At 46.8% G+C, this 144,179-nt stretch overlaps 1 protein-coding gene across 1 annotated transcript; it reads right to left on the bottom strand.

Annotated features, from left to right (window-relative positions):
* Positions 1–42,472: 42,472 nt before the first annotated feature.
* cetp (cholesteryl ester transfer protein, plasma) lies at positions 42,473–125,203 on the bottom strand. The gene is made up of 16 exons (XM_085991230.1): positions 124,938–125,203; positions 119,739–119,853; positions 117,518–117,649; positions 113,632–113,702; positions 112,067–112,154; positions 107,582–107,651; positions 106,122–106,182; positions 105,133–105,224; positions 94,456–94,632; positions 93,672–93,722; positions 92,763–92,930; positions 74,193–74,260; positions 74,058–74,100; positions 67,254–67,323; positions 54,859–54,944; positions 42,473–54,766 (listed from the first exon to the last, which is right to left on the bottom strand). The coding sequence occupies exons 1-16, from the start codon at positions 125,074–125,076 to the stop codon at positions 54,677–54,679; spliced, it is 1,521 nt and encodes a 506-aa protein (XP_085847356.1). The 5' UTR covers positions 125,077–125,203; the 3' UTR covers positions 42,473–54,676.
* Between the last annotated feature and the right edge of the window lie 18,976 nt (positions 125,204–144,179).

Here is a 144,179-nt window from a genome sequence, read left to right as displayed (position 1 = left end):
AACACATGAAGGGTATGAAGTTGTGGTACTTATCCACTAGATCCCCACTAGTGGATAGGACTTGTCCAATCAAATGTAAGTGAATTTTTAACGGCATGATAAATCTTAATTGCTGCCAACAAACCTCTCTGCAACTTAAAATTTACTTTTACAAGTGTGGAGTCTCATTCCTTCAGATTTTAATTTGTTGGAGATTTTTCAAAAATTATAAATTAAAGTAATTATTTTAACTTTTTCTTAATGTCTCTTGTAGCTCTCTCTCTTAATCTCATCTTTCTTTCCCTCTCTTTATTTTGCTTTCTGTTCATGTTTTTACATTAAATTAAATATTCTAACTTACACTCCCTAGTTTAGACTCTGTGTGGCTCAGTAAGGATTCTTCAATCTGATTGGTTGAAGAGACACGTTGTTGCTTGTCCTGTTCACACAGGTCTGAGACGCCCTGTAGAGGGCTCCTCGCTCTATTGGACTCCCGGTGACCATAACTTGCTGCTTAAAAGCCCACGGAAGACTGTGGGTAGCTGTAAGTGTGATGAACGTACAGTGCCATTCCTTCGCCACTGACCGCGTAATTCGGGCCAATGTTTTCAAAACATTAAGAGCTTACAAATAGTGATGAGACACAGTACATATTAAGCCATACAGCACTCACAGTTACACATAGCAATACAGATACAGCAAAGGCTATGGCCCCGACAATATTCCCGGCTGTCATGCTGAAGATTTGGGCTCCAGAACTAGCCGTGCCTTTAGCCAAGCATCTACCCGACAATGTGGAAAACTGCCCAGGTATGTCCTGTCCACAAAAAGCAACTGGGGTATTGAATAAATTTTTAAAGTAATTAAAGGGGTAAGTCATGGCAGGAGAGTTCAGACCCGTGCTCTGCTCCTCCTGCTCTATGTGGGAAGTCAGAGATGCTGCCAGTGTCCCTGATGACCATGTGTGCGGGAAATGCATCCAGCTGCAGCTACTTGTAGACCGCATTGCGGCGCTCGAGCTGCGGGTGGATGAATTTTGGAGCATGCGCGATGCTGAAAGGCTCGTGGATAACACGTTTAGCGAGTTGTGCACGCCTCAGGGTAGGGCAGCACAGGGGGTGACCATCAGGCGGAGCAACAAAGGCAGGCAGGTAGTGCAGGGAACCCCTGCGGACATCCCCCTTTCAAACAAGTATACCGCTTTGGATACTGTTGAGGGGGATGACTCACCAGGGGAAGGCAGCAGCGGCCAACTTCCTGGCACTGGGGGTGCTCCTGCTGCCCAGGAAGGGGGGAAAAAGAGTGGGAGAGCAATAGTGGTAGGGGATTCTATAGTAAGGGGAACAGATAGGCGTTTCTGTGGCCGTAGACGTGAATCCAGGATGGTTTGTTGCCTCCCTGGTGCCAGGGTCAAGGATGTCACTGAGCGGCTGCAGGGCATTCTGGAGGGGGAGGGAGAACAGCCAGTGGTCGTGGTCCACATTGGTACCAACGACATAGGTAAAAAGAGGGATGAGGTCCTGCAGCAAGAATTTAGGGAGCTAGGTGAAGGATTAAGGAGCAGGACCTCAAAGGTTGTAATCTCTGGATTACTCCCGGTGCCACGTGCTAGTAAGTATAGGAATAGGAAGATAGAACAGATGAATGCGTGGCTAAAGGGATGGTGCAGGGGGGAGGGCTTTAGTTTCCTGGATCACTGGGTCTGCTTCTGGGAAAGGTGGGACTTGTACAAGTCGGACGGTTTACACCTGAACCAGGGGGGAACCAATATCCTTGCGGGGAGGTTTGCTAGCACTGCTGGGGAGGGTTTAAACTAACTTGGCAGGGGGTTGGGGTACAGAGTGGAGCTATAGTAGGGGGTGATTTACGGCCAAATACAGAGGGAAAAACAAGTCAGCTGGGAAGGCAGAGCAAATATGTGAAGGCAAAAGAGAATGTGGCAGGGCTGGAAGGCATTTATTTTAATGCAAGGAGTCTTGCAAATAAGGTGGATGAACTGAAGTTGTTGTTGAACACATGGGAGTACGATATTGTTGCTATCACGGAGACATGGTTGAGGGAGGGTCAGGACTGGCAGCTCAATATTCCGGGGTATAGAATCTTCAGGCGAGACAGAGGGGGGTGTAAAAGGGGAGGGGGTGTTGCAATATTAATTAAGGAGTCAATTACTGCTGTAAGGAGGGATGATATATTAGCGGGTTCCTCTAATGAGGCCATATGGGTAGAACTTAAAAACAAAAAGGGGGCAAGCACTTTGCTGGGAGTGTACTATAGGCCCCCAAACAGTCAGGGGGAGATAGAGGAACAGATATGTAGGCAAATCTCAGAGAAGTGCGAAAATAATAGGGTAATAATAGTGGGGGATTTCAACTTCCCCAATATAAATTGGGATAGTCAGAGTGTGAAAGGCTTAGAGGGTGCAGAATTCTTAAAGTGCATCCAGGAGAGCTTTTTGAGCCAACATGTAGAAAGTCCTACAAGAGAGGGGGCGGTACTGGACCTAATTCTGGGGAATGTAGCCGGGCAAGTGGTGGAAGTGTCAGTAGGAGAGCATTTTGGCGACAGTGACCATAATTCGGTGAGATTTAAGGTGGTCATGGAAAAAGACAAAGACGGCCCGGAAATAAGGGTTCTAAATTGGGGGAAGGCCGATTTTAATATGATAAGGCAGGATCTGGCCAAAGTGCACTGGGAGCAGCTGCTTATAGGAAAATCCACATCAAAACAGTGGGAGACTTTCAGAAAGGAAATAGAGAGAGTACAACGCCAACATGTTTCTGTAAAGGTCAAGGGTGGGACCAACAAGCAAAGGGAACCTTGGATGACAAGGGATATACAAAAATGCATTAGAAATAAAAGGGGGGCTTTTGGCAGTTACAAAAGACTAAAGACAGAAGAAGCCCTAGAGGAGTATAAAAAGTGCAGGGGCATACTTAAAAAAGAAATTAGGAGGGCGAGGAGGGGCCATGAAATAACACTGGCGAGCAAAATAAAGGAAAATCCTAAGATGTTTTATAAGTATATTAAGGGCAAGAGGATAACCAGGGAAAGGGTAGGGCCCATTAGGGACCAAAGTGGCAATCTGTGTGTAGAGCCAGAGGATGTAGGCGGGGTTTTAAATGAATTTTTTGCATCTGTGTTCACTATGGAGAAAGACGATGCAGACATAGAAATCGGGCAAGGGGACTGTGACATACTTGAACATATTAGCATCGAGAGGGAGGAGGTGCTAGCGGTTTTAGCGGGCCAAAAAGTGGATAAATCCCCAGGCCCGGACGAGATGTATCCCAGGCTGCTGTGGGAGGCAAGGGAGGAGATTGCAGGGGCTCTGACACTAATTTTCAGAACCTCTCTGGCCACAGGGGATGTACCAGAGGACTGGAGAACAGCTAACGTAGTACCATTATTCAAGAAGGGTAGCAGGGATAAACCAGGGAATTACAGGCCAGTGAGTCTAACATCTGTGGTGGGGAAATTATTGGAAAAAATTCTGAGGGACAAAATTAGTCTCCACTTGGAGAGGCAAGGATTAATCGGGGATAGTCAGCATGGCTTTGTCAAGGGTAAATCATGTCTAACAAATCTGATCGAATTTTTCGAGGGGGTGACTGGTGGGGTGGATGAGGGAAATGCTGTGGATGTGGTTTACATGGACTTCAGTAAAGCTTTTGACAAAGTCCCGCATAGGAGACTGGTCAAGAAGGTAAGAGCCCATGGGATCCAGGGTGCCTTGGCGCGTTGGATCCTAAACTGGCTGAGTGGCAGGAGGCAGAGGGTGATGGTCGAAGGTTGCTTTTGTGACTGGAAGCCTGTGTCCAGTGGGGTACCTCAGGGATCGGTGCTGGGTCCCTTATTGTTTGTGATCTACATAAATGATTTGGATGAGAATGTAAAAGGTATGATCAGTAAGTTCGCAGATGACACGAAAATTGGTGGGATGGTAAATTGCGAGGAGGAAAGCCTCCGGCTACAGGACGATATAAACGGGTTGGTCAGATGGGCGGAAAAGTGGCAAATGGAATTTAACCCTGAAAAGTGCGAGGTGATGCATTTTGGATGGACAAATAAGGCAAGGGAATACACAATGAGTGGTAGGACCCTAGGAAGTACAGAGGGTCAGAGGGACCTTGGTGTACATGTACATAGATCCCTGAAGGCAGCGGAGCAGGTAGATAAGGTGGTTAAAAAGGCATATGGGATACTTGCCTTCATTAGCCGAGGCATAGAATATAAGAGCAGGGAGGTTATGATGGAGCTGTACAAAACGCTGGTGAGGCCACAGCTGGAGTACTGTGTGCAGTTCTGGTCGCCTCACTATAGGAAGGATGTGATTGCTTTGGAGAGGGTGCAGAGAAGATTCACCAGGATGTTACCTGGGATGGAGCGCCTCAGCTATGAAGAGAGGCTGGACAGGCTGGAGTTGTTTTCCTTGGAGCAGAGAAGGCTGAGGGGGGACCTGATTGAGGTGTACAAAATAATGAGGGGCATAGATAGGGTAGATAAAGAGGAACTTTTCCCCTTAGTGGGGGGGTCAATAACAAGGGGGCATAGATTCAGGGTAAGGGGCAGGAGATTTAGAGGGGATTTGAGGAGGAACTTTTTCACCCAGAGGGTGGTTGGAATGTGGAACTCAATGCCTGAAAGGGTGGTGGAGGCAGGAACCCTCACAACATTCAAGAAGCATTTGGATGAGCACTTGAAATGCCATTGCATACAAGGCTATGGACCAAATGCTGGAAAATGGGATTAGACTGGACAGGGATGGATGGGCGGCGCAGACACGATGGGCCGAAGGGCCTCTTTCTGTGCTGTAAAACTCTATGACTCTATGACTCTAAATCCAATCCGGCCAACTACCGCCCCATCAGTCTACGCTCAATCATCAGCAAAGTGATGGAAACATAGAAACATAGAAGATAGGAGCAGGAGTAGGCCATTCGGCCCTTCGAGCCTGCTCCGCCATTCAATGAGATCATGGCTGATCATCCAATTTCAGTACCCTGTCCCTGCCTTCTCCCCATATCCCTTCATCCCTTTAGCCTCAAGAAATATATCCAACTCTTTCTTGAATATATTTAATGAACTGGCCTCCACCGCCCTCTGTGGCAGGGAATTCCACAGGTTCACCACTCTCTGGGTGAAGAAATTCCTCCTCATTTCAGTCCTAAATGGCTTACCCCTTATCCTTAGACTATGACCCCTGGTTCTGGACTCCCCGGCCATCAGAAACATCCTTCCTGCATCTAGTCTGTCCAGACCTGACAGAATTTTATAGGTTTCGATGAGATCCCCTCTCAACTTTCTAAACTCCAGTGAGTATAAGCCCAATCGACACTATCTCTCCTCATACGTCATTCCTGCCATCCCAGGTATCAGCCTGGTGAATCTTCGCTGTACTCCCTCCATGGCAAGAATGTCCTTCCTCAGGTAAGGTGACCAAAACTGCACACAATACTCAAGGTGCGGTCTCACCAAGGCCCTGTACAACTGTAACAAGACATCCTTGTTCCTGTATTCGAACCCTCTTGCTACGAAGGCCAACATACCATTTGCCTTCTTAACCGCCTGCTGCACCTGCATGCTTACCTTCAGCGACTGGTGCACAATAACACCCAGGTCTCTTTGCACTTCCACTTCTCTCAATCTATTGCCATTCAAATAATAATCTGCCTTCCTGTTTTTGCCACCAAAGTGGATAACCTCACATTTATCCACATTATAGTACATTTGCCATGTTTCTGCCCAATCACCCAAACTGTCCAAATCGTACTGGAGTTTCACGACATCCTCCTCACAGCTTACCCTCCCACCCAGCTTTGTGTCGTCTGCAAATTTGGAGATATTACATCCAATTCCCTCGTCCAGATCATTAATATATATTGTGAACAGCTGGGGTCCTAAGACCGATCCTTGCGGTACCCCACTAGTCACTGCCTGCCACTTGGAAAACGACCCGCTTATTCCAACTCTTTGCTTTCTGTCCGCCAACCAGTTCTCTATCCAAGTCAATACCTTGCCCCCAATCCCATGTGCCTTAATTTTGCACGCTAATCTCTTATGTGGGACCTTATCGAAAGCCTTCTGAAAGTCCAAATACACCACATCCACTGGTTCTCCCCTATCTATTTTACCAGTTACATCCTCAAAAAATTCCAGTAGATTAGTCAAGCATGATTTACCTTTTGTAAATCCATGTTGACTTTGTCCGATCCTGTCACTGCTTACAAGTGCTCTGCTATTACATCTTTTATAATAGACTCTAGCATTTTCCCCACTACCAATGTCAGGCTTACCAGTCTATAATTCCCCGCTTTTTCTCTACCACCTTTTTTGAATAGTGGGGTAACATTAGCTACCCTCCAATCCATGGGTACCGTTCCAGAGTCTATCGAGTTCTGGAAGATGACCAGCAATGCATCTACTATCTCTAGGGCCACTTCCTTAAGTACCCTGGGATGTAGACCATCAGGCCCTGGGGATTTATCGGCCTTCAGTCCCATCAATTTTCCTAACACCATTTCCCTACAAATACTGATTTCTTTCAGTTCCTCCCTTTCATCAGACCCTATGTTCCCCGGCATCTCTGGGAGGTTATTTGTGTCCTCCTTTGTGAAGACAGAACCAAAGTATGTATTTAGTTGGTCTGCCATTTCCTTGTTTCCCATTATAAATTCCCCTGATTCTGACTGTAAGGGACCTACGCTTGACTTCACCAATCTTTTTCTCTTCACATATCTATAAAAGCTTTTACAGTCAGTTTTTATGTTTCCTGCAAGCTTACTCTCATATTCTATTTTCCCTATCTTAATTAATCCCTTTGTCCTCCTTTGTTGACTCCTAAACTGCTCCCAATCCTCAGGATTATTGCTTTTTCCAGCCGATTTATATGTCCTCTCCTTGGATCTTATGCTATCCCTGATTTCCCTTGTTAGCCACGGTTGAGTCACCTTTTTTGTTTTATTTTTATGCCAAACTGGGATGAACAAATTCTGTAGTTCATCCATTCGGTCTTTGAATGTTTGCCATTGCCTATCCACCGTCAACCCTTTGAGTGCCATTCCCCAATCAATCCTACCCAACTCGCTCCTCAGACCATCGTAGTTTCCTTTATTTAAATTGAGGACCCTTGTCTCTGAGGTGTTGTCGACAGTGCTATCAAGCGGCACTTACCAATAACCTGCTCACTGATGTGCAGTTTGGGTTCCACAGGACCACTCGGCTCCAGTTCTCATTACAGCCTTGGTCCAAACATGGACAAAAGAGCTGAATTCCAGAGGTGAGGTGAGAGTGACTGCCCTTGACATCAAGGCAGCATTTGACCAAGTGTAGCATCAAGGAACCCGAGTAAAATTGAAGTCAATGGGAATCAGGGGAAAGATTACCCACTGGCTGGAGTCATACTTAGCATTGGGGAGACCAAACGCAGATTGGGTGACCGCTTTGCGGAACACCTCCGTTCAGTCCGTAAGGGTGACCCCGAGCTTCCGGTCGCCTGTCATTTTAATTCACCGCTCCATTCCCACTCGGACCTCACCGTCCTTGGCCTCTTGTATTGTTCCACGGAAGCTCAACGTAAACTCGAGGAACAGCACCTCATCTTCCGATTAGGCAGTCTGCAGCCTTCCGGACTCAATATCGAGTTCAACAATTTCAGATCATAAGCTCGGCCCCCATTTCATTTTCTCTTGTAATTGTTCCACTCCTTTCCCCCCCCCCCTTTCCTTTTGTTTCTCTCTCACACCTGGCAGCTATCTTTTGCCCTGCCAGTACACTTTACACCTAATCCCAGCCTATTACCATCTCGTCTAGCTTCTAATCTCTTTTACTTCTTTTGTTTCTTTTATTCTTTTGTCCAATCGCAGCCCTGCCTTCGATCTAGTTTCTTTTCTTTCCAGTTTTGAAGAAGGGTCCAACCCGAAACGTCAACTCAAATTTCTCTCCACGGATGTTGCCTGACCTGCTGAGTTTTTCCAGCATTTTCTGTTGTTATTTAGCACAAAGGAAGATGGTTATGATTGTTGGAGGCCAATTATCTCAGCCCCAGGTCATCGCTGCAGGAGTTCCTCGGGGTAGTGTCCTAGGCCTAACCATCTTCAATTGCGTCATCGATGACCTTCCCTGGATCATAAGGTCAGAAGTAGGGATGTTCGCTGATGACTGCACGGTGTTCAGTTCCATTCGCAACTCCTCAGATAATGCAACAAGACCTGGACGACGTTCAGGCTTGGGCTGATAAATGGCAAGTAACATTTGCACCACACAAGTGCCAGGCAATAACCATCTCTAACAAGAGAGCGTCTAACCACCACCCCTTCCGACATTCAATGGCATTACCATCACCGAATCCCCCACTATCAACATCCTGGGGGGTCACCATTGACCAGAAACTTAACTGGACCAGCCACATAAATACTGTGGCTGCAAGAGCAGGTCAAAGGCTAGGTGTTCGGTAGTGAGTGTCTCACCTCCTGACTCCCCAAAGCATTTCCACCATCTGTAAGGCACAAGTCAGGCGTGTGATGGAATACTCTCCACTTGCCTGGATGAGTGCAGCTCCAACAACACTCAAGAAGCTTGACACCATTCAGGACAAAGCAGTCCGCTTGATTGGCACCCCATCCACCACCTTTAAACATTCACTCCCTCCACCACTGGCGTACCGTGGCTGCAGTGTGCACCATCTACAAGATGCACTGCAGCAACTCGCCAAGGCTTCTTCGGCAGCACCTCCCAAACCCACGACCTCTACCACCTAGAAGGACAAGGGCAGCAGGCGCATGGGAACACCATCACCTCCAAGTTCCCCTCCAAGTCACACACCATCCTGACTTGGAAATATATCTCTGTTCCCTCATCGTCGCTGGGTCAATATCTTGGAACTCCCTCCCTAAGCACTATGGGAGTACCTTCACCACACGGACTGCAGCAGTTCAAGAAGGCAGCTCACCACCAACTTCTCAAGGGCAATTAGGGATGGACAATAAATGCTGGCCTTACGAGTGACGCCCAGGAACGAATAAAAAACAAGTCACCCTTCAGTTTTCTCTTTTCTAGAGAAAAGAGCCCCAGCCTGTGCAATCTTTCCTGATAGGTATAATCTCTCAGTTCTGGGATCATCCTGGTAAATCTTTTTTGCACCTTCTCCAGTGCCTCCAAATCCTTTTTATAATGTGGAGACGAGAATTGTTCATAGTACTCGAAGTGTGATCGAGTTAAACCGAGGCCCCGTCTACCCTCTCAATGTAAAAGATCCCGTGGTACTATTTGAAGAACAGGGGAGTTCCCCCGGTGTCCTGGCCTATATTTATCTCTGAACCCATATCATTAAAACAGATTAGCTGATCATATATCTAACTTCAAAATTACTTCATTGGCTCTTAAGTGCTTTGCAACCTGTGGCCAGGAGAGGCACTATATAAATGCAATTTCTTTCTTTTACTAGTTTTCTAGGTTGTCGTGTACATCAAGGGTTCTCAACCGGGGGTCCGTGGTCGCTTAGGGGTCCACAAGAAGATTTCTAGGGGTCCGCTAGAGAATGGCCTGTTTTTCAGGGCAGGGCCTATCTGGGGAATTCCGCTGCTGGGGTCGGGCCCAAGGTCCGGTTGAGGGAGTGGGCACTTGGTCGGGTTGAGGGAGTGGGTCCTTGGTCCGGTTGAGGGGGCAGGCCCTTGGTCCGTTTGAGGAGGCGGGCCCTTGGTCGGGTTGAGGGGGCGGGCCCTTGGTCGGGTTGAGGAGACGGGCACTTGGTCGGGTTGAGGGGGCGGGCCCTTGGTCGGGTTGAGGAGACGGGCACTTGGCCGGGTTGAGGGGGCGGGCCCTTGGTCTGGTTGAGGGGGCGGGCCCTTGGTCGGGTTGAGGAGACGGGCACTTGGTCGGGTTGAGGGGGCGGGCACTTGGTCGGGTTGAGGAGGCGGGCACTTGGTCGGGTTGAGGGGGCGGGCACTTGGTCGGGTTGAGGAGGCGGGCACTAGGTCGGGTTGAGGGGGCGGGCACTTGGTCGGGTTGAGGAGACGGGCAGTTGGTCGGGTTGAGGGGGCGGGTCCTTGGTCGGGTTGAGGGACCGATCACAGGGAGCAGCTCAGCGGCCTGTGGGAGGGCGTCAGGTGTATGCAGCCTGGGTGATGGGGGTGCAGTGCAGACTTGGTTGGGGTGTGAGGGTCCCTGGCTGCCCCGGGGTGGCTGACTGGCTTCATTGTGCTGGCCTCTGGTTCCCGAGTTTGGGCCCAGGCTTGGTAATCACCTGAAACCGTTACCGGGAGGCTCCGCTCGGCGGTGCAGCTGTCCGTAGGTGCCAGCCCCGCAGCTTTTCCAAAACCTTCCGTTTTCATTCAATCCCAGTAACTGAATGTGTGACTGGAACTCGGAACCGACGCCCCCCCCCCCCCCCACACAGACTGTGGCAAACTGTCCGCCCCCACATACTGGGGCAAACTGTCCCCCCCCCCCCACAGACTGGGACAAACTGCCCCCCCCCCCACAGACTGGGACAAACTGTCCCCCCCACAGACTGGGATAAACTCTTCCCCCCCCCACAGACTGGGGCAAACTGTCTCCCACTCCACAGACTGGGACAAACTGCCCCTCCCCCCACAGACTGGGACAAACTGCCTCCCCCCCACAGACTGGGACAAACTGTCCCCCCCCCCACAGACTGGGACAAACTGTCCCCCCCCCCAGACTGGGACAAACTGTACCCACCCCCCCCACAGACTGGGACAAACTGTCGTCCCCCCACAGACTGGGACAAACTGTCCCCCCCCCCCCCCCACAGACTGGGACAAACTGCCCCCCCCCACAGACTGGGACAAACTGTTCCCCCCCCCCACTGACTGGGACAACCTGCCCCCCCCACAGACTATGGGGCAAACTGTCCCCCACCCCCCACAGACTGGGGCAAACTGTCCCCCACCCCCCACAGACTGGGGCAAACTGCCCCCCCCCCACAGACTGGGATAAACTGTCCCCCCCCCCACAGACTGGGGCAAACTGGTCCCCCCCCCCACAGGCTATGGGGCAAACTGTCCCCCACCCCCCACAGACTGGGGCAAACTGTCCCCCACCCCCCACAGACTGGGGCAAACTGTCCCCCCCCCCCCCACAGGCTGGGGCAAACTGCCCCCTCCCCCCCCACAGACTGGGACAAACTGTTATCTGCCCCCCCCCGCCCCCACACAACTTTTATGCAGAAAAAATACATGTCTTGTATCACAGGGAGTCCGCAGATTTTTTATAACATGGAAGGGGGGCCTCAGAAGCAAAAAGGTTGAGAACCCCGGTATATGTGATAGTGTAAGTATAGCCCATGACTGCAGTGTGGGCATGAAGGAAAACCACATTGCATTTAGATTATATAGTACCCCAAACACTGCATTTATCTGAACTCACTCAAGAGCAGCTGCAGATGACTGGATATACGATTTCCATTCAGGCTATAGAGAGTACCCCGCAGTAGACAATACTTGTCTTGTAGTTTTCTATGCTTTTCGATTAAAACACGTTAAATGGCCCATATTTGCAGTAGAAATAACAATGAGGTAATCAGTGCTCACCGTTATTAAAGTATATAAGTCAGACAGCAACTTCTGGTGACCGCATATATGCAGTTAGATTTGCCCTGCTCACAAATGACATTCTTTGTGGATGTGACAAAGGTAAACTATCCCTCCTCATCCTTTTTGGCTTGTCTGCAGCCTTTGACATGGTTGACCACTCCATCCTCCTCCAACGCCTCTCCACCATTGTCCAGCTGGGTGGGACTGCACTCGCCTGGTAGCCAGAGAATCACCTGCAATGGCTGCCTGAGTCCTAACTCGCACCAAGTCCAGTTCACCCATCATCCCTGTGCTCGCTGACCTACAATGGCTCCTGGTTAAGCAACGCCTCGATTTCAAAATTCTCATCCTTGTTTTCAAATCCCACCATGGCCTCGCCCCTCCCTATCTCTGTAATCTCCTTCAGCCCCACAACCCCCCCGAGATATCTGCGCTCCTCTAATTCTGCCCTCTTGAGCATCCCTGATTATAATCGTTGAACCATTGGTGGCCGTGCTTTCTGTTGCCTAGGCCCTAAGCTCTGAAATTCCCTGCTTAAACCTCTCCGCCTCGCTACCTCTCTTTCCTCCTTTAAGACGCTCCTTAAAACCTACCTCTTTGACCAAGTTTTTGGTCATCTTCCCTAATTTTTTGTCTTATAATACTCCTGTGAAGCACCTTAGGACGTTTTACTATGTTAAAGGCGCTATATAAATACAAGTTGTTGTTGCTCCTCCAGAAGCTTCGCTACACCAGTACTTCACCGAGAGACTCGGCATGGAAACACATGCAACAACATGAAGTTGGGGTGATAGATGCCCACGAAACATGCCAAAAAAAGTTAAAACTTGTCCATTCCAGCGTAAATGGATTTTTAACAGTGTGATAAGTCTTAATTACTGCTAAACAGCCTCTCTGGCACTGAGAATTAACTTTTACAAGTATGGAGTCTCATTCCTTCAGATTTTAATTATTGTTGGAGATTTTCAAAAATTAAATTTTTTAATTTTTTCTTTCTGTCGCTTTTCTTTCTCTCTTAATCTCATTTTTCTTTCTCTCTATTCCACATTCTCTACATGATTTGGCACTGGATTAACTTTTCTAATTTACACTTCCTGGTTCAGACTGCGTAGCTCAGTAAGGATTCTTCAACCTGATTGGCTAGGGAGATACAGTTGTTTGCTCTGTTCACATTGGTGTGGAAATAGACTTCCAATATAAGAACATAAGAATTAAGAGCAGGAGTAGGCCATGTGGCCCCTTGAGCCTGCCCCGTCATTCAATAAGATCATGGCTGATCTTCAACCTCAACTCCACTTTCCCGCCCGATCCTCATATCCCTTGATTCCCCTAGAGTCTAAAAATCTATCTCAGCCTTGCATATACTCAATGACTCAGCATTCACAGCCCTCTGGGGCAGAGAATTCCAAAGATTCACAACCCTCTGAGTGAAGAAATTCCTCCTCATCTCAGTCTTAAATGACCGACGCCTTATCCTGAGACTATGCCCCCTAGTTCTAGACTCTCCAGCCAGGGGAAACAGTGTCTCAGTATCTACCCTGACAATCGCCCTTAGAAACTTATATATTTCAATGAGATCACCTCTCATTCTTCAAAACTCCAGAGAGTATCAGCCCAATCTACTCCATCTCTCCTCGTAGGACAGCCCTCTCATCCCAGGAATCAATCTAGTGAACCTTCGTTGCACTGCCTCTAAGGCAAGTATGCCCTTCCTCAGCTAAGGAGACCAAAACTGTACACAGTACTCCAGGTGTGGTCTCACTAAAGCCCTGTACAATTGTATCAAGGCTTCCTTACTCTCGTACTCCAACCCCCTTGCAATAAAGGCCAACATGCCATTTGCCTTCCTAATGTACCAGCATGCCACAAGTTCTAGTGCAAAAACCCATAGAAAGTCTACTAAGTGGCTAGCGCCTGGTCGTTCCCTGTTGCCCGCAAAATCCGCGGCAATAGGGCTGGACCTGGCGCGGCACATTATAACATTAAAACAGCGTGATAATCAGGCACAATAATATCCCTGATCTGGTCACTGAGCTGACCTCGAGGTGGAAACTCGCCTAGAAACGTAATAAAATCAACAAGTTGTCAACATCATTTACATTAAAGGATTAAATAATTGCTCCACAGTCAGATTTTAGGTGCAACGAAACTGAAACAAACTTGGTACATTATTGAAGGGGAATTTGTTCAAAAACTAGTGTTAGACCCATTACAATCGATTTGTTCATGTTATACTATCTTATTTTACAAATGACAGTAAGGTGGACAACTGCAATAACCCTGTTTACTTTACAAATAAGCGCCGTTAACGGGCCCAGGTAAAGTTCTAATATAGGAATCCGTGGAAATAACTCGTTTCCGAAGTCTCGTTTCCCCGAATTACAGGCCTGATCCCCATACCGCTGCACTGTGAGATTATGAGCCGCTACCGCTTTCCCACTGTTGTCGGTTACATACCTGCCCGGTGGAAGATTCCTTCGCGTGCCTGCCTCCGGTGCTCCGTGTTATTTAAAGCAGGTGTATTTACTTTGATCCCCTGCTAAGTATTGAGAATAGTTTCATTGTTGTGACGAGTTACACACACGATTTCTCTTTTAATTTAGCCATGACAAGGGCGTGGTCTAAGTTCCGAGTAATTCCGCAGTTAACAGAATCGCTTTCACTTGCTCTAGCGGCTTCAGTCTTATTCTCTGTCCTTAGCGAGGACGTCTCGGTGTTTAAACCATAAATGGCAGCGTTTATTTTTATATGGTCTCAAGAACCTTTGAGTTCGAGCCAAGTATGAGCTTCTATAGGTAACTTTAAAGTAAAATGTGTATTAACGTTCTCTCTTTTGTTCTCTCTCACTCGTTCTCTATCTCTCTCTCTCGTTCTCTATCTCTCTCACTCGTTCTCTATCTCTCTTTTGTTCTCTCTCACTCGTTCTCTATCTCTCTCTCTTGTTCTCTCTCTCTCTCACTCGTTCTCTATCTCTCTCTCTTGTTCTCTCTCTCTCTCTCTTGTTCTCTCTGTCGTTCTTCCTGTCACTGCATAAGTTCTGCCTGCAAGTTTAAGTTGTAACCCATCGTCGTTACATTAAATCTTTAATGTCCCCATTTTAAATTGTCTGTTTCATTCACCATTACCTTAATAGTTTCTCTGTTTAAAAGTGGAACTTCACCATTATATTAATTGCCTATTTTGAAAGTTTAACTGCTGTTCACCGTCACACTCATTCTGTCGCTGTTTTAAGTTATAACCTTTACTCGCTGTTGCCTCATCTCTCCGCCCACACACTTATCATTGCCAGTGATGCTCGCAGTATTTTAAAAGTTATATTGCAATGAAAAAGGAGAATATTACTATTTTGAATATAAATACTTTAGCAGAAACCTGACAATACTATAGTAAAACCTCCTCCTGCCAGGAGATGTTTCTATTTGTAATCATCTTACTGAGCTCCCACCGCCGGGATCTCATCTCCTCACACGGTTGTGTGGGACGAGGGTTGAGGGAGGCCGGTTTCCACGTTAAACCAGTGCTCACTTTCCGCTATCTGGGCTTTCTCCTGGAAGTTACACAAACTGGAGCGTCCTTTTTATAAACATTTTTGTTTGTCTTCGGAGAATGGGAAAATATTTCAAAACTCAATTACGGATGCGGAATATAATACATAGATACATATCAATATTTAACTGCACATATATGCAATCCATAGAGCACCAAGGATGGTGAACAATGTTTACACCATTCCTTTCCTGAGGCTGGTGTGACATTTGCGGTATGACTATACGAAAAGTTAACTAACACCAAACTAATTAAATATTTAAAGTGTATGTAAGCCAGAGCATCAGACTGCAACAGAAAATGAGAAGCCAAGTCAAAAAGCAACTTTAAACCATTTAAATTATGATCCTACATTACAACAGTGACTACACTTTGAACGGCGCTGTATAAATTCAAGCTATTTTTTCTTTCAAAACTATGAGTATTCGTTCCTCAATAGGATCTGGAATTGGAACCAGAGGGATATAAAAATCAGCTCTTCAAAGTAATGTTTGTCAAAATATAGAGATATACTTTATTCATATATCCTAACACGACCACCTGAGTTATTGTGATTCCGATGCAATCACTGTCTCAATGGTTTAATTGGTTTTCTTTGTTGAGATTCCCCCACTTGTCCTCTCTACAGTTAAGTAGTCGCATCTCCGTTGCATAAATACAGAAACCTGACAGCGAACGTTTTGATTAGGCACCATTTAGCCTTTGCTATAGCTGAATGCTGACGGTAAACACTGATGAACCTGATTTCAGCAGTAACTGGAACTGTAACTGACCCAAGGGTTCATAGCGCACCGCCTACATCAGAATTCAAACACCACCGACTCCCAAATCCCACACACGAACTCTAACCCCCAGTACAAAAACTTAGCATTGCATTTGGACCCGAACAAACACTAACCATGAACCAACCATAGGTTAAAACAGCCCCACCGAGCTAAAAACTGTAAGACGCCAACACGACTCTTCACCAAGCAAAAGTGAGGAACCCTAACCTCGAACCAGACTAATTTAAACACACGAACGCCAAACACTACCCACTGACTGCAATCTGACCAAGCCATAATCATAATACACACATCCTAATTCTCACACGAATTTTTCATACATTTTGCTATGGGAGTACTTTGTATTAAACAAGCCCTGGACACTAATGTTCTCCTTTAAATGGAAATAAAACGTATAAGATGAAGAGAACGACACTGTAACGATAGATGTGGGAGAGAGAATTGACGTAACTTTGAACACAACTTTAAGAATGGAGAGATGAGACAACCAATTTAATGATGAACCTAATTACAACTTAAAGAGGCAACACATAATTAATGCAACGATAAATAAGCTTGAACATTTAAAATAGCGAAATTAAGATAATTAATGTAATGGAGAGAGAAAAACAATGTGCAGTAAATGTGAATTAAACTTCAACCGGAGAGTTATTCAGAGACAGAGGCCAAGAGAGAGGGAGAGGAGAGACACAGAAAAATGACGTATTTAGGGGTTATTTACCATAAAGCCATTGGTAAGAGGAATACTAATAACTAACCCAAGCACAAACACTAGCCACATTAACCCTAACACACTAACTCTACTCCTAATCCAACCCCAGCCCTAACAAGTGAGTTATGAGATCTTGAACGTGCTTCCATCCGCTGTTAACCGTATTAGTCAAATAGCTGAGTGTACGGGGAGCGAGCGGCTCTTCATAGGTGGAAGGTTCAGCAAGACAAATAATATTCTGAAAATTCAAGTGGCCATTCATTTTCTTTCAGGTAAAAATCTGAAATCTTGATAAAGAGGCCTGCATTGAAATCTTGTCAAAGGAGGACGGGGAGCCAATGTAGGTCAGTGAGCACAGGGGTAATGGACTCGGCGTGGGATGATATGGGCTGCAGAGTGTTGGATGAGCTGAAGTTGATGGCGAGTGGAGGAGGGGAGACCAGCCAGGACAGCAATTCTTTATGGGTATTTTATGGATATTTAAGGGCCTAAATTCTGATGATGGCATCTGAAGCATTCGTGGTGAAGTTAAGTCTGGAGGCAACCGAGGCTTTCAAGAGCAGATGGACTGAGTAAAATATATTTCAAGGCCCGAAAAATCGCAAGGAAACCGTCCAAATGAATCTATAATCGAACAAACGGCATTTGAGAGAGTAATGCGGTTTGCTGTGCATTGCTCGCTGAGCCGGTGTTTAGTTAGTCCGAAAAGTCCAAAAGACAAGATAGGCTATTTTATATTTCCCACCATTCGGCAATGTTTCCCTGCCTTTGTACTCACGCCCATGTTTTCGTAGTATAAGTGAAGGAAGGAACTATCCATTGATTCAGATCTCAGAGAACTGTTGTGAGAAGAGTACAATGTAGACCGGGATTCGAAAGTCATGGACCTGAAACGCTAATTTTATTTGCTGCCTGACCCGCCGAGTGTTCCCAGCATTTTCTGTTTTTATTTTAGAAGTCTACCCAACTCTTCGAGTTAAGTGGCCTGTACAGTGTGCTTGGATATGTCCTGAACACCGGCTGAACATGTCCTGGTTGACATCATTAGCAAGTGGCTGGGGCATTGCTGCTATAGAAAGTGGCTGAAGTTAAAGGCTTTGGCCTTTGAAAGGTGATCACGCTGCTACATTCTGCTGTGAATTCAAGGTATATGTAAAAGGCTAAACCACGAACTGACTTCTCCCGAGTTGTACAAATATAGAATGAGTGAAATCATTACTTTCAGTAACCATACAATCCAGTAGCATTTAAAAATGTGATCTGTGAATGATGTGACATGAAAAATAGCGCTTCCTGGTGAAATGGATAATGGTAAAACTTCAGATATGATTTAGATATAAATTTATATATCTCTCTCTATATATATATATATATTCAGCAGTGACCACTGAGTCCTAAAGGAAATAGGAATTCTTTACATGTATTTTATGGAAATTTGAAGGTGTGGGATTTAATCATAGGATCTGAAACATAGAAACATAGAAGATAGGAGCAGGAGTAGGCCATTCAGCTCCTCGAGCCTGCTCCACCATCCAATGAGATCATGGCTGATCATCCAAATTCAGTACCCTGTTCCTGCCTTCTCTCCATATCCCTTGATCCCTTTAGCCTTAAGAAATATATCCAACTCCTTCTTGAATATATTTAATGAATTGGCCTCTACTGCCTTCTTTGGCAGAGAATTCCATAGGTTCACTACTCTCTGGGTGAAGAAATTCCTCCTCATCTCTGTCCTAAATGGCTTACCCCTTATCCTTAGACTGTGACCCCTGGTTCTGGACTCCCCGACCAGCGGAAACATCCTCCCAGCATCTAGTCTGTCTAGTCCTGTTAGAATTTTATAAGTTTCGATGAGATCCCCTCTCATTCTTCTAAACTCCAGCGAGTACAAGCCCAATCAACCCAATCTCTCCTCATACGTCATTCCTGCCATCCCAGGTATCAGCCAGGTGAATCTTCGCTGCACTCCTTCCATGGCAAGAACATCCTTCCTCAGATAAGGCGAACAAAACTGCACACAATACTCAAGATGTGGCCTCACCAAGGCCCTGTACAACTGCAGCAAGACATCCTTGTTCCTGTACTCAAAAACTCACGCTATGAAGGCCAACATTTGCCTTCTTAACCGCCTGCTGCACCTGCATGCTTACTTTCAGCGACTGGTGCACAAGGACGCCCAGGTCTCTTTGCACTTCCCCTTCTCCCAATCTATTGCCATTTAGATAATAATCTGCCTTCCTGTTTTTGACACCAAAGTGGATAACCTCACATTTATCCATGTTATATTGCATCTGCCATGCTTCTGCCCAATCACCCAACCTGTCCAAAGCATACTGGAGTTTCTCGGCATCCTCCTCAGAGCACACACGTCCACCCAGCTTTGTGTTGTCTGCAAACTTGGAGATATTACATCTAGTTCCCTCGTCCAGATCATTAATATATATTGTGAATAGCTGGGGTCCAAGGACCGATCCCTGCGTTACCCCACTAGTCACTGCCTGCCACTCGGAAAAAGAGTCGTTTATTCCAACTCTTTGCTTTCTGACTGCCAACCAGTTCTCTATCCAAGTCAATACCTTGCCCCCAATCCCATGTGCCTTAATTTTACACGCTAATCTCTTATGCGGGACCTTATCGAAAGCCTTTTGAAAATCCAAATACACCACATCCACTGGTTCTCCCTTATCTATTTTACCAGTTACATCCTCAAAAAATTCCAGTAGATTAGTCAAACACGATTTACCTTTTGTAAAGCCATGTTGACTTTGTCCGATCCGGTCACTTTTTTCCAAGTGCTCTGCTATTACATCCTTTATAATGGACTCTAGCATTTTCCCCACTACCGATATCAGGCTTACCGGTCTGTAATTCCCCGTTTTCTCTCTACCACCCTTTTTGAACAATGGGGTAACATTAGCTACCCGCCAATCCATGGGTACTGTTCCAGAGTCTATCGAATTTTGGAAGATGACCAGCAATGCATCTACTATTTCTAGGGCCACTTCCTTAAGTACCCTAGGATGTAGATTATCAGGCCCTGGGGATTTATCGGCCCTCAATCCCATCAATTTCCCTAACACTATTTCCCTACAAATACTGATTTCTATCAGTTCCTCCCTTTCATCAGACCCTATGTTCCCCGACATCTTTGGGAGTTTATTTGTGTCCTCCTTTGTGAAGACAGAACCAAAGTATGTATTTAATTGGTCTTCCATTTCTTTGTTCCCCATTATAAATTCCCCTGATTCTGACTGCAAGGGACCTATGCTTGACTTCACCAATCTTTTTCTCTTCACATATCTATAAAAGCTTTTACAGTCAGTTTTTATGTTCCCTGCAAGCTTACTCTCATACTCTATTTTCCCCCTCTTAATTAATCCCTTTGTCCTCCTTTGTTGGATCCTAAACTGCTCCCAATCCTCAGGTTTACTGCTTTTTCTGGCCAATTTATATGTCCTCTCCTTGGATCTTATGCTATCCCTAATTTCCCTTGTTAGCCACGGTTGAGTCACCTTTTTTGTTTTATTTTTATGCCAAACTGGGATGAACAAATTCTGTAGTTCATCCATGCAATCTTTGAATGTTTGCCATTGCCCATCCACCATCAACCCTTTGAGTGACATTCCCCAATCAATCCTACCCAACTCGCACCTCATACCATCGTAGTCTCCTTTATTTAAATTCAGGACCCTAGTCTCTGAGTCAACTATTTCACTCTCCATCTTAATGAAGAATTCTATCATATTATGATCACTCCAACCCAAGGGGCCTCGCACAACAAGATTGCTAATTAATCCTTTCTCATTACATAATACCCAGTCTAAGATGGCCTGATCTCTAGTTGGTTCCTCGACATATTGGTTCAGGAAACCATCCCGTATACACTCCAGGAATTCCTCTGCCACAGTATTGTTACTAATTTGGTTAGCCCAATCTATATGTAGATTAAAGTCACCCATGATAACTGCTGTGCCCTTATTGCACGCTTCTCTAATTTCCCATTTAATGCCATCCCCAACCTCCGCATTACTGTTTGGAGGTCTGTATACCACTCCCACTAACGTTTTCTGCCCCTTGGTATTTCTCAGTTCTACCCATACAGATTCCACATCATCAGAGCTAATATCCTTCCTTTCAATTGTGTTAATCCCCTCTTTAACCAGCAATGCTACCCCACCTCCTTTTCCTTTCTGCCTATCCTTCCTGAATATTGAATACCCCTGGATGTTGAGTTCCCAGCCTTGGCCACCCTGGAGCCATGTTTCCGTAATCCCAATCATATCATATTCGTTTACCTCTATTTGCGCAGCTAATTCATCCACCTTATTACGAATGCACCTCGCATTAAGACACAAAGCCTTCAGGCTTGTTTTTTTAATGCTCTTAGATCTTTTAGATTTATTATTTACTGTGGCCATGTTTGATTTAAACCATTGATTTCTCTGCCTGTCACTTTTGTTTTTCTTCTTCCTGTCTTTTGCTTTTATCCTTGTTTCCCTTTCCTCTGTTTCCCCGCTCAGGTTCCCAACCCCCTGCCATTTTAGTTTAAACCCTCCCCCAGAGCACTAGCAAACACTCCTCCTAGGACATCGGTCCCGGTCCTGCCCAGGTGCAAATCTGAAGTACTCATAGTAAAACTGTACGTGTATCTGTAACTCGGTTGTATAAAGTACTTAGAAAAAAGCTTTAAGCGAGGAAAACTCGTAAATAAATTATTTCTACAATTGCTTGCACTTATTTGGAATAGAGCTTATCATCTATCTATCGATCGATCCAACTCTCTGATTCTAAACACACATTCACTGTGTTCGGCTCCACACATTCTAAGCTGGTGTGGGATTCAAACCTGTATCAGAGTTGCATTAAGCGGCCTATGCTTAATAAAGAATAACATAACGAATGTGTGACCCCTGATACTTTAGTGAGGACGGTTCACGGTGAATTTATAGCATCTGACCATGCAAGAGCCGAGTCAATCTTAGTGACGGAGGTTAGATCAGAGAGGCCTATAGCTCGAATGATCCATTACCCAGTTTTAGAAGCAGTGTTTGGTCCTCAGTTTTTCTTTATTCTTCCCTTTCTCCTAATTTACTCCTCTCTGCTCTACTGAAGGTGTCTTGCTAGGCTGCAGCTTTCGTCGTGCTCAGTGCCCCATTAACATTCAACCCAAGTGACCATTCTCACCTCTGAGCCTCCATATTGAGCGCCTCCACAACCCCCAAGATATCTGCGCTCCTATAATTCTGCCCAGTTGAGCATCCCTGATTATAATCTCTCAACCATTGGCGGTCGTGCCTTCCGCTGCCTAGGCCCTAAGCTCTGGAATTCCCTGCCTAAACCTGTCCCCTCTCTTTCCTCCTTTAAGCTTTTGGTCACCTGCCCTAATTTCTCCTTATGTGGCTTGGTGTCAATTTTTTTGTCTTACAATACTCCTGTGAAGCGCCTTGGGATGTTTTACTACTTCAAAGGTGCCATATAAATGCAAGTTGTTGTTTGGCAGTGTTTTTGGTGGGGGGAAGTGGCGGTGGGATCACAGTGTGACCTTATCAAATGTCACCATACCCACACTACCAGCAGGGCTAGCCATTGGGAGCATTTGGCCCACTCCCCCATCCTAATGAGATACTGAGTCCAGTTATCATGTCCCTATCGTCGCTCGACCCTAACCAGCACACACTGGAGATTAAACCTGGGCCCTCCTGGTCTGTGTGACTCGCCGGTAACCAACTGAGATTATGGGGAGCCACGTCGAGTAGTTTATAGCTGATAAGGTGGTTAAAAAGGTATACGGGATACTTGCCTTCATTAGCCGAGGCATAGAATATAAGAGCAGGGAGGTTATGATGGAGCTGTACAAAACGCTAGTTAGGCCACATGTGGAATACTGTGTGCAGTTCTGGTCGCCACACTATAGGAAGGATGTGATTGCATTGGAGAGGGCGCAGAGGAGATTCACCAGGATGTTACCTGGGCTGGAGCGCTTCAGCTTTGAGGAGAGACTGGACAGGCTGGGGTTGCTTTCCTTAGAACAGAGAAGGCTGAGGGGGGACCTGATTGAGGTGTACAAAATTATGAGGGGCATAGATAGGGTAGATAGAAAGGAACTTTTCCCCTTGGTAGAGGGGTCAATAACCAGGAGGCATAGTTTCAAGGTAAGGGGCAGGAGGTTGGGAGGGGATTTGAGGAAAAACTTTTCACCCAGAGGGTGGTTGGAATCTGGAACTCACTGCCTGAAAGGGTGGTAGAGGCAGGAACCCTCACAACATTCAAGAAGCATTTAGATGAGCACTTGAAACGCCATAGCATACAAGACTACGGACCAAGTACTGGAAAATGGGATTCGAATAGACAGGGCTTGATGGCCGGCGTGGACACGATGGGCCAAAGGGCCTCTTTCTGTGCTGTATAACTCTATGACTAAAATACTATCTTATAGTGTAATAACGAGGAGGTACAAATGAGTACATGTTTATTTCACCATGTCAGCTCGCCCCCCCCCGCCCCGCACCCCCCCCCCGCACTAGCAATAATACACAGCTTAAGAGATACTTTGAAGCATTTCAACAGGTCTTTCCAAAAGGTCTCAACCCCACTTATTACTGAAATAAAAACAGAAAATGCTGGAAATACTCAGCAGGTCAGGCAGCATCTGTGGAGAGAGAGACAGAGTTAACGTTTCAGGTCGATGACCCTTCGTCAGAACTGGAAAAAGCTGGAGATGGAACAGGTTTTTAAGCAAGTGTAGGGGCCGGGAAAGGGGGGAGGGGACTTATTACTGCGTGTTCTGGCCGTCTGCAAAACTGGGTAGTGAGATATTGAACAACAGTCCCCATCATGTCTGATGATTCAACCATGGGCCTGGGCAGCAATTCGAGGTGTCCTTTGTATCCCAGCTGCCGGCAGTAATACATGTACATGAGGAAAGAGACTGAGTGCGGCCACTTCCCTGGCAGGACTCCAGCGTGAAGTTGGCGGCCGACTCGCAGACCTTTGAACTTCACAGGCTGCCTGTCCCTCCACTCCTCCCTCTCAAGATCAAAACACAGGGAATATACTTCGAGATACTTTTTTAATCACGTTCTCCAACTTCCCTTGTGTTAAACTGTGTCTGATCGGTCAGCTCTCCACAAGTTCAAGAACACTGCTCAGACTTCTCTACACTTGTCTATCGCTATTAAGAGATCTTCTTCTTCTTAGGCAGTCCCTCACAACCGAGGATGACTTGCTTCCAAACTAAAAATGAGTTCTCGGTGACTGATGAGTCCAATGCAGGACCTACAGTCTCTGTCACAGGTGGGACAGACAGTGGTTGCAGTACGGCATTCCCGTCTGTTGCTGTTGAGGTCGTCTGTTGCTGTTGGGGTTGTCCATGAGGGTCCTGACGTTCCAGGTCCCGAACTTCATTTTAATGGGTGGAAGATGCCTGTGCGTGAATTCTTTTAATGTGGGTGGCCGCACACCAGCTACCACACGGGCTTGACAGAGCAAGGTCTTGGTCCAATGGCAAGGGGATCCAAGACGATTGGAGACCAGGCTCTGCTACATCGGCCTAGACCTGTAGTTTAACTAATACAACATGTTAAAAGTTGCCAGGGGACATGGAGGTTACAATGGGTTCTCGTTTTGGTGAAGTTAATTAAGACTGATTCTCTGCTTCTGGATTTCAATGTTTTATTGTCCCAGTAAAAGGTGGAATCCGTTCCTTTTGTGGGGTTGTTATTTCCTTTTCAATTTAATAGTATTTCTTACCTGAGAATGCATGGTAACGCCAGACCCGCGGAGGCAGGGCTTCGGTAAACCATACGGATGAAAATGAAACTTAAAACTGATGGCTACAGATGGTGGCGCAGTAAATATCCACAGGCTGGCAGAGAGAGCACTCGGAGCTTTCTATTATTCTGTCACCTTTCTATCAATGGCGACAGGGCAACTGACGTTTTCAAGAACTCGGCTTGTGTAGGAGAGAAGGGAAGCTGCTGTGAAAGTTTATCAAATGTTAAACGTGACTAGAACCCCTCCTCTGCCTTTTCCTCCAAGCGTCGGTTTCGTGATGGAGCGGGGCAATGAAAACGCCCAGTCGTGGAGTGATGGGGGATCTCGGAATCACACTGTGTGACCCAGCAGGCTGAGGCTCTCGGCTGGGCACCATCCTCATCCCCCAGAGTTCAGGTTCCACGGGCACAGTCTACATTTAAAGACTCTCACCCATACACGTTAAAACTATCAAAAGTGTCTGTGCTGAGCAAATGGAAAGACTTTTCCATCTAGTGTCAGCTTCAGGTACTCTCACAGATCAAGACACCAAACTTGGGTGTGTGGCAAACAGTGAGGATGATACCAATCGACTGCAACAGGACCTAGAAAGGTTAGCAGAATGGGCAGAAAAGTGGCAGATGGAATTTAATACAGAAAAGTGTGAGGTGATGCATTTTGGCAGAAGGAACAGGGAGAGGCAATATACACTTAATGGCACAGTTTTAAAGAGTGTGCAGGGACAGAGGGACCTGGGAGTTAATGTGCATAGGTCCCTGAAGGTGGCAGGACATATTGAGAGAGTGGTTAGCAAAGCATATGGGATCTTGGGCTTCATAAATAGTGCTATTGAGTACAGAAGTGGAGAAGTTATGCTGAACCTTTATAAAGTGCCACAACTGGCCACAACTGGAGTATTGCGTCCAGTTCTGGTCACCACACTTTAGGAAGGATGTGAAGGCCCTTGAGAGGGTGCAGAGGAGATTTACCAGAATGGTTCTGGGGATGGGGGATCTTAGCTACAAGGAAAGGTTGGAGAAGCTGGATTTGTTTTCATTAGAGCAAAGGAGGTTGAGGGGTGATTTGATAGAGGTGTACAAGATGATGACGGGGTTGGATAAGCTAGACGGGGAAAGGCTGTTCCCACTAGTTGATGGTACAAGGACTAGGAGACACAGATTTAAGGTTTGGGCAAGAGATACAGGGGGGATGTGAGGGGAAACTTTTTTACGCAGTGAGTGGTGAGGACCTGGAACTCGCTGCCAACGGAAGTAGTGGAAGCGGAGACACTCAGGCCTAGAAATTCAGTTGGCGCCGCGCCAGGGCTTTAGCGCCGGAAAGTTAGCGCTGGCGCTAAGTCCCCCTGCGCGCGCCAAAAATTCAGTAGCGCCACGCCCAAACGGCTGCCGGCGCTACTGAAGGGTGTTTGCGCCTGAAAATGGGCGCTACCTGCCGCATTGCAGCGCTATTCCGGCGCTGCGGCGCCCGATGCGGTGCGGCAGGCTCGGGAAGTGCAGGCCTCCTCCTTCAGTTAAGGAGGAGCTGCCTGCACCCGCCCGCTGGCTGGTAAAATCTTCACAAAAATGAGCCCGGCACCTCAGGGAAGTGCCGGGCTCGCAGCCCAGAAGCATCTGTTCTGCGGGGGGGGGGTGGAGGAGTCCGGGGAGGGAGGTGCGAGCAGGCAGCCGGCGGGAAAGCGGCCGGCCGCCGCGTGACCTTAATGCGCCGGCGCAAACTCCTGTAAGACTCGGTTGCCAGAGTCTTAATTGCGGCTGCCACGGGCGAGGCGGCCGCAACTCAATTTCGGCGCTGGGGCCCGTCACCACGGCAACCGGGACGCTGCGCACACCGATGACGTCATCGGTGCCGGCGCAGCGCAACCGGTCTACCGCCGATGGTAGGGCCCCAGGGAATTTCTGAACCGGCTGTAAGTCCAGCGCAATGACCTCTAGCGCCGCAAAATGGGCGCAAAGCCCACTCAATTTCTAGGCCTCAATGTTTTCAAGGGGAGACTGGATAGGTACTTGAGGGAAATAAACTTGCAGGGCTACGGGGATAAAGTGGGGGAATGGGACTGACTGGATTGCTCTACAGAGAGCCGGCACGGACTCGATGGGCTGAATGGCCTCCTCCTGTGCCGTATGACTCTATAACAGCAGGCACCAGATGCGGTGTAAGGCTGCCTCTCATCTTCCCCAGCAAGATAGCTTGACATTACACCCCCTCTAGCCCTATCTTTTGTTTCTTTACTTGTTCCATTACCACCCCCTTTTGCCTTGCACCATCATCCCTTTTGCCATTTAATCTCTCCAGTCCACCATCTACAAGGCACAAGTCTTGAGTGTGATGGAATACTCTCCTCTTACCTGAATGAGTGCAGCTCCAACAACACTCGAACCTTGACACCATCCAGGACAAAGCAGCCCGCTTGATTGGCACCCCATCCACCACCTTAAACATTCACTCCCTCCACCACCGGCGCACAGTGTCTGCAGTGTGTACCATCTACAAGATGCACTGTAGCAACTCGCCAAGGCTGCAACAGCACCTCCCAAACCTGCGACCTCTACTACCTAGAAGGACAAGGGCAGCCACCACCTCCAAGTCCCCCTCCAAGTCACACACCATCCTGACTTGGAAATATATCGCCGCTCCTTCATCGTTGCTGGGTGAAAATCCTGAAACTCCCTCCCTAACAGCACTATGGGAGTACCTTCACCACATGGACTGAAGTGGTTCAAGAAGGTGGCTCACCACCACCTTCTTAAGGGCAATTAGGGATGGGCAATAAATGCTGGCCTTGCCAGCAATGCCACATCCTGCAAAAGAATCAAACAAAAAGAGGGGGGGAGAAAAAATTTGGCCTCCATTCAGTCAAGATCTGAAAGCGGAGGATCAATAAAGCTGTTATTTTTATGCATCAGATTCAGGAGCACTAGCACAGAATGAGTCATTAATCCACAGGGTCAGCAGACCAGATAAGATGATTCCCATCAACTGTTTATTGCGGGAGGAGAGCGATGGTACAAGTCACGCCCATGTGAGTTGAAGAGCATAAAAGTAAATTAAAATTGAGGCTGCCATTTTGGGAGAGAAAGAATTATCATTTTGTCATTTGTGCATTTTAGTGACTTGGCTTTCTTGTCATGTGGCTGCTGATTTGTGAGTCGAATAAGGTCCGCTGTCTGTCACGTGTAATTATAAACACCATTGGGAAGGTGTGTCAATAGTGTTCCAACTGCAACAGTTTCTTTTTAAATGAAGTCAAGAGGAGGATGTTTCATTTTGAAATAACTTGTTTGCAAGGAATTTATTTTGATATCTTGCAGCTGTTGCAACAAAAAGCCAATCAGATATCAGGTTTAACTTCATGGCTTAATAATAACCTGAAAATAAATACCATCAAAATTTTCATTTTTTAAATAACATTTGTGCATTTTCTATCGGTTCTCTCGTAATCCTATTACTTCAACTACTTTTTACGAATATAATTAATTTTAATTTTACTGTCAGGTTTTCTTTTCCTTTTAAAAGAACTTGCATTTATTTAGAACCAAATCACACCCTCAGGGCCTCCCAAAGCACTTCCCAATGAATTACATTTGAGGTGTAGTCACTGTTCCGTGTAGGCAAATGTGGCAGCCATTTTGCACCTAACAAAGCCCCACAAAAAGTAAATGAGATGCAGAAGCAGTTTATCTATTTTTGGTGGAATTTGAGGGATGAACGTTGAGCAGGACACCAGAGAACTCCCTGCCCCTCTGTGAATAAAGTTGTTTATATCCACATGAACAGGAAGACAAAGCCTCGGTTTGGCATCTTATGGGGAAGATGGCATCTCCAACAATGCAGCACTCCCTCAGTACTCAGAATCATAGAAACTTACAGCACAGAAGGAGGCCGTTTGGCCTGTCATGGCTGTGCTGGCTCTTTGAAAGAACAGGCGTGCTTAGTCTATTATTTCTTATGTTCTTAGTCCAACTTTTTGTGCGTAACTCTGTAAGTTCCTCATCGTCAAGTCTCTGTCCAACTCCATTTTAAAATTATTTGTGGAATTAGCTTCCATTACCTTTTCAGGCAGAGCGTTCCCGATCCCAACAACTCTGAGTGGAAAAAATGTCTCCTCATCGCCACTCTAGATCTTTTGCCAATGATTTTGAATCTATGACTTGTAGCTATTGACCAACTCGCCAGAGGAAATAATTTTCTCTATATCAAAGCCTCTCATCACCTTGAAAACCTCTATTAAGTCATCGCTTAACCTTCTCTACTCCAAGGAGAAGAGTCCAACCTTTTCAAAATCTCCTTGTAACTGAAGACGCTCATCTCTGGTAACATTCTGGTAAACCTTCCCTGTACCCTTTCCAAGGCTTTTACATCTTTCCTGGTGTGGTGCCCAGAATTGTCCACAATACTCCAGCTGAGGCCTAACCAGTGATTTAGAAAATTCCAGGATGATCTCTTTGCTTTTATATTCTATTCCTCTATTTAAAAACCCAAGTAATCTATATGCTTTTTAACCACCTTATCAACTTCCTCTGCCACCTTTAAGGATTTATATGGACACCAAGGTCTCTTTTATCATCTACACTTTCAAAATCGTGCCATTTATTGTATACTGTCTTTCCATATTATTCCTCCCAAAGTGCATCACTTCACACTTTGGCTTGCTCGCCCCCTCTCTCTCACCCGCCCCCTCGCCTGCCCGCACCCTCTCGCCCCCTCACCCGCCCCCTCGCCCACCCGCACCCTCTCGCCCCCTCACCCGCCCCCTCGCCTGCCCGCACCCTCTCGCCCCCCTCACCCGCCCCCTCGCCCACCCGCACCCTCTTGCCCCCTCACCCGCCCCCTCGCCTGCCCGCACCCTCTCGCCCCCTCACCCGCCCACCCGCACCCTCTCGCCCCCTAACCCGTCCCCTCGCCTGCCCGCACCCTCTCACCCTCCCACCCGCCTGCACCCTCTTGCCCCCCCCATCCGACCCCTCGCCCGCCCGCACCCTCTCGCACCCCCCCAACCTAGTCTCAACTGTTTCTTGAGGGGGGGGGGGGGAAAGAGTCCAGATTTCAACAACAACAACAACCTGTATTTATATAGCGCCTGGCCCAATGTAGTAAAACGTCCCAAGGTGCTTCACAGGAGCGTTACCAAACAAAATTTGACACTAAGCCACATAAGGAGATACTAAGGCAGATGACCAAAAGCTTGGTCAAAGAGGTAGGTTTTAAGGAGCATCTTAAAGGAGGAAAGAAAGGTAGGGAGGCGGAGAGGTTTAGGGAGGGAATTCCAGAGCTTAGGGCCTTGGTAGCTGAAGGCACGGCCACCAGTGGTGGAGCGATTAAAATCGAGGATGTGCAAGAGGCCAGAATTGGAAGCGTGCAGATATCTCAGAGGTTTGAAGGACTGGAGGAGATTACAGAGATAGGGAGGGGCAAGGCCATGGAGGGATTTGAAAACAAGGACGAGAATTTTAAAATTGAGGCAATGCTTAACCGGGAGCCAATGAAGGTCAGCAAGCACAGGAGTGATGGGTGAATGTGAATTGGTGTGAGTTAGGACACGGGCAGCAGAGTTTTGGATGACCCCAAGTTTACGGAGGGTGAAACATGGGAGGCCGGCCAAGAGTGTGTTGGAATAGTCAAGCCTAGAGGTAACAAAGGCATGGATGAGGGTTTCAGCAACAGATGAATTGAGGCAGGGGTGGAGTCGGGTGATGTTACAGAGGTGGAAATAGGCGGTCTTAGTGATGCCGCGGATATGTGGTCAGAAGCTCATCTCAGGGTCAAATATGACACCAAGGTTGCAAACAGTCTGGTTCAGCCTCAGGCAGTTGCCAGGTAGAGGGATGGAGTCAGTGGCTGGGGAATGGAGTTTGTGGCGGGGACTGAGGACAGTGGCTTCAGTCTCCCTAATAGTTAGTTGGAGGAAATTTCTGCTCATCCAGTACTGGATGTCAGACAAGCAGTCTGACATTTTAGAGACAGTGAAGGGGTTGAGAGAAGTGGTGCTGAGGTAGAGCTGGATGTTGTCAGCGTACATGTGGATGATGTTGCCGAGGGGCAGTATGTAGATGAGAATAGGAGGGGGCCAAGGATAGATCTTTGGGGAACACCAGAGGTAACGGTGTGGGAACAGGAAGAGAAGCAATTGTAGGTGATTCTCTTGCTACGACTGGATAGATAAGAATGGAACCAGGCGACTGCAGTCCCACCCAGCTGGACGGCGGTGGAGATGAATTGGAGGAGGAAGGTGTGGACAACCGTGTCAAAGGCTGCAGACAGGTCCTTCCTACTGCCCTTTGTGTGAAGCCGTGCTTTCTGACATCACCCCTGAATGGCCTAGCTCTAATTTTAGCAGTGGCCCAGATTATTTCTGTGGGGCCCGGAGATGCACTCCCCACAAAAATAATTCCAAACTTACCGTTGTTGGGCTTCTTTGGCTCCATTACCGATGGAACTGATCAGAGCCTACACGGCACACGCTCTGACCAGTTCCAACCTAAAATGGCAATCGGGGTCCTATTTTCACCATAGGACCCCTATTTGCATATTAAACAGGGCCTAATGCTTAAAACAGGCAGACGCTTTGGACACCCAGCATTAGGCTTCTATCAAAATGGAGCCAGCCGCATCATCAGGGTTAACGGGGTGGTAAGGCTAACGACCCCATTTTGAGGCCATTGCCGCACCGTTAACACCAGGGAAAGCAAATGAAAATCGACACCAACCAGCACCTAGGTAGATAGAGTTATGTGTGGACATAACAGTAATCGGTTTCCTCAGCCACCAATGTTCACACACATTAAGGAAGCTTTGAAATCCAACCTGTATAATGAGGCCGATCTTTGTCGTAACACAAAACAGGATCTGGAAATGGACCTGTAATGGTAATTCTGCTACTCACATGAAGAAGGGGCAACCTAAAATGGTCGTCTTTTTCCATCATTGCTCTTTTCATTCTCCCCCATAATGATCATTTATCTATATAAATTTACATACCATTTATCATAAACCTTACCCCCCCACCAGTACCTTCACGGTCATATTTTGAACATCATTAGTTTTTTGTCTCTACTGCTTTGCCTGACAGATTATTCTACACATTGATCACCCCCTGAGATCTGTTTTAATTCTACTTTACAATCATTTAAATTTATCTCCAATCCTGGTGTTCTGGGTTATATTGAATAATGTTATGGGTGTACCTTATCTCTATACTTTGACACTGTTCCCCCCGCCGCCCAAGAGAAATGCAGGGAACAGCACCAACCACTGTACATGGCCTTCTTTGATCTCACAAAGGCCTTCGACACTGTCAACCATGAGGGATTATAGAGTGTCCTCCTCAAATTCGGATGCCCTCAAAAGTTTGTCACCATCCTTCGCCTGCTTCACGACAATGTGCAAGCAGTGATCCTGATCAACGGTTCCACCACAGACCCAATTCACGTCCGAACCGGGGTCAAGCAAGGCTGTGTCATCGCACCAACACTCTTCTCGATCTTCCTTGCTGCAATGCTCCATCTCACCCTCAGTAAGCTCTCCACTGGAGTGGAGCTAATTTACAGAACAAATGAGAAACTGTTCAACCTCCGTCGCCTCCAGTCCAGATCCAAGGTCGTCCCATCCTCTGTCGTCGAATTACAGTATGCAGACAACGCTTGCATCTGCACTCACTCGGAGGTCGAACTCCCAACCATTGTCAATACCTTCACCGAAGCGTACGAGAGCATGGGCCTTACACTAAGCATCCATAAGACAAAGGTCCTCTACCAACCTGCCCTTGCCACACAGCACTGCTCCCTGATTATCAAAATCCATGACAAGGCCTTGAACAACGTGGACCACTTTCCATACCTCGGGAGCCTACTGCCAACAAGGGCAGATGTCGACAACGAAGTCCAACACCGCCTTCAGTGTGCCACTGCAGCCTTCGGTTGCCTGAGGAAGAGAGTGTTTGAAGACCAGGACCTCAAACCTGGCACTAAGCTCATGGTCTACAGAGCAGCAGTGATACCCGCCCTGCTGTATGCCTCAGAGACTTGGACCATGTACAGCAGGCACCTCAAAGCACTGGAGAGGTACTACCAATGCTGCCTCCACAAGATCCTGCAAATCCACTGGCAGGATAGGCGCACCAACGTCAGTGTTCTTGCTCAGGCCAACATCCCCAGCATCGAAGCTTTGACCACGCTCAATCAGCTCCGATGGACGGGTCACATTGTCCGCATGCCTGATACGAGACTCCCAAAACAAGTGCTCTACTCGGAGTTCCGGCATGGCAAGAGAGCCCCAGGTGGGCAGAGGAAATGCTTCAAGGACACCCTCACAATCTCCTTGAAAAAGTGTAACATCCCCACTGACACCTGGGAATCCCTGGCCCAAGACGTCACAAAATGGAGGAGAAGCATCCGGGAAGGCGCCAAACACCTTGAGTCTCTTCGCCGGGAGCAAGCGGAAGCCAAGCGCAAGCAGCGCAAGGAGCGCACGTCAACCCAAGCACCCCACCCACCCGCCCCTTCAACCACCGTCTGCCCCACCTGTGACAGAGACTGTAGGTCCCGCATTGGACTCATCAGTCACCTGAGAACTCATTTTTAATGTGGAAGCAAGCCATCCTCAGTTCCAAGGGACTGCCTAAGAAGGGTGTACCTTATTATCTCTATATTTTGACACTGTTCCCCCCACCGCCGCCCCCCCACGACCACCCCGTCTTACTGTAAAACATACGTTTCTCTCATTTTTACACCTAGCTTATCCCCTTTACACTTGGGATCAGTCCTGTGGCCTTTCTGTCTATCTTTACCAATGCATATCTTTTTTGTGGCATGATTGCCGTACCCGAGTACAGTACACCATGTGCAGTCTGAGCATTCCGTTGCAAAGTTTCAACATGACTTCATGCCTCAATCAGATACAGTATAATGTTTAATGTAGCAACAATGGACGAAATGCTTCCTCCCTGCAAATATCAATTCTGAATGGGTAGAAAATTCTGACCATGTTTTCATTACAATATTTTATGATATTATTTGAAGTATAACTTACCGAAAGATGAATATTCGCAGCAGTTGTATGAAATGCTAACTGCACTATGTGAAAATGAAACCTAAAGCTTTCTGCACATGTTGACACTCTATCAAACCACTGTTGATTTGAATCTACACAGTGTATTATACGTGCTGATCTTTTTTAATATAAAGTTATTTTGTTACAAATGTGCTTCAAGACTGGACATCAAACAAACTCGGCAATGCCTGTTTTCTTATATAAAGTTACGGATCCAATATCTGAATTTAGTTTCACTTGTGAGTGATGTTGTCCTCACCTAGTGGCAGCTCCAAGAATGACATTTCACAAAACTCAGCATTGACAAATCTTTCATCATACGATAGGCAGGGATTGGAAGAATCCATTTCATTCTGCTATAAACAAGAGTTCTGACGAAGGGTCATCGACCTGAAACCTTAACTCTGTTTCTCTCTCTACAGATGCTGCCTGACCTGCTGAGTATTTCAAGCATTTTCTGTTTTTCTCCCTAGTGAGAACTCCCCTGCTCTTCTTCAAAATAGTGCCATGGGACCTTTCAGTGCATGTACCCCCTCATTGCTGCACTGAAGTGTCAGCCTAGATTTTGTGCTCAAGTCTCTGGCATCGGACTTGAACCTGCAACTTTCTGACTCAGAGGCGAGAGTGCTACACTACTAAAGATAATCACAAAGAATATAGAAAGTGTAGTGGGGAGGTGAAAAGAGAGATTCGAAAGGCTAAAAGGGGATATGAAAAATAGGCTGTTGTGTCTGTGTGTTGATAGAGACACTGAAGCCAGGAGTTGGTTTCATAGGTGTTTACTAAACAAAGTCTGGAGGGGAACTAACTGATACAACACAATATACAGGCTTATATAGCCTGAGTGGCCATTACCGGCATTACAGTACACATGGGGCTCTTAAAGGCACATACACTACAATTCCTCCCCTTTTAGCCAACCAGTACATAATATTTTAAGTAATTATTAATTACATGTTACAAGAAAAATAATCTACACATTGCTGCAGTTAATTAATTATAAGTCAGTCTCTCTGGAGGCTTCCTGACTCGGTCCGGATAATGCCTCGGTGGTGCAGTAGTTTCTGGTGGTGTAGTAGGTTCTTTTGGCAAGGCTGATTCAGCTTGAATGCCAGTGTCGGGTTCATCGGGTTCCAGTATCACCGGATCGGAGGTAGATATGGGTATCTCTACTTCATCGTTAGGCATATAGAGTTGTGGTATAGGTTGTCCCTTTTCGGATGACTCTATGATTTGGTCAGCATGGCGCCTTATTATGCTTTCTCCGATGTCCACGGTATACATCAGCGGTCCTAGTCGTGTGCAGATAGTTCCAGGCTGCCATTTCTCGGTACGTTAGTCCCGGGCCAAAACTTGTTGACCTATCTGGAAGGTTCTAGTTGGCCTTTCATTCATGCCTTGAAATTGCCGGTTCTCCACGTCCCTTCTGATGTTGGGCTTGATCAAATCCAGCCGGCATCTTAGGCTTCTATTGAAGAACATCATGGCGGGAGTTTGGTTTGTAACCATATGTGTTGCATTCCTGTATGCGAACAAGAAGTTATCCACCTTGTGCTGAAGTTTTATGTCTTCATTACCCATGGCCTTTATGGCCTTCTTGAAGGTCTGGACAAACCTTTCAGCCAATCCATTGGTGGCAGGATGGTATGGGGCGGACGTGTAGTGCTTAACCCCATTGTTTTTTAAGAACTTCCTGAATTCTTCGGGCACAAATTGCGGTCCATTATCAGAACAGATCTGTTCCGGCAGCCCATTCCTGGCAAATATGGTCCTTAATACTGTGATGGTTTTTTCTGTGGTGGTGGAGGACATCTTTATTACCTCCGGCCACTTGGAGTGTGCATCAAACGCGATTAAGAACATTGAGTCCATAAATGGACCAGCAAAGTCGATGTGTACCCTTTGCCAGGGAGATGAGGGCCACTCCCATGGATGTAGAGAGGCTTGGGGTGGAGCGTTTTGGACCTTCTGGCATCCTAGGCAGCTCTTGGTCATTTCTTCGATGTCTCCATCGATACCTGGCCACCATACAAATGCCCTGGCTAGGTTCTTCATTTTCACTCCACCCAGATGCCCCTCGTGAAGCTCCTTTAGAACTTCATCCTGGAGTTTGGGTGGAATCACCACTCTGGATCCACACATCAAGGTTCCTCGGCACACTGACAGCTGTTCTCTTCTTTGCGAGAATGCTGGCAACAGTGGTTCGCCATGTGCTGGCCATCCCTTCACTGTTAAATCGTAGACTCGTGAGAGAGTCAAGTCATTTCTAGTTTCCCTTTCAATGGCAGAATTTGTTACTGGTAGACATTCGACTATGGTAGAGTGGAAAATCTCCACTGGGTCTACGGTAGGTGCTTCTTCTACTGTTGGCAACGGTAGGCGCGATAACCCGTCAGCATTCCCATGCTGTTTTGATCCTTTGTATTCTATGTTGTATTGGTGTGCCCCTAGAAAAAGGGATCACCTCTGTAGCCTTTGCGCTGTCATAATGGGAACACCCTTTTTAGGGTTGAATATGGAGATGAGGGGTTGATGGTCAGTCAACAAGGTAAATTTTTGTCCGTGTAGGTAATGGTTGAATTTCTTCACTCCCCATACCAGGTTGAGTGCTTCCCTGTCGATTTGGGCATAGTTACGCTCAGCTGAGTTCAATGAGCGTGACGCAAAAGCTATCGGCCGTTCCGAGCCATCAGGGAATTTATGCGATAATACTGCTCCTACGCCGTAAGGGGATGCATCGCACGCCAGTCTGATTGGCAGTGATGGGTTGTAATGAGCCAAAACTTCTTTGGACGTGATTAAGACTTTGCATTTATGGAAGGCACATTTACAGTCTTCGCTCCATTTCCAAATTACTCCTGTTTGTAGCAGTTCATTAAGAGGGTGCAGAAGAGTTGATAAGTTCGGTAAAAATTTATGATAGTAATTTATTAATCCCAGGAACGACCTTAATTGTGAAACATTTTCAGGTGCTGAGGCTTTTATGACCGCTTCAATTTTTTCAGGAGACTTATGCAACCCTTCCTTATTAATTATGTGGCCACAATATGATATTTGATTCTGGAAAAATTCGCACTTGGGGCGATTTGCTCGTAGGCCCTGTTCTCTCAGCCTAGTGAGCACCTGCTCCAAATTGGCAAGGTGCTCGTTGTCGTTTTCTCCTGTTACAAGGATGTCGTCTAGGTAGCATTGAGTACCCGGAATCCCTTGCAGGACTTGCTCCATAGCTCTTTGCCAGATAGCTGGAGCGGATGCTACTCCGAAAACCAGTCGATTGTACTGGTACAGACCTTTGTGTGTATTTATCGTGAGATATCTTTTAGAGGCCTCTTCAACCTCCATCTGTAGATATGCCTGTGCCAAGTCAATTTTGGTGAAACGTTTCCCTCCGGATAGTGAGGCGAAAATATCTTCTATCCTCGGAAGAGGATACTGTACCATGTGAAGGACCGGGTTTACAGTCACCTTGAAGTCTCCACAGATGCAAACTTTTCTCTGTTCTTCAGATTTATCATTATTCAATGCTTTCTTCATGACTGGAACGATGGGTGTTGCCCACTCGCTCCAATCTATTTTGGATAATACGCCTGCCTTTTCCAAATTCTCCAGCTCTGCCTCGACTGCTGGACGAATTGCGTATGGCACCGGTCTTGCCTTAAAAAACTTGGGAATTGCTGCATCTTCCACTTTTATTGAGGCGGTGATGCCTTTCAAGGTTCCTAGTTTCTCTTGAAACACTTCTTTGGCGTTGGCCAAGATGTCTTTTAATCGTTCAGGTATGACGTCATCATCGTTTTTTTTCTTACTGGTCACCGTCAGTGCCTGAATGGAGTGCCAGTCTAAACGTATTTTCCTGATCCATTCATGTCCCAACAGCGGTGGACCACCATCTTGTAGAATGTATAAATACAACTTTTGTATTTCCTTGCCGTTGTATACAACAGGCACCCTTATTTTTCCTTTGGGGTATACTTTCTGCCCTGTATATGTTTTCAAGATAATGGATGTGTCTTTTAAAGGTATATGCGGAAATAGCCGCTCGTAATCCCATCAATTTATGACGGTCAGAGCTGATCCTGTATCTAGCTGGAGACCCTGCTATCGTGAGGGTAACTCAAATGGTCTGGTAATCATCTTTGGCAATTACATTATGTAATTTGAGACAGCTTAGTCTCTTGTTTTCGGAGTCGCTATTGCTCTTCTGGTCTTCGGAGCTACTGTCCGTCATCATTTGTACCTTTCTGTACTTTTCTTTATTGATTTTTTTTTTACCTGTCTGTGGATTTTTTTTGTCCAGATCGGCATACCCGTGCAATGTGTCCAATCTTTCCGCATTGCCTGCATGCTTTGTCCTTGAACCAGCAGTCCCTCTGGTCATGGGTGGATCTGCCGCAGCGATAACATCTCTCGGAACCCTGTGTCATTTCATGGGTGCCGAAGTCCTGTGTCTTTTGTTGTATCTCTGCAGCTCCTCTTGCGGCTGCTTCGTATGATACAGCCATACTGAAAGCCTTGTCCAGTGTTAAATCTTTTTCAGAAAGCAGCCTTTTCTGTGTTCCTTCACTTAAGAGACCACAGACGAATTTGTCTCAAAGATAATCTGCTAGTCCTGCCCCGAATTGGCAGTGTTTTGATAGCTTTCTTAATTCGGTGAGGTAATCAGCGTTACTTTCATTCTTGTGTTGATTTCTCTTGAAGAATTTGAATCGTTCCGCTATCAGCAGCGGTGTTGGGTTTAAGTGCTCCTGTAGGGTATCAACAATTTCTTTAAAATTCTTGTCCTTTGGTTTGGCTGGAGTGATTAAATTTCGTAACAGCCCGTATGTCTTTGCGCCCATTAGATTTAGCAGTACTGAAGCTTTTTTTTCATCTTCTATTCCATTTGCGGTGCAATATACCTCCACTCTTTCCACATATGTGGTCCAATCCTCTATCTCGTTATCAAAAGCATCAATATTGCCAGACTTAGGCATCCTAGAAATAAAATGGCGCTTCCCGCGCTTTTCTTTCTTTTCTGCAGAAAAGATATGGCGCTTCCCGCACTTCCCCGCCGCTGCTGCCGATGACAACGCTGTTTCCCACGGTTTCCGTTCTTTTTATTTATTTATTTACAGTTGGAGACTCGTTCCCACCGGACTCTCTCTCTAGGTCTGAACGCCGACCTGCTTGCAGCGCCGGCCGTCTCCCGAGTGCTCCCTCCCCGTCTGTTACTGCTTGCCTCCGCTTTCGCTGCTTGGCCTAGCTGTAGAGCCAGCCGCTGGAGCCCCAGCCCGACGCCCAGGAAGGATTATTGCAGTACCTGCCACCAGCTTGGCTAGCTGGTGAAACCACAGCCTTTCCTTTTTCTTGATTTTTCTTCAACTTTGGACGCCAGAGGAATCGATGTCCTTGAGGTGCGGCCGAATTGCAGGTAAGTCCGTTTCCAATTCGTCGCCACTGTTGTGTCTGTGTGTTGATAGAGACACTGAAGACAGGAGTTGGTTTCATAGGTGTTTACTAAACAAAGTCTGGAGGGGAACTAACTGATACAACACAATATACAGGCTTATATAGCCCGAGTGGCCATTACCGGCATTACAGTACACATGGGGTTCTTAAAGGCACATACACTACATAGGTGAGCAAATCATATAAAAATAAATAGTAAGGGGTTTTATAAGCATATAGAAACAAAATAATAATTGAAGATTGGGTAGGACCACTCAGGGATGAAAGAGGGGAGTAGATTTTCTCTTCACTTCCTGGGTGGCTATCTGGCAAGATCGATCACCTGCTCTTTATAGAACCTGCCCGCTTGTCATTCCATTGAATTGAATGGAAGTAAAATCAGGTGTGTTCTATAATGGGCAGCTAATCTGCTCCATCGCAGTACCACCCTAGCAGTAACGATGAAAATCGGCCCCCAATTCTAATTGTGGAAGATGAAACATAGAAACATAGAAGATAGGAGCAGGAGTAGGCCATTCGGCCCTTCAAGCCTGCTCTGCCATTCAATGAGATCATGGCTGATCATCCAAATTCAGTACCCTGTCCCTGCCTTCTCCCCATATCACTTGATCCCTTTAGCCTCAAGAAATATATCCAACTCTTTCTTGAATATATTTAATGAACTGGCCTCCACCGCCCTGTGTGGCAGAGAATTCCACAGGTTCACCACTCTCTGGGTGAAGAAATTCCTCCTCATTTCAGTCCTAAATGGCTTACCCCTTATCCTTAGACTATGACCCCTGGTTCTGGACTCCCCGGCCATCAGAAACATCCTTTCTGCATCTAGCCTGTCCAGGTCTGACAGAATTTTATAGGTTTCGATGAGATCCCCTCTCAATCTTCTAAACTCCAGTGAGTATAAGCCCAATCGACACAATCTCTCCTCATACGTCATTCCTGCCATCCCAGGTATCAGCCTGGTGAATCTTCGCTGCACTCCCTCCATGGCAAGAACGTCCTTCCTCAGGTAAGGTGACCAAAACTTCACACAATACTCAAGGTTAATAAATAAATATTTTGAATCAGTTTGTATAAATTATAACAAAAGTGAGAATGTAGGTGCACTAGAGGAGTGAAAAGTTAATGGAAAATTGGATAAGTATTTGAAGCAGAGGGAAATACAGGGCAGTGCGGAGAGTGTGGAGCGGTGGAAATAGGTTTGGATTACTTAGCAAAGAATCGGCACAGACATGACAGACTGTATAGAACACCTTCTGTGCTGTAAGCTTCCTTAGTTCTATGGTTCTAGTTTATCTTGTACGGGTATGGTAGTGTAATGGTTATGTTGCTGGACTAGTACTCCAGAGAGATGAGAGTTTACATCTCACCATGGCAGCTTGAAAATTTGAATTCAGTTAAAAAAAAATTGGAAATAAAAAGATGATATCTGTAAAAGAGATAATGAAGCTGTTGGATTGTTGTTAAAAATCCAATTGGTTCATTTCCTTTAGGGAAGGAAAATCTGTTACACTTACCCGGTTTGGTCTATTTGTGACTCCAGTTCCACACCAACATGGCTGACTCTTAACTGCCCTCTGAGGTGGCCCAGCAATCCACTCAGTTGTATGAAACTACTATCTGCAGTGGTACAAGAAGAAGGCCCACCACCACCTTCTCAAGGGTAACTAGGAATGGCCAATAAATGCTGGCCTTGTCAGCAACGCCCACATTCTAGAATGATTTTTTTTTAAAGCCCAGGGCCAGAGGATAAGTTCCATTTCCTGCTTTTTTCCAGTTCTGACGAAAGGTCATCGACCTGAAATGTTAACTCTGTTTCTCTCTTCCAGATGCTGCCTGACCTGCTGAGTATCTCCAGCATTTTCTGTTTTTATATCAGAGGATGTTCAATGTCTGATCAGTATTAATATTTCCTCAACCTTTTTTAAACTGTGCATGGTCTAGCCTTCAAAATTCACTTTATTTTTTCATTTTCATTTACAGGACCAATTTATATTTTAATAAATGTATTTCACAGATGCCCTGATGGTTTTTGTCATTTCAAATATTTATTTTTCTATTTTCCATCCTTTGCCTGTCTTTTGCATGGCTGTTGCTGCCTCAGAGTGAGTGAACATTTGGAAACGTTGTACTTCGGATTCTGATCTTAGGCACTTACACATCACAGGAGTGGACTGGGCAGCAGACACGTGGTTCTCAGCTCTGAGCTGCATTCCTAAATATAAGCAGCAACCTGCTCTGCAGGAAACCAGTGGGTGAGCCAGCCCTGTGTATTTGCACCCTCTGGCGATCAGGTCTCTGAGTTTCGCTTCCGAGTCCAGCAGACCGATAGGAGTAGATTTTCACCTTCACCTCGCAGGGGCATGGCGGGAGTGGGGTAATCTGGCAGAGCGAATCGCCCGCCCTTTATAGAACCAGTTGAAATCAATGGAATAAAAATTGGGCGCACTCTATAAGGGGTGTGCAGTCCGCCCCCCAGGTGGTGAAGGTGAAAATCTATCCCATAGTAACCAAAAGTCAATGACAAATATTAAAGGATGAAAGCAGTGCATGTAGATCACTCACCCGAGACAGGAAAGGGGTGGGGGAAAAAAAGAAAAGTTAAAGCACCTTTGGAAGATCCAAAACTCAGATCCTTTGGATTCAAATCCAAATCTGATGGCCAAATAAAAAGGCCAATGAATAGGCAGGGTGATTGCCTCTCTCAACCCATCAGGGATGAGGCACAGAATTCTCAGTAAAGCATCAGGAATTAACATATAATCCCCAATTCCCCATCACTAAACCAAAAGGATCAGGTATAGATGCCACATTAGACTGTTGGGGATCAGATACATAATCACTCTGTGGATCACCAGCGATTTAGTGGCCTGGGTTTTTGTGGTGGTAATGACGGTGAAACTGTTAGCGTTCTCTGTTATTACCCCTCTGAAACTGATTGTAACTTCTAGATTTAGCACATGTGCAGATAAACGTGGAAATCCTGAAGCTGCGGTCAGTCATTCCCTGCTCCACCACAGGCTGTGCTGTGGAACTCCTTACAGCCAGCAATTAGTGAAACTGATGAAAACTTAAACTTTTCCGCTCTAATATTGCTGTTAAACACCCCATAAAAAGTAACTGGGGTTTTAATGGCGTATTGACTGCTGAACAACTGTTCTGGCTCTGAAGAACGAATTTTATATTTGTGGAATGTAAAATTTCTCCATTATGATAAAAATTCCTAGATTTTTAAAATAAAAAATATTTTAACATTTTAAAAAAGTTTATATATATTTCAGCTTCTACCTTAACCCCATGTGTATGTCCCAATCTTTATTTTTCTCTGTAAAATTTTTAAAAAGTGAATTGATAAAAGCTTCTTTCTATTTCCTGGTTTGCTGTCTGTGAGAATTCTTCAATGTGACAGCTTGATGACATCACTGCTGCTTTACACTGGGGATCCCCTTTTGACAGCACTACAATCAAATTAAGGTTGAGAAAGCTAAAGTATTCGACACAGAGATTGCAAGATATTTGTCGGCAGCTTTCTTCAAGGTAAGAGACAATCGCCATCACTTTGCCATTGATTGCAAATTCCAGGCTAATATGTAGCTCCCATTATCTCGCACAAGTAAATAAACCAGCACAATGAATGAAGGTAAACTAACAACCAATATTTTTTTTAATGATAAAATATGAAAAACAGCAGGGTCACAGTCACCCACCATCACTCCTACAAAGGGGAAAAACGTCTGTTAGAAAGAAATGGCATTATCCATGCACAAGAAGACATGCATAGTTTGTTCTCTTCCAACACATCAAATTCTCTTAATTTTGTCCCAGTTTAGATTCAGAGTTAGAATCTTAGGCCTAGAAATTTGTGACTGGCGCAAAAGCTGCCAGGTGTTAACGGCCACCAAAATTGTTGGCGTTGGCAGGACTGAAAAATTGGTGCTGGGGACTCATTAACATTAGCCCAGCACTTAACTCATTGCGCAACACCATCCTGGTGGCGTTGGTCCCGGCAGGAGGCTCCAATGTAGTGTGACCAAAGCATCATTCAGCTAGAACAGTCTGCTCTGAAAGCAGGGCAGTGATTTCAGAAAGCATTGTCGGTCTCTTGAAGGGGCAATGCCTTCTGAAATGAGAGAAATAAAAATGATGTAAAAATAGGCAGTTTTTAGCCATTACAGCTCAACTGTCTTCTGAAAAAAAATTAACATGAAAAAGAATTCCCAAATGGGAGTCTTCAGCTCTTAAAGCTGAATTCCCTTCCATGCCTAAAAAGATGGGAAAAGTGCTTCAGCACCAACACAAATGGCTCAGCAGGCCAGGGAAGGGGCATCCAGGATTGCACTCCAGTTTTCTGCAGGGGGTCAACACTGCAAGAGAGGTGCTCTACCCACAGGGGCCAGGAGGACCTCCAGAAAGAACGATGTGGAACCACATCACCGAGGCTGTCACTGCTAGCAGTGTCGCCCCCATGACCTGGCACCAGTGTCCAAAGAAGCTTCATGACCTCAGACTAGTGGTCAGACTAGTGGTTCCCCCAGTTCTGACTAAGGGTCATCAACCTGAAACATTAACTCGGTTTCTCTCTCCACAGATGTTGCCTGACCTGCTGAATATTTCCAGCATTTTCTGTTTTTATTTTAGGCCATTTGCAGTGTCCCCCACTGAAAGTCAGCAGCCTCCCACCAGCCATGCTGCAGCCACTGGGGTAGCACTGCGTGACATCAGTAGGATAGGCAAAGGCACACATAAGACTTCTTAACCTTGTGACTCACCTGAAGGCAGTGTCTACAGTCAGTCCAGCCACATATTTTTGCAGTTTCCAAATCATTGTGGGTGTATCAGGCAGAAACTGATCTTACATAAAATAAACGTCACTCTGTTCTCAAATTGACTCAGTCTTGCTTTCAATCAACAATATCACAATCACTCCCAGTATTATCTGCAGTGGAGACTTTTGGGTGAGTGTCACAACCACACCCACAGGTTTCACTCTGAGGGGTAGATTTTCGGCTTGTGTGGGAAATGGTCGGGTTTCCCCGAATGTGGGGTTTCTGACACACATAAAAAAGTGTCAGCCAGCTCCACGCAATTTTCCCTCAAGTGGCCAATTAATTCCCAGCATGTGGGAAGCCTTGCTAATTGTCCAATTTGAGTCAGAAATCCCCACAGTATGATGTCATCATTCATGGTGCTTTCAAGGTCCATAGCAAGCACTGCATCCTCTGAAGGCTTCCAAACGAACCATACAGGATGGCAGAGGAGCCTGCAGCCGCTGTGGCCAGTGCCAGACCCTGAGCTGCCTTCAAATTCGACGAGGCTTCACTGCAGGCATTATTGGATGGGGTTAGGGCCCACAGGGAGGTCCTCTTCCCTAGGTCAGGGAGGAAGAGGCCTCCCACTGTGACCAATGCTGCATGGATGCAAGTGTCAGCAGATGCCAACTCGCTGGGAGTCACCAGAAGAACCTTGGCATTACATCTCTAACTCCTTCCTTTACTCACCCACAGTACCATCCAGAGCCCCCGTCCTCACTGTGGAGGAGGAAGAGGCTGTGCAGCCAGACTCCTCAGAGGAAGCTACAGCCTCTGAGGGCACAGCGTCAGCAGAAGTAACCGCACCCAGCACCAGCGCAGACACTCACAGCTCGGGGGGACCTTCGGGACATAGAGTAGTGTTGTCACCTGGTGTTTCACAACTCACAAGTGAGCCTTAGCAGATTCTGGAGACAGGGACAGCAGTGGAGAGTCCTCGTCGGAGGGCGCAGGACTCTGCCAGCTCAGCTCAGCAGCGCTGCATGTCGACCCTCTGACTCTGGGTCCATCCGCAAGAGAAGAGGTGATGGATCTCCATGCACAGATGCAGGAGTCTCTGGCAGGTTTTGTCTCCAGGTTCGCTGTGAATGTGCAGCGAATGGAGGAGTCCATAGCGACCATGAGCAGAGCCTTTGTGGAGTCATTGGCGCATGAACGCATCACCATGGAAAGGTTGGCAACCTCCATGGAGGAGATAACTCGCCAGGGTACGGAAAACATGGTGAGTGCTCATAAGAGAATGATATCTCTTGAGCAGCGTTGGCCATCTGTTGAACAGAGAAACCAGATCTTCATGGAAGTCCTTCTGAGTAGGACTGCCAGTGCAGAAACATGTCCCCATGGCCCCCTAAAGTGCAGCAAGGTGCTCTCAAGCCACTTCCAAGCGCTGGCCCCTTTTGGCCTGTGCAGCTTCAGGTGAGTGAGCAGCAGCCTGGTGCCCCTGGTGCTGATCCTGCTGTTCCTGGTTCTGCTGCTGCCGCCTCTGCTGCTGGAGATCCTCTAATGGCAAGAAGGGAAGGAAAAAAAGGCGTCCCATGCTTCTCGTAGATGCCTCCGCTGAGGAAGCGCTGAGTGAGGGTGGCGAGAGGGGCTTCCCAGGAGATCGCATTGGAGAAGTGTGTGAGGCTCCAACCTTCCACAGCTGTGCCTAAGCATTGAAGAAGTAGCCCCAAACCTGCAACAACAAGGTCCTTCAACATACAAGTGCTGTCCCTTTAAATCGCAGCTTCTCCGAATGACCTGCAGCTGACAGCAAGCAAGCTGGCAAGCTTCACGCCAGGTTTCATCAGCGGGGTTTCCCGCAGGCGTGTTTGATGTGGGGAAAGCCCCAAAGTCGCAATGGCCCGGAAAATCTACTTCAACAAGGTAATTATTGGTCATTAGTGTGCCGACGACCAGTCCCGCCAGCAGCGGCCGGGACTGAAGCGGGTCGCGGAGAAACGGCGGTCCGAAAGTCGGACGGGGCAGGGAATCAGGCAGTGGGGGGGGGTCCCGATCCGCTTTTTTGGCCCCATGCCGCATGAAAAGCCGCCTGACGGCTGCCAGAAAATTGACCCCTAACAGCTTGTCAACTGATTAAAGGCTTGGGGGGGAAAAAATTCAGTTGGTTTGCGCCTCCCGTTAGCGTCTTAAGAGGGCGCTAATGGGGCGCAAAGCAACTAGCGCTCGTGCGCATCGATGTTTGTGTCGCTCACGAAATTGACTAGACATTTTGCGGCGGCGCTAAACACTACCGCCACGATCTCCTGTGCCGGCAGATCGTGACGTCAGTCGAGTGTGCAATGTCCTGGTAGCACCCCGGACCGGATATTGAGTGGCGCCCCCTGCATTACCGCCTGCCGCTAGCAATGACAGGTTGAGGGGAGCGCTTTGCAGTCAGGAAGGGACTGGGGGAGCGCTATTTAAAGGCGACCGCTTCCTGCCTTTTTTTGTTGGTGACATTTCTGCACCACACATTCTGAGAGAGAGAGAGAGAGAGAGAGAGAGAGAGAGAGACTTCTGGAGAGATTCAACGCTGTGTAAAGGAGTTTTGTGTACTGAGCAGCACTTTGCAGGTTCATTTTGATTTGCCCTTCCTTGTATTGATTTAGAAGAGACTGTGGGGGCTGCACTCTGACATATTTCCCTGGGCCTCTCCATTGTTCTTTCCAGCAGATTTGATGTACAGGTCTCTCCAGGCCGAGATTCAAGGCTGCAATGAGCAGGATGTGGATGGAGAGCAAGATCGACCCCTCCCCTTTAAGAACTGGCTGGCGCCATTGTGTCTGTGTTCCATTGCTGACTGACATCACATGAGCTTCGCCAGCGCGCTGAGGTAGCACCTCGCTCTTCGGCCTTTGCGCCTTAATACAGGTGTAAAGCGCCTGATTTAGCGCTCCAATCAACTCTGGAGGTGATAAAAGCCAAGTCTGCAGTTGGAGGCGATAATTAGCGGCAGGCGCTAAACTTTGCGCACGGCCGATAATCGCGCCCCAAACAGGGCGATACTGAATTTTTCCCCCTTGCTGTCTTCATGAAAAGAGTTCTGACGAAAGGTCAGCGACCTGAAACGTTAACTCTGTTTCTCTCTCCACCGATGCTGCCTGACCTGCTGAGCATTTTCTGCTTTTATTTCATGAAAAGAGTATTTGGCAAGCTTTTATTTGGGCAAGAAGGTCCAGAAGAACATTTCTGCGACAATGGCATCATGTGATGACTTTACATTCAAGTCACATCATTGCACACTGTATTTACCGAGCACCTTGCTTTTAGTGAAGTTGATTCCCCTTTAAATCAGACAAAGTGAAATGAGCAGGTAGGCAATATTTTGAGAAAAACATAATGGACAAGCTCCATATTGTGCTCTGCAAGCTTTTTTTTTAGTAATATACAACAACAATTTATATTTATAAGGAGCCTTTAACGTAGTAAAACATCCCAAGGCACCTCACAGGAGTGTAATCAGACAAAAATTGGCACTGCACCAAAGAAGGAAATATTAGGACAGGTGACTAAAAACTTAGTCAAAGAGGTAGGTTTGGAGGACCATCGGCATGACTGGGTAACAGGAAGGTGAGGAGCCCAAGAGAGTTAAAGAGAAGGAAAAAAGGGAGGTAGAAGCAATAGGCTCAGGTCCAAACTGGCAGCCAAAATGTGCACGTGAATGGACACAGGGAAACTCAGGCTGTATAAGCATGGCAAAGATTAGGATGTACATCCTGCAATGCAAGAAAAAAAGGCACTTATACAGGGCCTTTCACAACCTCAGGACATCCTGAAGTGCTTCACAGCTGCGCATTTGCACCCTGTAGCGATCAGGTCTCTGATTCATGTTCAAGTCCAGTAGGTCTACAGAAGTAGATTTTCGTCTTCATCGCTCTGCCAAAGTGGATCGCCTGCCCTTTATAGAACCTGCCCGATCCTCATTATTTTGAAATCAACAGAATGAAAATCGGGCGAATTCTATAAAGAGCGGGCGACCCACTCCACCAGATTACTGCCCAGGTGGTGACGGCGAAAATCTATCCCATAGAAACCAAAAGCCAATGACAAATGTAAAATGATGAAAGCAGTGCACAAAGATCACTCTCCTGAGACAGGAATGGGGAAAGAAACAAGAAAGTAAAAGCACCTTTAGAAAATCCAAAACTCAGGTCCTTTGGATTCAAACCCAGAACTGATGATCAAATAAAGCGGCCAATGAATTGGTAGAGAAATTGCCTTTCTCACAAGTCTGTAATCAGACAAAAATTGACACCAAGCCAAAGAATGACATAGAATTTACAGAAACAGGCCATTCGGCCCAACTGGTCCGTGTCAGTGTTTATGCTCCACACGAGGCTCTTCCCACCCTACTTCATCTCACCCTATCAGCACATCATTCTGGAGGGACTTTGGTTTTGGTGGTATTGGCTGAAGGAGGAATATTAGACAGGACACCAGGATAACTCCCTGCTCTTAATGCCACAGGATTTTGAATGTTCATCTGAACAGTCAGACAGGGCCTTGGCTCAACATCTCATCTGAAGGAAATGCACTCTGACAATGCAGCACTATAGCCGACAGGCCAATACATGCTACCACAGGACAGAAGTGATTGAATGAATAAACAAACACCTTGCCTGATGAAATGGTTGCTTGTGATCACCCACCTAACAAAAGGCAGACTCACTTCCTTTGGGACATCCAACTGCAACAACAACAACAACTTATATTTATATAATGCCTTTAACATAGCAAAACATCCCAAGGTGCTTCACAGAAGTATTATAAGACAAAAAATTTGACACCGAGCCACATAAGGAGAAATTAGGGCAGGTGACCAAAAGCTTGGTCAAAGAGGTAGGTTTTAAGGAGCATCTTAAAGGAGGAAAAGGAGGGCAGGTTTAGGCAGAGAATTCCATAGCTTAGGGCCTAGGCAACAGAAGGCACGGCCACCAATGCTTGAGTGATTAAATCAGGGATGCTCAAGAGGGCAGAATTAGAGGAGCGCAGATATCTCAGGGGGGTTGTGGGGCTGGAGGAGATTACAGAGATAGGGAGGGGCGAGGCCATGGAGGGATTTGAAAACAAGGATGAGAATACTGAAATCAATGCATTGCTTAACCAGGAGCCAATGTAGGTCAGCGAGCACAGGGGTGAAGGGTGAATGGGACTTGGTGCGAGTTAGGACACGGGCAGCCAAGTTTTGGATGACCTCAAGTTTACATAGGATAGAATGTGGGAGGCCAGCCAGGAGTGCACTGGAATAGTCAAGTCTAGAGGTAACAAAGGCATGGATGAGGGTTTCAGCAGCAGATGAGCTGAGGCAGATGTGGAGTCGGGCAATGTTACGGAGGTGGAAGTAGGCGGTCTTATTTATGCTGCAGATATGTGGTCAGAAGCTCATTTCGGGGTCAAATATGACACCAAGGTTGCGAACAGTGTGGTTCAGTCTCAGACAGATGTTAGGGAGAGGGATGGAGTCAGTGGCTAAGGAATGGAGTTTGTGGCGCGGACCGAAAACAATGGCTTTGGTCTTCCCAATATTTAATTGGAGAAAATTTCTGCTCATCCAGAACTGGCTGCACAAAATGATGTGATTTCTCTCCCAACCCAGAGAATCCCAGTTCACAATAAGTAAAATTAAAAGTGACTACTAGAATATGATATGCATATTAAAGTATAGAGTCTTTCTCTTGATTTGAAATACGACAGAACTTTCTATCCATCACAATTGCAACAGGAGTTAAAACGAGACAAGGCAGTTCAGAAGCAGTTCAGATGATTCTACGAACTGCAAGACATTTGATAATTGTCATCTAAAGACTTCCAGAGGTTACAGCATCATATTTCCTACATGCATTTGTATTTGCATATCAAATCATTGTTAAGGTCACTGCCACGGATGAGGGCAGAGAAGCTTAAGCCTTAGCTCAGTGATACACTCTCGCTTCTGAGTCAGAAGGTCATGGGTTCAAGCCCCACTCCAGAGACTTGAGCACATAATCCAGGCTGACACTTCAGTGCAGGAGGGTGTGCTGCTCTGTCGAAGGTGCCGTCTTTCAGGTGAGGTGATAAAACAAGGCCCCATCTGCCCTCTCAGGTGGATGTAAAAGATCCCATGAAACTACTTGAAGAAGAGCAGGGGAGTTCTCCTGGTGTTCTGGCCAAAGTTCCCTCTAATTTTTTTTTTTGCGCGGTCCCTTTAAATTTTCTGCAGCAGCCACATATGTGCAGTATCTCTTCCAGCTAGTGAGCTGATTTGTGTCCTGCACAGGACCTCCTGATGGATGCACGGCCGTTGGTCCTGGCCAATATTTATCGCTCAACCAAAGTCACTAAAACAGATTATCTGGTCATTGCTGTTTGTGGGATCTTGCTATGTGCAAATCGGCTGCCACGTTTCCTGCATTATAACAGTGATTATGGGGCATTTTTTACTTGCCGACGCTCTGGGAGCGGGTGGTGCGGGGCGGGGTCCGGTAGCGCCGGGGAAACCCGGAATTCCCCGCACGCTGTGGAGATTTAACTACACAGCGTGCGACTCTTGGCCGCGACAGGTAGTCCACCTGGAAGTCAGCCTGATTGACAGGCTTGGCTTTCAGTCGGGCGGGGAGCACTCTGGAGGAGGCCACAGGGGCAGGCAAGTCCGTTCACTGACCCTGGAGGTGGAGGGGTCCGATCCCTGACCCCGGTGAAGTCTGATCCCAGGGCAGGTGGTGGGGGAGGTCTGATGGTGGGGGAGCTTGTGGGACCGGGAGGAAGATCTCCTGCTCCTCCTGGCCCACAAGGAGTGCTCCCTGAGGCTAGCCTCACCTCGCTTCAGCTACCGGCCGGCCAGCCACAGTAAAACTTGCAAACCAGGTTAAATCCAAGGTTTCCAGCTTCATTAACATATTTAAAATGCCTACCCGCCTCCTGGGAGTGGGTTGGCTGCCGCCCCTTATCCCGCTTCAGTAAAACCCGGAAGTCGGCGTATTGGAGCCAGCTTCCCGATATGCTTGGAATTTTTGCCCATTTAACCTCCCATCTGCACCCACTTCCACCTGCTCACCCATGTTAAAATTCCACCCATACTACCAAAAGCACTTAGTTGTCTGTAAAGGCGGCCTGAGGTCATGCAAGGCGTTCTATAAACGCAATTTCTTTATTTATGTTGAGTAACACTTTTTAAATCTTTCTTCCCCCGCCTCCCGTAGAAAATCCTCTAGAAACATAATTCTCACATTATAATTGAGAGCTTTGCCAACCCATGGAATTTCCCCAAATGTTGTGGGAGATACAGCTCCGACACCTACATGTGGTGGCAGCATCTGGTGGTCTGTGGTGTTTTCTCTGGTCCCTTTAGATCAACATCAAATACAATATATTTAGAAAACCACGTGATCACTCATGGTACTGCGACATCCAGGCAAGATAACAAGATAATACCAGATGAGGTAGGTCATCTGTTCATCTTAGCTGGTCCAACAACAAATTGCATTTATATAGCGCCTTTTAACATAGAAAAACATCCCAAGGGCATCACAGAGCCATTATTAGATAAAAATGTACACCAAGCCAAAGCAGGAGATATTAGGAGGGGTGACCAAAAACGTGCACAAATAGGTAGATTATAAGGAGGCTCATAAAGGAGGAGAGGGATTTGGAAATGCGGAGGGGTTTAGGGAGGGCATTCCAGACCATGGGGCCTAGACAGATGAAGGCACGGTAGTGGGACGAAGGGAGCGGGGTACAGGAGGTTCATGTCAGGGGAACGGAGGGTTCTTGGGGGGGATTGTAGGGCTGGAGGAAGTTACAGAGATGGGGAGGCAGGGCCATAAAGTCCATTCAACCAGATTGGTCCTGAGCTCCCTTCGTCAGCAGCCAATTAGTCTTCAAAGGAAATAACAACAGAAAATGCTGGAAAAACTCAGCAGGTCAGGCAACATCCGTGGACAGAAATTTGAGTTGACGTTTCGGGTCGAACCCTTCTTCAAAACTGGAAAGAAAAGATAGACCGGAGGCAGGGCTGCGATCGGGCAAAAGAATAAAAGAAACAAAAGAAGTAAAAAAAGAGACAATAAAAGGTATTAGAAGCTAGAAGAGATGGTAATAGGCTGAGATTAGATGTAAAGTGTACTGGCAGGGCAAGAGATAGCTGCCAGGTGTGAGAGGGAAACAAAAGGAACGGGGGGGGGGGGGGAAAGGAGTGGAAAAATTACAAGAAAAAATGAAATAGGGGCCGAGGTTATGATCTGAAATTGTTGAACTCGATATTGAGTCCGGAAGGCTGCAGAGTGCCTAATCGGAAGATGAGGTGCTGTTCCTCGAGTTTACGTTGAGCTTCCGTGGAACAATACAAGAGGCCAAGGACGGTGAGGTCCAAGTGGGAATGGAGCGGTGAATTAAAATGACAGGCGACTGGAAGCTCGGGGTCACCCTTACGGACTGAATGGAGGTGTTCCGCAAAGCGGTCACCCAATCTGCGTTTGGTCTCCCCAATGTAGAGGAGCCCGCATCGTGAGCAGCGAATACAGTATACTAGATTGCGAGAAGTACAAGTAAATCGCTGTTTCACCTGGAAGGGGTGTTTGGGGCCCTGGACAGTGGGAAGGGGGGAGGTATAGGGGCAGGTGTTACATCTCCTCCGCTTGCACGGGAAGGTGCCAGGCGAAGGGGAAGGGCTGTTTGGGGTGATAGAGGAGTGGACTAGGGTGTCTCGGAGGGAGCAGTCCCTGCGGAATGCTGAAAGGGGAGGGGAGGGGAAGATACGTTTGGTGGTGGGGTCACTTTGGAGGTAGCGGAAATGCCGGAGGATGATCGTTGAATGTGGAGGCTGGTGGGGTGAAAGGTGAGGACAAGGGGAACCCTATTGTGGTTCCGGGAGGGATTCTGGGGATTTCACCTCCACTATTCTATCTGGAAGTCCATTCCATGTATTAGTCACTGTGTGTGTAAAGAAAAACTTCCTGCTATCAGTCCAAAATTTGCTTTCTACTAGTTTAAACCCATGACCCCCTGTCCTACTCTTGTGGTTTAATTTAAAGTAATTTTCCAATTTTATCTATCACAATTGTGCATATTTCTGTAAGATCACCTCTCAGATGTTTCTCGTCAGTGGTGACGAACCCAAGTTCCTCCAGTCTTATCTCATAACTCAGGCCTCTTAAGACTGGGGATCATCATTGTGACTCTTTGCAGCGCTTGAATGTCTTGAATGTCTCTCTTGTGTCTCACTGACCAGAAATAGACACAGTACTCAAGGCATGACCTGACCACAGCGCTGTACAGTTTGGTCACAACATCCTCTGACTTGTATTCTACTGCTTTCGTTATAAGTTTAACATTCTATTGCCTTGTTGTTTACTGTTTTGCATTGCTTGGACAAGTTGAGTGTTGAGTCATACCAAGCTTCCTTCAGTCTTTTTCAGCTTCATCCTTAACCATTCCAACACCATTCATGGAGTACGTGTTGCCCATTTCCTTCTTCCCATGTATAGCACTTTACATTTGTCTGTATTAAATTTCATCTGTCATTACTCTGCCTAAGGAATGTGTTGGCCTCCATCCCCGACCTGTGCGGAGATTTTTAAAAATTTGTTCATGGGATGTGAACGTCGCTGGCAAGTCCAGCATTTATTGCCCATCCCCAGTTGCCCTTGAGAAGGTGCTGGTGCGTTGCCTTCTTGAACTGCAGCGGGCCATGTGGTGGAAGGTACCCCCACAGTGCTGTTAGGGAGGGACTTCCAGGATTTTGACCCAGCAACAATGAAGGATTGGCGATATACTTCCAAGTCAGGATGGTGTGTGACTTGGAGGGGAACTTGGAGGTGGTGGTGTTCCTATGCGCCTGCTGCCCTTGTCCATCTAGGTGGTAGAAGTCGCAGGTTTGGGAGGTGCTGCCGAAGAAGCCTTGGCGAGTTGCTGCAGTGCATCTTGTAGATGGTACACACTGCAGCCACTGTACGCCAGTGGTGGAGGGAGTGAATGTTTAAGGTGGTGGATGGGGTGCCAATCAAGCGGGCTGCTTTGTCCTGGATAGTGTTGAGCTTCTTGAGTGTTGTTGGAGCTGCACTCATCCAGGCAAGTGGGGAGTATTCGATCACACTCCTTACTTGTGCCTTGTAGATGGTGGAAAGGCTTTGGGGAGTCAGGAGGTGAGACACTCACCGCAGAATACCCAGTTATATAACCTCAACCGCAACAGTAGGTGGGTGGGGCAATATAATTAGACCATGTACATAGGCTGGGAAGAGAGAGAGAGAGAGAGCGAGAGGGGGGGAGGGAGAAAAGAGCAGGAAATCATCCAGAGCTTTCCTTTCCCGAGTGCTGTGCTGTGGTTTCTGCTGGAAAGTGCATGTTTGACTGGGACAAATCCCTATGCCTAAAGGACCTGCTGAAACTCACTGTTCAGGCAACATATTAAAATGGCTACTTGGACGGAGCTACTGGCAGCAGAAGTCATCACTGCCTTCAGAAGGTGGAAGAAAAAATTGTTGTGGGGAGGCAGGGGGATTGACCAAAAAGTATCTAGGTAGGTATTCTAGATGAGTCCCCATTCAAAAATAATTTGCTGAGGTTTTTTAACACTGAATTTCCCCCTTCCATATTTTGCCCAGAAAATTTTCCATCCATTCCCCACCCCACCGTTTCCCCTGAATAAAACCTAAAATATTCTTCAGATATAAAAGAAAACTTAAAAGGTTGAAAATGGGTAATCTCATTAGTGGTAAGGAAGGAACACAAGAGAGCAAGTGTCAGCAGGAGCTTGAGTGTAGCAGCATAGGATAGGATTGACAAGATACCATGGATTACAACTGAAGGGATAAAGGCAACATGCAAGAGTAATCACACTGTACTTTACAATTTGATATGGAGCAATTCAGTGCCTTCTATATTATATTTGATTAAATTCCATTCACATATACAGGTCAACATAATATGCCATAGTAATGGCAGTAAATCATCAATTTGGGAAACCCAGTTAAACATGTCTTCAGTATAAAGAGAGAGATTTTATTTCAAGCTAATGTGAGCCCTCATTTCATTGGCTCCACATCCAACCAATCCTCACCATTTATTCTGGATTTAAGAGCTTGTCATTGGCATGAGGTTTTGGAGGAAATTCTCTAGTAACTGACGTGGAAAGCTAAAGTCTGTCGCAACAGTCACATAACCCTGCAAAAGAGAAAAAAGCAGAAAGCTTCGTCACACTGTTGGTCGCCTGTCATCAAAATGCTTTACAAAAGACATTTGTAATCTTTCTCTACCTTGCTTGTCTCCATCAGAGAGTTGGTAATATTAAAATAGTGCAGTCCTTTCTTGTCCAGCAGGGCCGTAATATAAAGTTCCACATCTAGTCAAAGAAGAAAATATTAGTTATTCATTTACCACCTTTAGGGCACAACAGATAATCAACACTCAATGAATTGTGTTGGTTAGCGTTGTATATTCAGATCACAGCTGAAGTTGAAGGTAAATTCAAACTACAAAGACTCGGTTCTCTGTCCCACAAACACAAACAGTGACGCCAATCCTGCTACCATTGAGCAACAAAAGGCAGACAGCAACACAGCCTCAACATGGAAAAGCATCATCATTTTGCCATGTTCCCACATTAGCCCTGCACTAATAGTTAGGGTAAATCAGCAGATAGCAGGAAGGACTGCTGCTGGCTGAATATATGTGAGTTAAGGTACCCACTGCAACAAAGCACAGCATAGGTTTCACTTTTGACCTCCCTTGTTTCTTGGGATCATTCCCCTTACACCACAGAGCTGCTTATGAACCTGCGACGAAAAAATATATAGAAGGACTCCTCAGGGGCTGTTATAAGAACATAAGAAATAGGAGCAGGAATAGGCCACTTGGCCCCTCGAGCCTGCTCCGTCATTCAATAAGATCATGGCTGATCTTGGGCTCAAAGCCACTTCCCTGCCCGCTCCCCATAACCCTTCACTCCCTTATCTTGCAAAAATCTGTCTATCTCCACCTTAAATGTATTTAATGACCCAGCCTCCACAGCTCTCTGGGGCCGAGAATTCCACAAATTTACGACCTTCTGAGAGAAGAAATTCCTCCTCATCTCAGTTCTAAAAGGGCGACCCTTTATTCTGAAACTATGCCCCCGAGTTCTAGATTTTCCCACGAGGGGAAACATCCTCTCTGCATCTACCTTGTCGAGCTCCTTCAGTATCTTATATGTTTCAATAAGATCACCTCTCAATCTTCTAAATTCCAATGAGTATAGGCCCAACCTGCTCAACCTTTCTTCATAAGTCAACCCCCTCATCTCTGGAATTAACCTAGTGAATCGTCTCTGAACTGCCTCCAATGCAAGTATATCCTTCCTTAAATAAGGAGACCAAAACTGTACGCAGTACTCAAGATGTGGTCTCACCAATACCCTGCACAGTTGTAGCAGGACTTCTCTGCTTTTATACTCCAACCCCCTTGCAATAAAGGCCAACATTCCATTTGCCTTTTTGATTACTTGCTGTACCTGCATGCTAACTTTTTGGGCTGGATTTTCATTGAGGAGTTGGGTAGGAGGTGGGACTACAACTTTTGGGGTTGTAGTCCCGCCTCCATAGAGTTCTAGACAACCCACGTGATTTAGACTTGATTGACCTTGTTGAGCCCACCCAGTGGGCTCAGTAGGCCAATTAAGGGCCACCCGGCAACAGGTGACGACACAGATTCAAATTTCATCTGTCAAGACCTTTTGACAGATGAAATATCAGCGTTTCACAGCTGTTTGAAGGTGTCAAACACTGACAATCTGTATTCCTTCCTGTCAGGATGATTTAGAGATCTCCCCGGAAAAGAAAGCAGAGGCTGCAGATTTTGACAGCTGGCGGCCATTCTGCTTTCTGTGCCGGTGAGATGAGGGACTCCCGAGACCTGAAGGAAGGAAGGCTGTAAAGGTAAGTAAAGGTTAGTAGAACTTCTTTAAACACTTTACACAGACGAAACACCCTTACCTCTGCACTCATGCACCCATCACTTACCTGAACACCGGACATCTCGACCACTCCAAGCCCTTCATCCTGATGGCCCGCCTTGCTAACTTGGCGTGGTTTGGAGCCGTCGGGAACCCCACATTTCAACAATGAAAATAGGGATTAGGCTAAAAACTGCATGTTAACTACCTGTTAACAGGCAGTTAATTGGCACTAATCCCCTTCCCGCCTCGGGGAGGCGGGTCCCAGTGCGGGTTGGGTACCCGCCTCCTTTGAAACTGACATGGAGGCGGGTTGGGGGCGGGATGTGGTCGGGATTTTAAACCCCCACACATCTCCAATCTCGACTCCACGGCCCACTGAAAATCCAGCCCTTTGTGTTTCATGCACAAGGACCCCCAGGTCCCTCTGAACTGTAGCATTTTGTAATCTCCCTCCATTTAAATAGTAATTTGCTTTCTTACTTTTCCTGTCAAAGTGGATAACCGCGCACTTTCCCACATTATACGCCATCTGCCAAATGTTTGCCCACTCACTTAGCCTGTCTATATCTATCTGCACAACTTGCTTTCCCACCCATCTTTGTATCATCTGCAAACTTGGCTACATTACACTCGGTCCCTTCATCCAAGTCATTAATGTAGATTGTAAATAGTTGAGGCCCCAGCACCGATCCCTGTGGCACCCCACTAGTTACCGTTTGCCAACCGGAAAATGACCCATTTATCCCAACTCTCTGCTTTGTTAGTTAGCCAATTCTCTATCCATGCTAATATATTACCCCCAACTCTGTGAGCTCTTATGCAGTAACCTTTTATGTGGCACCCTATCGAATGCCTTTTGGAAATCCAAATACACCATATCCACTGACTCACCTTTATCTATCCTGCTCGTTACATCCTCAAAGAACTCCAGCAAATTTGTTAAACCTGACTTCCCTTTCATAAAACCATGCTGACTCTGCTTGACTGCATTATGATTTTCCAAATGCCCTGCTACCGCTTCCTTAATGAAGGACTCCAACATTTTCCCAACGTCAGATGTTAGGCTAACAGGTCTATAGTTTCCTGTTTTCTGTCTCCCTCCTTTCTTAAACAAATCGCTGGCTCAGCATTCTATGCAACGGATTTAAAAATCAAAATAAAGGCGTACCTGGGGGAAGGGTGGGATTCACTAGATGGCAAGTTACTGCCCAATAAAAGTAGTAAGCAATACAAATGAGGAATTTCCCAGGATTGTTCCCCAGTCTGTGCTGGGTTGGTAAATCTCAATCAAGGCAGCAATAGGTGTGCTTCTATTGACTTCAGAATTACTGTGCCAGAGAGGGCAAAACAAATCATTGGTACCCAGCATCCAGGCTCACACATAAAGACGGGCACTTGTGGAACCAGACATTGAGGCCTAGAAATTCAGTTGGTAGCGCCAGCCACTAGCGCCTTAAGAGGGCGTGAAGTGGGGCGCGAAGCGGCTAGCGCCCGGGCACGGCGCGATCTGCGCTTCTCGCGAACTTGAGTGAAGACTTAGCGGCGGTGCAAAACCGCAATGCCCGTTCAGCTGCGCGCGCAGATCCTGACATCATTTCATGGTGCAACACCCTTGGTGCGCCCCGAACCGGAACTTCAGTGGCGCCCCCCTTTTTTCCACCTGGCGCTCGCAGCGACTGGTTCAGTGGAACAGTTCCCAGTCGCTGTGGGGCTGGGGGGGCGCTATTTAAAGGGGACTATTCCTGCATTCTTTGTGGTAGCCATTTTGGACCACTCCTGTGTGAGAGAGAGAGACAAAGGGAGAGAGCTTTCTGCTTTGACTCAGCGCTCGCACAGGTACTTCTGGCTTCAGGCCAGAGCTTTGCAGTTGGATTTATTTTTCAGTGCCATAGCCTTGAGTGGCCACATATAATGGGGGGCTGCAATGGGTGGGAACGTTGGGTTTCTGCATTGCATTGAAAGGGCTCAGAGATGCCGAGAGAGAGTGCCAATCATGGCCAGACGGAGAAGGGCCAACAGACGTCGGCACAGGAGGCCTTACCCTCCCAGGGTATACTGCCAGCACTTCTCCTACCTCAACATGTCTGAGGAGCAGTGCATTCGGAGGCTTCGATTCAGAAGGGAGGTGGTCACTGAGATCTGCCACCTGCTTCAGAGAGATCTGCAGCCTCAGCTGAGGAGCAGGACGTCTCTGTCGATGGCAGTGAAGGTGACAGTGGCTCTCAACTTCTATGCCACCAGCTCCTTCCAATCCGCTACTGGGGACACTGCCAATGTCTCCCAGTTCGCGGTGCATTGCTGCATCCGCCAGGTCACGAATGCCCTCTTCAGAAGGAGACGTCAGTACATTTCCTTCCCCATGACCCTGGTCAAGCAGCAAGAGTGTACAATGGGATTTGCGAGAATAGCGGGCTTCCCCATGGTCCAGGGCACCATTGACTGCACGCATGTGGCTTTGCGGGCACCTCTAGAGAATGCCGATGATTACCGCAACCGGAAGGGGTACCATTCGCTGAACGTGCAGTTGGTGTGTGACCACAGGCAGCTCATACTAGCTGTCAATGCCCGCTTTCCAGGCAGCAGCCACGACGCCTTCATCCTGCGCCAGACTTCTGTGGCAGACATTTTTGAAGCCCCGGCTCACCCAGGAGGCTAGCTTCTCGGGGACAAGGGCTATCCTTTATGCACCTGGCTGATGACCCCACTCCGTGCGTCCAGCACCCCTGCTGAAGAACGCTACAATGACAGCCATCAAGCAACCAGGAACATAATTGAGCACACAATCGGCGTGCTGAAGCCACAGTTCTGCTGTCTGGACCATTCCGGGGGAGCCCTACAGTACTCGCCTGAGTGAGTCTCCCATTTCGTTGTAGTGTGCTGCATGCTGCACAACCTGGCTATCCTCAGGACTCAGCCACTGCCAGCAGACATTGGAGGACCACCAGAGGAGTAGGAGGAGGAGCACCAAGATGGGAGGGAGGCACAAAGTGCAAGGGCCGTCCGTCAGCGGCTTATTGTAAGTCGGTTCTAGGCCCCCTCTCAGGGAATGGCTTGTGCCATTGAAAGAACATGAATGGAGCCGCTCCGCAAACCCTCAGGCGGTCAAGGCAACAAATAGTTCAAAGTGCAAACATGTACAATCTGAATAAAGACAATTTTTTATTTAACAAACTCTGTGCCCTTCCCGCATGACAAAGACATACAGAGAAACCCCCCAAAAAACAGTCAGACACATAACTGGCTCTCACAACCTGGAGACAATGAACAAAACGGTTAAACATAAAATGACCATGATCCTCGGCCTTCATAAAAAGCCAACACAACATCCTCGGCCTTCAGAGAAAAAAACATAACATTTTGCCACACCTCCTACTTTTTGTCCTGCGAGGGTGATCTGCCTCGCTTGTGAGATTGGTCCCTTCCCGCCCTGCAGCTCCTCCGCAATGGGACCCCAGTGGCTGTGTTGAAACGGATTCTTTTGGTCCTCAATCTGGTTCAGTACAAACACTGAGTCGAATACTGGTTGAGTTCAACAGTTTTTATTCCGTCATCCCGGGAGACTTACTCTGATACAGCACAGTCCTGACTCCAGAAGAGTCCCGACAGGTTAAACCAGAGCAAGCAATCTTTCATACAGTGTGCCACATTATTATACTTGCATTTGAGAAGACATTAACACATTGTACAGTCTGTACCAATCCCGAGCTGTACACGTATACATTTAATTTGATTTCCTGGCCTGGCAGTATGAAACAAAGAAGTCACATTTCACTGAATGGTTTATAGTTAAGTAAATATGCTGGTAATGGTTTCACGATCACCTAATCATTATGGTAATGTGTTTGCAATCATGGTAATGTGTTTTCTGATCGCCTATTGTCTGTATAACCTCTGCACTCCGCCCTACACTGTTTCCACCAGCAAGGTGTGACATCGTGGGTGCCAGCCATATTAGCAGCCACAGATCAGTTTCGCTTCTTTTATTTTACTTCCTGCTGCCTTCACAGTTTCTTGAGTTAACGTGATCATTTCTTACAATATGCAAGTGACTCAGCAATGTCGACATTTCACCACCATTTTATGCTGACAGGATCCTCCATTTTAGATTGACAGTGTCCTTGGCTATGCGAAGCGAGTTGTTACCATTTTTTTGCATTCTATATCCTCATTCCCCCCTTTTATCATTCCATGATAACCATCTAAGGTACCCAGTGATAACATGGCAAACCCCATCTGTTTCTATTGTCCAAATGTACTTCCCGATGTTCTTTTTCCAAATCATTTCTTGAGCTTGTTTAACCGTTTCTAAACTTTTGGGACCCCCTAGTGGCCATTGTGATGTGCCTCAATTATTCCGAGACTCGAAGTTAGCAGAACAAAAGTAAGGCTTTTATTAACTCAGAACATAACACGTAAAATAGAGAGATGTCTACCTTCAGGAGGCTGAACCCGACTGAAGTTAGATTACAAAGGAGCCAGGTATGGGCGGAGCCCTGCACACAACCAGTTCCAGCACATTCCAATACATAATACATGAGGACTGGGGGAAGGGAAAAGACACAGGAAGCAGGCAGTTACAAGACACAGAAAACAGGCAGTGATGAATGGAATATATTTCATCACACATTGTTCACTGCCTAATTTTTTATTTAAACCCCCTGAGAGTAGTCTCAATTGTTGGGCTTTATCCGGATATTTGTCACATAATGTTTGTAAGGCACTGCCCTCGTCACTTGTTGTGTCTAGGTAATTACCCATGGTTCTCTTACACTAAGGGCTCCCTTTCAGGATTCAAGTTACGTTTTTAAAAGTGTCTCATACATTTCACAGATACCGGCACACAAAACTAAACACCACAATACAATAACTACAATACTTAGACCAAACAAAAACACAGTGAGTCATCTATATTCATCAAATAGTAATTTTAGCCTCTGTCACCGTCTGGTACAGGTATTCTTAGCCTAATTATTCAAATCGTAAATTTAGACTCTGTCACCGCCTGGTACAGGTATTCTTAAACTCTAATTATTCAACTTATACGACCCTTATCTTGCACTCCCTGAGTACAAGTTGCTCGAGCTCTAGAGTCCCCGACTCTCTCTTTTTACTTTCTTTCAAGTATTCTTTTTCTCTTTCTCTAAAATCACTATTTATCTACTTTTTAGTCCAATCGGAGCCTGAGCGGACCAAGTGAAATACGAGGCCGGCGCGTTACCCGACTTGGATACTTATTTCCTAAGTTTACACAGTATTCGCCAGATTGACCCAGATCTCGTCGGGACACCACGCAAGAATTAGCGAGTGGCAAAACTTTTATCGGACTTACGGATCAGAGGAAAACCGAGGTGGTAAATTTAAACATACTCACTCCGGGGGCCCATTTCCTCCTCTCACGTCCAAAACTAGTTCGGCTCTTAATTTTGCGAATTCTCGGTGATCGTCCGTTGAGATCCCACTTCTGACACCAAATGTTGAAACGTATTCTTTTGGTCCTCAATCTGGTTCAGTACAAACACTGAGTCGAATACTGGTTGAGTTCAACAGTTTTTATTCCGTCATCCCGGGAGACTTACTCTGATACAGCACAGTCCTGACTCCAGAAGAGTCCCAACAGGTTAAACCAGAGCAAGCAATCTTTCATACAGTGTGCCACATTATTATACTTGCATTTGAGAAGACATTAACACATCGTACAGTCTGCACCAATCCCGAGCTGTACACGTATACATTTAATTTGATTTCCTGGCCTGGCAGTATGAAACAAAGAAGTCACATTTCACTGAATGGTTTATAGTTAAGTAAATATGCTGGTAATGGTTTCATGATCACCTAATCATTATGGTAATGTGTTTGCAATCATGGTAATGTGTTTTCTGATCGCCTGTTGTCTGTATAACCTCTGCACTCCGCCCTACACTGTTTCCACCAGCAAGGTGTGACATCTTGGGTGCCAGCCATATTAGCAGCCACAGATCAGTTTAGCTTCTTTTATTTTACTTCCTGCTGCCTTCACAGTTTCTTGAGTTAACATGATCATTTCTTACAATATGCAAGTGACTCAGCGATGTCGACATTTCACCACCATTTTATGCTGACAGGATCCTCCATTTTAGATTGACAGTGTCCTTGGCTATGCGAAGCGAGTTGTTACCATTTTTTTGCATTCTATATCCTCAGCTGCAGCAAGGCTGGGGGAAGGCTGCTGAGGGTCAGATAGTGAGTCGGCAGATGCCCTTGGGGGACAGCCTGGACCAGCTCTGGGCCTGGAGGGCCTGGCTGCTGACTGCTCCAACTCTGCTTGGGCGGCAGCAGTCTGTCCCACGGGTGGTGGCAGCTGCAGTGGAGGAGTGACAGTGTTGGCAGCAGGAATGCTGCCAACCTGACAGCACTGGCAGTCCCTGGTCGGACGAGACACTGGCACTCGCACGGGCCAGCACTGAAGCATGTGCAGCAATCTGCTGAAGCACAGACTGCTGGGCTGCTGCGGCGCGGTGAAGGCCCCGGTGATTCCTGGCCAATCCAGCGAGCGTGGCAGCAGTTAGTGCTCATGTGGCCCTGATCTGTGTCTGCAAGCCTTCGTCGTCCAGCACTACCCAGGAGCGGAGAAACTACGCCATGTTCTTCGCAGCCTTCAACATGTCATCGATGACAATGAACACCTCACTAAGGCCATCCCCACGCCTCCACTACTCACCTTCAAACAGCCGCCTAACCTCAAACAGACCATCGTTCGCAGCAAATTACCCAGCTTTCAGGAGAACAACGACCACGACACCACACAACCCTGCCACGGCAACCTCTGCAAGACATGCCAGATCATCAACACAGATACCATCATCACACGTGAGGACACCACCCACCAGGTACATGGTATGTACTCATGTGACTCGGCCAACGTTGTCTACCTCATACGTTGCAGGAAAGGATGCCCCGGAGCATGGTACATCGGCGAAACCATGCAGACACTGCAACAACGGATGAACGGACACCGTACAACAATCGCCAGGCAGGAGTGTTCCCTCCCAGTCGGGGAACACTTCAGCAGTCAAGGACATTCAGCCTCCGATCTTCGGGTAAGCATTCTCCAAGGCGGCCTTCGAGACACACGAGAACGCAAAATCGTCGAGCAGAAACTGATAGCCAAGTTCCGCACTCATGAGGACGGCCTCAACCGGGATCTTGGGTTCATGTCACGCTACATGTAACCCCACCTGACGTAGAGTCATCCAGACTCGAGTCGTCATTGGCTTGTTCTCTCTACACAGATGTGACCGGACCTGCTGTGATTTCCAGCAAAAAAATAGTTTTTTGTTTTTCATACAGACCCCAGCATCTGCAACATTTGACCCCGTGACCCCACCTCATTGTTCTTTGATGTAATGTTTTCCTGACTGACCTGTTTGCACACCATTCACACCTTTGATTGCTGTGATTATCTCGCTGCCGAGGTGTGATAAAGGGCAGTTAGAAAGATTACCTGTAATCATCTGGCAGTATTCTCTGACTATATATGCTGTGCCTATATGCATTTCTTCACTTCACCTGACGAAGGAGCAGCACTCCAAAAGCTTGTGATTTCAAATAAAGCTGTTGGACTATAACCTGGTGTTGTGTGACTTCTTACATCTATGGAGTCAGGCATCCTTGCCACTGCAGCCATGAGCTCAGTGTGCCTGCGCTCAGCCTGGGTGCCCATTTCACCAAGGAGCCGCACATCCTCTGCGCTCACTGTAGCAGGACTGGAGGCCGCACTCACCCTCCGGGGAGAAGGCCGCCGAGCTTCCCTACCCCTCCCCTGTTGCTGCAGCCCGCTGGGCCCCGGAGCTTCACCCTCATCAGACCCTTCCCCCCTGCTCCCCTCCAGGGAAGACATGTCCCCATCATGGCCATGGGCTGCCTCGGCTGAGGGTGGCACTGATGGTCCGGCTTCCTCTTCCTCCTCCTCGCCTTCCGATTCACTCACAGTGCCAGCTTGAGGGCCCGCCTCCTCACCTGGCGAATCAGCATCTGAAAGCAGGGAGGCACAAGAGTTGCTTTAGAGTGAGGACAGGGCGGCAGCGAGGGAGGCATGAGTGCTGCTATGCACTGCATTGGTTCAAGAGTAGCAAAGGATGCTGGTGTGAGGCACAAGTGGAAAGAGAGAGGTCAAAAAGGTGATGACCTTACCATTGCTGTCCAGAACGGGGTCGGCATCTCCAGTGGCAACGGGGCCAATCAGCCGGCCTCCCATAATCCGCTCCACTCGCTGTTCCAGGTCGCTGAGGTCTTTAAGTTCAGGCGGGCCGCCCCCGGTCCGTTGCTGCTGCCTCCTATTGTGGGCCAGCTTGCCCTGCAAGAGAAAGGACGGGCTCCGAGTACAGTGTCAAGCCCTGATCTTGCCTGCACTGCCTCCCATGGTCGAATAGCCCTGACAGTGTCAAGCCCTCATCTTGCCTGCACTGCCTCCCATGGTCGAATAGCCCTGACAGTGTGTCAAGTGCTGAATGTGCATGTGATTTTCATGAGAGTCCCATAGGTGTTGGATGAGGGCTGGGCATTGGGGCTTTCAGGACCCTTTGGCCATAAAGTGAGGTGCACATGCAGGGATGAAGAGGATACTGGAAAGGGTACTCACCCTGCCAACCCGAGTGAGGTCATTGAACTTCTTTCTGCATTGCGTTGGTGTCCTGGGGACCATGCTGCTGGAGGTCACTCTGTGTGCCACCTCCCTCCAAGCTTTTCTATATTCATTGGGCAGCGGCCTCCTGCTACTGTCAGGAAAGAGGATAGGTCGCCTGCGCTCCACTGCGCCAACCAGAACCTTCAGGGCACCCTCACTGAAGTGCTGCGCTCGCTCCCTCACCCTCTCCATGGTCGTGGGCGTAGCGTTGTCGAAGCAGGTCTGTCCAGGCCTAGAATCAGGGCTCCAGTGTGCAGGGCGTGGCTGCAAACCAAATCGACCCTCCCCCTTTAAGAGCTGACCGGCGCCAGTGTGTCTGCCTGCAATCGATAACTCGCCGCACCTGCGCTGCGCCCGCCCTCGGTGGTAGCGCCTCGGCTCGCCGGCTTAGCACCTTATGATAGTCGTGCACTGCCTGCTTTAGCGCAGTAGCAACCTCTTGGGGCGATGCAACTCAATTTCAGCGAAGGTGGCGCTAAGTTGCGCCGGGCGCTAAATTTAGCGAACGCCCGGCTGTAGCGCCCCAAACGTGGCGATACTGAATTTCTAGGCCTGAATCTTGAGGGAATAAGATAAAAATATAAAGAATACAGAACACATTTGCACATTAGGTACTTGTCAGCTAAAACTGGGATTTTCATTCTGCTGTTCAAGTCAAAGAGAGTCAAACACTCCTTGACCTGATGTCATGCTTATGTGACACAAAAGCTTAATTCACAAAGGACGTTCATAATTTCTTTCAATTTACAAAAAAGTGTAGTGCATTCCAATTGGGATGATGATCTTGAGCTGAAGTGACACCACACCTGGAGCACTGTGCACAGTTTTGGTCTCCTTATCTGAGGAAGGATATACTTGCCTTAGAGGTGGTGCAACAAAGGTTCATTAGATTGATCCCTAGGATGAGAGGGTTGTCCTATGAGGAGAGATTGAGTAGATTGGGCCGATACTCTGGAGTTTAGAAGAATGAGAGCTGATCGCATTGAAACATGTACGATTCTGAGCTGGATTGACATGGTTGATGCTGTGAGGTTGTTTCTCATGGCTGGAGAACTAGGGGGCATAGTCTCAGGATAAGGGGTCGGTCATTTAAGACTGAGATGAGGAGGAATTTCTCCGTGGGTTGTGAATCTTTGGAAATCTCTACCCGAAAGGGCTGTGGATGCTGAGTCGTTGTGTATATTCAAGGCTGGGAATCAAGGAATATGGGGATCAGGCGGGAAAGTGGAGTTGAGGTCGAAGATCAGCCATGAATGGCAGAGCAGGCTCGAGGGGCCATATGCCCTACTCCTGCTCCTAATTATTATGTTCTTATCTGATCCATTTGGAACTTGACTGATTTGTATTAATCCCAAGGTATACATAAAAAGACTTTCATTTATATAGCACCTTTCACGACCACCGGACGTCTCAAAGCGCTTTACAGCCAATGAAGTACTTTTGGAGTGTAGTCACTGTTGTAATGTGGAAAACGCAGGAGCCAATTTGCGCACAGCAAGCTTCCACACACAGCAATGTGATAATGACCAGATAATCTGTTTTTGTTATGTTGATTGAGGGATAAATATTGGCCAGGACACCGGGGATAACTCCCCTGCTCTTCTTCGCAATAATGCCACGGGATCTTTTACGTCCACCTGAGAGAACAGACGGGGCCTCGGTTTAACGTCTCATCCGAAAGACGGCACCTCCGACAGTGCAGCACTCCCTCAGTACTGCACTGGAGTGTCGGCCTATATTTTATGCTCAAGAACCTTGAGCGGGAACCCACCCCTTTCTGACTCAGAGGCGAGGGTGCTACCAACTGAGAACTGAGCCACAGCTGGCGCTCACATTAAATATCAAGATGTCTGGCAGTCACTCACACACACAGGGGTAGATCTTGACTGCGATATAGTGTAAAACAAGTGATCGTGAATCAGCAGCCCGTTAAAAATGGCCTGCTCACTCACTATTGCCCGTTTACACTACATCGCACAAAGTCTATCCCACAGTTTTTGTTTATCTGCTCAATCTCCTCCCCCACTCCGCCCCCCCCTCGTGACAGATAAACTTACATGAGATTATCTTTTGTAATCCTCCTGCTGAGAAAAATGCCTCCAAGTAATGCGTAGCTTTATTTTCATCCTGAAATAACAAATTTTCCAGTCTGAAACATTATCGAGTACCACACCGTGTTCCTTAAATCAACACAAGACGGTCACATAAGCGAACCTCATTTAAAGTTTGGGTGCATCTTTTGTTCAAAATTTTTACAAACTAAAATGAATACACACTGAAGAATTGGGTTATTCTCCACGTAAAGGGGCACAGAACGAAATACAGTTGTTGATCAGTGGAAAGATGGAAGACCACTGTTACCTGCCTGAAGCCAGCTGGTTTAATCCGACTGCACATGGTTTTAGATCCATGTTTTCATGGGTCTACAATGCAGCTGTTTCCCCGAACTTGGAGCCGGTTATACTATGGAATGCAGTCAATGGAGAGCAACCTGCATGTCTCCTTTCAGTTGCCACCTCAGTATCCAGACTCACCCCTCAAATGGGAAAGCAGGAGGGTGCATCGACTGGTTCAGACAGACTGAACTGATTCAAACCAAGGACTCAAAAAATGGAATCATAGAATATTGCAGCACAAAAGGAGGTCATTCGGCCCATCGTACCAGTGCCAGCTCTCTGTAGAAGCTGTTCGCCTAGTCCCATTCCCCTGCTCTTTCCACAAAACCTTTAGGCCTAGAAATTGGGCTGCTTATTGCCACCTGTTTGAGCTGCTGTCCTGGTGAAAAATACCGGCTACCACTTTGGCATTGGTCTTGGCGGCTCCCATTTTTGTGAGGACCCTGGACATGTAAATGAAGGGAGGGTGACGTCAGTTGGTGTGCAATGCCGACTTAATGTCACGCCTGCAAACTTCGACCTTAGCGCTGAGTTCAGCGCTGGGTCCTAAGCTCGTTCTGAAAACAGAAACACTGTCAGCACCTCTTAAGGAGATGCACACATCTTTCAGGTAAGTTTGCCTTTAAGCTTTTGGACTGAATTTTTTAAGTGTGCAGGTAGTGCTGCTGGATGCTTGCAAGACCTCGGATGGTAAAGGAAGGCCTCTGAGAAGACAGAAAATGCTGGAAATGCTCAGCAGATCAGGCAGCACCCGCGGAGAGAGAAACAGAGTTCACATCTCAGGTCAAGATGTTGCCTGCCCTGCTGAGTATTTCCAGCATTTTATGCTTTTATTTCAGATTTACAAAGAGGAAGCAGAATGAAGGATGCAACCCAGTCACCCACTTTGTGGCCGGAATATCAAGGATGGAATCATCCACCTGTGGTGCCAGAGACCAGAACCCCAATTCCCCTTTCAACATTTGTCACAGGCTTTACCTTCCCTCTGTTACTGACCATCACAGCGTCCTCTTGGCCACAATGCTGAAATAAAGGCCACCACAAAGCAAACTTTCCAATCCAACTTTATACATCTATCCATCCAATATGACATCAAGAAATCCACTCATCACCCTTATGCATTCCCTTAGTCATTGTCTTGTGTGTGTCTTTGCCTATCCTACTGATGTTACACAGTGCTACCCCAGTGGCTGCTTTATGGCTGGTGGAAGACTGCTGACTAATAGTGGGGAACACTGTAAATGCCTTGCTGGTCAACTTTGATGAGTTGGGAGTGTGAAATCGAGTAATGATGTTTCGTCTTCTTCGCTCTCCTCTCGCTCTTCTTAGTCAACCACTGGCTGGGCAGGCTTAATTTCTTGGGTGTGTGAAATGAGGAAGGCACAAGGGTGGAGTTCATAGAATGGTTACAGCATGATGGAAGGCCATTTGGCCTGTCGAGCCCATGCCGGCTCTCTGCAAGAGCACTTCAGTTAGTCCCAGTCCCCCACCCTTTCCCCATAGCCCTGAATTTTTTTTCCTTCAGGTACTTATCCAACTCCCTTTTGAAAGCTGTGATTGAGTTTGTCTCCAGCACCCTTTCAGGCAGTGCATTCCAGATCCTAACCACTCGCTGCGTAAAAAGGTTTCTCATGTCGCCTTTGGTTCTTTTCCCAATCACCTTAAATCTGTGTCCTCTGGTTCACGGCCCTTCTGCCAATGGGAACAGTTTCTCTCCATCTACTCTGTCCAGACCCCTCATGATTTTGAACACCTCAATCAAATCTCCTCTCAATCATCTCTGCTCTAAGGAGGACAACCCCAGTTTATCCAGTCTATCCACATAACTGAAGTCCCTCGTCCCTGGAATCATTCTCGTAAATCTTTTCTGCACCCTCTCCAAGGCCTTCACATCCTTCCTAAAGTGCAGTGCCAGAATTGGACACAATACTCCAGTTGAGGTCGAACCAGTTTTTTATACAGGTTCATCATAATTTCCAAGCTTTTGTAATATATACCACTATTCATGAAGCCCAGGTTCCCGTAAGTTTTTTTAACTGCTTTCTCAACCTGCCCTGCCACCTTCAACGATTTGTGCACATATACCCCTAGCTCACTCTGTTCATGTTCCTCTCCTCATTCGACCAAAATGTATCACTTCGCACTTTTCTGCATTAAATTTCATCTGCCACATGTCCTCCCATTCCACCAGCCTGTCTATGTCCTCTTGAAGTCTATCACTATTCTCCTCACTGTTCACAATACTTGCAAGTTTTGTGTCATCTGCAAATTTTGAAATTGTGCCCTGTACATCCACATTCAAGTCATTAATATACATCAAGAAAAGCAGTGGTCCTAGAACCAACCCCTGGGAAACACCACTATATACATTCCTCCAGTCCAAAAAACAACCGTTCACCACTACACTGTTTCCTGTCACTTAGCCAATTCCGTATCCACGCTGCCATTGTCCCTTTTATTCCGTGGGCTTCACTTTGCTGGCAAGCCTATTATGTGGCACTTTCTCGAACGCCTTTTGGAAACCCATGTACACCACATCAACCGCATTGCCCTCATCAACACTCTCTACTACCTCATTAAAAAACTCAATCAAGTTGGTTAAACACGATTTGCCTTTAACAAATCCGTGCTGGCTTTCCTTAATTAATACACACTTGTCCAAGTGACTGTTAATTTTGTCCCTGATTATTGCTTCTAAAAGCTTCCCCACTACTGAGGTTAAACTGGCTGGCCTGTAGTTGCTGAGTTTATCTTTACACCCTTTTTTGAACAAGGGTGTAAACATTTGCAATTCTCCAGTCGTCTGGCACCACTCTTGTTTCCAAGAAGGATTGGAAGGCTATGGACAGTACCTCCACAATTTCTTCCTTCACTTCCCTCAGCATCCTAGGATGCATCCCATCTGGTTCTGGTGACTTATCTACTTTAAGTATAGCCAGCATTTCTTGTACCTCCTCTTTATCAATTTTTATCCCATCCATTATCTCCTCTACCTCCTCCTTCACTATGTCTATGGCAGCATCTTCTTCCTTGGTGAAGACAGATGCAAAGTACTCATTTAGCACCTCAACCATACCCTCTCTGCCTCCATGCATAGGTCTCCTTTTTGGTCCCGAATCAGCCCCATCCCTCCTCTTACTACCCGTTTACTATTTATATGTCTATTGAAGACGTTTGGATTATCTTTTATGTTAGCTGCCATTCTATTCTCATATCCTCTCTTTGCCCCTCTTATTTTCTTTCTCACTTCTCCTCTGAACTTTCTATATATAGCCTGATTCTCAGATGTATTCTTGAACTGACATCTGTCATACGCACTCTTTTTCTGCTTCATCTTACTCTCTATCTTTTTCATCATCCAGGGAGCTCTGACTTTAGTTGCCCTACCTTTCCCCCTAGTGGGAATGTACCTCAACTGTACCCAAACTATTTCCTCTTTAAAGGCAGCCCATTGTTCGACTACAGTTTTGCCTGCCAATCTTTGATTCCAATTTACCCGGGCCAGATCCATTCTTACCCACTGAAATTGGACTTCCCCCAGTTAAACATTTTTACTCTAGATTACTCCCTGTCCTTTTCCATAGCTAACCTAAACCTTATGATACTATGATCACTGTTCCCTAAATGTTCCCCTACTGACACTTGCTCCACTTGACCTACCTCATTCCCCAGAACCAGATCCAGCAATGCCTCCTTCCTCATTGGGCCGGAAACATACTGATCCAGAAAGTTCTCCTGAACACACTTCAGAAAGTCTTCCCCCTCTCTGCACTTTACACTATTACTATCCCAGTCTATATTAGGATAGGGGAAGTCCCCCATTATCACTACTCTATAGTTCTTGCATCTCTCTGTAATTTCTCTGCAAATTTGCTCCTCCATATTTTTCCCACTAGTTGGTGGCCTATAGAATACACCTATTGTGTAATGGCACCTTTATTATTTCTCAACTCTAGCCATATAGATTCTGTCCTTGACCCCTCCAGGACATCCTCTCTCTCCAGCACCGTAACATTCTCCTTAACCAATACTGCCATACCAACTCCTATCTTTCCTTCTCTATCTTTCCTGTGTTGTGGTGAGGGAAGGTCGGGAAAGCAAGAGGTGCATGTGAGAAGGAGGATAACGTAAGAGGATACCAGCATCTTGTATCCTTTCAGCCCCTCCGCTGGCCAAGGGCTCAACCATGACCCTGCCAAGGATGGCCAGCACTGTCTCCTCCAAGTGGATGAGGTGAAGCTAGGAATGGGAGGTGTGCCTCGTGTTTGGTACAGATTGTTGGTAGGTGAGTGATTGGGGCAGGGGGAAGTCGTGCATTAAGTGGTGTGTGAGGCTACAACAACAACAAGTAGCATTTATATAGCGCCTTTAACACAGTAAAACGTCCCAAGGCGCATCACAGGAGTATTATAAGACAAAAAATTTGACACCGAGCCATACAAGGAGAAATGAGGGCAGATGACCAAAAGCTTGGTCAAAAAGGTAGGTTTTAAGGAGCGTCTTAAAGGAGGAAAGAGAGGTAGCGAGGTTTAGGGAGGGAATTCCAGAGCTTAGGGCCTTGGCAATAGAAGGCACGGCCACCAAAGGTTGAGCGATTATAATCAGGGATGCTCAAGAGGGCAGAATTAGAAGAGCGCAGATATTTCGGGGGGTGGGGGGTTGTGGGGCTGAAGGAGATTACAGAGATAGGGAGGGGCGAGGCCATGGAGGGATTTGAAAACAAGGATGAGAATTTTAAAATCGAGGCACTGCTTAACCGGGAGCCAATGTATGTCAGCGAGCACAGGGGTGATGGGTGAACAGGACTTGGTGCGAGTTAGGACATGGGCAGCAGAGTTTTGGATGAACTCAAATTTACAAAGGGTAGAACATGGGTGGCCAGCCAGAAGTGCGTTGGAATAGTCAAGTCTAGAGGTAACAAAGGCATGGATGAGGGTTTCAGTAGCGGATGAGCTGAGGCAGGGGCTGAGGCGGGCGATATAAAGTCTAGTAGTGCAGTTGGTAGGAGACTGCTTTTGAAAATGCATTCACTGCCCTTGACCAGTGGTCTGAGGTCATGAAGTTTCTTTGGGCACTGGAGCCTGGTCGGGGGGCAAAACTGCTGGCAGCGACAGCCTCGGTGATATGGTCCCACATCATTTTTCTGGAGGGCCTCCTGGCCCCTGTGGGTAGAGGACTTCTCTTGCAGTGTTGACCTCCTGCACAAAGCTGGAATGCTGTGTGCGAGACCCTGGGTGCCCTTTCCCTGGCTTGCTAAGCCATTTGTGTTAGTACTGAAGCACTTCTCCCTTTTTTTTTTAGGTGCGGAAGGGAATTCAGCTTTAAGAGCTGAAGATTCCTATTTGGGAATTCTTTTTAATGCTAATTTCTTTTTTCAGAAGGCAATTGAGCTGCCTGTAAGGGCTAAAAACTGTCTATTTTTACATGATTTTTATTTTTTTCACTTCAGAAGGCAGTTCCCCTTTAAGAAACTGACACTGCTTTCTGAAAGGACAGCCTTGCTTTCAGAGCAGGCTATTCAAGCTGCAACAACACTACGGCCACGCCTGCTGGGACGAACACCACCAGGACGGTGTTGCACAGTGTGTTTAGCGCTGAGCTAATGTTAATTAGTCCCCAGTGCCAACTTTTCGGTCCTGCCAATGCCACCATTTTCAGTGGCCTTTAACACCCGCCCGCAGTGGCACTGGCAGCTTTGGTGACATTCACAAATTTCTCGGCCTTAAACTTGAAAATAAATATATCGATCCACTTCCCTTTTAAAAGCTATTTTGGATTCTGCTTCCACCACTGTTTCTGGTAGGGCATTCCATAAAGCCCTCTATATAAAAACAATTCTCCTAAACACTCCCTTTATTCTTTTGGGGTTTTTTTTCTTGGGAAGTGGGCGTTGCTGGCAAGACTGGCATTTATTGCCCATCCCTACTTGCCCTTGAGAAGATGATGGTGGGCCTTCTTGAACCACTGCAGTCTGTGTGGTGGAAGCGTAAAGTTACACTCTCTACTTATTGACCAGTGGAAATAAGTTTTCCCCATTTACCTTATCAAAACGCTTCAATTTTGAATTTAGATAGGGCTGACACCCACAATCAACTCAGTTTTCCTCACTTGCAAGTTTTCCTCACTTGCAAGAAACTCGTCCCTGAACAAACTTGGGAGAAGACACTTTTTTTGGCTGTTAATATTTAAAAAGCTACACTCCTCATCAGAAAGTATTTGGCAGAAAGGAGTTTCCACATTTGCAGACACAGTCGCATCAGAACAATGTGTCATTTGTCACCACTGGGTCACCATGACAGAATAAAACATCTGCTTTTATGTCCTCAAAACAACAGAAAAAAAGATTATCGAATATTGTTTCATTGAGGTGGCATCTCTTTAAAGCTACAGTCAATCTAGGAAGCATCAGGGACCTGCTGAAACAACTCAAGCTTTCCAGGATGTAAAGATTCCGTCTGTACTAACCAGGTTGATCGCAGGATTACTCCTTACAACTTTGACGGTCCAGCTGTGGAGAGATGCACAGTTTGAAAGTTTAGTAAGTCTCAGTAATAACAATAATGATCCAAATAATTGTTGTGTAGCGACCGAGGCACTTACAGGTTCGAAGTGGGCTGCAGGTGGAATTTTCTGTCTGAATAAGATGCACGGACAGTAGTTTTAGCATCCTAAGAATAAGAGGAGGGAGCTTTTAAGTAACAATCAATCAATTATGCCTTTAAATTGGAACAACACAAGACAAATTTTAACTACTATTGAACTAAAGGTCTGGATTCATATCCTCTCCACTCACGCCAGACCCGGCCCCATAGGAGAACCAGCTGGGGCACCTGTGCCGAGTGTTTCTAGGCTGACTGTAAATGGCATCCTCTACCCACTCCCAACAGCCACAGCATTTGGTTCTTTGTGGGTTGCAGATTTTTACCGTGTTATTGCGGGAATCATTACCTGGATTCCAAGCTTTTCTACAACACTGAAGGATGAAAACCAGTGACAGAGTCAGGCTCTCACCCACAGCCAGCTCATCAGGGCACTGGTAAAGGCCTGGGAGTAGGCTACAACCTATAGTAGATGCATAGACACCGAGGTCAATTGTGACAGAAATAGAGAAGATGTGGAAGTAGGTTGAAAGTACATCACAAGCATGGGTGCAATGACATCTGATCCACTGGGAGGGAACTGCAAGACAAACTTCAGAATCAAGGGGTTGTGGTTGTTAAGTCTGTGTGTTCTAGTTGTAATTACTAACACAGACTACAAGATTAAAGTTCAACAGGTCTTTACTGGTTGGAGGTCAGGACTATACTAAATACAATATTACTACACAGTGCTTATATACCGGTGGTCACCACTGGTATTACGTATACAGCAGCCAGAGAAAGTAGTACATCTCTTAAGGTGGAACAGGCTTAAGTTCTCTTAAGGTGGAACAGGTTACATACACCACAATCCTCCCTTTTTAGCTTAACAGTCATATCCCCATTTAACATAACATAATAACATATATAACTTCAGGTATAAACAGTTCAAAGGTTCAGTCTCTCAGGAGGCCTTCTGATTCGGTTTGGATAGCGCCTTTCAGTGGTCTCTGATTCTTGTTGCTGAGGTGACTCCTCTAGTTGGTCTCCCATGCATTGGGTGTTATCATCATCAGGTACATTCCCTGCCGAGGTAGATGCTTCAGGTTCATTAACGTCTTCCACAGTTGTCTCTGTCGCAACCATGGGTTCGACCCTTGCTCTCGATTCTACCAGTTGATCCGCATGACGCCTTATCACATTGTTACCAATATCTACTGTGTACATCAGAGGTCCTTGTCTGGCCCGAATTGTTCCAGACTGCCATTTTTCGTTTCCATAGCCCCTTGCCAACACTGGTTGTCCTACGTCGAAACTTCGAGTGGTCTTGTTATTAATATGCTGGAACTGTTTGTTTTCCACTTCCCTCCGCACATTTGGTTTTAACAAGTCCAACCTGGACCGCAACCTCCTGTTATAAAACATCATGGCAGGACTTTGGTTAGTCACTGCATGAGCGGCGTTTCGATATGCCATTAGGAAATTGTCCACCTTGTGCTGTAGCGGAATCTGATCATCGTTCATGGCCTTTATTGCCTTTTTGAATGTTTGGACAAATCTCTCGGCCAACCCGTTTGTCGCCGGATGATATGGGGCAGAGGTATAATGTTTCACCCCATTCTTCTTGAAGAATTTTTGGAATTCTTCCGACACAAACTGTGGTCCGTTGTCCGAACAGATCTGTTCTGGCAATCCGTTCCTTGCGAATATTGTTCTTAACACCGCAATTGTCTTTTCTGAAGTAGTGGTATTCATCTTGATCACTTCTGGCCATTTGGAATGTGCGTCCACCGCAATTAGGAACATGGAGTCCATGAATGGACCAGCAAAGTCAATATGTACGTGTTGCCATGGGGCTGAAGGCCATTCCCATGGGTGTAGTGGTGCGATCGGAGGTGCATTTTGCACTTTTTGGCACCCAGCGCAGCTTTTCGTCAACTCCTCTATCTGTTGGTCAATACCCGGCCACCATACATAAGCCCTAGCAAGACTTTTCATCTTAACTCCCCCCAGATGACCTTCATGCAGTTCTTTTAGAACTCTTTCCCTTAACTTGGGAGGAATAATCACTCTTGTCCCGTACATCAAAGTACCATGGCAGACGGACAGCTGGTCTCGCCTTGCCGAGAATGCCGGTAACAGAGGATCACCACGTGTTGGCCATCCTTTCACTGTCACCTCGTAGACTCTGGACAGTGTCGGGTCGTTCCTGGTTTCTCTTTCAATACTTGCATTGGTGACTGGTAAACACTCGATGATGGTCGAATGAAATAACTCAACAGGGTCAACTTTCGTCGTTTCTTCTTCTTCAGGTAGTGGCAGGCGCGACAGCCCATCAGCATTGCCATGCTACTTCATACCTTTGAATTCTATTTGATATTGATGTGCCCCTAGGAAAAGGGACCATCTCTGGAGACGCTGTGCTGTCATCACTGAAACACCCTTCTTAGGGTTAAAAATGGATACCAACGGCTGATGGTCTGTCAGAAGTGTGAATTTTTGGCCCTGCAGGTAATGATTAAACTTCTTCACTCCCCATACAAGGCTGAGAGCCTCCCTATCGATCTGCGCATAGTTGCGCTCAGCAGAGGTCAATGATCTGGATGCAAACGCGACTGGCCTTTCCGTGCCATTTGGCAACTTGTGTGAGAGTACTGCCCCAATACCATATGGAGAAGCATCACAAGCCAACCAAATAGGCAGTGTCGGGTTGAAGTGAGCCAACACTTCCTCTGAGGTGATCAATTCTTTGCTTTTGCGAAATGCCTTCTTACAGTTTTCGCTCCATTCCCATGGTACCCCCTTCTGTAAAAGAGCGTTTAGTGGGTGCAGTACCGTGGATAGATTTGGTAGAAATTTATGGTAATAGTTAATCAATCCTAGAAACGACCTCAACTGAGAGACATTATCCGGAGCGGGAGCCTTTACAACTGCCTCTATCTTGTCAGGAGACTTATGAAGCCCCTTCCGGTCAATGACATGACCACAGTACGAGATCCGCTTCTGGAAGAACTCACATTTCTGCCGATTAACTCTAAGTCCATACTCTTTCAGTCTGTTGAGCACCAGTTCCAAGTTTGCGAGGTGTTCTTCATCACCATCACCTGTAATCAGAATATCGTCCAGGTAACATTGTGTGCCTGGAATTCCCTGTAATACCTGCTCCATGGCCCTCTGCCAAATTGCTGGAGCCAATGCCACTCCAAAAACCAGCCTATTGTACCGGTACAACCCTCGATGCGTGTTGATCGTGAGGTATTGGCGTGACTCTTCTTCAACCTCCATCTGCAAGTACGCCTGCGCCAGGTCTATCTTGGTGAAGTGTTTCCCGCCAGACAACGAAGCAAAAATATCCTCAATCCGCGGAAGTGGATACTGCACCGTGTGAAGCACCGGATTAACGGTGATTTTGAAATCTCCACAGATGCGAACCTTCCCTGGTTCTCCTGGCTTGTTGCTCGAAGGACGTTTCATAACGGGAACAATGGGCGTAGCCCACTCACTCCAATCTACCTTAGACAGTACACCTGAACGTTCTCGCGCTTCCAGTTCCGCTTCTACAGTAGGTCATATTGCATAGGGTACCGGTCTGGCTTTAAAAATTTTTGGGTGTGCATGTTCATCAATCTTGATGTTTGCCGTAATTCCTCTCAGTGTTCCCAGTCCCTGCTGGAACACCTCTTTAGCATCATCCAATATTTTGGACAATCGTTTAGGTTTGACATCTGTTTCCCCGGAATCTACCGTTAGTGTCTTCAAGGAGTGCCAGTCCATATTCATTTTCCTAATCCACTCCCATCCCAGTAGTGGTGGACCTCCTTCAGGTAGCACATATAAGTCCATTACTTGGCTTTCTTCGCCCTTGTGGACCACTTTTACCTCTATCTTTCCGATGGGGTACACTCTTTGCCCCGTGTATGTTTTCAATATAATCTCCGTATCCCGTAGGGGAATATGTTGGAATAACCTTTTGTAATCTTTCTTATTCATGACCGTCAATGCCGATCCAGTGTCCAATTCCATCTTTACTTGGACTCCTGCTATCTGAAGGGTGACCCAAATTGTCTGGAGATCTGCATCCTTACCAACGTTGTGTACTCTTAAGCTACCCAGTTCATTACTGCTAGCGTCTGAATCTGACTTCTGTTCGGTCGAACTGTTCTTTGTCACCTTGTGTACCTTTATATATTTTCCTTGCGGTGACTTTTTGTTGCTGGTCTTCTTTCCTGACCGGCATACTTTAGCTATGTGGCCAAGCCTGCCACACGTTCTGCATTCTTGGTTTTTAAACCAACATTGGTTCTGATCGTGCGTTGTCTTTCCACAACGATAACATTTTACAGTACTCAAACCCAATTTATTTATACTGCGTTCCGGTGACCGTAGCTGCATTACTGCCGTGCCTCTCGCTGCGGCTTCGTGTGCTGCTGCCATAGTGACCGCTTTCTCAAGCGTCAGCTCATTCTCCTCGAGCAGTCGCTTTTGTGTATCCTCTTTTAATAAACCACACACAAATTTATCTCGTAGCTGATATACCTATCAATTCGTCCAATGAAAAGCGACGAGTTAGGAAAGTAACTATAGGTTTTTATTGACTAAATAACAGAGCCCACCCTCATGGGTGATCGGATCCAGCAAGGAGGAATACCAGCCAGTCGACTACCTTTATACCTGGGCAGGTAGGTGGAGCCATGGGCGGAGTCAGTGATGGTCAGCCCAGGTATAACAGTGTGACAAGAGGCGACCTCGTATAGTGATACAACAGTGAGAACAGTGATAACAATATAACAGTGATAACTATAGTGTAACGATAGTGAACGATAAAAGTGGTTTACCACATTCACCCCTTCTTTAGATTTGAGTCCGGCGGGGTGAAGTGTACTACCAGTTCTGGTATGTCAGTCTGTCCGGAGGCCTCATAAGCCTCTCCGATCGTCGCAGCGGCGGTGTTGCATTATCCGGTGTTAATGCTGGTGTCTGCGTGGTCGGCGAAGGCTCGTGGGGTTCCGGCATGCCGTCTACCTGGGCTGGAATTGGGGGGGTGGTGGGGGGGGGTAAAGGTGGTGTCTCCGGAGTGCCCGAGGGTGCGAGGTCTCGTAAGGAGACAGTATCCTCCCGCCCGTCTGGGTAAGCCACGTAGGCGTACTGGGGGTTGGCGTGCAGGAGGTTCACCATCTCGACCAGGGGGTCCGTTTTATGGGCCCTCACGTGCTTTCGCAGCAGGACGGGCCCCGGAGAGGTCAGCCAGGTTGGTAGAGTGGTTCCCGTAGTCGACTTCCTGGGGAAAACAAACATTCGTTCATGGGGGGTGGCGTTAACGGCAGTGCAAAGTAGTGACCGGATGGAATGCAGCGCTGTCGGGAGGACTTCCTGCCAGCGGGAGGTTGGGAGGCCCTTAGACTTTAAGGCTAAGATGACGGCCTTCCAGACAGTCGCGTTCTCTCTTTCCACCTGGCCGTTCCCTCGGGGGTTGTAGCTGGTGGTCCTGCTTGCTGCAATACCTCTCGCTAGTAGGAACTGGCGGAGTTCCTCGCTCATGAAGGAGGCACCCCGGTCACTATGTATATAGTTCGGGAACCCGAACAAGGCGAAGAGTTCGTTCAGGCATTTAATGACCGTGGTACTGGTCATGTCTGGGCAGGGGAAGGCAAAGGGGAAACGGGAGTACTCATCAACGATGTTGAGGAAGTACACATTACGGTCGGATGACGGTAGGGGCCCCTTAAAGTCGATGCTCAGGCGCTCGAAGGGGCGGGTGGCCTTGATCAGGCTTGCTTTGTCCGGCCTATAGAAGTGCGGTTTGCACTCGGCACAGGTCTGGCAGTTCCTGGTCATGGTCCTGACCTCCTCGATGGAGTAGGTCAGGTTGCGGGCCTTAATGAAATGGTAAAGTCTGGTGACCCCGGGGTGGCAGAGGTCATTGTGGAGGGTCTGAAGTCTATCAATATGCGCGCTGGCGCATGTAATTCGTGAAAGAGCATCGGGGGGTTCATTCAGCTTACCTGGCCGGTACAAGATCTCATAATCGTAGGTGGATAGCTCGATTCTCCACCTCAAGATCTTGTCATTCTTGATTTTGCCCCTCAGCTTGTTATTAAACATGAAAGCGACCGAACGCTGGTCGGTGAGGAGGGTAAATCGTTTGCCTGCCAGGTAATGCCTCCAGCGTCGTACCGCCTCCACGATCGCCTGGGCTTCCTTCTCGACCGACGAGTGTCGGATCTCAGGGCCCTGTAGGGTCCTTGAGAAGAAGGCCACCGGCCTCCCCTCCTGGTTAAGGGTAGCGGCTAGGGCGAAGTCGGATGCATCGCTCTCCACTTGGAAGGGGATGGACTCATCCACTGCGTGCATTGTGGCCTTGGCTATGTCTCCCTTAATGAGGGAGAAGGCCGCGCACGCCTCCTCCATGAGGGGGAAGGATGTGGACTTCATGAGGGGTCTGGCTTTGTCCGCATAATTGGGCACCCATTGGGCATAGTAGGCGAAGAGTCCCAGGGTTCTCTTAAGTGCCTTAGGACAGTGGGGGAGGGGTAGCTCCATGAGGGGGCGCATTCTATCGGGGTCGGGGCCGATGACTCCGTTCTCTACTACACAGCCGAGGATAGCAAGGCGTGAGGTGTTAAACACACATTTCTCCTTATTGTAGGTGAGGTTCAGCCGTTGGGCCGTACGGAGGAATTTCTCCAGATTCACATCATGGTCCTGCCGGTTGCGGCCGCAGATGGTGACGTTATCTAGATAAGGGAACGTGGCCTGCAGTCCGTTCTGGTCGACCATCCGGTCCATCTCCCTTTGGAAGACCGACACCCCGTTGGTGACACCGAAGGGGACCCTAAGGAAGTGGTAGAGGCGCCCGTTCGCCTCGAAGGCGGTATACTGGCGGTCCTCCGGGCTGATAGGGAGTTGGTGGTAGGCCGACTTAAGGTCGATGGTCGAGAATACTCGGTATTGTGCAATCTGATTGACCATGTCAGATATGCGGGGAAGGGGGTATGCGTCCAGCTGGGTGTATCTGTTTATGGTCTGGCTGTAGTCGATGACCAAGCGATTTTTATCGCCGGTCTTAACGACCACGACCTGGGCACGCCAGGGGCTGCTGCTCCCCTCGATGATGCCCTCTTTCAGGAGGCGCCGCACCTCATAGCTAATGAAGGCCCTGTCCCCGGCGCTGTACCGCCTGCTCTTGGTAGCGACGGGTTTGCAGTCGGGGGTTAGGTTAGCGAACAGGGAAGGTGGCGGGACCTTGAGGGTGGATAGGCTGCAGGTGTTACGCGGTGGGCGGTTTAACATCCGCTGGTTGTCGACTGTGAGTGGGGGGAGGGGTCCACCGTATGCTAGGGTGACACTTTGGAGGTGGGATTGGAAGTCCAGCCCTAGTAGGACGGCAGCGCAGAGCTGGGGGAGGACGAGGAGTTTAAAGTTTTTATACTCCGTACCCTTAACCGACAGGGTCACAACACAGTAGCCGCTGATGTCCGTGGCGTGGGACCTTGATGCCATCGAGATTCGGTTGCGCGTTGGCAGGACGGGGAGGGAGTAGTGGCTCACCGTGTCTGGGTGGATGAAGCTCTCCGTGCTTCCGCTGTCGAACAGGCAGGTCGTGGCGTGGCCGTTTACTTTGATGTCCATCATCGACTTGGACAGGTGATGCGGGCGGGCTTGATCCAGAGTGACGGAGGCTAGTGTGTAGCTGAGCGAGTCGTTATCGTCTGCGGGTGAGGCGGTCGTCGGGTCTGGAGGCACGGTGGCAGTCGAGCGTGGTGGGTAAAATGGCGTCTCCCACGAGGTTGGACAAAATGGCTGCCCCCATAACTCACATGAGGCACTATTGGGGTCAGTTGCCTTGATCAAAGATGGCCGCCCCCATGACTCACGTGTGGGGATGCTGGCCTCTGTTGCCTTGAAGGAAGATGGCCGCCCCCACAGTTCGCATGAGGCACTGCTGGCCTCTGAAGATCCACTTCTGCAGGCCTTAGCAAGGTGGCCTTTCTTCCTGCAGGTTGAGCAGGTGGAGTTCCTAGCTGGGCAGCGCGACCTCAGGTGTTTCTCCTGGCCGCAGAAAAAGCAGCCGCGGGGGTCCGATGTCAGAGCCGGTACCGGGGGTGGCGGTCCCGATCGGGTCCGGGACGCCGACGCTGAGGTAGGTCCCGGGGGCGGCGCGGTGAAGGGTATTGCGGTGGGGGTCGGGCCCGAGTCCCAGGGTCGCGAACAGTACCTGGAGAACGCCTCCTGGTCCCGATGGGCCACCTCCAGGGAGAGAGCGAGGGCTGCAGCTTTGTCCAGGTCGAGGTCCTTTGCTTCCAGTAATCGCTGCCGTGAGTAGTCGGACCGTAGGCCTTTCACGAAGGCATCGCGGACGTTGTCTTCCGTATTTTCTGCCGCCGTTACTGCTTTAAAGTTACAGTCTCTGCCGAGTGCGTGTAGCACCCGTAAAAATTCCTCCACCGGCTCCCCTGGCAGTTGCGGGCGGGACCTTAGGAGGTGCCTGGTATACATGGGGTTTACCGGGGTTTGGTACTGTCTTTTCAGCCGGTTGATGGCGTCCTCGTATGTTTTAAGGTCCCGGATGAGCGCGAATACTTTAGGGCTCAGTTGGGCGTTCAGAACTCTTAGCTTGGATCTCTGAGGCACGTTGGACTCTTCCAGGTAGGCTTCAAAGCAGCCCAGCCAGCGATCGAAGTCGAGGGCTGCGTTCGCTGCCCGTGGATTTAGATCCAGGTACGGTGGTCTGAGGGCTCGCAGCCAAGCCGGCTGTTGTGATTGTTGCGGCTTGGCGTCTGAAGGCTGCTGTGGCTGTTGTGGCGGGGCGTCTGGATGAGACATCTTAAAATTTAGTCAATAAAATTGATATACCTATCAATTCGTCCAATGAAAAGCGACAAGTTAGGAAAGTAACTATAGGTTTTTATTGACTAAATAACAGAGCCCACCCTCATGGGTGATCGGATCCAGCAAGGAGGAATACCAGCCAGTCGACTACCTTTATACCTGGGCAGGTAGGTGGAGCCATGGGCGGAGTCAGTGATGGTCAGCCCAGGTATAACAGTGTGACAAGAGGCGACCTCGTATAGTGATACAACAGTGAGAACAGTGATAACAATATAACAGTGATAACTATAGTGTAACGATAGTGAACGATAAAAGTGGTTTACCACAGTAGCGCCTCTGTCAGTCTCGTTCCAAACTGACAGTACTTTGCTAGCTTATGCAATCCCATTAAATATTCAGCATTGCTTTCATCCTTCAGCTGCCTTCTGCTGTAAAATTTAAATCGTTCCGCTAGCATCAGCGGCGTGAGGTTCAGATGATTTTTCAGGACAGTAACAATCTCCTCGAACGTCTTATCTGCTGGTTCATCTGGTGATAAAAGATGTTTCAATTGCCCGTATGTCTTCGCACCCATTAAGTTTAATAATGTTAGTGCTTTCTCTTCATCTGGGATTTTATTTGCTTTACAATAATTTTGTATGCGTTCTACATACATGGCCCAATCTTCGATGTCGCTATCAAAGGTATTAATGTTCCCATGTTTAGGCATCGTTGCAATTTAATTTATTTAAATTTTTATCCAAGATGGCGGCTTCCTGCTCTTGTCTTCGTCCTCCGCCTACAAAATGGCGGTTTTCCTGCGCTTGGCGGTCTTCACCCGTCCCCCGACGCTGTCTCCGCTTCACCGTGGCTCTCGCGCCTTCAGTTGCCCCAGACGCTGCGCCTTTTTAGCCCGAATGCGGCCCGGCCCTTATCTCCGGTCGCGATCGATCTCACCGCCCTTATTCCTCCGTCTTCCCTCCCCGTCTGTACAGCCAACGCGGCCGACTTTCTGGTCGCGTCGCTGCCCGGCTTACCCACCACCGAGGTAGAAAGAAGATAGCTGACAGCCGCTGATGGAGGCTTCGAGTTCAGGATGTCTTCTGCACTCTGGTTTCTCGATGTCTGCCGCGCGACATGTCTTCCAGCAGGGTGATGAGGGTGGAAGCCTCTCTTCGACGTCCGTTCTGTGGACGAAGCCGCCGTGGATATAAACTGCCGCAGGGTAAGAATCGGACTCGTCGCCACTGTTAAGTCTGTGTGTTCTAGTTGTAATTACTAACACAGACTACAAGATTAAAGTTCAACAGGTCTTTACTGGTTGGAGGTCAGGACTATACTAAATACAATATTACTACACAGTGCTTATATACCGGTGGTCACCACCGGTATTACGTATACAGCAGCCAGAGAAAGTAGTACATCTCTTAAGGTGGAACAGGCTTAAGTTCTCTTAAGGTGGAACAGGTTACATACACCACAGTGGTATTGCTGCCGGCTCAGGTACCAGACTGAGGTACTTAATGAAACAATGCCTCGGATTTTGCTGTAATAACAACAGCGAGGCTATCAGCACTCGCCATTACTACAGGATAATTGTGACAGCAACTTCTGTCTTCCGCACATGCGCAGTTAAACACGGAAATCCAAAAGCTGCTGTCAGAGATACCCTGCTTCTCCACAGGGTGCGCTGTTGCAGTCCTTGCCAATAGACTCGGCGTTGAAATCACTGTAATGGCATGAACTTGGGATACTAGTCCACTAGTTCCACACTAAAAACAGCTGAAAAGGTTAGGGCTGGTGCAATCAGCAGTAAGTGAGTTTTTAATAGCGTAATAAGTGCTAATTACTGCTGAACAATCTCTCTGGCCCTGAAAAATTAATTAATGTGAAGTCTCATTCCCTCAGAAGAAAATTAATGTTGGAGATTTTTAAAAAATCTGACAGCTTTTCTGTCTGTCTCTTTTATCTCTCTCTTAATCTCATCTGTATTTCCCAATCTTTATTTTGCTTCCTGTACATGATTTAAATGTAATTTAATTGTAATTGGGGAATGGCACTCAAAGGGTTGACAGTGGATAGACAATGGCTAACATTCAAAGACCGAATGGATGAGCTACAGAATTTGTTCATCCCAGTTTGGCATAAAAATAAAACAAAAAAGGTGACTCAACTGTGGCTAACAAGGGAAATTAGGGATAGCATAAGATTCAAGGAGAGAACATATAAATTGGCTAGAAAAAACAATAATCCTGAGATTGGGAGCAGTTTAGGAATCAACAAAGGAGGACAAAGGGATTAATTAAGAAAGGGAAAATAGAATATGAGAGTAAGCTACCAGGGAACATAAAAACTGACTGTAAAAGCTTTTATAGATAGGTGAAGAGAAAAAGATTGGTGAAGTCAAGCGTAGGTCCCTTACAGTCAGAATCAGGGGAATTTATAATGGGAAACAAGGAAATGGCAGACCAACTAAATACATACTTTGGTTCTGTCTTCAGAAAGGAGGACACAAATAACCTCCCAGAGATGTCGGGGAACATAGGGTCTGATGAAAGGGAGGAACTGAAAGAAATCAGTATTTGTAGGGAAATGGTGTTAGGAAAATTGATGGGACTGAAGGCTGATAAATCCCCAGGGCCTGATGGTCTACATCCCAGGGTACTTAAGGAAGTGGCCCTAGAGATAGTAGATGCATTGCTGGTCATCTTCCAGAACTCAATAGACTCTGGAACGGTACCCATGGATTGAAGGGTAGCTAATGTTACCCCACTATTCAAAAAAGGTGGTAGAGAAAAAGCAGGGAATTATAGACCGGTAAGCCTGACATCGGTAGTGGGGCAAATGCTGGAGTCTATTATAAAAGGCGTAATAGCAGAGCACTTGGAAAGCAGTGACAGGATCGGACAAAGTCAACATGGATTTACAAAAGGTAAATCATGCTTGACTAATCTACTGGAATTTTTTGAGAATGTAACTGGTAAAATAGATAAGGGACAACCAGTGGATGTGGTGTATTTGGACTTTCAGAAGGCTTTCGATAAGGTCCCGCATAAGAGATTAGCGTGAAAAATTAAGGCACATGGGATTGGGGGCAAGGTATTGACTTGGATAGAGAACTGGTTGGCGGACAGAAAGCAAAGAGTTGGAATAAACGGGTCGTTTTCCGAGTGGCAGGCAGTGACTAGTGGGGTACCGCAAGGATCGGTCCTAGGACCCCAGCTGTTCACAATATATATTAATGATCTGGACGAGGGAATTGGATGTAATATCTCCAAATTTGCAGACGACACAAAGCTTGGTGGGAGGGTAAGCTGTGAGGAGGATGTCGTGAAACTCCAGTACGATTTGGACAGGTTGGGTGATTGGGCAGAAACATGGCAAATGCACTATAATGTGGATAAATGTGAGGTTATCCACTTTGGTGGCAAAAACAGGAAGGCAGATTATTATTTGAATGGCAATAGATTGGGAGAAGGGGAAGTGCAAAGAGACCTGGGTGTTATTGTGCACCAGTCGCTGAAGGTAAGCATGCAGGTGCAGCAGGCGGTTAAGAAGGCAAATGGTATGCTGGCCTTCGTAGCAAGAGGGTTCGAGTACAGGAACAAGGATGTCTTGCTACAGTTGTACAGGGCCTTGGTGAGACCGCACCTTGAGTATTGTGTGCAGTTTTGGTCACCTTACCTGAGGAAGGACGTTCTTGCCATGGAGGGAGTGCAGCGAAGATTCACCAGGCTGATACCTGGGATGGCAGGAATGACGTATGAGGAGAGATTGTGTCGATTGGGCTTATACTCACTGGAGTTTAGAAGATTGAGAGGGGATCTCATCGAAACCTATAAAATTCTGTCAGGTCTGGACAGACTAGATGCAGGAAGGATGTTTCGGATGGCCGGGGAGTCCAGAACCAGGGGTCATAGTCTAAGGATAAGGGGTAAGCCATTTAGGACTGAAATGAGGAGGAACTTCTTCACCCAGAGAGTGGTGAACCTGTGGAATTCTCTGCCACAGAGGGCAGTGGAGGCCAGTTCATTAAATATATTCAAGAAAGAGTTGGATATATTTCTTGAGGCTAAAGGGATCAAGGGATATGGGGAGAAGGCAGGGACAGGGTACTGAATTTGGATGATCAGCCATTATCTCATTGAATGGCGGAGCAGGCTCGAAGGGCCGAATGGCCTACTCCTGCTCCTATCTTCTATGTTTCTATGTTTCTAATTTATATTTCCTGTTTTTTACTTCCTGGTTTAAACTGCGTGGCTCGGTGAGGATTATTCAATCTGATTAGTTGAAAAGGTTTGCTGTTGCTTGCTCTGTTCACAGATGCCACAGGTCACCTGTAGAGGTGGCTGCATTAAACCAGACACCAGATTAGTAGAAATCTCCATTGACAAGCCCGCAAAAAGTCTCTGAGCAACTGTACGCGAGGTGAACGGCAAAAACCATTCCTTTGTTGCTGAAAACTGGGCCATAATGTTAAACAGCAGAATCACGAGCTGAATAACTCACCAATTCATAATCATCCTTTGGAGATACTTCAGTGAAATACGAATAGATTAATGGGCCATGTTGTCCTATAGAGGGTGTTGTTGTCTAGCGAAGAATTGTTCCACAGATCTTGGTCAGCACTATAGAATTAGGATGTTCAAACTCTGACTCATTAAAAGGCTTCATGCAAATACCACATGCAAAAAATTAACTAGGAACAGAAATGTAAAACGGTTGAAATGCAGATCTGTAAAGTTCATATACAAATGCTCATCCCAGAGGGCTATTTTTAAGTGAATTTTGCCACTCAGAATCTCCACCCTATATTTTATGTAAATATCTCACTGTATTTGACACCTGTGGTCAGGAGTGTGAAGCAGAATAATATTGGGCCAGAAATTCGTGAACGGGGCTTGCCGCGCGTGCAAGGTCCCGATTTGCACTTACCCGACGCGCCTGCCGATCACCTCCAGGGACGCCTGGAATTCCATTTTGAATCTGAAGAATCCCGGGCAGCGTTTGACGTCACGCCGCCCAGGCGTGCAGCCAGCGCGAAGCCTGGAGCGCGCTGTGCAACTGAGACACGCCCCTTGAGGTCTCAGTTTAACAGGACACGCCCCCAATGTTTCTGCCAAGCTGCTAAGCATTTTTACATGCAAAGCAGCAGTTTAAATAGGTTTTTGGAAGTTTTTTGAAGCTTTTGGTAACTTTTATAAACTTTTAAAAACGTTTACATTATTTTGAAGAATCTGAAGTAGTTTTAAACAGAATTAAAGCAATTTAAAGACTTTTAAAAGCCCTAAAAGATTTTTTTTAATTCCATTTATTTATTTAGCAATGTCGTCGTCATACGTGTCTTCACACTGTTCCCTTTGGGGAACTGTATGAAGTGGTGGAAGGATTTATGGCCATGATTAACGCTCATTCCGTGACCGTAACCATCTTTGAACCAGCCATTAGGGCGGTTAGTCCTATGGCGGGAGGGTTTTACGGGCTCCCACAAGCTATACAAGGAGGGGGGGCCACCCACACCCACGGACGCAAATATCCCACTGGATGTCAACCCAGAATTTAGAGCCGGAGCTCCGACTCCACTTGCCGGGACTGTCTGGAGCGGGGTTCGAAACCCTACCCTGATCTGGCCCAGCGGCGGGGATCCTACCGCTATGCCAAAGGCCCAATCCGATTAGCAACGTGAAATGGCTGGAATGAGCACAATTCACGGCATTAAAAGAACTCACAATTGAACTGATGATGACCTCAGCAATCTCCTCAAGGAGGTGGAGGCGCAGCGCCTGCTCATCATTGGTAATGAGAAGTCAAAGGCGCCGCAAAAAGGGCAGATGATAGCTTGGTCTTTCAAGTGGCAGCATAGGGCTCCAGTCACGGGGAGGGAAAAGGCGCAGGAAACGTATGGGTGTCACCTTTTGTGCGGAGTGGGCCTTTTGCGTAGCAGTAAGCATCCCCGCCGCTGGGCCAGAAGGAGTAGGGTTTCGAACCCCACTCCAGACAGTCCCGGCAAGTGGAGTCGGAGCTCCAACTATAAATTCTGGGTGGACATCCAGCGGGATACTTGCGTCCGTGGGTGTGGGTGGCCCCCCCCCCCTCAGATGGGTTGTGGGAGCCCGTAAAACTCTCACGCCATAGGACTAACCACCCTAATGGCTGGTTCAAAGATGGTTATGGTCACGGAATGAGCGTTAATCACGGCCATAAATCCTTCCACCACTTCATACAGTTCCCGAAAGGGAACAGTGTGAGGATACGTACGACGATGACCTCTTGCGCAATGCACCTCCTTGGACCCTCAGTCGCAGATGCGAGGGGGCAAATCGTGCAATTGTTAAATTTTTCATTTTATTGACATGTAAAATGTTGGCCCAGTAATTCCCTTCCAAATGCGCGAGTACGGTCAGGGTACTTACGCGTCTGGCCGGAGGAAATGCCGGTTTTCAGCATGCACAGTGCATGTGGGGAAAACCGGCATTTCCTGTCCTCTGAACGAAGGGGTTCAGAGGCAGAACGTGTGCGACTGCACAGGCAGCGCGTGCGCAGTAAAATTCGTCGCTTTCATTCATGCTTTCAGTGAGGTCAAGTCCTTACAACTTACACATGAAAAAAGCATGGGTACAGTTGCTCCAGAGGCTGCGGAGGAAGATATTTCTTATCGTGGAGCTTCTGAAAGTATGTATGTCTGTATATATTCCTTTGCATGTTATGTATATATTCCTTTACTTATGTGTATGAATGTATTATTTAATTATGACTTTCAGAGAAAGTAACTTATTGGAAAATCATAATTAAAAACATACATTCATACACATAAGTAAAGGAATATAAAACATACATACATATACGTAAAGGAATATATGCGGACATACATACATAATTACTTATTACTGATGAAAAGTTTCTTTCTTAAAAGTGCTGGAAATGTTACATTACTCATTTTAGAACACTCATTTTCACATTCAATTCACACAGCCACAATTGCTCCTTCTACCTACCGTTCTGAAAACCCGTTTAAAAAAAAAAAATTTAAACTTTAAAACTTACTTAAAATTTCTTAAAATAACTTCCCTCCCTTTCCCAAACAAAAATATTGCCTTTCAGAAGCTCCACGATAAAATATATCTTCCTCCGCAGCCTTGGAACAACTTTACACATGCTTTTTTCAAGTGTAACTTGTAAGGACTTACCCTCACTGAATCCATGAATGAAATTGACGAAGTTCACTGCGCAAGCGCTGCCTGTGCAGTCGCACGCGCTGTGCCTATGAACCCCTTCGTTCCGAGGTCTGGAAATGCCGGCGTTCCCCGCATGCGCTGTGCATGCTGAACGCCGGCATTTCCAACGGCCAGATGCGTGAGTACCCAGACCGTACTCACGCATTTGGTCATGGGATAAGGAAACTAACCCACACATTCTCAGAGAAGCAATTTTTCCAAAAGGCACCAACTGCTGTGTGGGAAAGAGGAGTGCTTTCAATGTAAGTATGCCTCCATACAATTAGATTGAAAATAAGTATCTGTAGTAACTTTTCACTATGGTAGTGAGGGTTGGTGACTTTCTTGGTTCCAGACGTTGATCTGAAGGAAACAGGAATGTAAAAATTCAGGACTGGTAATAACCGCACGGCTAATATCTCTGGATTGGCATCAAGACTGGAACAAGTTAGCACAGCAAGGCCACTAATGGACATGAGCTGACCTCCAGCTTCGACACTGTTAGAGTTACTGCAGACGCCAGAAGATGTATCTGCAGATAAACGCAACACGGCAAGGGGATAGGAAATTGCTGGTTAATTGTGAACACCTAAATGGGGGTCTTATATGTATAGTACAGAAATACCCTAGACACAGGAATAAGGAAATACAACATCAAACAACAAAATTATGTAGCAATATTTCTCCGAGAAAAGGACAAGGAATATAGGTTGGCAAATGGTCATCAGTGGGATGGTGTCACGAGCAAGGCTTTGTCCTGCAAATACTCTGAGTGTGAATAATGAAGATCCACAAGTAATCTCCTCCTCTCGATTATTTATACTGGACGTACTGACCCTATGGTACTGTTTCAATTTAAATAATTCAGTGGAACTAAAGTACACGAAGACTGCAATTTTTTTCTTAAAATTTGACCTGAATTCCTCAACCACATTCAGTATCTCCAAAGTGACAGCACAATTGTAGAATGTTTCAGCACAGAAACAGGCCATTCAGCCCAACTGGTCTACAGCACCATTTTTTCCTCCACCTGAGCCACCTAGTCTAATCCCACTCGCTCCCCATACCTTTCAACATTCCTTTGTTAAAGAAACTATTTAGTTACCTTTGAAAAAAGTAATTTATGGACTCTGGTTCAACAATGGTTTTTCGCAGAGAATCACATATTCTAATCTCTGTAAAGAAATCTTTTATAACTTCCTCTAACTCTTTTTGTGATTATTTTAAATTTGTGCCCTCTCATTATTATCTCACTGACCAATGGAAACGATCTATCCCCATTTATCCCATCGTAATGTTCAAGGTCATTATTAGGTCACCCCTTAAACAGTGATGCCCATTCACCCCTACCTTTTGGAGGAGCCCCCCTTCTCTGAGCTACTTTTGTCCCCTCCCCTTCATTGTACTTCACTTGTTTCTTTCCCAATTCAATCATATAAATAAAATGAAAAAAATTGTCCCATCCCAAGCGTTCATGGAGAGTTGCTCTTCTTCATAGGCACCAATACACCTTAACCTTCACAGATCCAATGAAAAAAACTTTGACTTCTCAAGTATCTCCTCATACCTGTAACTTCTCAACCCTCCTAAAATCCTAGTGAGTCTACACTGCACCTTTTTGCATCGCTTTTATGTCCTTCATATAATGGAGGGCCAAAAGTGTACACAATATTCCGACTGAGGCCTAATTAAGATCCTGCACATTACCCCCTTGTTTTTGTATTCAATGCATCTTGATAAAAACCAGAGGTTTCAGGTCCTGTTTCTTTTTCCAAGATGCTGTTAATAAAGAAAGAATTGCATTTATGTAGTGCCTTTCATAACCTTAGGACGTTCCAAAGCGCACTACAGCCAATTAAGTACTTTTAAATTGTCATCATTGTAATATAGGAATGGCCTTTGTATCCGCACATCAAGGACTCCATATTTTTCTACCCTATTTAAATCTTACTTTTTAAGGTGTATTTCCTATTCCCTACTCCAGGGACTTGAGCACATAAAGCTAGGCTGACACTCCAGTGCAGTACTGAGGGAGTGCTGCACTGTCGGAGGTGCCGTCTTTCGGATGAGCGGTTAAACCGAGGCTCCGTCTGTTCTCTCAGGTGGACGTAAAAGATCCCATGGCATGATTTTGAAGAAGAGTAGGGGAGTTATTCCCGGTGTCCTGGCCAATACTTCTCCCTCAACCAACATAATCAAAAAACAGATTATCTGGTCATTATCACATTGCTGTTAGTGGGAGCTTGCTGTGCGCAAATTGGCTGCCCCGTTTCCCACATTACAACAGTAACTACACTTCAAAAGTACTTCATTGGCTGTAAAGCGCTTTGAGACGTCCAGTGGTCATGAAAGGCGCTATATAAATGCAAGTCTTTCTTTCTTTCTTTAGTCTTACTTCCAAAATGTATTCATTCACATTTTTCTGTATTGAACTGCATCCGCCACTTGTCTACCTTGCTAGCCTATCTATTTCTTCCTGCAGTCTTACACAATCCTCTTCACAGTTTGTCATTCCTCCCAATTTGTTGCAATAATAATGTTGTTTCTGGGATATCACCGAAGCTACTAACCAGTTCTAAATGCACTGCTGTGTATGAGTCTTTACTACCGGGCAACACGTCAACTTCCACAGATATAGATGACTGCATTACGGTGCCTCCATGCTTGAAGAGAATGATAGGTGGTCTAAGAGGCCCGAGTTTGATCATCAGGTCATGCATAGGAATGGCAGGGATCATCTGTAAAATAGCACAGAAAACATTTTTGACAGCAGAGGCACAGTCTTGATCCTCTTAATCATTGAACAAATCAGTTGAGTTCATAGAGGCTGTCCCAAAAAAATGGTATTTGCAACAATTTATTGTATTGGCTGCACATGCACAGATGCGTACAGACAAATATGCAAGTCTATGCATGGGCACGCACACACAATCAAGAGCATGGATGTAATTTCCATCATCACCACCTGGGGTAATCTGGCTGAGCAGATCGCCCACCCGTTATATGACCAGCCTGATTTTCATTTCATTGATTAAAATCGGATGAAGATCAAGCAACGATCCTCACCACCAGATTACCTCCCAGATGGTGAAGGTGACAATTACCCCCACTCAGCCCACTTGTACTGCTGATATCAGAAGCAGTAAGGATGTTTATACCCAGGCTCCAGCTCAAGCTGACTAACTGCAGCAAGTGAAATGGAATTTAGTAATAAGTTGAAATCTATAAAGCGGTCATCATCCTCATTAAGGTTGTGAGCTATTTTCTTGTTTTATTCACCAATGTACAATGTGATGATAGTAGTTATATGAAGACACATCACCGTGTCAGTCACACATGAGGTCACCATGTGGAAATGGACACAAAGCTCCTCTGACTCTTCCTTCTGAAACTCCTCTCCCTCCTGAAAAAAAGTGTTTAGCAAATATTTTATTCATGAAGAGGCTACCCCCTTATTAAATAATGAAATGAAAACACACCTGCTGCAAAACGTTTGGCTCGTTTTTAAATTCTCCATCTTCAAATAGTTTCTGAAATGGCAAATAAACCATTTTAGTTTTTTATGCTTTCTCCTGTCTCTTAACTCTCCTCTCCCAGAGGCACACCTCTTGATGGGGCAGTTTCACAGCACTAGGGACCCTCCAATATCTCAGCCAAGTGATCACTCATCACCTTCACAGCGAGAGTCAGCACACTGTTTGGCCATGGGGGCCGTCATAGTGGAGCCCGATACTGTCCTCACCCAGACCTTCCAGGACAGCAATCAGGATTGGGAACCCTGGCTGAGTTTCCCCCTCTACTTACTCAGAGACACTAAAGCCAATTTGTAGCCTGCTGCCACAGCTCTGGCCAAAATTAGAGCAAGGCCATTCAGGGATGATGTCAGAGTAATGGAAATCTGGAACTCTCTCCCCAAAAAGCTGCTGAGGCTAGGTCAATTGAAAATTTTAAATTTGAGATTGGTAGATTTTTGTTAGACAAGGGTATTAAAGGGTTACGGAACCAAGTATGGTAGATAGAGTTGAAATAATTGAATGGCGGAACAGGCTACGGGGTCTGAATGGCCTACTGCTGTTCCTATGTTCCTGCGAGATCACCTACTTTGGTACAGATTAGGGATCTGACATGGGCCCCCCATGATCTACATACCTCGGTACTGTTCAAAGGGGTGCGCTTATAGCAAGGCAGCTGATTTTCAGTGCTTTGAAACAAAGAGAGGAGCCAGCTGCATTTGAAATGATTTTGTATAGATCTGTAACTCACCAGCAAATCACCGTCCGTCAGATTCAGAGTCAGGCGATCATTGTGATATGCTGCAAACAGGAGAGAGTTGATCACTGGCTCCGAGACCCACAGATTAAACATTCTGGTCTCCACTCTCTCAACTGGGATGGCACTGGGCTTCTGTAAAACTGAGGAGTTCTTATAGAAAACATTACCCTGTGAAATACAACAGTGGGTTAGAGTAAGCAGCAGACATTCACCGAAACAAACATGGAGAGCAGATAGGGAGTCAGGCGTTTTGGGATATGGTATATGAGGAATTTGAGACCTGACATGTGGTAAGTGTAGCATTGCTTGGGACTAAAAAGGTGAGTTTGGACCGATGGTTCCCAAAGCTCTCCACCACTGGGGTTTTCCTCGTGTTATTTCTGGGTCTGTTGTAGACTAATTGATAAAGGTTGATTGCTGTGATTAGTCAACAACCCCATTATCGTTGTCTGATGCATCTACCAGGATGGTATACGGCGAATTAGATGGAGCGTAGTTTTTTTTCATCTTGCAATTTCTATGGAGTTGATTCAGGGGAGTGTGCCTGCATATTCACGTGATCCCAGCAGTTTCATTGCCAATGTCAATCATTGCACTGACTGGTGGGGGACGGGATGAGGGCGGGGGGGAACCGTGGTGTTAAGGACCAATGGCGCAATCAGACAATGCCGAGAAAGAAGAATTCTCAATCCTGCAGTGCGACATAGTACAAGAAATGATATGAACACGATTAATAACTATCTCTTAACTTCTAATGTTAACTCAACTTCTCCTCGCCCTCAGGCTTAGTATCCCAAGGGTAGGTACATTGGATGGCAAGTACTTTGAAAAGTTAACTCAAGAGGCCAGTCCTATGGATGAGAAGGATTTAGGTGGGAAGATAAGAGTTCAACCCTATGGATACCAAGGACTAACCCAGAAATGTGGAGCCCTATACATCTTCCATTTAGTGGTTAAGCGGAAAAGCAACTGCTTCCAATCGCCAGGCGCTAGCGAGAGTGTCTGTGACTGCCTAAAGTCAGATCACTTTCAGATCAGGTTTGTTTAACCCCTTTTCTGCTTTTATTTCAGATTTTCAGCTTCCGCAGTATTCTGCTTTAGGATAGGATGTCTATTGTATTTTTAAAAATTACAACTTAATTTCATAACAAAAGGTAACATCAATGGTTATATATTTATGAACTTTAACTGTATGCTTGAACCAGTTGAGAGATGTAATACTTCATAAGGCAAATGTTATTGCAAAGAAAATTCAGGCTCAACTCAGCAATGTCCTGTTGAATTATTGAGTTGAAACCCTAAAGTGAGAAATTAATCCAACAACCAGGCTGGAACGGTCACCTTTTGGGTACTAGCCATATTGGACTGTAGAATATTGCTACAGTCATGGCTCAGTTCTCAAAGAGCCATAACTGCCAGTCACAGGCTTAGTGTGAATGATTTTATAAAAAGATTCAAGAAGCTCCCTTAAAGACTTAGTGCACTGCCTGTACAGATAGTCCCAGATTCCCTGTCCGGTCCGCTAATTCTAACATGGGACAGCAGTAGGGATGTTACATTTGGCCCTGTACAGGGAGGGGAAGAGTTTGGGTTCTAATTAACTGCTGCTGGATTGTATGTCTGTCAGGTTAGAACTAGGCAGTGGTGCCCCAACCCAGCTAGATAACTTGATCACACTCGCTGTCAAGACTTGAACACTAACAATAAAGACTCAGGTGAGGTACTGTACGGTTACCAGTGCCCATGGAACCATATCCCAGCAAGAGTCGACACCTTCAGGAGAGGAGGGATTCGAAGAAATAGGTTCAAGAACATGGCAGATCACGTGAAGTGTGATGTAATAAATTGCCTGTGTGTTATTTTTACTGCCAGTGTCAGCCATGGCTCAGTTAGTAGCAGCTATGGCTCAGTTAGTAGCACCCTCGCCTCGGAGTCAGAAGGTTGTGGGTTCAAGTCCCACTACATGAGACTTGATCACAAAAATCTAGGCTGACACTCCAGTACAGTACTGAGGGAATGCTGCACTGTCAGAAGTGCCATCTTTCGGATGAGACATTAAACCGAGGCCCCGTCTGCTCGCTCAGGTGGACGTAAAAGATCCCATGGCATTATTTTGAAGAGGAGCAGGGGCGTTATCCCTGGTGTCCTGGCCAATATTTATCCCTCAATCAACATCACTAAAACAGATTATCTGGTCATTATGAAATTGCTATTGGCTGCCGTGGTTCCTATATGTGTAACAGCTCTGAAGTGCTAGATTGTATAAATGCAGAGATTGGACAAGCTTGTAGTAAAGGCAGATTGGTTTTAATGGGGGATTTTAACTTTCATATAGATTGGGACAAGCAGACTATCACCTGTCAGAAAGGTAGTGAATTTCTTGAGTGTGTCTAGGATCATTTTCTACAACAATATGTCCTACAGGCAACAAGGGGGCAAGTAATATTAGATTTAGTAATGAGTAATGAGCCAGATTTAGTTAACAGCCTAACTGTGCATGAACATTTATCCAATAGTGATCATGATGTGATCGAGCTCAACGTTAACGTTTGACAGGGAGAAATGCAAAACAGGGAATAAAAGTCTAGATTTAGGGAAGGCCAGCTTCAACGGGGTGAGGCAGAGACAGTCCACAGTAAACCGGGCAAATCTGTTAATGAGTAAAATGACAGAAGATCAGTGGGAAATGTTTAAAAAAGAATTTAATGTGCTACAGAACCAGTTTATACACCCGAGGGGTAAGAGCTCTACGTGCCAAAAAAAGAAACAGCCATGGACAACTAAAGAGGTAAGGGACAGCATAAAACTAAAGGAAAAGGCATAAAAAAAGCAAAAACATAGCACAGATCCTGGCGAATGGGAAAGATACAAAGAACAGCAAAGGGTCACAAAACAGATAGTAAGAGCTACGAAAAGGGAGTATGAAAAGAAACTTGCAAGGGATATTGTTGTGTATGTACCTTTAAGAGAAGAACTGATTCTATACTGCAGTACCGGCAGTGACCACCCCTGTATATAAAGCCATAGCAGGCTTCTGTACTTCAGTCTTGAATTACTCTCTGTTCAGTAAATATCTGTTTTATTGCTCTCCTGCAGTCTGAGTATTATTGATCCTCGGACACTACACTGGCGACGGGCAGGTTTGAACTCACCTGCAGTACTGCATCACCTCACGGGGATCTTTTCCCTGAAGAGAAGCTTCTTGGAGGTCGAAGTCAGAACGGCGGGCGTCGACCGCGGGCAACCGCCCAGGGATCCATTGGAGAGTTGCAGGGGAGGCTGTGGAGAGCTGGGCCTGGCTCCCCAGTCGAGTTGTTCCGGCAAGTCGTGCTGGTAGCAGGTTGTGCACTGACCCTTCCGGACTGCGGCGGGCTCGATCGAGCAGCTCTGCAAAGGGGCCATGCAGCGTCGTCGGGAGGAAGAGAGAGAGAGAGGGTGGAGCGCACAGGACGCGGTCGGTGCTCAAGAACAGGGTAGCGTGGAGAGGATAGAACGCGGGGAAGGAAAAGTGAGACGCGCCGAAGCCGCGGGTTGCCGCCATTACCCTGTAGAACACTAGGAGCAGCGTGGCAGCAAGGGGAAGAAGGAAAAGCGCGGGAGGCGCCATTTTATTCCATTGGGGAAGAAGGAAAAGCACGGGAGGCGCCATTTTAAATCACCCAAGATGCCGAAGAGTGGCAGTATCACTGCTTTCGACAACGAGGTAGAAGACTGGACCACGTATGTGGAAAGAATTGAAGTGTACTGCAATGCCAATGAGGTGGCCAATGGAAAGAAGGCGTCGGTATTATTAAATTTGATGGGCGCGAGAACGTACGGCCTATTGCGGAATTTAATTACCCCAGCTAAACCAATGGAGAAAAGTTTTGAAGAGATTGTTAATATCTTACAGGAACACCTAAACCCTACACCGCTGCTGATAGCAGAAAGATTCAACTTCCATAAAAGAAACCAGCACAAAGATGAGAACAATGCTGACTATCTTACGGAACTACGCAAGTTATCGAAGCACTGCCAGTTCGGAGCAGGACTGACAGACACTTTACGGGATAAGTTTGTCTGCGGGCTCCAGAGTGAAGGAACCCAGAAATGACTACTTTCGGAAAAGGACCTGACGCTAGAACAGGCTTTCAGCGTGGCAGTATCCTATGAAGCAGCAGCACGGGGAGCTGCGGAAATACAACAGAAACCACAAGAATACAGCGCTAACGAAATGGCGTATGGAGCAGAAAAGTGCTATCGCTGCGGCAGAACAACCCATGATCAGAAGGACTGCTGGTTTAAGGACAAAGTATGCAGGCAGTGCGGGAAAATGGGACATATAGCACGAGTCTGCAGGTCGGGAAAGAAAACCAACACTAAAAGAACTACTAAGGAAAAGTACAAGAAAGAAAAAAATATGACAGACAGTAGTTCGGAAGATCAGGAGAGTGATAATGACTCCGGGAGCAGGAGACTAAGTTGTCTAAAGTTACACAACGTGATCGCAAAGGAGGATCACCAAACCATTTGGGTCACCCTCATGATAGCAGGGTCCCAAGTAAAGATGGAATTGGATACAGGATCAGCCCTAACTGTCATGAATCAACGAGACTATGAGCGGCTATTCTCACACATACCCTTGAAGGACACGTCCATTGTATTGAAGACATACACGGGGCAAAAAGTCTACCCCAGAGGAAAAATAAGGGTGCCAGTTGAATACAACGGCAAGGAAACACAGAAACTGTATCTATATATACTACCGGATGGAGGACCACCACTATTGGGACGTGAATGGATCTGAAAAATACAATTGGATTGGCATTCCATTCAGGCGCTAACTGTGACTGATAAAAAGGATGATGACGTCACACCTGGACGACTGTCAAAAATTCTAACTGACGTGAAAGAGGTGTTCCAACAAGGACTTGGGACTCTAAAAGGAGTAACGGCAACGATAAAAATCGAAGATAACGCAAACCCAAAATTTTTTAAGGCCAGACCGGTACCTTACGCGATCCGCCCAGCCGTTGAAGCAGAGCTGGAGAGTCTGGAGCGTTCGGGTGTGCTGTCCAAGGTGGACTGGAGCGAGTGGGCCACACCCATCGTTCCTGTAATGAAGAAATCATTGAGCAGCACGCCTGGGGAACCGAAGAAGGTTCGCATCTGTGGGGACTTCAAGGTAACTGTGAACCCAGTCCTGCACACAGTACAATATCCACTTCCACGGATAGAAGATATTTTCGCCTCACTATCTGGAGGGAAACGCTTTACAAAGATTGATCTGGTCCAAGCGTATCTACAAACGGAGGTGGAAGAAGCATCTAGGAAATACCTCACGATAAACACTCACAAAGGCCTTTACCAGTACAATCGACTGGTATTCGGGGTAGCATCAGCCTCGGCTATTTGGCAGAGGGCGATGGAACAAGTCCTGCAAGGGATCCCGGGGACCCAGTGTTATTTGGACGACATCCTGGTTACGGGCGAAAATGACAGTGAACACCTTGCCAGCCTGGAGCAGGTGCTCACGAGATTACAGGAATATGGGCTACGAGCCAACCGCCCCAAATGCGAGTTCTTCAGGAGACAAATCTCGTATTGTGGCCACATGATTGATGAGGAAGCGTTGCATAAGTCGCCAGACAAGATTGAGGCTGTAGTCAAGGCTCCAGCACCGGAAAATATGTCGCAACTGAGGTCGTTCTTCGGGTTGGTGAACTACTACCATAAGTTCTTGCCGAATTTACCTACAATTCTGCACCCACTGAACGCCCTACTGCAAACTGGAGTAACATGGAAATGGAGTGATGAGTGTAAGCGTGCCTTTCAGAAACGTAAATGCCTAATCACTTCAAAAGAAGTATTGGCCCACTACAATCCAACACTACCGATTCGGTTAGCATGTGATGTGTCTCCCTACGGCATCGGAGCGGTGCTGTCACACAAATTCCTTGACGGTTCAGAGAGGCCAATAGCCTTTGCGTCGCGCTCGTTAACCTCAGCCGAGCGTAACTACGCCCAGATTGACAGGGAGGCCCTCAGCCTGGTGTGGGGGGTGAAGAAGTTCAATCACTATCTGCACGGACAGAAATTCACCCTACTGACTGATCATCAGCCCCTGGTCTCCAATTTTAACCCAAAGAAGGGCGTTCCGGTGATGACAGCGCAACGGCTGCAAAGATGGTCACTTTTTCTAGGGGCACATCAGTACGACATAGAGTACAAGGGTACGAAACAGCATGGAAACGCTGATGGGCTGTCGCGCCTACCGTTGCCTACGGTAGAGGAAGCACCTGCAGTGGACCCTGTTGAGATATTCCATGCGACCATAGTCGAATGTCTACCTGTTACAAACTCGAGTATAGAGAAGGAAACCCGAAATGACCCGACACTCTCTCGAGTCTATGATTTGACGGTGAAGGGATGGCCAGCACATGGCGACTCACTGTTGCCAGCATTCTCGCCAAGGAGAGAACAGCTGTCAGTGTGCCGGGGGACCTTGATGTGTAGATCCCGAGTGGTAATTCCACCCAAGTTGAGAGATAGAGTGCTCAATGAGCTTCATAAGGGTCATCTGGGAGGGGTAAAAATGAAGAGCCTAACCAGGGCGTTTGTGTGGTGGCCAGGAATCGATAAAGAAATCGAGGATATGACCAAGAGATGCACAGGGTGCCAGAAGGTCCAAAACGCTCCACCACAGGCCCCGCTACATCCATGGGAGTGGCCCTCGTCTCCATGGCAACGGGTACACATTGATTTTGCTGGTCCATTTATGGACTCAATGTTCCTAATCGCTGTGGACGCCCATTCAAAATGGCCAGGGGTCATCAAAATGTCCTCCACCACCACGGAGAAAACTATTGCAGTCCTACGGACCATCTTCGCCAGGAATGGCTTGCCAGAACAGATTTGCTCCGACAATGGGCCACAGTTTGTGTCCGAAGATTTCCGGAGGTTTCTGAGGAATAATGGGGTGAAACATTACACATCTGCTCCATATCATCCAGCCACAAATGGATTGGCTGAGAGGTTTGTTCAGACCTTTAAAAAGGCAATAAAGGCAATGCATAATGACGACATACCACTACAACACAAGGTGGATCATTTCTTGTTTGCTTACCGGAATGCGACACATGCAGTCACCAACCAAACTCCAGCCATAATGTTCTTCAACCGAAGGCTAAGATGTCGCCTGGATTTGCTCAAACCAAACATAAGACGAGATGTTGAGGATAAGCAATTCCAGCACATAAATGAGAAGCCAACCAGGAGCTTCAAGATAGGGCAACCAGTCTTGGCCCGCGACTACCAAACAGAAAAATGGCAGCCAGGAACGATATGCACACAGCAGGGACCACTAATGTACACAGTGGACGTTGGAGAGAGCATCGTGAGACGCCATGCTGACCAGATTCTAGAGTCACAGGAACAAGCCAAACCCATACCACGAGCAGGTGCACCTGGTAATCAACCTGAAGTACAGATTGCATCTACCTCAGAAGCAGTGGTATTGGAAGCTGACGAACCAACCAATGACAATGAGCCAGAATCAACTCCGCCGCAAGAACAGGATACTCGAGAAAGGCGTTATCCAGTCAGGATCAGGAAGCCTCCTCAAAGACTGAACTTATAAATGATTATTTCAGTTGATGTATATAGTACAGAGAAAATTGTAATTGTAATTAGTTATTATTTAGTTGTTAAATGAATGTTATGTACTGTTTATCTAAAAAGGGGAGGAATTGTTGTGTATGTACCTTTAAGAGAAGAACTGATTCTATACTGCAGTACCGGCAGTGACCACCCCTGTATATAAAGCCATAGCAGGCTTCTGTACTTCAGTCTTGAATTACTCTCTGTTCAGTAAATACCTGTTTTATTGTTCTCCTGCAGTCTGAGTATTATTGATCCTCGGACACTACAGATATCAAAATCAATACGAATAATTTTTACAGTTACATTTGGAAAAAGGTGGTCAGGAGCAATGTTGGCCCCTTAAAAACTGAAAGTGATGATATTGTCAATGACAATGGGGAAATGGCAGACATGTTGAATAATTACTTTGCGTCAGTATTTACAGTAGAAGAGGATAGCATGCCAGAAATCCCAAGAAACTAATATTGAATCTGGGACAGGGACTCAATCAAATTAATGTAAGTAAAATAACAGGAATGAAGAAAATAATAGCATTAAAAAAAGAGTGGCAAATCCCCAGAACCAGATGGTTTCCATCCCGGGGTTTTAAAGGAAGTAGATGAGCACATTGCAGATGCCCTAACTATAATCTTCCAAAATTCTCTAGATTCTCTAGATTCAGGAACCATCCCTTTAGATTGGAAAATTGTGTATGTCACTCTGCTTTTTAAGAATGGCGAGAGAGAGAAACCAGGGAATTATAGATCAAATTAGCCTAGCATCTGTTGTCGGGAAATTGCTAGAGTCTATAATTAAAGATAGGGTGACTGAACATCTCGAAAATGTTCAGTTGATCAGAGAGAGTCAGCATGGATTTGTGAAAGGTAGGTCACGCCTGACAAACCTGATTGAATTTTTTTTGAAGAGGTGACTAAAGTAGTGGACAGGGGACTGTCTATGGATGTTATTTATATGGACTTCCAGAAGGCATTTGATAAAGTCCCACATAAAAGGCAGTTATCTAAGGTAGAAGCCCACGGAATTGAGGGCAAATTATTGACCTGGTTAGGAACTTGGCTGAGCGGCAGGAGACAGAGAGTAGGGATAATGGGTAGGTACTCAAATTGGCAGGATGTGACTAGTGGTGTCCCGCAGGGATCCGTGTTGGGGTCTCAACTATTCATCGTATTTATTAATGACTTAGATGATGGCATAGAAAGTCATATATCCAAAACTGTCGATGACACAAATATAGGCGGCATTGTAGATGAAAGCATAAAATTACAAAGGTATATTGATAGATTAAATGAATGGGCAAAACTGTGGTAAATGGATTTCAATGTAAGCAAATGTGAGGTCATCCACTTTGGACCTAAAAAGGATAGAACAGGGTCCTTTCTAAATGGTGAAAAGCTAAAAACAATACAGGTCCAAAGAGACTTGTGGGTCCATGTACATAGATAATTAAAATGTCATGAACAGGTACAGAAAACAATCAAAAAGGCTAATGGAATCTGGCCTTTACATCTAGAGGACTAGAGTACAAGGGGTAGAAGGTATGCTGCAGCTGTACAAAACCCTGGTTAGGCTACACCTGGAGTACTGTGAGCAGTTCTGGGCACTACACCTTAGGAAGGAGATATTGGCCTTGGAGGGAGTCCAGCGTAGGTTTACCAGAATGATACCCGGACCCCAAAGGTTAAGTTACGAGGAGAGATTACATACATTAGGATTGTATTCCCTAGAATTTAGAAGGTTCATGGGTGATCTGATCGAAGTTTTCAGGATATTAAGGGGAACAGATAGGGTAGATAGAGAGAAACTATTTCTACTGGTTGGGGATTCTAGAACGTGGGGGCATAGTCTAGAAATTAGAGCCAGACCTTTCAGGAGTGAAATTAGGAAACACTTCTACACACAAAGGATGGTAGAAGTTTGGAACTCTCTTCTGTAAATGGCAATTGATGCTAGATCAATTGTTAATTTTAAATCGGAGATTGATAGCTTTTTGTTAACCGAAGGTATTAAGGGATATGGGCCAAAGGCGGGTATATAGAGTTAGGTCGCAGATCAGCCGTGATCCCATTGAATGGCAGAACAGGCTCGAGGGGCTGAATGGCCTACTCCTATTCCTATAGTCCTACAAGACAACAATAATTACACAGTAAAAAAGCTGTAAAGCACTTTGGGATGTCCGGTGGTTGTGAAAGGCGCTATATAATTGCAAGTCTTTCTTTTTTTTACAAACTTAGCAGAGGCTCAAAAGAAGAATAAAAAAGACATTTGAATTTTCAGAGTGGGCACTTCCAAATAGAGAGGCTGTGCGGAAGGTCCATAACATGGCATTTTAATGCGATAGCAGTGAATGCATTCAGTGATGTAACAGTGAGCACTGTATCATAGTGAATAAAACGAGGAAATCAAATTTATTTTAAAATCAGTTTCACTGCATCCAAGTTGATGGGAATCCAGCGCAGAGACATTCTGGAATATTCCATGTAACAGAAGAAACTAACCACTCCATTTTGGATCTTGATTCTAATCTGCTAGCTGTAACCCCGCTGTTCCTGCTACTTATGCATCTTATTTATTTTTAAGCACCTCCTCCCTGCCATTCCTCAACAAGGGGGTCAGTAGTAAACCTGGTGTTAGACTGTTGCGACCTGGTTTATGATCTGACCACAAAAGGAGGTGCAGGAGTCTTCTCTCTCTTGCTCTATGCTCCGAGACTCACCCTCCAATTGTCCCTCCCTCCTAATGGGTTAGCATCTGGCCTCCACTTAGTGCCTGCCGCTGACGTGAGACCCAAGATGGGTAACTCACCCCCACATGCTGGAATATGCAAATGAACACAGTTCCTTTACCACACACCCGGGTATATGGTGTACCAGCGCCCTCTACATGTTGTCAGGTTTACATTACATTAAAAGCAAGAACACAGAATAAAGGGTTCTGTACTACAAATTAAGTCAAAACACCAGGTGCTAGATTTTCACAACATTATTCAAAGGCTGCCATGCATTTTCCTGTTGTGTCATGCACAATTACCTTGTGCCATGATTCAATGTATCCTGAAGTAAGCACTGGGTCACTGCTTAATTCAGTACTTGTGGCAATCTCCCCATCCCGTATGAATGCTCCTGTATAAAAGAGAAGCTGCTTGTTATAAAGAAGCCACATTGTTAAAAGTGCATTCAACAGTTTTTAAAATAGATGACCTGGTAATTAATGCTGGAGCACTGGAAAATCCAACTTCAAGGACCGAGTTGACACCTCAATCTTGATTGATGTTTCCACTTGGACTTGCCCCAGAGGGAGAGATTAATTGCCAATCTTCCATCTTAGGGTAAGTGTCACCTTCATAGCACCCTTGCCTCAGTCAGAAGGTTATGCGTTCAAGCCCCACAATGGACTTAAGCAAATAATCTAGACTGACGCTTCAGTGCTGTAATGAGGGAGTGCTGAATTGTCAGAGGCACAGTCATTTGGATGGGACGTTAAGCCACGGCCCTGTCTGCCTGCTCAGGTAGACCAGGCACTATTCAAAGAGCAGCCGGAGGTTCTCCCCGGTGTTCTGGCCAACATTTCTCCCTCAACCAACACCACTGCGTACAAGTTGAATGCCGCATTTGGGCCTAGATAACAACAGTAACTTTACTTCAAAAAGTAATCCTTTGGTTGTAAAGTACTTTGAGATGTCCTGAGGAGGCACTTTTTAGATGCAAGATCTTCCATTCATCTGTGGTAGAGACAAAGAAATAAACCTGGCCAGTGGTTCTCCTCCCCTTAATACTCATTCAATTCTACACAATCCCTCTCTTCTGTTGTTCTGGAAAAAGACTGGGATTGAAGACATCTGTGGAGATACGGAAGGCCAGGTTGTCGCATCAGTTGATGATGGTAAAGATAGTATAGACTATGGAAGGGGTGACCAAAAAAATGGAAAATATAACGTGGATACAAATCTATAGAAAGCACCACATCAACTGTACATTTCACTATTTAAAATATTTATCACATTCCAAGATAATTCTTACCTGCTTGATCCAGAGTGAAGTCTGCCAGTAGATTTGCCATTTTATGAATTTCTATACAAATCTTAAAACATATAAATAAAGTTTAGAGAGAATGTCAGGAACATACTGTGAGTTAACATTTCATTAACCAGGCAATCCCTGCGGATGCTGAAAATGATTGCTTTTCCTATTGGTTTTATTTTGTGTGTGAGTGGGGAGCAGAGAGGATATATGTAGTAATCAAATATAACGGGTGTGGATTAGAGAAACTCAAAACTTTTAAGTCTGGAAAGGATGTGTCATTTCTCCAGGGAGTAACAACTCTATTATAGGTGATTTACACTCTAAAAAAGAGGCTCGTTATCTCGTGTAAAAATGTACTCCAAATATTTGCATATCTCAATATGTTTAATTTTCTTTTACATTAAAAGCATAAAAAGAACTCATTCTACATTCCTGCCTGTGTGTCCTAGCCTGATAAAGGAAGGAGCAGATAAAGGGTGTAAGGGCTGTCTGAAGGCACACATTAATGGTGAGACTCATTCCCAGACAGTAGACGGTGTCAGAGCTCAGTGTCTAGAGATCGAAGATCCAAGCTGCACAGCCTCAGAGGAAGACTGTAAATGCTGCAAAACAGGATAAAAATCAGTTCAGCTTCACTTACATCACAACCATTGGTTAACAGTTGACTTAAAAATGTGATGCTGTTCTGATTTACTGCAAGGTAGAGGGCAGGGTCAAGTGCATGAATGTCCAAACTTGGCTGTACCAAGGGGTAGAGGAAGGGAAGGCCTCAGTCAGCCATGGGGAGGTGGGAGTGTGAAAGGAAGAAAGTGCCATATAGACCCACAAGCAACACACAGAGGGTAGGTCATCTCCTAGCAACTGTTCATAGGACAACCAGAAGGAATTGAGACTAAGGAGTAGGTCACCTGCCCGCCATCGAATCAAGGATAAGGCGCGGGAAAAAGTTTTCATATAGTTTAAAGAAAAAGTTCATTTATACTGCAGAAAAAAGTTTAGCTGCTTTTAAAAAGCGAATAATACAGACTGACATTAGAAAGCTCTTCAGTTTTACCCCAAGTTCTGTTGCTGTTTTACCGTGGTGTGAAGTGTAATTTTGGTCACTGTGTCCTCCTTGCCGAGAGTGTTGTGAAATTAAGTCTGTGCTAGCTTGACATTACCAGCCACAGTGTACGAGGTTTCATGGACAGGCAATAGTGTAAAGGAGGAGTGAGTACTTCCTCAGAAGAGGTTCAAATCAGGCTTGACATCTACAAACAGAGAGTGGCTCACTTCCATCAGGCCAGGTGTCCACATGAAAGCAGAACAAATGCCTGTGGCACTTCACAGTTTTTTTTAAAAACACTGGTGTACATAAACACAACATAATTGCACACTTTAAGTGCAGAATTTCAGAAGAAAAAAGGGGAAGAAATTTCTATTTTTATGTATGAAAGGAATAAAAACACCACATTTACCTGTCCCTTAATAACAGGTCTCAGGGTGAAAGAAACTAAATCTGTGAATAGTTTTTTGATCCAGCTGGGCCTGTTTGGAGAGAGCAGGAAGAACATAATATGAAAACAATCTAATTATTAATTAGTTTCTATTTATTATGTTTAAAAACTAGCCAGCGATTGTGCTTAGCAAAATAAAGAAGTGACATAATTAGATCAAAACAATAACTTAAAAAAAAAATCATTCTCGGTGTGTGGGCGTCGCTGGCAAGGCCGGCATTTATTGCCCATCCCTAGTTGCCCCGAGTAGGTGGTGGTGGGCCTTCTCCCTGAACCACTGCAGTGCATGAAAGGATTATTCTTTGTAGTGGTTAGATTCAACTGAATGGTTTGCTAAGTCACTTCAGGGGCTAGTTTGCTAAGTCACTTCAGAGGCCAGTTTGCTAAGTCACTTCAGAGATCTAGTTTGCTAAGTCACTTCAGAGGCCAGTTTGCTAAGTCACTTCAGAGGCCAGTTTGCTAATCACTTCAGAGGCCAGTTTGCTAAGTCACTTCAGAGGCCAGTTTGCTAAGTCACTTCAGAGGCCAGTTTGCTAAGTCACTTCAGAGGCCAGTTTGCTAAGTCACTTCAGGGGCCAGTTTGCTAAGTCACTTCAGAAGGCAGTTTGCCAAGTCACTTCAGAGGGCCAGTTTGCTAAGTCACTTCAGAGGGCAGTTTGCTAAGTCACTTCAGAGGCCAGTTTGCTAAGTCACTTCAGGGGCCAGTTTGCTAAGTCACTTCAGAGGCCAGTTTGCTAAGTCACTTCAGAGGCCAGTTTGCTAAGTCACTTCAGAGGCCAGTTTGCTAAGTCACTTCAGAGGCCAGTTTGCTAAGTCACTTCAGAGGCCAGTTTGCTAAGTTACTTCAGAGGCCAGTTTGCTAAGTCACTTCAGAGGTCAGTTTGCTAAGTCACTTCAGAGGCTAGTTTGCTAAGTCACTTCAGAGGCCAGTTTGCTAAGTCACTTCAGAGGCTAGTTTGCTAAGTCACTTCAGAGGCCAGTTTGCTAAGTCACTTCAGAGGCCAGTTTGCTAAGTCACTTCAGAGGCTAGTTTGCTCAGTCACTTCAGAGGCCAGTTAAGAGTCAACCACGTTGGTGTGAGACTGGAGTCACATATAGGCTGACCAGGTAAAGACGGCAGGTTTCCTTCCCAAAAGGAGATTACTGAACCAGTTGGGTTTTTGCGACAATCCGACAGCTTCATGGTCACTTTTACGGATACCAACTTTTTATTTCCAGATTTATTTATTTTTTTTAAACTGAATTCAAATTCTCAAACTGCCATGGTGGGGTTTCAACTCAAATTCTCTGGATTACGACTAGACCTGTAACATAACCACTACATTGCCATACCATGCCCACAGCTTCAAAATGGAGAAGGATTAGGACAGGTTGAAAGAGTTACAGAAATCCAGGTGGCAATCTCTCTGCATAACAAGTCTGTATTATTGTCATATCTCCAGTTGCATCCCAAGTGGCCTGGCAACCAGATTGCAAAAACCAGCAACAGAAAGTTGGCAGGACTGAATCCCCAGTACAGGGGAAAATACAACAGACAAAATAACTAGTGTGCTCCTACCACACATTACTGTAGAACCGTGTTTCCCCTCCACCACCGCCCCCATTAGACCCGCCCACATAGCCTGCCCCCCCCCCCCGCAGTCTCAACCCTCCCCCTCGACCCAATGTCAACAAACCCAGAACTCCACCAAATTTCAGCCCAACCTAACAGCCACCTTATATAATGATAGCAAAATACTGCGGATGCTGGAAATCCGAAATAACAACAGAAAATGCTGGAAAAACTCAGCAGGCCAGGCAACATCTGTGGAGAGAGAAAAAGAGTCAACGTTTCAGGTCGAAACCCTTCGTCAGGACTGAAAAAACACAGGAAATGAAACAGATTAAAAGGCTAGTTTGGGGGCTGGGAAATGGGGATGAAAGAACAAAAGAGAAGTGAAGAGACATTGAGAGGTATTCAAAACGAGACAAGATGGTGATAGGACTAGTAAAGAGACAAAAGATGGCTCTAGATTAGGTGTGAAATGCGCTGGCAGAATGGGAGACAGCTGCCATGTGGGAGAGAAAAAAGGGGGGGAAGGGCACAAAACAAAGGTATGGATAAAAAATATATAAAAATGTAATGGGGGCCGAGGTTATGATCTGAAATTGTTGAACTCGATATTGAGTCCGGAAGGCTGTAAAGTGTCTAATCGGAATGTGCAATTCTCCAATCAACCATCCATAAATTCTGCTGGCAGTGTGCCGGTAATATATTTTAACACAAGATGATTTTAATGGGCCTGCAATATCACTGGATCCTCGGGCAGCTGTTTGGTTCCATTCCCGACTGGCAGATCGGTAGTCCCGGATTTTCAGTAACAGTGCGTAATGCACACTGCTCTTTTTTAATAATAAAACTTAAGGCAGTTTAAAGGCAATCCAGAGCACACGGCAATGCAAACAGAATGAATTACAGGTCGGTAACCACAGGAAACTGATTTAAGGTAATTGGCTAAAGAACCAGGTGCGGCATGTGGAAAACATTATTTTGCACAGGTAGTTGTGATCTGGAATGCACTGCCTGAAAGGGCGGTGGAAGCAGATTCAATAATAACTTTCAAAAGGGAATTGAGAAGGAAAATTTTCAATTCCCCATAAAATATTTGAAAAGGAAAACTCTGCAGGGCTATGGGGAAAGAGCAGGTGTGTGGGGCTAACTGGGTCGTTCTTTCAAAGAGCCGGCACAGGCACGATGGGCCGAATGGCCTCCTTCTGTGCTGTAAGATTCCATGCTTCTATGATTCTAAAGCAAACCCTTTAGGGAGTAGAGTTTCCGCTTTGGGCGCAATCGGGAAATTGCACTCAAAATGCACTTGAAATTGCATTGATTTGGTTACACTCAAGCTTCCACTCAAATTTATTTGCATAATCACAAACATAAAATCTTCCATAAACCAGCGTATTTGGGCAGCGTAATAGAACGTAGTTGTTTCCCTTTTTTTCTTTCCATTAAGAAGTATTCCTTGATGTGTTTAAGAGTGGTAAACCGATGCAATTTTATTAATACAGCTAAATATGGGTTTATCAGCAAAAATAAACATTTTTAATAAGGGTCTCCAGTCCTCCGTCTGTGAGGAACATGATTTAAACACTGAAAATGACTTAAAAAAACTATCCTGAACCATATAATAGTTTCATTGGTTTAGTCTCTTAGTAAATTCAATATTTTTTGATATGAAAAAGCCTTTAAAGTGTGCCTACTAGGCCCTGTGCGCCTAATGAAATGAGTGCAATTTGAAGAGCCTTCCCGAACCAGCGCAGTTGGTGGAATCTCGCAATTTCCACCTGGACACGTGGCCAGTTTGTGGGCAGGGCCTGCTTCGGATGAACTGATTTTGGAACAAACGTAAAAGATCGCAGAAAACACGAGTGCAAGTTGTTTTGGGTGTAACTCACTTACGTTTTAAATTCCGTGACCTTTTGCGTTGATTCGGCCAATTCCGCCCAGATTGCGCTGATATAACTAACAGGAACAAATGAAAACTCGACCCCAGATGTCAAAACAGCAAAAATGTACCTCCGTACTAAAATTCACCCCCAAAGGCAGAATGTCCTCGGCCAACAGATTCATTCTGCATTATTTTTACTGCAGTTAGAGGGACAACATTTTCACACAAAAGTGTTTGACAAATCTTTTGAACTGCAAACAGAACTCCCTTAAAAAAACAGGCAGTTAAAATTGATCACAATAGTGGTACTTATATGATGTGCTGGGGGCCACTCGTTGTCTACCTCCCCTTCACCTGCAGACCTCAGTAGAGTAGTGGATCATTGGGGATCTAACCTAACTCACTGGAAGGAAAGCCATGGGATCAGGTGGAATGCCAGTTTTAAACACCAACCATGGAGAGTAAAATCGGACGATCTGTAAAACCAGCGTTGAACCCAATCCCATCAGTTTCCCGACGTGCGGCTTAGGTTAAAATTGCTCCCATTATGTCTGAGCTCCATCACTGGCTGTGGAGTGTTGCTGGAACTGGCACTCGGTGCTTTTTTGTGAGAAAGCAAAGGAATGTTATGTTATAAGGAAGGGTGCTGTCCCACCACCCACAGAGCAAGTGAAATGGGTCTGTTACAACCATAGGGCCCAGCTACAGCTCATGTCATTTTAATAGAACCAACAGGTATGGCATTTCTATTCCAACCCCTTTGCTTGGCCTCCATGTACAAACTGAACAGGGTGGCACAGTTGAAACTAGACCCTCATCACGTGGGGTATTGTAGGTGTAGCAGATACTTGCAAGCATTCCTTAGGATTGCGGATTTGATTAAATGTTAGTGAGTAACAGAGCAAAGAAAGTCTCAATACTTTGCATCTCAATGGCAATGTCATGGATGCTGTGTATTTTTGAGAGATTATCAAAAAACACAGATCTTTCCATTGGAACAGAAGCTTTGACTTACTCTCCGTGTCTTCGTAGTTGCAGCGTTAACTTATCAAAGTTCAGCAGACAATCGGTGACAGTTACAGTGATTCGCCCTTTGTCACAGGCTGTAAGGAAACAAAAGTTCAGGTATGATGTTGTGTCAAGAGTTATACAGGATCCAGCTGGGATATAGTTAATCATTTTATCGGCTGTAAATCCAGATTGATGCAGTTCTTGACAAGACGTCCAAAAAGTAGGACCTCACAGTTTTTTTTTAATTGGATGCAAAAGTCTTTCTGATAAAGTTTCTGACACACTGTGCTGACATCAGGACTCCTTGCACACAGACAAAAGTGTCTCCAGGTTATTCAGAATCACTGGCCCTGATCTTACCTCCAAGCCATGTTCCGTGCGGGAGGTGAAGGCATCTTCTGGGTTTCCCGAAGGCCTGCAGTTTTTAAACAGAGAATATTGTGGGGGGTGGGCAGATGGTGGTCTGGGGGTGTCCGATCGCTGGGGTGGGGTTGATGGTGGGGGGGGGGGGGTGCGGAGCAGACAGATCGCAGGGGAGGGGGCGGGTGGCTGTGGGGTGATTTATGTGTTAGGTTGTCAGGCCTGGAGGAAACACTCCTGCGCCTCCTGGCCCACAAGCAGTGCTGTAAAGACACTTACCTCATGGATTCAGCCGTTCTCGTCTCCTTTCACCTGCCGGTTTCCTGAGGCCACAGAAACCCGACGGGTTGCGGTTAAAAATGGATTCACTGTTAAAATGAAGGCACGCAGCCTCATTATAATATTTAAGTGAGCAACCTGCCTCCCGAGAGTGGATTGGTTGCTCGTCTCTGTTAAAACCGGAAGTGGGAGGGTTTGAGGCGGGTTTCTGGTATTTTAACCTTCCACCTGAACCAAACCCATGCGTTATTGGGGTTTAAAATTACCCCCACAATGTTTGCATACAAACGATCTACCAATCGTTGTCAATTACGTGACTCATGCCCAGCCACGGTATAAAGATTGTCAAGAGCAAACCATCATCGGGGGGGGGGGAAAAATGGACACATTCTCCGTATGGAGTAGCCGCTACAAGAAACAAAATAGTTGCAGACTCACTACCTGACCACTGAGAATTCCTCCTCTCACTGGAGCACCAGCTGGTTAAAAGGATTGGTCGCAGTTGCTCTTTTCCACATTGTTCACAGTGGCTCCTTTGATACTCTCTTCACATGGCTTCCTCACCTCCACCCATCACAAACCTCAGCTAATTCAAAACTCAAGTGGCCCAAGTCCTGCTGAGCTCCAACATTATACCGGGTCCTAGCCTCATTTCTGACTCACTACGGTGGGAGTGGTTAAAAAAAGAGGATTTTTAGCGCCTGGGAGTATGAGGGTACATGAGAATTAATTAAAAGCACTAAATAAGGTGTGCATCTCCCTTTAAAAAAACACTCAAACACAGAGTTGAAATTGCACATCGACGTGGAGAAGGGTTAGTTAGAAAGCAAAACTCATTCATTTCAAAATTAAAAAGAATTGACATTTGGCAATGAATTATACAACAGAGTCTGGCCTGTTATTTTATAAAATGTTAAATATCACACTCACCTAAAGTTAGAGCAAGATTAAGATCAATCTGGGACACAACTTCAAAATCCAGTGAATGATTTAGATTTAACCTAAGAAAACAAAATAATTGAAGTAGACTGGGGTATATCCAATCACAATTCGACAGAGTCACATTCCAATAGTCAGGACTCTGGTGGCTGCAATCCCACTGCACAAACTGTCACACAAAATTCACCCCTAAACGCAGCGTGCCAGAACCTTTAGCATTCAGACACCCATCAGGACAGGGCAGACTCATTTACACCAACTTTTCTTCAAAAGCATGCAAGTTGTGAAACTCCTTACCTCTTCCCACCTTCCTAAAAATCTACAAGCTGTTGAAACCCAAGCTTTGTATTGTCTAACCATCACTTTCTTGCATTACCTTGTCTTCTCTCCTCAATGCGACGCAGCATTTAAATCTGGCGACGCGGCGGCTTACAGAGCAGCTAGGACCAACCTAAAAAAGGGTATCAGGACTGCCAAATGGAAACAGACACTGCGGATAGAGGATCACTTCCGCAACAATTCGGACCCCCGGCGAATGTGGCAAGGCATCCAGTCCATCACTGACTACAAGGGCAAAAACACCAGTCCCCCGGTCAGTGACGCCTCCCTTCCGGAGGAGCTTAACAACTTCTACGCTCGCTTCGACAGGGACAACAAGGAGCCGGCTACCAAAGCCTTGCCACCCCCGGAAGACCAGGTGCTCACTCTGTCGACCTCCGACGTAAGGGGCGCTCTACGCAGAGTGAACACACGAAAGGCTACTGGACCGGATAGCATCCCTGGACGGGTACTCAAGGAATGTGCTGATCAGCTGGCTGATGTCTTCACCGCCATCTTCAACCTGTCATTGGCCCAGGCAGTAGTCCCTACATGCTTCAAGACCGCCACCATCATTCCTGTGCCTAAACAAGCGGCTGTGACGTGTCTGAATGACTATCGACCTGTCGCACTCACACCCATCATAATGAAGTGTTTCGAGAGACTGGTCTTAGCCCACATCAAAGCCAGTGTTCCTGCCTCCCTTGACCAACACCAGTTTGCCTATCGGGCAAACAGATCAACGGAGGATGCAATCACAACTGCTCTTCACTCGGCACTGAATCACCTAGATGGTAAGGAGACCTACATCAGAATGTTGTTTATAGACTACAGCTCAGCATTCAACACTATCGTCCCCAACAAGCTGGCCACCAAACTCCAAACTCTTGGCCTGAACACTTCCCTCTGCAACTGGACCCTGGACTTCCTAACAAACAGACCCCAGTCTGTCAAATTAGGTAACCACACCTCCCCCCCCCTGACCCTGAACATGGGGGCCCCACAAGGATGTGTGCTGAGCCCCCTCCTCTACTCCCTCTTCACCCACGACTGTGTGGCTGTTAATGGTTCCAACACCATCATCAAGTTTGCAGATGACACCACGGTAGTAGGCCAGATCACCAACAACGATGAGTCAGCCTACAGGGAGGGGGTCCAGCATCTCGTGAAGTGGTGCGCCGACAACAACCTGGCCCTTAACACCAAGAAAACAAAGGAAATAATCGTGGACTTCAGGAAGTCCAAAGGCGGAAGTCACACCCCCATCCACATCAATGGGGCGGAGGTGGAAAGGGTGGCCAGCTTTAAGTTCCTCGGAGTCCACATCACGGAAGACCTCTCCTGGTCCCTCAACACCTCCTCTCTGGTGAAGAAGGCCCAGCAGCGCCTATATTTCTTGAGGAGGCTGAAGGGATGTAATCTGTCACCCCCGATCCTCTCTAACTTCTACCGCTGCACTATAGAGAGCATCCTGACAAACTGTATCACGGTATGGTACGGCAGCTGTAGCTCCCATGACCGGAAAGCCCTGCAGCGGGTAGTCAAAACTGCCCAACGCATTACCGGCACCCGGCTACCGACCATAGAACATATATATCAGAAACGCTGCCTACGGAGGGCACGGTCCATCATCAAAGACCCTACCCACCCCAGCCACAGTCTGTTCGCCCTCCTACCATCTGGAAGACGCTACAGATGCATTCGCACCCGTACAACCAGATTTAGGAACAGCTTCTTTCCCAGGGCTGTCATCCTACTGAACTCCACAAATAAACACTAAAGCCTGCACATCTGCCGATGCACTTTATTATGGTCATATTTATGCTAATATATATGTACAAATGTATGTTGAAATGTTTAAGTGTCCTAATCCAAATTGTACACTCTCGGGAGCCGCAAGCCTACATTTCGTTGTACTGCACTTGTGCACTAACAATGACAATAAAAGTTGATTTGATTTTGATTTGATTTGATCTGGGTTTCTCAATGTAAAAAAAGGCTGTGCACAAATCAGTAAATTTTTTTTTACTCATTATGATTAAGAGTAACTGATTAAAAATACTTACTAAAGCTAAGGGTTTAAAGACGGAGGGGTAGAAATTGGTTATGGGCTGTTTTTCGGGTCCATATCCGGCGGCGAGCTCACAGCGTGCGCCAAACCAGGGACCTAAAACAGGCGTTATGTAAATAAGGGGCCTAATGCCTATTTCAGGTGGCCGCTAGGGCCGCCTGAACAATGGCTCTGATGAATTTAGCAGTGACCTGAACGCATGTGCAGGTTGGGTGTGAGCCGCCCACTGCTAAATTGGTCTTCGCTGTGCCCGTCTCACGCCTAAAAATGGACACAACCATTGTGTCCATTTAAATTTTTACAATAGGAACACCATTAAAAAATGGAATTATAATGGCAGCTTTAACAAGCTCCCTGTTCATAAGTTTTCATACAGTGAATACTAATCAAACTTTTGGGACATCACTGAAGCGTTGCTGCTGAGCCTGCCTGCATAAGAGAACCCTGGGTTAGTGACTATAACCTTATCATTTCAACTATGCATTAATTCAATCCCCTTATCCTGCTGTGCTCGGTAACCACTCCAAGCCAGGACCTCCAATAATAGCAACAGGCTAAATAACAAATATTTGAAAGCCAGGAATTACATTAGCCAGAATTCTTTGTAACTTTTTGACATTTATGAAGGGATTGGACGATCAGATACCTGCTCGAAATAAGTATTTAATAAGTTATAGCTTTTATCTACAAAGATAAATACCAGCAGTCATAAAGGGAGTTAATTCAGAGTTATCCAACATGGCAGTGATCACTGATCTACCATAACCTCTTTCTAATAGCTGACATCTTTAACATCTTACCACCTGCCTGCTCACACATCTCTGAATCCATTGGAACAGTCACTATTCATGACACTACATGCACCATGGTGCGTAATTTGTTATATTGCAGAGGTGTGGTTAGTTTCTACAACCTGCTCAATAGGCAGTTTTCTCTTTTTGTTTACTCCACCTCCCTTTAGAAAGATGTCCACCCCTTTAGAAGGATTTTATCCTTACGTACAAGTGCTTGACAGCTCTCTTTCACTGATCTATGTACACACAATATAAGAACATAATTCACATTGAAATGCATCACTGGCCACCGTTAAGGAAATAATACACAATTCTTCCACCACCCCAAGCAAAAGTTTTAACTCCATCTTTTTATGCTGTTTTCTAGTATTACCTTACCCCTTTCCCATAGCCCGGAACCCTTGACTAAGAGGGCAGACTTGTTCTTTGACCGCTCTCATCTCGAAGCTCTCTCATTCCGCTCTAGAACTGATGACTAAAGTGGGTTTGTGAAAGCAATACAGATTGACTTGCCGTCTCACCCTGTGAGGAAGCAACTCACCTCAGGCCTCATCATGGGGGTGGAGGAGAGAGGGGCAGAGAGGAAATCATACACATCAACAATATCCAATTACTCTGCAGCAAACCATATATTTATTTTTGTCTTGTTAAAAATACAAACACAAAGATTGCTTAATTAAAAGTGAATACTTGCAGCCAGTTGGAGTAAGCATAGTTCATGGTTCCCTGGAAGGCGGCGGCCACATTCTGGATAGAGATTAGGATTCCTTTTTCATCATTGAGGTCTACGTCACTATTTCCCACAGACATATTGTTTATCTGCAAACTCAAAAAACAGAGAAATATCCTTTTGTAAACAGCCATAGTTTAACTGACAACAGTACATACAAACTCCTGTGGTTTTTTTAGGGAACAGCCAGAGATGTATTTCTAAATGAGATTGGAGCAATTTGCATCCATGCACAATTTATGCCTCAGTTATGAGTGGCCAATTCAGAACACATTCAATCGCCACCAATGGTCACTCCAGTGCAGTCAAAAGTTGGTGCAAATTAAAGTGTTTAGAAAACCAACTGTATCATTTAGCTGGGTCAACTTTGGCTCAGTGGCGCTCTTACTTCGGAGTCAGAAGGTCGTGAGTTCAAGGCCCACTCCCAGTCTTTGGCACATAATCTAGGCTGGCACTTCCATGCAGCACTGAGGGAGTACCGTCCCCATTGCTTAAAGCGGGCGCGTTGCTGCTAACGTGATTTTTTTCTGCCGTGTGGCTTGTATGGTTTATCCCCTCCATCTGCAACACTCGTGATGTTCAGAAGAAAGAACTGAAATAAATTTAATGCTAAAATGTCGATAACTATGTATAGAAGAAATAATTGATCAACTATTGCTTTGTAGAAGTACGTAATGATTTTGGATATTTTAGAATATTCCTTAGGTAGGTGTAGGGAGAAAGCTGAAATATAAATAAGCGAAGTACAGTTGTAAGGATAGGCGGTGGCGGTCATACTTGTACCTAACGTGCTATTTACGTTGTTACTGTTGTCCGTGCTGAGCAATACAAGCTGTAACCCGACACCAGTTAGAGGTGATTAAGTATACTGTACAAGGTAATGGCACCTCAATAAGGTACGAACTCATTTTGGCCCAAAATATCTGGTGAGCTTAATACACTGTCAGTGGCAACTTTGTAATTGACTATAATGGAAATGGAAACTGGTTGATGCTTTTTGGCCGATTTAAACATGGGCAGTTTAAGTAGTGGAGAGATTACTGCATTTGTGGAAATTAAACCCGTCTGCCCTCTCAGGTCCTCGGGGAATATTTGAGGAGCAGTGGTGTTCACCTGTCCAACATCAAGCAATACCAACAAAAAACGAATTAATTGGTCATTCGTCTCATTGCCGCTTTGGGGACTTTTCTGTGCACAAATTAGCTGCCATGTTTGCCTAGAAAACAACAATGCCTATAATTCCACGGTGACTGCGCAGTGTTTAGGACTTCCTGAGGACATGTACGCTCTGAAAAGGAACTGCAACCATAATAATTTCAAAATTGATGGATGTTAAATAGAGTATTGCTGTTTATCTGCTGATTTATTTTGCTTCTCTATAAATGCACATCTTACAAAAATATAATTTGTTACTTTGGCCTAAATAATGGTCTGTCAGCATAGTGTTTGTCCATCAATTGGAGAGGTCAGGATTTCTCGGTGGGCATCCTGAACTACTTCCAGCCTATACCCCAGTGGTACAAGGGTAGATTCACTCTGAGGTATGTTAGCCCAGTTACTTCACGCATAAGTTTAAATTTTGTTCATAGGAGGAGCAGACCAAAGTTATGGAAGCTGGGAAGCTGTTTTTTGCAATGAGCACGAAGAGTGCAGAGAGAAAACCCAAATTGTAAGATGAGAAATTTCCAATCCCACACATACAGCAATGGAACAGACTCCCAAAATGGTGCTTGATCTGAAGTGAATTGGTACCTTTAAAAGAGCACTGAATCAATATAAGGAGTGCAATTGAGGGGTAGAGAGATATTACCAGCACTACATGATCCCTACCTCCCCACCCCGCTCACAGGAGGGAGGGAAGAAACAAAGTGTTCCTTAAGGTAGGGATTTCCAGGTGGTGTGATGATAATTGTAGATGGACTTTGCACAGATTGGGCACGAATAGCCAAATGGCCCAGTCTCACTCTGGATTTCCTTTTGTTCTTCTGAAAGTGGAAGTACTATGATGAATTAAGGTTTCAACATATCATGGCTTTCAGTGCTGTAGAAATTCATGCAGGGTATCCTCTATTATAGGTGTTAGGTTGGGTAAAACACAAAACAATTCATTAAACTTCGCAACTAAATTCAGTCCTCACACAGCCAAATGCACACAAAAAGTTTAAAGACACTTCAAAATGCTTACTTTTTTAAAATGTACGAAACCGAGCCAAGAAACAGAATAGATTTCTCCCCTTCTATGTTAGGGAATGAAGCATGCCGGAATGTTGCCTGGATTACATCGCTGGTTTCTTGGTTGACTAGAAAACATGGAATATGCGAGTTCAATTAAATTGTTCTGAATATTCTCCCGTTCAAACTGTGATGAAATATATTCCATCCATCACTGCCTGTTTTCTGTGTCTTGTAACTGCCTGCTTTCTGTGTCTTTTCCCTTCCCCCAGTCCTCATGTATTATGTATTGGAATGTGCTGGAACTGGTTGTGTGCAGGGCTCCGCCCATACCTGGCACCTTTGTAATCTAAGTTCAGTCGGGCATCAGCCTCCTGAAGGAAGACATCTCTCTATTTTACGTGTTATGTTCTGAGTTAATAAAAGCCTTACTTTTGTTCTGCTAACTTCGAGTCTCGGAATAATTGAGGCACATCAATTTTATTAACTCAATTTTCAACACTGTGGATCAACTCCTGAAACCCGAACGTTTGGATTTGGATCAACATGCTCCGGACGCATCAGCACGCTTCGGACACTGGTTTGACTGTATGGAATTCTTCCTGGACAATTCCGCAGCCGTCAAAGACGCTACGGACACTGCGAAGATGAGACTCGGAATGCTACGGAATTGGGTAAGCCACCGGGTTTACCCCCTCATCCAAGACGCCGATACGTACCTGGCCGCCTGCAACACCTTAAAGGCGCATTACCAGCAGCCTACGAATGAGGTGTATGCTAGGCATCTACTCGCTACTCGCGCACAGCGACCTGGGGAATCGGTGGAGGAGTTCCTAAGCATCCTGAAAAAGCTTGGCAAGGACTGTAAGTGCCGAGATGTAAAAGCCGCAGTGTACACCGACGAGCTTGTTCGCGATGCCTTTATCACAGGCCTCAGCTCCACTCACATCCGGCAAAGACTGCTGGAAAAAACGGAGTTGGACCTGAAACAGGCTGCAGACACCGCGCGGTCCCTGGAGATGGCCCAGAGAAACTCGGACGCCTACTCTTCAGCCCGCGCCGCCCACGCCGCTACGTGTGCGCCGAGGGCGCCGCCATCTTGGAAGGCATCTTCCCCGCCCGGCAGCCCGACACCGGCGGGGCCCAGCTCTCCCCCCAGAAGCCCTACGACAGCCGCGACGCGTCAAGGACCCAACTGCTACTTCTGCGGGCAGCCAAAGCACACCAGAAACCTGTGCCCGGCGAAAGGCACCACCTGCTTTAAGTGCGGTAAGAAGGGGCACTTCGGGAAGGCGTGCAGAGGGAACCCCGCCGGAAAACCAACCGCCGGAAAACCCGCCACCGCCGCGTGTGCGCCGTGGGAGCGGCCATCTTGGACGCCATCTTGCCCGACCTCGTGGGGTCCGCCATCTTATGAGCAGACAGCGTGGACGCCATCTTGTCTCGATCAGGGCCCAACAGTGGCATCGGTCACAGTGGACCAGACCAGGCCGCATCCGCTATCCAAATCAATGGTGGACATCGAGGTAAACGGGTGCCGGGTTAAATGCTTAATTGACAGTGGAAGCACGGAGAGTTTTATCCACCCTGAACTGGCACAACAACTCTCCCGAAAGGTGGTCCCTGCTCAGGGTACCATCTCTATGGCCGATAAAACCCAGACATCGACCATTCTGGGTTACTGCACGGTACAATTGTGCGTTAACGGAACTGTGTATGATAATTTTAAAGTATTAATCATGAAGAATCTATGTGCGAGCGTGATCTTGGGTTTGGATTTCCAGTGCAACCACCAAAGCATCACGCTCAAGTACGGTGGGTCCCAGCCGCCCCTCACAGTGTGCGGTCTGGCTACCCTGAAGGTAAAGCCGCCTTCGCTATTCGCGAACCTTACCCCTAACTGCCGGCCAATAGCGACCAAAAGCAGGAGGTACAGCTGGGAGGACAGGCGGTTTATCGCGACCGAGGTAGACAGGCTCCTGAAAGAGCGCATTATTGAACACAGCAACAGCCCGTGGCGCGCCCAAGTGGTAGTGGTAAGGGGTAGCGAGAAGAAACGGATGGTGATGGACTATAGTCAAACGATCAACAGGTACACCCTACTAGACGCCTACCCGCGTTTTCAACACCACGCGCCTCTGCATACTGGGCAGCGTGGTGGAGAATGGGGAAATCGGACCAGACCCCGACCGATTGCGCCCCCTACGGGAGCTGCCCCTGCCCAACACTCCCAAAGCCCTGAAAAGGTGCCTGGGGTTATTTTCTTACTATTCCCAATGGGTCCCCAACTACTCCGACAAAGCCCGCCCCCTCTTGAAAGCATCCTCTTTTCCGCTCTCTGCTGAGGCCCACGCCGCCTTCAAAAGCATTAAGCAGGATATTGAGCGGGCCACGCTACAGGCAGTGGACGAGAACACTCCATTTCAAGTGGAAAGTGATGCGTCTGACTTCGCCTTGGCGGCCACCCTCAACCAGGCGGGGCGGCCCGTAGCTTTCTTCTCGAGGACCCTCCAAGGCCCCGAGATCAGACACTCCTCCGTGGAAAAGGAGGCCCAAGCCATCGTGGAGGCAGTGCGCCACTGGCGCCACTACCTAGCCGGCAAACGCTTCACCCTACTTACCGACCAGCGGTCGGTAGCGTTTATGTTCAACAATAAACAGAGGGGGAAGATTAAAAATGATAAGATTCTTAGGTGGCGGATTGAGCTCTCCACTTTCGAGTACGACATCATTTACCGGCCAGGGGCCCTTAACGAATCCCCTGACGCCCTCTCACGAGGGATGTGTGCCAGCGCCACCGAGGATCGGCTACAGACCCTCCACAACGACCTCTGCCACCCAGGGGTCACGCGGCTGTTCCACTTCATAAAGTCCCGTAACTTACCCTACTCAATTGAGGAAGTTCGGTCTCTGACCAGGAACTGCCGCACTTGCGCTGAGTGCAAGCCTCGGTTCTACCGCCCAGATAGAGCCCACTTAATCAAAGCTACACGGCCCTTCGAGCGGCTCAGCTTAGATTTCAAGGGCCCCCTCCCGTCCGTCGACCGCAATGTTTACTTCCTGAACATTGTGGACGAATACTCCCGTTTCCCATTCGCCTTCCCCTGCCCAGACATGACCAGCGCCACGGTCATTAAATGCCTCAACAGCCTGTTCTGCCTGTTCGGTATGCCGAGCTATATCCACACGGATAGGGGGGCGTCCTTCATGAGTGAAGAGCTACGCCAGTACATGCTGTCCAAGGGGATCGCCACGAGCCGTACCACCAGCTACAACCCCCGGGGTAACGGCCAGGTGGAACGAGAGAACGGGACAGTGTGGAAAGCAGTCACTCTAGCTCTAAGGACCAAGGGCCTCCCTATCTCCCGCTGGCAGGAAGTCCTCTCGGATGTGCTCCATTCGATACGGTCGCTATTGTGTATGGCCACTAATGCCACGCCTCATGAACGAATGTTTGTCTTTCCTCGGAAATCCACCTCAGGCGTATCCATGCCGTCATGGCTCTCCACCCCAGGTCCGGTACTCGTGCGAAGGCATGTGAGGGGCCACAAGACGGACCCTCTCGTGGAGCCAGTACACCTACTCCACGCCAACCCCCAATACGCATATGTCCGGCACGCCGACGGAAGGGAGGACACCGTGTCCATAAAAGACGTCGCCCCAGCCGGCATCGACAACAACCACGGCAATAGCAGCGACGACGATCACAGCAACCCTTACCCACCCACTATTCTTTCATCACCCCCGGAAGAACATCGACCAACGGCACCCCCACCAACTACCCCTTCAACAACCCCGGCGGCACCCCCGGCAGAGACCCAGGAGGCTACCGGGGACACCCAGCCGACACCCGCAGCACCACAACAGCCACGTCGGTCGCAGAGGACTATCAAACCCCTGAACAGACTAAATCTATAGAAGGGGTGAATGTGATGAAATATATTCCATTCATCACTGCCTGTTTTCTGTGTCTTGTAACTGCCTGCTTTCTGTGTCTTTTCCCTTCCCCCAGTCCTCATGTATTATGTATTGGAATGTGCTGGAACTGGTTGTGTGCAGGGTTCCGCCCATACCTGGCTCCTTTGTAATCTAAGTTCAGTCGGGCATCAGCCTCCTGAAGGAAGACATCTCTCTATTTTACGTGTTATGTTCTGAGTTAATAAAAGCCTTACTTTTGTTCTGCTAACTTCGAGTCTCGGAATAATTGAGGCACATCACAAACACATTCAGCAACGTCTTGTCGACCCAAACTGTGGCGTGGTTATACTAAATGGACTCAGTAGTAAGGGGGTGTTACAATGATTATCCCAGAGTGTGCTGTGTCACACTCTGCATAATAAGGGAAAGATTTCTTACAGCAAAACCTCAAACTAGAACCTTTGACAATCCTAATCCACTACAAAAGAGGATTGGAATGGGTAACAACTCTTAAAAATATAAACTTGTACACAAATAGCTGAAAGAAGGATTCCTCATATCTATAGATATTATACAATGTATATTTAAAAATCACATTTTAAACTGTTTTTTATATTGAAAAATAAATTAACCAGCATTCAGTAATAAACAATACTTAGTGCACATTCTGAAGTGAGTAAAATTAGTACAGTACTTCCATGTCATAGAGGGGACTGGGTTTTCATACTCCTATCGTAGAATAGTCCAGCACTGAATGAGGCCATTCGGCCCATCAAATCTGCACCAGCTTTTTTGAAGAGCAATCCAGTTAGTCCCACTCCCCCACCCTTTCCCCATATCCCTGCAATTTTTTCTCCTTCAAGTATTTATCCAATTCCCTTTTGAAGGCTACTATCGAATCTGTATCCACCACCAGGCAGTGCATTCCAAATCCTAACCACTCCTTGGATAAAACGTTTTGTCCTCACTGGCCTCTGGTTCTTTTGCCAATCACCTTAAATCTGTGCCCTTTGGTTATGATCCTTCAGCCATTGGAAACAGTCTTTCTTACTAGTAGAAATTGAAAATAAGCCTGAGCAGACTCGAATCAAATTCATAACAATTCAGCAACTCTTTGATACTAAACACAGCAGTCTCAGTTTCTCGTTGATAACACTCAGTCTTAATCTGCAAGTCTGGCGAACTTATTGCGATGCCTTACCACGCGTGACACAATGTAAACAATCAGATCATGCCATATCGGGGGGAGGTCACCGTTTTGATTCTTCTTTCCCCCTGAAGGTAAGGAACTTACATACTAAACCCGCTTCCTTGGTAACCCTGCAGATCATCCCCGTGTTGTCCATGGGCGAAGCTGGGGATCCACGATCGCAGGAAAGTGAGGCGCCAGCCAGGAATAAAAACACCGGGGTGAGCTGTCTCAATAGGAACATGTTTCCAGCCGGTAAACGCCAGTGTTAGCTGGCGTTGGATGGAGGCTCACTGCTGCCCTGGATGTTATCAGTCTTGTTACATGTGGTGCCGAGCTGGCTTGCACTCGATATACTCAGTCGCTCTACAATCCCCCTCCCAAAGCAAGGACATGATGCATTTCCTGCACGTCTATACAGTGCAAATATCCTCACTTGTTTTTTTAAAATCACCTTTTGACCTTATAAACCTTCACAACCGTCTGCCATCCAATTTACTCCTCAAAGTAAACAGACCCCAAATTGTAAATATATTACAAAAGTGCATTTTAAGATTACGTTAAATATCCCAACACGTTTTGAGGAGATCAGTGTATTTAAGGGAGCCCCATGAAAACCCCAAAAACCCCAACTTGTCTTGCACTGAGACCGGGGTGTTAATGCCCTGTTTAAATTGACGAACACGGTGAGACAAATTCCTCTCAACGGGAACCAAGCCCGCTCTTAAAGCTGACTCCAGTGATCAGGAACTGACATTACCCCTGTTGCTATTAAATTGATCGGTCGCTTTAAACGCGCGTGTTTTTAACAGCAGTGGGCAGAAGTCAGTCCAATTTTCCTTATGCAAGCAACAGAGCCCAGAGCAGACTGTGTTACAGAAAGCAATGCGACCGCAATCGGAATCTCTATCAGTTTATGTTCTCTTAGAAATGATTTATTAGGTTCTTGAAGCGTGACTCGAGTGTCATTGTGGCTGATGAATGGGTTACACAACAGGTCAAACAGTGCAAGGACGCCTTCGGTCATCCAGAGTTTGTCAAAACAATGGCTGTGGATGCAAAACATTTCTGGAGAATAGTTTTCTTCTGTTTCAGTGAGGGGAAAGATTTCAGTTTCCCCAGCAATCCCCCCACCTCATCAAAAACAAGTTTGTAGCATTCCCCATTGAAAGGGCTGTGAAAGGTCGTCTCACCTGGTGCGGAGACCCACTAACAGCAGCAGTGCATGTGTCTCCTTTAAGGAGTGTTGCAAACACGAACATGTTGAATTTGTCAATAGCAAGGTCTGCCTTAACTAACTATGCTGAATGGAATTAATTGAAAGTCACATCAAATATCTGGAAATGTTGGAATTGGGTTCACATGTACCCAACTTTTCTGGGCTTTGAAACAGAAATTAAACTCAAAACTCCCCCCACCCAAAATAAAGAAAACGGCATGTCCATAGTAACTATTGTCACTATGACAACAAGACTGGGATTTGATGCACCCCTGTTCTGAGGCAAAAACATTAAGCAGTCTTGGGGAGGTCACTTCATATTGGATCTAGTCCGAATGGAGATGTCTGCTGACCAGAGAGCATGAAAGTGACCTGATCCCCCATCATGCTTTTGAGGCCAGCCAACAGGAAGTCCAAAAGAACTTAACCTGCAGTTCATCCTCCCTCGCTGTGATGAGATGATTGAGATTGACCAATCGTCATCCAACCAATCCATTATTAGGCCACAAACTGAAACTTGGGGCTGGATTTTGTCAATGGGGGCACGTTGGGGGCGGGACTGCTGGTTGTTGGGTTTCAGTCCTGCCCCCAATGACATCTGGCCAACCCACGCTATTTTCCCTTGATTGACCTTGTTAAGCCTGCCCTGCAGGCTTAGCAGGCCAATTAAGGGAAAGTGGGTGACAGAGGACAGCGTATGACGTTTCATCTGTCAACAATGTTTTGACAGATGTATTGTCAGCATTTGACAGCTTTGAGTAGCTGTCAAACACTGACAATCTCTGTTCTCTGGTGAGCCCTTGTACTGAAGGCTCACCAAAACCTATTTCCTCAGCAGAAATCAGGTGGCTGCTGCATCTGAGAATGCAGCGGCCATTCTGTCATCTCTGCCATTGAGATGAGGCACCTCCGGATCCCCAAGGGTTGAAGCTTGCAGGAAGAAGCAAAGGTAAGTAAACTTTTTATAACACTTTACACTCACCTCTCATACTTACCTCTCCACACTTGCACCCATCACTCACCTCCACAGTGGACTTATCGATCCCTCTCACCCCTGCAGACCCACTGCCCACCTCGCTGACCCTGGCGGGGATTCCAGACGTCGGGAAGCCAGCACTTGCAGGGGTAAAATGGGGATAAGCCTCAAAACTGCCTGTTAACTACCTGTTAACAGGCAGTTAATTGGCTGTAATCCTCTTCCCGCCTTGAGGAGACGAGTCCCGGCGCAAGTCGGGGACCCGCCTCCCGGGAAGATGGCACGGAGGCGGGTTGGGAACGGGTTCGGTATCCGCTCCCAGCTTCTGCCATTTACGCGGCAGTCCTGCCTCCATATCGGCCTCCCCAGGGCTGGGAAAAGTCCACCCTTGTTTTCTGAGGCCAACTTTTGAATCAATTCAAAAGTTCATTCGACGTAGTTAACTGCAGGGAAACGTGGCAGCTGTCCTTGAACTGGAACTATGGTGAATGGAGTTAATTGAAAGTCACAATGTATCTGGAAACAAAATTTTCTTGCAAGCATCCCATTGCTAGTTTCTAGGTCACAAAGTTGCCTTGAATGATAAAATTATAGCCAGTGCTAACAAAGCAGCACATCAACAGCCATCACATATTATGGAGTTGGTGCACATGTGCCCTCTATATCATTAACATGCCTTAGGGGGAAGTTAAGGTACCAAAAAGATGAGCTTTGAAAAGCTTTTATTGCTCCTGATGTTCTTATGTTCCAAATCATAGGAAAACTTAAGGAATAATTCAAACCTACGTAGCTTAGAATATGTACCCTAATTTAAGAATAGTCATATAGATTTGGCATCTCACCTCTTTTTTCCAACATAGAATCTACAGCACAAAACAGGCCATTCAGCCCAACTGGTCAATGCCAGTGTTTATTCTCCACACTAGCTCACTAGATCTGTCAAAAGTATGAATGGGGATCATTGAAAAAACATATCAAAACATTAAATACATTTTTTAATCACGTTTTTAAAATGAGTTAAAATTACATTAAATTAAATATTTTAAACAAAAATTAAATTTTTTGAAAAATAAATTTAAGTTTTTTACGGGGCTAAAAAATAAACTTACCTTTTTTAAAGTATTTTTAAATTATAAAGTATTTTTAAACTCTTCAGGGGAGAAATTCAGTCTCACCCCGTATGGGGCGCAGTTATCGGCCGGGCGCAAAGTTTAGCGCCTGGCGCTAATTATCGCCTCCGACTGCAAACTTGGTTTCTATCGCCCCTGGAGGTGATTGGAGCACTAAATCAGGCGCTGCACACCTGTTTTAAGGTGTAAAGGCTGAGGAGCGAGGCGCTAACTCAGACCGCGGGCGCAGCGCAGGTGATGTCAGTTAGCGATGGAACACAGACACAATGGCGCTGGCCAGTTCTTAAAAGGGAGGGTCGATCTTGCTCTACAGCCACACCCTGCTCATTGGAGCCTTGAATCTCAGCCTGGAGAGACCTGTGATTACATTTTTCAGCCAAGGACTACAGAGAGGGTGAGAGAACAAGCTGAGCGCTTCAGCGAGTGGGCCTTGGAGGCTCTGGTTGGCGCGGTGGAGCACAGAAGATCTATACTCTTCCCTGAGAGTGGCAGGAGGTCTTTGCCGTGCGACTATAGAAGAGTGAGGAGGGAGGTGGCTCAGCACACCTCCTCCAGGAGCATGGTGACCAGGACCCATACTCAATGTCACAAAAAGTTCAACGACCTCACTCAGGTCGTCAGGGTGAGTGGCTTTTTTTCAATACCTCTCCATCACTCCATTTCAACCTCACTCTATGGCCAGTGGGTCTTAAAACCCCAATGCCCAACACTCATCCAACACCTATGGTCCTCTCATGAAACACACACGCACATTCCACACCTTGCATAGAGTAAGGGCTATTCAACTATGGGAGGCACATCAGGCAAGACCATGGCTGTATATTTACTCAGACGCCGTCCTTTTTCTTGCAGGCCAAGCTATCTCATAATAGGAGACAGCAGCAGCGGACCGGTGGAGGGCGGCCTCAGCAGCAACCCCTCAGCGATCTTGAGGTGCGCGTCCACAGGATTGTGGCAAGCCAGGTGATCGGTCCGGTCGCCCCTGGAGAGGCTGACCCCGTTCGGGACAGCAATGGTAAGGTCATCAGCTTTCTCTCCTCTCTCATTACCACCAAGCCAGGGGACCAACCCTGGTTCAACAACGAGTGTAGAAGAGCATGCCAGGAGCAGCACCAGGTGTACCTAAAAATGAGATGCCAACCTGGGGAAGCTGCAGCACAGGACTACATGCATTCTAAAGAGCGGAAGCAGCATGCTATAGACAGGGCTCGGCTATCCCACAATCAACGGATCAGATCAAAGCTCTGCAGTCCTGCCACAACCAGTCGTGAATGGTGGTGGACCATTAAACAACTAATGGGAGGAGAAGGCTCCATGAATATCCCCATCCTCAATGATGGTGGAGCCCAGCACTTGAGTGCAAAAGACAAGGCTGAAGCGTTTGCAACCAACTTCAGCCAGAAGTGCTGAGTGGATGATCCATATCGGCCGACTCCCGAGGTCCCCACCATCACAGAAGCCAGTGTGCAGCCAATTTGATTCACTCCACGTGATATCAAGAAACGGCTGAGCGCACTGATAACAGCAAAGGCTGTGGACCCCAACAACATCCCAGCTATCGTGCTGAAGACTTGTGCTCCAGAACTAGCTACGCCTCCAGCCAAGCTGTTCCAGTACAGCTACAACACTAGCATCTATCCGACAATGTGGAAAACTGCCCAGGTATGTCCTGTCCTCAAAAAGCAGGACAATTCCAACCTGGGCAATTACCGCCCCATCAGTCTACTCTCAATCATCAGCAAAGTGATGGAAGGTGTCGTCGACAGTGCTATCAAGCGGCACTTACTCACCAATAACCTGCTCACTGATGCCCAGTTTGGGTTCCGCCAGGACCACTCGGCTCCCGACCTCATTACAGCCTTGGTCCAAACATGGACAAAGGAGCTGAATTCCAGAGGTGAGGTGAGAGTGACTGCCCTTGACATCAAGGCAGCATTTGACCGAGTCTGGCATCAAGGAGCCCCAGTAAAACTGAAGTCAATGGGAATCAGGGGGAAAACGCTCCACTGGCTGGAGCCATAACTAGCACAAAGGAAGATGGTTGTGGTGGTTGTAGGTCAATCATCACAGCCCCAGGACATCGCTGCAGGAGTTCCTCAGGGCAGTGTCCTAGGCCCAACCACCTTCAGCTGCTTCATCAATGACCTTCCATCCAACATAAGGTAAGACATGGGGAGGTTCGCTGATGAGTGCACAGTGTCCAGCGCCATTCGCAACTCCACAGATAATGAAGCAGTCCATGCCTGCATGCAACAAGACCTGGATGACGTCCAGGCTTGAGCTGATAAGTGGCAGGTAACATTCGCGCCACAGAAGTGCCAGGCAATGACTATCTCAACAAGCGAGAGTCTAACCACCTCCCCTTGACATTCAATGGCATTACCATCGCCAAATCCCCCACTATCAACATCCTGGGGGTCACCATTAACCAGAAACTTAACTGGACCAGCCACATAAATACTGTGGCAACAAGAGCAGGTCAGAGGCTAGGTATTTTGCAGCGAATGTCTCATCTCCTGACTCCCCAAAGCCTTTCCACCATCTACAAGGCAGAAGTAAGGAGTGTGATGGAATACTCTCCACTTGCCTGGATGAGTGCAGCTCCAACAACACTCAAGAAGCTTGACACCATCCAGGACAAAGCAGCCCACTTGATTGGCACCCCATCCACCACCTTAAACATTGACTCCCTCCACCACTGGTGTACCGTGGCTGCAGTGTGTACCATCTATAAGATGCACTGCAGCAACTCGCCAAGGCTTCTTCAGCAGAACCTCCCAAACCCGCGACCTCTTCCACCTAGAAGGACAAGGACAGCAGGCGCATGGGAACACCACCACCTCCAAGTTCCCCTCCAAGTTACACACCATCCTGACTTAGAAATATATCGCCGATCCTTCATCGTCGCTGGGTCAAAATCGCCGGCTCACCACCACCTTCTCAAGGGCAACTAGGGATGGGCAATAAATGCTGGCCTTGCCAGCGACGCCCTGATCCCATAAACGAATAATAAAAATTTAAAAATTCCACTTGTCCCTCACAACACCAGCCTTTGACACTTTCAATCCAACTTACTAAATCGCTGCACTCCTTCCTCACTTACTGCTCCCCCCTGTCCTCACGCTAAAGCCACTCTTGCAGCTCCCTGCTTTCAGATGGTGATTCACCAGCTGAGGAGATGGGCCCTCAAGCTGCCAGTGGGAGTGAAGCTGCAGGCGAAGAGGAAGCAAGAGCATCAGCACCACCCTCTCCCGAGGAAGCCCATGGCAACACTGGGAACACGTCTTCCCTGGAGGGGAGCAGGGGGGAAGGGTCTGATGAGGGTGAAGCTCCAGAACCCAGCGGGCTGCAGCAACGCGATGTGGCTAGGGAAGCTCGGGGGCCTTCTCCCCGGAGGGAGTGTATGGCTTCGAGTCCTGCTGCACTGGACGCAAAGGAGGAGCGGCTCATCGCTGAAATGAACACCCAGGCGGTGCATGATGTGCCTCAATAATCCCGAGACTCGAAGTTAGCAGGACAAAACAAGGCTTTTATTAACTTAGAACGTAACACGTAAGAGAGAGAGATGTCTTCCTTCTGGAGACTGGGGCCAGACTGAGTTAGCTTACAAACGGGGCCAGGTATGGGCGGAGCCCTACACACAGCACATTCCAGCACATTCCAGTATACAATACAGCACATTCCAGTACACAATACAATGAGGTCTGGGGGAAGGGAAATGACACTGAAACCGATCTCAGTCACAGGCAGTGATGAATGGAAATATTTCATCACAGTGCACATGCATACTCAGCTCATGGGTGCAGTGGGATGGGTGCCCGATTGCATTGATGCACTGGCAAGGAGTGTGGAGCACATCGCTGTAGCATAGGCGAATGCCACGCTACTGCTTAGTGCTGCAATTCAGTCACTGGCTGCCGTGATCCAATCTCAGACTGGTCTCATGCAGACTCAGATTGAGGCCACACAAGCACTGACCACTGCCATTGTCGCTGGTTCAGACACATTTCCCCAGGGCTCTCACCGCGCCGCAGCAGGTCAGCAATCTGTGCTCCAACAGATTGCTCCGGATGCTGAGGTGCTGCCCCGTGGGAGTGGCAGTGTGTCGGTCGAGCAGGGAGTTTCTGTCCTCTCTCAAGATGACAGCATTCCTGCTGCCACCACTGTCACTTCCCCATTGCACTTGCCACTGCCTGTAGCCCAGACTGCTGCCGCCCATGCAGAGTTGGTGCAGTCTTCAGCCGGGCCCTCCAGGCCCAGAGCTGGTCGAGACCGTCCTTCAAGGGCATCTGTAGTCTCAGGTTCTGACAATCAGCAGCCTTCCACCAGCCTTGCTGCAACCACTGGGGTCCCATTACAGAGGAGCAGTAGGGTGGAAAGGGGGGAAGTACGCAAGGGAAGGAGATCACTCTCGAAGGGCAAACTTTTGTTTAGTGTTTTGGACATTATCTCCAGGTTGTGCGAACCAGTAATGTTAATGAATGATTTTTTGTGTTTGTTTCTATTAGTTTGTCATGAAGAAATGACACACACAGAGTTTGTAAAATAAAAAAGTTCTGGTATTCAAAATGTACAGGTTTGGCCTTTGGAATCATTGCTGCCTTGGCCTGATGGGGTTGTGGGTTGCTTTCATTCATGTTGTTCTCCATGCCAGAAACCATTTACTCAGTAGGAGCCTAGAAGCGGCTTGTTATCAGCCGTTGTTGGACGGCCCTTGCAGTGTCAACATTGTGGGCCTCCCTCCCGCCTTGGTGCTGATGCTGATCATCCTACTCCTCTTCCTCCTCCTCCTCCTCCTCCGGTGGTCCTCCAAGGCCTGGTGGCATTGACTGGGTCCTGAGGATTGCCAGGTTATGAAACATGCAGCACACAACTATGAAGAGGGAGACTCGCTCAGGCGAGTACTGCAGGGCTCCTTCTGAGTGGTCCAACAGCAGAACTGTTGCTTGAGCACGCCGATCGTCTGCTCAACGATGTTCCTGGTGGCGTGATGGCTAACATTGTACCGCAGCTCAGCAGGGGTGTTGGGGTTACGGAGCGGTGTCATCAGCCAGGTGCACAGTGGATAACCCTTGTCCCCAAGGAGCCAACCACTTGGCTGATGCGGTACCTGGAAAAGTTCTGGCACAGCAGTCTGGCGCAGGATGAAAGCATCGTGGCTGCTGCCAGGATAGCGGGCATTGACAGCAAGTATCAGCTGTCTGTGGTCACAGACCAACTAGACATTTAAGGAGTGGAACCCCTTGCGGTTTTGGAAAACCTCTGCATTCTCATGTGGTGCCCGCATGCCACATGTATGCAGTCAATGGCACCCTGCACCATGGGGAAGCCCGTTATCCTAGCAAAGCCTCATGCGCGTTCATGCTGTTTGGTCCGGTTCATGGGGAAAGAGATGTACTGGCGTCTCCTTTTATAGAGGGCATTTGTGACCTGACGGATACAGCAATGGACCACGAACTGGGAGATATTGGCAATGTCCCCAGTAGCTGCTTGAAAGGAGCCGGTGGCATAAAAGTTCAGAGCCACTGTGACCTTCACAGCCACCGACAGAGATGTCCTGGTCCTCAGTAGGGGCTGCAGATCTGGCTGCAGCAGATGGGAGAGCTCAGTGACCACCTCCTTGCTGAAGCGCAGCCTACGCAAACACTGCTCCTCAGACAAATTAATGTACGAGAATTGTTCCCAGAATACCCTGGGAGGGTAAGGTCTCTCCTCCGTCTGGCCATGATTGCCATTCTCTCTCCGCACCCTGTTGCCTCCGATTCTGCAGGCGCAGGACGATGCCCCGAATCAGTGCAGCCCCCACAGTCTCTTGGCAATCGAAGTAATGAAGGTCAAATCCAAAAGTACCTGCAAAGTGATACTCAGTGGCCAAAACTACTTCACACAGCGTTGACTTTATGCAGAAGTCTCTCTATCTCTCTCTCAGAATCTCTCTCTGTCAGAATGAGTGGTGCAAAAATGTCTACAATAGAAAAAGCCAGAAAGAGGCCGCCTTTAAATAGCGCCCCCCAGCCCCTCACCGACTGGGAAACATTCCAGTTTCCCTGTCGTTGCTTGTGCCAGGCGGAAAGGAGGGGGGGCGCCACTCAATATCCAGTCCGGGGCGCCACCAGTGCGTTTACACGCTCGACTGACGTCACGATCTGCGGGCGTAGGAGATTGGGGCGGTAAAGTTTTGCGCCGCCACAAAAACTCTAGCCAATTTTGCGAGCAGTGCAAACATTACCGCGCCCGGGCGCTAGTTACTTTGTGCCCAGCCACTAGTTGCTTTGCGTCCCATTAGCGCCCTCTTAGGGTGCTAACGGGAGGTGCAAGCCAACCGAATTTTTCCCCCTTATGCTGGTAAAAGCAGGCCTTACGCCCCAGCTTTTACCAGGTGTAAGATTTTTAAAGGTTTTCAGCGGGCGGAGGTTGTGCAGAAAGCGGAACTCTCCACCCGCAGAGGCCCTTCTCTAGGGCAGGCGGAGGATCTATCAAGAAGATTCTTGACAGATCGGAAATGCCAGTTTTCAGCGCATGCGCTTCACATGCCTGAAACCGACATTTCCAATGTCCCTACGGGTGTGTATGCAGCTCTTACATACCCATAGGCATCGGAAATTACGGGCCATTAATCATTCTTCGAATTTTATTTGAAGAAATCCCTAAGTGGACCAAGTCGGAGAAATTCCCTGTGGAATTTCCAATAAATTCATAGTAACATTGACAGTATGTTATTATCTGTGTCTGATCCTATCCAGAATAGAAGTCATTATTGCATCCAAACCCCTTGCCAGAAGTATCTGTGTGTCTTGCTGGCCAAAGGACGTTTGGAGATTTGTGCACTAGGCATCTATCTAAGAGTCATGTTGGAATTGGGTTCACATGTACCTAACCATTCTGGGCTCCAAAACAGAAATTAAAGTCAAAGCTCCCCCCACCCGCCCCAAACAAAACAGCATGTTCATAGTAACTATTGTCACTATGACAACAAGCCTGGGATGTGGTGCAAGCCTTTTTCTGTGTCAAAAACATTAAACACTCTTGACCAGCTTGACTGGGAAAGGTCACTCGATATTGGGACTAGGCCAAATGAAGATGTCTGCTGACCAGAAAGCATGCAAGTGACCTGCTTCCCATCATGTGTTTGAGGCTGGCCAATAGTAAGTCCATGGGAATGGGATGAGTTCACTCGCCCTGTGGTTCATCCTCCCTCCCATCCTCCCTCCCTGCGATGACATGATTGAAATTGACCAATCACTACTGGGCCGTAAACTAAAACTTGTTTTCTAAGGCCAACTTTTGAACCAATTCAAAAGTTCAGTCAATGTAGTTAACAGGAAACATGATAGCTGTCCTTGAACTTGAACACAGTGAGACAGTTCCTAGCAGATGCACTATAGCTATTTTTTGCACAACATGCACTATTTCAATTTGACTGAAAATGTTTCTAACTTAGTCCAAAAGCTACTTGTGTATTCTAACACAAGGATGAATAATACTGCCAAGATATTCCTACCAGCACTTGTAACTAGTGACTGTAATGATCTATATCTAAGGTCACCAAGCTTGAATAGATTGAAATGATATGTTAGGGATTAACTAAATAAGGAAATAATGCAATGCAGTGTCAAATAACACAACCCAGAACATCGACAAACAACTGCCATTTTATGCTGGGTTCACTGCTCACACAATAAAAAAAAAAGGAATGGCATTTATATAGCACCTTTCATAACCTCAGGATGTCCCAAAGCGCTTTACAGCCAATGAAGTTCTTTTGTAGTGTAGTGACTGTTGTAATGTAGGAAAATGGGGCAGCCAATTTGCATACAGCAAGCTACCACAGACCTGATAAATGACTAGACCATCTGTTTTTAACAATGTTAGTTGAGGGATAAATATTGCTCAGGACACCGAGAGACTCTCTGCTCTTCTTCGAATAGTTCCATGGCAACTTGGGCTTTGGTTTAACGTCTCATCTAAAAGACGGAATATGTTACTTGTAAGGGGACGAATATTGGCCATGGGATTGGGTCAATATTTGCAAGGGGGCCTTGGCTCTTGAAACTGATACCTAGGGCTCGATTTTAACTCAGGTGCGGGCTGTTGTCGTGTTATCCGAATTTCGTGTTCCCCACACAAATCTAAATGGATGTGGGAGATTGATGCAATTTTAACTCAATTGGCCAATTGATTTCCAACATGTGGGAAGCCTTTGCAAAGGGGTTTTTCATGACTGAAAGTCCCCTCCGATGACGTCATCATTGCTGCTGCATTTAAGGTCCACAGCAAGCCTTGCTTCTTCTGCAGGCTTCCAAGCTTCCTCCATTTGGTGTCAGAGGGACCTGCAGGAAAGATGACCAGTGGGAGGGCAAGAGCAGCTCCTCGTTTTCACGAGGCGGCACTGCAGGCATTGGTGGATGGGGCTAGGGCCCACAGGGAGATGCTCTTCCCTTCATCAGGGAGGAAGAGGCCTCCCACTCAGACCAAGGCTGTGTGGATGCAGGTGGCTGAGGAGGTCAACTCCTTGGGAGTCACACGGTGAACCTGGATACAGTGCAGGAAAAGATTTCATGACCTTCAGCGCACTGGAAAAGTGAGTATGAATTTCCCATCACCCTCAATCTGATCCCCATTGCCTTTCCCCACCAGCACTCAGCTTTAAGCAATCTCTTCCTCCACATCCCACTTGACACTGACATCCATGCACCCTTACCCATTCCCTCTCTCTCTATGCTCACATTCACATAACTATTCCACCATGCAGCCTTCACACTCCCTATCACTCTGATGCTTTGAACACAACTGACAACACACAGGGCGGGCCCTTGGTCTTGCCACCTCACTCCATCTTAGTCTCCTTCTAAGTATCTATGCTATGCAAACTCTACACTCACTCCTTCATTCTCACTCAACCTCCACTTGTCTCCCTCATTGCAGGAAAAGAGAGCTCACAACAAGAGAGATCGAGCCAGGACAGGAGGAGGGCCATCCTCAATAGCCCACCTGATCCCCTGGGAGGAGGCCACCCTGGAAATCATCGGCATTGAGGATGATTCGCGTGTGGGGGACGGACAGACGGGTGTAACACAGTAAGCTGGTGACAGAAAAGTTTCCCATCTCTCTCTTTGACATTGCATGAGTCGCTGATAATGATTGTGAAGCTGTAACAGATGCACTTATGAGCATCTGCAAAAAGCTATGTGCATGTAGCCTTTGCATCACATCTCTGACTCTTTCCTTTACTCCCCCACAGGACCATCACAAGCATCCATCCCCCCTAGCCAGGAAGAAGAGGCTGAGCAGCTGGACTCCTCAGAGGAAGCTGCAACCTCTGAGGGCGCAGTGTCAGCAGAATTCAGCGCACCCAGCACCAACGCAGACACTCACACCTCGGTGGGACCTTCGGGACATAGAGTAGTGTTGTCACCTGGTGTATCACAGCTCACAAGTGAGCATCAGCAGATTATGGAGACAGGAACAGCAGTGGAGAGTCCTAGTCAGAGGGCGCAGGACTCTGCCAGCTCGGCTCAGCAGCATGTCGACCCTCTGCCTCTGGGTCCATCCATAAGATCAGAGGTGATGGAACTCCAGGCACAGATGAAGGAGTCTCTGGCAGGTTTTGTCTGTAGGGTCGCTGCGAGTGTGGAGCAAATGGAGGAGTCCATAGCAAACATGAGCAGAGCCTTTGTGGAGTCATTGGCGCATGAACGCATCAACACGGAAAGGATGGCTACCTCCATGGAAACGATTGCTACCTCCATGGTAAGGCTGGCTACCATAAAGGAGAGGATGGCTACAGTAGAGGAGAGGAGGGCTATGGCCATGGAGGTGCTTAGTCGCCAGCTTATGGAAAACATGGTCATTGTTCAGAATAGAATGACATCTCTTGAGGAGCAATGGGCATCTATTGAACATAGAAACCAGACCTTCATGGAAGTCCTTCTGAGTAGGACTGCCATTGTAGATACAGGTCCCCATGGCCCCCCTGATGTGCAGCAAGGTGCTCTCCAGCCACTTGCAGGCGCGGAGGGGGAGCTGACCCATGAGAGGGAGGTTGGTGGCAGACCTCAAGGAAGTGGGGGTTCCTCTCCAAGCGCTCACACTTCCATGCCACTGCAGAGCCCTCGGTCAGAGCCCCACCGGAGTCCACACCCAAGTGAGATAGAACCCCTGCACAGCCGCAGGAGCAGCAGACTGTTGACGAGCCCTCACAGGCTCGCCACCCCAGAGGACACCCGCCAAAGGTGTCGAGACAGGAGCAGCAGGAAAGTGAGCAAGGGGCCTCCACATCTGCTGAAGCCGCAGGGGAACCACTACGTAGGAGCACGCGTAAGAGGAAGATAAAGCACAAGTAGTCACAAGGGTAGTCACTTGGGTGAAATTTGATGTATTGTTAGAAAAAGCCCTCAGATTAATAATGTTAATAAAAAATCTGATGGCTACTGCTGTAGTTGTGGCGTGTGTCATTTCGCGAATGGGACTTTCACATTGAGGGCTTAGGATTACTTGCAATTGTCAGCATGCTGGTCAAATAGCTCGGAATCCGCAGGGTCTTGGCCATTGTCGATGCTCAGGTAAGAAGCTGTGAGGCAAAAGTGTTTGATTGACTAGGCTAAGCAAATCTGGCCAGGATGAGTGCATTCCTTGCATCCCGGGCAGCAATGTTCTCACGTAATGCTGCCGCTGGTTGATGGGCCTCTGCAGGATGTTCATTTTCGCCCTCCTCCTCCTCATCTGAGGAGGATATGTGAGGAGCCACTTGGTCCTCAGGAATCTGCAAGCCACGATGCTGTGCCATGTTGTGAAGTGCACAGCAAACCATGACGATTCTGGAGACCCTGGCTGCTGAGTACTGCAGGGCTACACCTGATCTATCCAGGCATCTGAAGCGCATCTTCAGCAAACTGATGGTTTGTTCGATAATGGATCTGGTGGAAATGTGGCTGGAGTTGTGCCGCTCCTCAGCTTCGTTGGCTGGCCTCCTCAACGGCGTCATCAGCCACTTCCTCAGGGGATAGCCCTTGTCTCCAAGTAGCCATCCGTTAAGTTGGTCTGGCGGAGTGAATAGCGGAGGCACACTAGACTGGCGCAGCATGAAGGAGTTCTGGCAACTGCCAGGGTACATGGCACAAACATGCAAAATCTCCCTCTTGTGGTCACACACCAGTTGAACATTGAGGGAGTGGAAGCCCTTGCGGTTGACAAAAATACCTGGATTGCGATGGGGTGCCCTAAGGGCCACATGTGTGCAGCCAACGATGCTCTGCACCCTTGGAAAGCTTGCCAGATGAGCTAATCCAACCGCTCGTGCCGTGACACTTGCTCGATCCTTAGTGTAATGGATGTGATTGTGCGCGAGGGCAAAGAGGGCATCGGTTACCTGTGTGATGCAAGTGTGTGCGGCCGCCTGGGAGATGCCACTGATGTCTGCTGCTGATCCCTGGAATGAGCCTGAGGCAAAAAAGTTGAGTGCGGTGGTGACTTTGATGGCCACTGGTAATGCTTGTCCGCCTGGTCCTCTGGGCAGCAGGTCTTGCTGAAGCATTGCACAGATGTCAGTCACTATCTCTCGTGAAAGTCGGAGCCGCCTTTGGCACTGCTGCTCAGACATGTTGAGATAGGTGACCCTGCGTCTGTATACCCTGTTTGGAGGGTATCTCCTGCGCTGACGGGCTTCCAGGTGCTGGCCCCTTCTGGCCTGTGCAGCCTCAGGTGGGTGAGCAGCAGCCTGGTGCTCCTGCTGCTGCTGCTGTTGCTGGTGCTGCTGTTGTTCCTGGTTCTGCTGCTGCCGCGGCTGGTGCTTGAGCTCCTCTAATGCCCAGATGGGAAGGAAATAAATGGCTCCCATGCTTCTGGTATATGCTTCCGTTGAGGAAGCGCTGAGTGAAGGTGGCGAGAGGGGTTTCCCAGGAGGTCACACTGGAGATGGGTGTGAGGCTCCAATCTTCCACAGGTGTGGTTAAGCCTTGTAAAAGTTGCCCCAGACCTGAGACCACTAAGTCCTGCCACCTGCAAATGATGGCTGATCAAATCTCCTCTTTAATGGTTGACCTGCAGTTGATAGTCAGCAATCCAATAGTGCTCCCGCCAGGTTTCACATTCGTGATTCCCACCAGGCGTGTTTTACGTGGGAAAAGGGTTAAAGTTGCAAGGGCCTGTTAAAATAGGATTATAGAGGCCATTTAGTAGTAATTAAGGGCCTTAAAGACAAGTCCCACCTGTTGGATGCGGGACGGAGTCGGGACCATCAGACATGCCTGAGTTAAAATTGCTCGGAGTCGGGAACCAGGCGGGGGGGGGTTCCGCCTGCCAGTTTTTGCGAGTTTAACCCCCCGCACGCCTCGAAGCCCGACTCCACGGATTCTTAAGCATGGCGATGGGTTTCTGTGTATGTAGGACTCAAGGCTCACCAAAAAAACAACTAACAATATTTGGATCCTTGGCTAAGGAAGACAAATGAACCTGATTAATCCTCTCCTGGAAATTACGACGATAGTGAACTCACAAACACTGTACTGGTTATCTGTCAGGTTTCCTCAGCTTGTCAAGTAGTCAAACCCATATGTTTCCTCAAGATTACATTTCCTTAGAGGGAGAAAAATGTATTGTCCTCAGAGAGTTTCCTTAAACAACACCAGCTATCAATCTTTCAACCCAGTGAAGGTTTCAGTGCAATTCTATTCGGTGGCATTGAATACAGTAATTCATTCAGCACAGAGGGATCTCTTTCTAATGCTCAGCCTGTGCTAAAATCTGTACAGTACAATATTTTGGGCAGGTGTGAGTTTTCAAATAATTTATCTTCGGTACTAATATTAGGTTTTCAAACTTTACTGTGTGACGGACTCCCTGCTAATATTAACACAATCCCAGGGCTCCTTACAAATATTGACACACTTGTTGCAAGACTCCCGAGGACTCTGTGCAAATATTTATGCACTCCTACAAACCCCTTGCAAATATTGGCACACTCCTGGGGAGTACTTGGAATAGAATATAAAATTATTTTTTTCAAAAATTTAAATTATTGTTTAAAATAGTTATTTAATGTAATTTATAGTTTATTTAAAAAGTGTGATTTAAAAAAAAATTATTTGAAGGTTTACTGCTATTTTGGGGCCATAGTATTTATAAGTCTTGACAGGTCTTCCTGTCAAGACTTATGAATGGGCTTTTCCCTCCTCCGATTGGCTGCCCATGGCCCACGTGATCCCAGGGGACGCATCGAACTAACTGCATCCCTGGGACACGCAAGCACTGCGCGCCGGCAGCTGGACCAGGCCCCGGATCGGAATTCCACGGGGCCCTACAGCTCAACTGCTGACGCGCAGGGTAAGTGCAGGTCGGGGGCTTACACCCGCGGGAAGCCCCCGTCCCGAATTTCTGGGCCATTGACACATAGAAACAGGAGTAGGCCATGGCTTATCTGTATCTTAACTCCATCTGCCCACCTTAATTCCATAACCCTTAATAGCTTTGCCTAACAAAAATCTAGCAATCTCAGTTTTGAAATTTTCAATTGACAAGCCTCAACAGCTTTTTGGGGAAGAGTTCCAGATTTCCACTACCCTTTGTGTGAAGAAGTGCTTCCTGACATCACCCCTGAATGGCCTAGCTCTAATTTTAAGGTTATGCCCCCTTCACAGAATCACAGAAACCCCACAGTGCAGATAGAGGCCATTTCGGCCCATCAAGCCTGCACCGACACATATCCCACCCGATCCCTGTAACCCCTGCACCAACACATATCCCACCCTATCCCCATAACCCCACGTATTTAATCCCCCTAACACTAAGGGTCAATTTATCATAGCCAATCAACCTAACCTGCACATCTTTGGACTGTGGGAGGAAACCGGAGCACCCGGAGGAAACCCACGCAAACACGGGGAGAATGTGCAAACTCCACACAGACAGTCACCCGAGGCCAGATTCGAACCCGGGTCCCTGGCGCTGTAAGACAACAGTGCTAACCACTATGCCACCGTGCTGCCCCTTGTTCTGGATTTCCCCACCAGAGGAAATTGTTTTTCTCTATTTACCCTATCAACTCCTTTAATCATCTTCGACACCTCAATTAGATCACCTCTTAATCTTCTATACTCAAGGGAATACAAACCTAGTCTATACAATTTGCCCTCATAATTTAACCCTTTTAGCTCCGTATCATTCCGATGAATCTGCGGTGCACCCCCTCCAAGGCCACTATATCCTTCCTGAGGTGCAGTGCCCAGAACTGATGCAGTGCTCAAAATGGGGTCTAACCAGAGCTTAATATAACTGTAACATGATTTCCATCCCTTTGTATTCCAGTCCCCTTGAGATAACGCCCAACATTCCATTAGCCTTTTAAATTATTTTTTGTACCTGTCCACTAGCTTTTAGTGATTTCTGTACTTGGACCCCCTAAATCTCTCTGCTCACCCACAGTTCCTAGCATCTTGCCATTTAAAAAATAATCTGATCTATCTTTATTAGGTCCAAAGTGGATGACCTCACATTTCCCCATGCTTTGCCCACTCGCTTAATCTATCAATGCCTTTTTGGAACTTCCTGCTCCCATCTACACTATTTACTGTGCCACCTAACTCGCTGTCATTAGCAAACTTGGATATATGGCTCGCTCTTCCTTCATCTAATTCATTTCCAAATATAGTGAAAAGCTGCAGCCCCTGTACAGATCCCTGGGGGATACCACTAATCACATCCTGCCAATTGGAGTACATACCCATTATCCCTACTCTCTGTCTCCTGCCTCCTAACCAATTCCCTATCCATGCCAATAGGTTGATTCCAATTCCATGTCATTTCATTTTTGTTAACAATCGCTTATGTGGAACTTTATCGAATGCCTTCTGGAAGTCCATATAAATAACATTCTAACATTCCCTTATCTACCACGTTAGTTACCTTCTTAAAAAATTCAATTAGGTTCATTAGACCTGATTTAACCTTTACAAATCCACGCTGGCTCTCTCTGATCATTTTATGTTTGTCTAAGTGCTCAGTCACTCTGTCCCTAATAACAGATTCTTACCCACAACAGACATTAGACGAAAAGGCCTATAAATTCCTATTTTATCTCTCTCACCCTTTTTAAATAGTGGAGTGACATTGGCAGTTTTCCAATCCAACGGGGCAATTCCTGAATCGAGAGTGTTTTGGAAGATCATGACTAGAGTGTTGACAATTTCCTCACCTACTTCTTTTATTACCCTGGGGTAGAAACTATCAGGTCCTGGAGATTTCTCTATCTTTAGTCTCATTATTTTCTCTGTTACCATTTTATTTTAAATTATATTAAACCTAATAAGATTCTACTCTTGATTTATTTTTAGTTTTCCTCGTATCTCTGGTACATTATCCTCATCCTCTATTGTGAAGACCGATACAAAGTAAATATTTAGAAAGTATGCCATTTCCTCATTTTCCATAATAGTATCACCTGCGTCTGTTTCTAAGGTGTCCATATCACTCTTAGTCACCCTCTTTCTCTTAATATGCTTGTAAAATCATTTAGTGCTGTCATTGATATCCCTAGCTGTCCTTGATAGCGCAGGTCCCCTCATATTGTTGGGCTCAGAAACTCCCTGAGCCACTTTTCTAATGAAGTCATCAAAACAGCATTAGGCAGAATTTTTTTTATAATTTGTTCATGGGATGCCAGCATTTATTGCCCATCTCTAATTGCCCTTGATGTATGCCTCCTTCTTGAACTGCTGCAGTCCGTGTGGTGAAGGTACTCCCACAGTGCTGTTGGAGAGGGAGTGCCAGGATTCTGACCCAGTGACGATGAAGGAACGGTGATATACTTCCAAGTCAGGATGATGTGTAACTTGGAGGGGAACTTTCAAGTGATGGTGTTCCCATATGTCTGCTGCCCTTGTCGTGGATTTGGGAGGTGCTGCCGAAGAAGCCTTGCGAGTTGCTGCAGTGCATCTTGTAGATGGTACACACTGCAGCCACGGTGCGCCGGTGGTGGAGGGAGTCAATGTTTACGGTGGTGGATAGGGTGCCAATCAAGCGGGCTGCTT

The sequence above is a fragment of the Somniosus microcephalus genome, chromosome 6 (assembly GCF_052327205.1).
Source record: "Somniosus microcephalus isolate GS21.2 chromosome 6, FLI_Smic_1.0, whole genome shotgun sequence".
Classification (NCBI taxonomy): domain Eukaryota; kingdom Metazoa; phylum Chordata; class Chondrichthyes; order Squaliformes; family Somniosidae; genus Somniosus; species Somniosus microcephalus.
The sequence above is the reverse complement of the archived record's forward strand: the minus strand, read 5'-3'. Positions and strand labels throughout refer to the sequence as shown.

What these genes read in the sequence shown, in the direction of transcription:
- cetp (XM_085991230.1), bottom strand. Translation starts at nt 125,076, where the DNA reads ATGTTCCTATTGAGACAGCTCACCCCGGTGTTTTTATTCCTGGCTGGC. An exon ending in CAAGGAAGCGGGTTTAGTAT is followed by an intron (nt 119,854 to 124,937) that starts GTAAGTTCCTTA and finishes CATGTTTTCTAG; the next exon opens with TCAACCAAGAAACCAGCGAT. An exon ending in ATTACAAAAGATAATCTCAT is followed by an intron (nt 54,945 to 67,253) that starts GTAAGTTTATCT and finishes TTCTTTGACTAG; the next exon opens with ATGTGGAACTTTATATTACG.